A 140,015-nucleotide genomic window follows, 5' to 3' on the forward strand; every position below is an offset into this window, starting at 1 on the left:
AGAACCACCAGGGCGATCAGGATGGGCCCTATGAAAGGCACGAACCAGATCAGAGGCATGAACATCAGATGCATTCACCCAAGAATTATCCTCCTGGCCGTATCCCTTCCACTTGACCAGATACTGGAGTCTCCGTCTGGAAACACGAGAGTCTAAGATTTTCTCCACAACGTACTCCAACTCACCCTCAACCAACACCGGAGCAGGAGGCTCAACGGAAGGCACAACCGGTACCTCATACCTGCGCAATAATGACCGATGAAAAACGTTATGAATAGAAAAGGATGCAGGGAGGTCCAAACGGAAGGAAACAGGGTTAAGAATCTCCAATATCTTATACGGGCCAATGAACCGAGGCTTAAACTTAGGAGAAGAGACCCTCATGGGGACAAAACGAGAAGACAACCACACCAAATCCCCAACACAAAGCCGAGGACCAACACGACGGTGGCGGTTGGCAAAAAGCTGAGTCTTCTCCTGGGACAACCTCAAATTGTCCACCACCTGCCCCCAGATCTGATGCAATCTCTCCACCACAGCATCCACTCCAGGACAATCCGAAGATTCCACCTGACCAGAGGAAAATCGAGGATGAAACCCCGAATTACAGAAAAACGGGGACACCAAAGTGGCAGAGCTGGCCCGATTATTGAGAGCGAACTCCGCCAATGGCAAAAAAGCAACCCAATCATCCTGGTCAGCAGACACAAAACACCTCAGATATGTCTCCAGGGTCTGATTAATCCGCTCGGTCTGGCCATTCGTCTGAGGATGGAAAGCGGACGAAAAAGATAAATCTATGCCCATCCTAGCACAGAATGCCCGCCAAAATCTAGACACGAATTGGGTCCCTCTGTCAGAAACGATATTCTCAGGAATACCATGCAAACGAACAACATTTTGAAAAAACAGAGGAACCAACTCGGAAGAAGAAGGCAACTTGGGCAGAGGAACCAAATGGACCATCTTAGAGAAACGGTCACACACCACCCAGATGACAGACATCTTCTGAGAAACAGGCAGATCTGAAATAAAATCCATCGAGATGTGCGTCCAAGGCCTCTTAGGAATAGGCAAGGGCAACAACAATCCACTAGCCCGAGAACAACAAGGCTTGGCCCGAGCACAAACGTCACAAGACTGCACAAAGCCTCGCACATCTCGTGACAGGGAAGGCCACCAGAAGGACCTTGCCACCAAATCCCTGGTACCAAAAATGCCAGGATGACCTGCCAACGCAGAAGAATGAACCTCAGAGATGACTCTACTGGTCCAATCATCAGGAACAAACAGTTTATCAGGTGGGCAACGATCAGGTCTATCCGCCTGAAACTCCTGCAAGGCCCGCCGCAGGTCTGGAGAAACGGCTGACAATACCACTCCATCCTTAAGGATACCTGTGGGCTCAGAGTTACCAGGTGAGTCAGGCTCAAAACTCCTAGAAAGGGCATCCGCCTTAACATTCTTAGAACCCGGTAGGTATGACACCACAAAATTAAACCGAGAGAAAAATAATGACCAGCGCGCCTGTCTAGGATTCAGGCGCCTGGCGGTCTCAAGATAAATCAAATTTTTGTGGTCAGTCAATACCACCACCTGATGTCTGGCCCCCTCAAGCCAATGGCGCCACTCCTCAAAAGCCCACTTCATGGCCAAAAGCTCCCGATTCCCAACATCATAATTCCGCTCAGCGGGCGAAAATTTACGGGAAAAGAAGGCACAAGGCCTCATCACGGAGCAGTCAGAACTTTTCTGCGACAACACTGCCCCAGCTCCGATCTCAGAAGCGTCGACCTCAACCTGAAAAGGTAGAGCAACATCAGGCTGACGCAACACAGGGGCAGAGGAAAAACGGCGCTTAAGCTCCCGAAAGGCCTCCACAGCATCAGGGGACCAATCAGCAACATCAGCACCCTTCTTAGTCAAATCGGTCAATGGCTTAGCAATATCCGAAAAACCAGCAATAAATCGACGATAAAAGTTAGCAAAGCCCAAAAATTTCTGAAGACTCTTAAGAGAAGAGGGCTGCGTCCAATCACAAATAGCTTGAACCTTGACAGGATCCATTTTAATGGAAGAGGGGGAAAAAATATATCCCAAAAAGGAAATCCTCTGTACCCCAAAAACACACTTAGAACCCTTCACACACAAAGAATTAGACCGCAAAACCTGAAAAACCCTCCTGACTTGCTGGACATGAGAGTCCCAGTCATCCGAAAAAATCAGAATATCATCCAGATACACAATCATAAATTTATCCAAATAATCGCGAAAAATATCATGCATAAAGGACTGGAAAACTGACGGAGCATTAGAAAGACCAAAAGGCATCACTAAATACTCAAAGTGGCCCTCGGGCGTATTAAATGCGGTTTTCCACTCATCCCCCTGCCTGATTCGCACCAAATTATACGCCCCACGAAGGTCAATCTTAGAGAACCACTTGGCCCCCTTTATGCGAGCAAACAAATCAGTCAGCAACGGCAATGGGTATTGATATTTAACAGTGATTTTATTCAAAAGCCGATAATCAATACATGGTCTCAAAGAGCCGTCTTTTTTTGACACAAAGAAAAAACCGGCTCCTAAGGGAGATGACGATGGACGAATATGTCCCTTTTCCAAGGACTCCTTTATATATTCTCGCATAGCAGCATGTTCAGGCACAGACAGATTAAATAAACGACCCTTTGGGTATTTACTACCCGGGATTAAATCTATGGCACAATCGCACTCTCGGTGCGGAGGTAACGAACCAAGCTTGGATTCTTCAAAGACGTCACGATAGTCAGACAGGAACTCAGGAATTTCAGAGGGAATAGATGATGAAATGGAAACCACAGGTACATCCCCATGAGCCCCCTTACATCCCCAGCTCAACACAGACATAGCTCTCCAGTCGAGGACTGGGTTGTGAGATTGCAGCCAAGGCAATCCTAGCACCAAATCATCATGTAGATTATACAGCACCAGAAAGCGAATAATCTCCTGGTGACCCGGATTAATACGCATAGTTACTTGTGTCCAGTATTGTGGTTTATTATTAGCCAATGGGGTGGAGTCAATCCCCTTCAGAGGAATAGGAGTCTCCAAAGGCTCTAAATCATACCCACAGCGTTTGGCAAAGGACCAATCCATAAGACTCAAAGCGGCGCCAGAGTCGACATAGGCGTCCGTGGTAATAGATGACAAAGAGCAAATCAGGGTCACAGATAGAATAAACTTAGACGGTAAGGTGCAAATGGAAACAGATTTACCAAGTTTTTTAGTGCGCTTAGAGCATGCTGATATAACATGAGTAGAATCACCACAATAGAAACACAACCCATTTTTCCGTCTAAAATTCTGCCGCTCGCTTCGGGACAGAATTCTATCACACTGCATACTCTCTGGTGATTTCTCAGTGGACACCGCCAGATGGTGCACTGGTTTGCGCTCCCGCAAACGCCTATCGATCTGAATAGCCATTGTCATGGACTCATTCAGACCCGCAGGCACAGGGAACCCCACCATAACATCCTTAATGGCATCAGAGAGACCCTCTCTGAAAGTCGCCGCCAGGGCGCACTCATTCCACTGAGTAAGCACAGACCATTTACGGAATCTTTGGCAGTAAATTTCCGCTTCATCTTGCCCCTGAGATAGGGACATCAAAGTTTTTTCTGCCTGAAGCTCCAAATGAGGTTCGTCATAAAGCAACCCCAAGGCCAGAAAAAACGCATCCACATTGAGCAACGCAGGATCCCCTGGTGTCAATGAAAAAGCCCAGTCTTGAGGGTCGCCCCGGAGCAAGGAAATCACAATCCTGACCTGCTGTGCAGGGTCTCCGGCAGAGCGAGATTTCAGGGACAAAAATAATTTGCAATTATTTCGAAAATTCTGAAACCCAGATCTATTCCCCGAGAAAAATTCCGGCAAAGGAATTCTCGGCTCAGATACAGGTGCATGACAAACAAAATCTTGCAAATTTTGTACCTTCGTGGCGAGATTATTCAAACCTGCAGTTACACTCTGAAGATCCATTACAAACAGGTGGACACAGAGCCATTCAAAGGAGAGAAAAAAAAAAAAAAAAAAAAAATTTCAGCAGACTACTTATTTCTCTCCTTTCTCAGCCAAGGATTTTAACCCTTTAGTGGGCCGGTCAAACTGTCATGATCTCAATGGCAAGAGATCATAGCATAAGCATATATAGGAACTAGCTCTTGGAAGATGGGAACTGAGCTGACCATGAACTAAACCTAACACACAACTAGCAGTGGCCGGGTAGCATGCCTACGTTGATTCTAGATGCCCAGCACCAGCCGGAGGACTAAATAATGCTAGCAGAGGAAAATATTAGTCCTAGCTCACCTCTAGAGAAATACCCCAAAAGGAGACAGAGGCCCCCCACATGTATTGGCGGTGAATTAAGATGAAATAACAAACGTAGTATGAAAATAGGTTTAGCAAATTTGAGGTCCACTTACTACATAGCAGAAGACAGAAAGGACACTTTCATGGTCAGCTGAAAACCCTAATCAAAAACACCATCCAGAAATTACTTTAAAACTCTGGCATTAACTCATAACACCAGAGTGGCAATTCCTGTTCACAAGAGCTTTCCAGACACAGTAACGAAACTACAGCTGTGAACTGGAACCAAAATGCAAAAACAAAACATGGACAAGAGTCCAACTTATCTAGTAGTTGTCTAGGAGCAGGAACAAGCACAGAGAGGCTTCTGATAACATTGTTGACCGGCAAGCAACTAACAGAGCAGCAAGGTTATATAGCGACTCCCACATCTTGATGGGAACAGGTGAACAGAGAAGATGAAGACACCAGTTCAATTCCACCAGTAGCCACCGGGGGAGCCCAGAATCCAAATTCACAACAGGTGTCTGCCCCTCCCTGGTGTTGTCCTCAACTGAATAAAGCTGAGCTTCTACCTTCTGGCTCTGATTAACTGCTGTTTTTTTAAAAATTGGTGGTTACGGCCTACTAACAGTGTCTGCCCCTCCCTGGTGTTGTCCTCGAATAAATAAAGCTGAGCTTCTACCTTCTGGCTCTGATTAACTGCTGTTTTTTAAAAAATTGGTGGTTTCGGCCTACTAACGGTGTCTGCCCCTCCCTGGTGTTGTCCTCAACTGAATAAAGCTGAGCTTCTACCTTCTGGCTCTGATTAACTGCAGTTTTTTAAAAAATTGGTGGTTCCGGCCTACTAACGGTGTCTGCCCCTGCCTGGTGTTGTCCTCAACTGAATAAAGCTGAGCTTCTACCTTCTGGCTCTGATTAACTGCTGTTTTTTAAAAAATTGGTGGTTCCGGCCTACTAACGGTGTCTGCCCCTGCCTGGTGTTGTCCTCAACTGAATAAAGCTGAGCTTCTACCTTCTGGCTCTGATTAACTGCTGTTTTTTAAAAAATTGGTGGTTCCGGCCTACTAACGGTGTGTGCCCCTCCCTGGTGTTGTCCTCAACTGAATAAAGCTGAGCTTCTACCTTCTGGCTCTGATTAACTGCTGTTTTTTAAAAAATTGGTGGTTCCGGCCTACTAACGGTGTCTGCCCCTCCCTGGTGTTGTCCTCAACTGAATAAAGCTGAGCTTCTACCTTCTGGCTTTGATTAACTGCTGTTTTTTAAAAAATTGGTGGTTCCGGCCTACTAACGGTGTCTGCCCTTCCTGGTGTTGTCCTCAACTGAATAAAGCTGAGCTTCTACCTTCTGGCTCTGATTAACTGCTGTTTTTTAAAAAATTGGTGGTTCCGGCCTACTAACGGTGTCTGCCCCTCCCTGGTGTTGTCCTCAACTGAATAAAGCTGAGCTTCTACCTTCTGGCTTTGATTAACTGCTGTTTTTTAAAAAATTGGTGGTTCCGGCCTACTAACGGTGTCTGCCCCTGCCTGGTGTTGTCCTCAACTGAATAAAGCTGAGCTTCTACCTTCTGGCTCTGATTAACTGCAGTTTTTTTAAAAATTGGTGGTTCCGGCCTACTAACGGTGTCTGCCCCTGCCTGGTGTTGTCCTCAACTGAATAAAGCTGAGCTTCTACCTTCTGGCTCTGATTAACTGCTGTTTTTTTAAAAATTGATGGTTCCGGCCTACGAACGGTGTGTGCCCCTGCCTGGTGTTGTCCTCAACTGAATAAAGCTGAGCTTCTACCTTCTGGCTCTGATTAACTGCAGTTTTTTTAAAAATTGGTGGTTCCGGCCTACTAACGGTGTCTGCCCCTGCCTGGTGTTGTCCTCAACTGAATAAAGCTGAGCTTCTACCTTCTGGCTCTGATTAACTGCTGTTTTTTTAAAAATTGGTGGTTCCGGCCTACTAACGGTGTCTGCCCCTGCCTGGTGTTGTCCTCAACTGAATAAAGCTGAGCTTCTACCTTCTGGCTCTGATTAACTGCAGTTTTTTTAAAAATTGGTGGTTCCGGCCTACTAACGGTGTCTGCCCCTGCCTGGTGTTGTCCTCAACTGAATAAAGCTGAGCTTCTACCTTCTGGCTCTGATTAACTGCTGTTTTTTAAAAAATTGGTGGTTCCGGCCTACTAACGGTGTCTGCCCCTCCCTGGTGTTGTCCTCAACTGAATAAAGCTGAGCTTCTACCTTCTGGCTTTGATTAACTGCTGTTTTTTAAAAAATTGGTGGTTCCGGCCTACTAACGGTGTCTGCCCTTCCTGGTGTTGTCCTCAACTGAATAAAGCTGAGCTTCTACCTTCTGGCTCTGATTAACTGCTGTTTTTTAAAAAATTGGTGGTTCCGGCCTACTAACGGTGTGTGCCCCTCCCTGGTGTTCTCCTCAACTGAATAAAGCTGAGCTTCTACCTTCTGGCTCTGATTAACTGCAGTTTTTTAAAAAATTGGTGGTTCCGGCCTACTAACGGTGTCTGCCCCTCCCTGGTGTTGTCCTCAACTGAATAAAGCTGAGCTTCTACCTTCTGGCTTTGATTAACTGCTGTTTTTTTTCTGTTTTTTTAAAAATTGGTGGTTCCGGCCTACTAACGGTGTCTGCCCCTGCCTGGTGTTGTCCTCAACTGAATAAAGCTGAGCTTCTACCTTCTGGCTCTGATTAACTGCAGTTTTTTTAAAAATTGGTGGTTCCGGCCTACTAACGGTGTCTGCCCCTGCCTGGTGTTGTCCTCAACTGAATAAAGCTGAGCTTCTACCTTCTGGCTTTGATTAACTGCTGTTTTTTAAAAAATTGGTGGTTCCGGCCTACTAACGGTGTCTGCCCCTCCCTGGTGTTGTCCTCAACTGAATAAAGCTGAGCTTCTACCTTCTGGCTTTGATTAACTGCTGTTTTTTAAAAAATTGGTGGTTCCGGCCTACTAACGGTGTCTGCCCCTGCCTGGTGTTGTCCTCAACTGAATAAAGCTGAGCTTCTACCTTCTGGCTCTGATTAACTGCAGTTTTTTTAAAAATTGGTGGTTCCGGCCTACTAACGGTGTCTGCCCCTGCCTGGTGTTGTCCTCAACTGAATAAAGCTGAGCTTCTACCTTCTGGCTCTGATTAACTGCTGTTTTTTAAAAAATTGGTGGTTCCGGCCTACTAACGGTGTCTGCCCCTCCCTGGTGTTGTCCTCAACTGAATAAAGCTGAGCTTCTACCTTCTGGCTTTGATTAACTGCTGTTTTTTAAAAAATTGGTGGTTCTGGCCTACTAACGGTGTCTGCCCCTCCCTGGTGTTGTCCTCAACTGAATAAAGCTGAGCTTCTACCTTCTGGCTTTGATTAACTGCTGTTTTTTAAAAAATTGGTGGTTCTGGCCTACTAACGGTGTCTGCCCCTCCCTGGTGTTGTCCTCAACTGAATAAAGCTGAGCTTCTACCTTCTGGCTCTGATTAACTGCTGTTTTTTTAAAAATTGGTGGTTACGGCCTACTAACAGTGTCTGCCCCTCCCTGGTGTTGTCCTCGAATAAATAAAGCTGAGCTTCTACCTTCTGGCTCTGATTAACTGCTGTTTTTTAAAAAATTGGTGGTTTCGGCCTACTAACGGTGTCTGCCCCTCCCTGGTGTTGTCCTCAACTGAATAAAGCTGAGCTTCTACCTTCTGGCTCTGATTAACTGCAGTTTTTAAAAAAATTGGTGGTTCCGGCCTACTAACGGTGTCTGCCCCTGCCTGGTGTTGTCCTCAACTGAATAAAGCTGAGCTTCTACCTTCTGGCTCTGATTAACTGCAGTTTTTTAAAAAATTGGTGGTTCCGGCCTACTAACGGTGTCTGCCCCTGCCTGGTGTTGTCCTCAACTGAATAAAGCTGAGCTTCTACCTTCTGGCTCTGATTAACTGCTGTTTTTTAAAAAATTGGTGGTTCCGGCCTAGTAACGGTGTGTGCCCCTCCCTGGTGTTGTCCTCAACTGAATAAAGCTGAGCTTCTACCTTCTGGCTCTGATTAACTGCTGTTTTTTAAAAAATTGGTGGTTCCGGCCTACTAACGGAGTCTGCCCCTCCCTGGTGTTGTCCTCAACTGAATAAAGCTGAGCTTCTACCTTCTGGCTTTGATTAACTGCTGTTTTTTAAAAAATTGGTGGTTCCGGCCTACTAACGGTGTCTGCCCTTCCTGGTGTTGTCCTCAACTGAATAAAGCTGAGCTTCTACCTTCTGGCTCTGATTAACTGCTGTTTTTTAAAAAATTGGTGGTTCCGGCCTACTAACGGTGTGTGCCCCTCCCTGGTGTTCTCCTCAACTGAATAAAGCTGAGCTTCTACCTTCTGGCTCTGATTAACTGCAGTTTTTTAAAAAATTGGTGGTTCCGGCCTACTAACGGTGTCTGCCCCTCCCTGGTGTTGTCCTCAACTGAATAAAGCTGAGCTTCTACCTTCTGGCTTTGATTAACTGCTGTTTTTTTAAAAATTGGTGGTTCCGGCCTACTAACGGTGTCTGCCCCTGCCTGGTGTTGTCCTCAACTGAATAAAGCTGAGCTTCTACCTTCTGGCTCTGATTAACTGCAGTTTTTTTAAAAATTGGTGGTTCCGGCCTACTAACGGTGTCTGCCCCTGCCTGGTGTTGTCCTCAACTGAATAAAGCTGAGCTTCTACCTTCTGGCTCTGATTAACTGCTGTTTTTTTAAAAATTGATGGTTCCGGCCTACGAACGGTGTGTGCCCCTGCCTGGTGTTGTCCTCAACTGAATAAAGCTGAGCTTCTACCTTCTGGCTCTGATTAACTGCAGTTTTTTTAAAAATTGGTGGTTCCGGCCTACTAACGGTGTCTGCCCCTGCCTGGTGTTGTCCTCAACTGAATAAAGCTGAGCTTCTACCTTCTGGCTCTGATTAACTGCAGTTTTTTAAAAAATTGGTGGTTCCGGCCTACTAACGGTGTCTGCCCCTGCCTGGTGTTGTCCTCAACTGAATAAAGCTGAGCTTCTACCTTCTGGCTCTGATTAACTGCTGTTTTTTAAAAAATTGGTGGTTCCGGCCTACTAACGGTGTGTGTTGTGAATTTGGATTCTGGGCTCCCCCGGTGGCTACTGGTGGAATTGAACTGGTGTCTTCATCTTCTCTGTTCACCTGTTCCCATCAAGATGTGGGAGTCGCTATATAACCTTGCTGCTTTGTTAGTTGCTTGCCGGTCAACAATGTTATCAGAAGCCTCTCTGTGCTTGTTCCTGCTCCTAGACAACTACTAGATAAGTTGGACTCTTGTCCATGTTTGTTTTTGCATTTTTGTTCCAGTTCACAGCTGTAGTTTCGTTACTGTGTCTGGAAAGCTCTTGTGAACAGGAATTGCCACTCTGGTGTTATGAGTTAATGCCAGAGTTTTAAAGTAATTTCTGGATGGTGTTTTGATAGGGTTTTTAGCTGACCATGAAAGTGTTCTTTCTGTCTTCTGCTATGTAGTAAGTGGACCTCAAATTTGCTAAACCTATTTTCATACTACGTTTTGTTATTTCATCTTAATTCACCGCCAATACATGTGGGGGGCCTCTGTCTCCTTTCGGGGTATTTCTCTAGAGGTGAGCTAGGACTTATTTTCCTCTGCTAGCATTATTTAGTCCTCCGGCTGGTGCTGGGCATCTAGAATCAACGTAGGCATGCTACCCGGCCACTGCTAGTTGTGTGTTAGGTTTAGTTCATGGTCAGCTCAGTTCCCATCTTCCAAGAGCTAGTTCCTATATATGCTGATGCTATGTTCTCTTGCCATTGAGATCATGACAGTTTGACCGGCCCGCAAAGTGTTAATTGTTTGGGCTGAAGCAGGAGATAGAGAAGTGTTTAAGGAAAAATTTTTTTTTTTTTTTTTTCCCTTCAGAGTTTTGCTGTCTAGCCCTTAATTGCTGTCTAGCTGCTTCTTACCTCCTCTTAACCCTTGAATGGCTCTGTGTCCACCTGTTTGTAATGGATCTTCAGAGTGTAACTGCAGGTTTGAATAATCTCGCCACGAAGGTACAAAATTTGCAAGATTTTGTTTGTCATGCACCTGTATCTGAGCCGAGAATTCCTTTGCCGGAATTTTTCTCGGGGAATAGATCTGGGTTTCAGAATTTTCGAAATAATTGCAAATTATTTTTGTCCCTGAAATCTCGCTCTGCCGGAGACCCTGCACAGCAGGTCAGGATTGTGATTTCCTTGCTCCGGGGCGACCCTCAAGACTGGGCTTTTTCATTGACACCAGGGGATCCTGCGTTGCTCAATGTGGATGCGTTTTTTCTGGCCTTGGGGTTGCTTTATGACGAACCTCATTTGGAGCTTCAGGCAGAAAAAACTTTGATGTCCCTATCTCAGGGGCAAGATGAAGCGGAAATTTACTGCCAAAGATTCCGTAAATGGTCTGTGCTTACTCAGTGGAATGAGTGCGCCCTGGCGGCGACTTTCAGAGAGGGTCTCTCTGATGCCATTAAGGATGTTATGGTGGGGTTCCCTGTGCCTGCGGGTCTGAATGAGTCCATGACAATGGCTATTCAGATCGATAGGCGTTTGCGGGAGCGCAAACCAGTGCACCATCTGGCGGTGTCCACTGAGAAGTCGCCAGAGAGTATGCAGTGTGATAGAATTCTGTCCCGAAGCGAGCGGCAGAATTTTAGACGGAAAAATGGGTTGTGTTTCTATTGTGGTGATTCTACTCATGTTATATCAGCATGCTCTAAACGCACTAAAAAGCTTGGTAAATCTGTTTCCATTTGCACCTCACCGTCTAAGTTTATTCTATCTGTGACCCTGATTTGCTCTTTGTCATCTATTACCACGGACGCCTATGTCGACTCTGGCGCCGCTTTGAGTCTTATGGATTGGTCCTTTGCCAAACGCTGTGGGTATGATTTAGAGCCTTTGGAGACTCCTATTCCTCTGAAGGGGATTGACTCCACCCCATTGGCTAATAATAAACCACAATACTGGACACAAGTAACTATGCGTATTAATCCGGATCACCAGGAGATTATTCGCTTTCTGGTGCTGTATAATCTACATGATGATTTGGTGCTAGGATTGCCTTGGCTGCAATCTCACAACCCAGTCCTCGACTGGAGAGCTATGTCTGTGTTGAGCTGGGGATGTAAGGGGGCTCATGGGGATGTACCTGTGGTTTCCATTTCATCATCTATTCCCTCTGAAATTCCTGAGTTCCTGTCTGACTATCGTGACGTCTTTGAAGAATCCAAGCTTGGTTCGTTACCTCCGCACCGAGAGTGCGATTGTGCCATAGATTTAATCCCGGGTAGTAAATACCCAAAGGGTCGTTTATTTAATCTGTCTGTGCCTGAACATGCTGCTATGCGAGAATATATAAAGGAGTCCTTGGAAAAGGGACATATTCGTCCATCGTCATCTCCCTTAGGAGCCGGTTTTTTCTTTGTGTCAAAAAAAGACGGCTCTTTGAGACCATGTATTGATTATCGGCTTTTGAATAAAATCACTGTTAAATATCAATACCCATTGCCGTTGCTGACTGATTTGTTTGCTCGCATAAAGGGGGCCAAGTGGTTCTCTAAGATTGACCTTCGTGGGGCGTATAATTTGGTGCGAATCAGGCAGGGGGATGAGTGGAAAACCGCATTTAATACGCCCGAGGGCCACTTTGAGTATTTAGTGATGCCTTTTGGTCTTTCAAATGCTCCGTCAGTTTTCCAGTCCTTTATGCATGATATTTTTCGCGATTATTTGGATAAATTTATGATTGTGTATCTGGATGATATTCTGATTTTTTCGGATGACTGGGACTCTCATGTCCAGCAAGTCAGGAGGGTTTTTCAGGTTTTGCGGTCTAATTCTTTGTGTGTGAAGGGTTCTAAGTGTGTTTTTGGGGTACAGAGGATTTCCTTTTTGGGATATATTTTTTCCCCCTCTTCCATTGAAATGGATCCTGTCAAGGTTCAAGCTATTTGTGATTGGACGCAGCCCTCTTCTCTTAAGAGTCTTCAGAAATTTTTGGGCTTTGCTAACTTTTATCGTCGATTTATTGCTGGTTTTTCGGATATTGCTAAGCCATTGACCGATTTGACTAAGAAGGGTGCTGATGTTGCTGATTGGTCCCCTGATGCTGTGGAGGCCTTTCGGGAGCTTAAGCGCCGTTTTTCCTCTGCCCCTGTGTTGCGTCAGCCTGATGTTGCTCTACCTTTTCAGGTTGAGGTCGACGCTTCTGAGATCGGAGCTGGGGCAGTGTTGTCGCAGAAAAGTTCTGACTGCTCCGTGATGAGGCCTTGTGCCTTCTTTTCCCGTAAATTTTCGCCCGCTGAGCGGAATTATGATGTTGGGAATCGGGAGCTTTTGGCCATGAAGTGGGCTTTTGAGGAGTGGCGCCATTGGCTTGAGGGGGCCAGACATCAGGTGGTGGTATTGACGGACCACAAAAATTTGATTTATCTTGAGACCGCCAGGCGCCTGAATCCTAGACAGGCGCGCTGGTCATTATTTTTCTCTCGGTTTAATTTTGTGGTGTCATACCTACCGGGTTCTAAGAATGTTAAGGCGGATGCCCTTTCTAGGAGTTTTGAGCCTGACTCGCCTGGTAACTCTGAGCCCACAGGTATCCTTAAGGATGGAGTGGTATTGTCAGCCGTTTCTCCAGACCTGCGGCGGGCCTTGCAGGAGTTTCAGGCGGATAGACCTGATCGTTGCCCACCTGATAAACTGTTTGTTCCTGATGATTGGACCAGTAGAGTAATCTCTGAGGTTCATTCTTCTGCGTTGGCAGGTCATCCTGGCATTTTTGGTACCAGGGATTTGGTGGCAAGGTCCTTCTGGTGGCCTTCCCTGTCACGAGATGTGCGAGGCTTTGTGCAGTCTTGTGACGTTTGTGCTCGGGCCAAGCCTTGTTGTTCTCGGGCTAGTGGATTATTGTTGCCCTTGCCTATTCCTAAGAGGCCTTGGACGCACATCTCGATGGATTTTATTTCAGATCTGCCTGTTTCTCAGAAGATGTCTGTCATCTGGGTGGTGTGTGACCGTTTCTCTAAGATGGTCCATTTGGTTCCTCTGCCCAAGTTGCCTTCTTCTTCCGAGTTGGTTCCTCTGTTTTTTCAAAATGTTGTTCGTTTGCATGGTATTCCTGAGAATATCGTTTCTGACAGAGGGACTCAATTCGTGTCTAGATTTTGGCGGGCATTCTGTGCTAGGATGGGCATAGATTTATCTTTTTCGTCCGCTTTCCATCCTCAGACGAATGGCCAGACCGAGCGGATTAATCAGACCCTGGAGACATATCTGAGGTGTTTTGTGTCTGCTGACCAGGATGATTGGGTTGCTTTTTTGCCATTGGCGGAGTTCGCTCTCAATAATCGGGCCAGCTCTGCCACTTTGGTGTCCCCGTTTTTCTGTAATTCGGGGTTTCATCCTCGATTTTCCTCTGGTCAGGTGGAATCTTCGGATTGTCCTGGAGTGGATGCTGTGGTGGAGAGATTGCATCAGATCTGGGGGCAGGTGGTGGACAATTTGAGGTTGTCCCAGGAGAAGACTCAGCTTTTTGCCAACCGCCAACGTCGTGTTGGTCCTCGGCTTTGTGTTGGGGATTTGGTGTGGTTGTCTTCTCGTTTTGTCCCTATGAGGGTCTCTTCTCCTAAGTTTAAGCCTCGGTTCATCGGCCCGTATAAGATATTGGAGATTCTTAACCCTGTTTCCTTCCGTTTGGACCTCCCTGCATCCTTTTCTATTCATAACGTTTTTCATCGGTCATTGTTGCGCAGGTATGAGGTACCGGTTGTGCCTTCCGTTGAGCCTACTGCTCCGGTGTTGGTTGAGGGTGAGTTGGAGTACGTTGTGGAGAAAATCTTAGACTCTCGTGTTTCCAGACGGAGACTCCAGTATCTGGTCAAGTGGAAGGGATACGGCCAGGAGGATAATTCTTGGGTGAATGCATCTGATGTTCATGCCTCTGATCTGGTTCGTGCCTTTCATAGGGCCCATCCTGATCGCCCTGGTGGTTCTGGTGAGGGTTCGGTGCCCCCTCCTTGAGGGGGGGGTACTGTTGTGAATTTGGATTCTGGGCTCCCCCGGTGGCTACTGGTGGAATTGAACTGGTGTCTTCATCTTCTCTGTTCACCTGTTCCCATCAAGATGTGGGAGTCGCTATATAACCTTGCTGCTTTGTTAGTTGCTTGCCGGTCAACAATGTTATCAGAAGCCTCTCTGTGCTTGTTCCTGCTCCTAGACAACTACTAGATAAGTTGGACTCTTGTCCATGTTTGTTTTTGCATTTTTGTTCCAGTTCACAGCTGTAGTTTCGTTACTGTGTCTGGAAAGCTCTTGTGAACAGGAATTGCCACTCTGGTGTTATGAGTTAATGCCAGAGTTTTAAAGTAATTTCTGGATGGTGTTTTGATAGGGTTTTTAGCTGACCATGAAAGTGTTCTTTCTGTCTTCTGCTATGTAGTAAGTGGACCTCAAATTTGCTAAACCTATTTTCATACTACGTTTTGTTATTTCATCTTAATTCACCGCCAATACATGTGGGGGGCCTCTGTCTCCTTTCGGGGTATTTCTCTAGAGGTGAGCTAGGACTTATTTTCCTCTGCTAGCATTATTTAGTCCTCCGGCTGGTGCTGGGCATCTAGAATCAACGTAGGCATGCTACCCGGCCACTGCTAGTTGTGTGTTAGGTTTAGTTCATGGTCAGCTCAGTTCCCATCTTCCAAGAGCTAGTTCCTATATATGCTGATGCTATGTTCTCTTGCCATTGAGATCATGACAGGTGTGTGCCCCTCCTTGGTGTTGTCCTCAACTGAATAAAGCTGAGCTTCTACCTTCTGGCTCTGATTAACTGCTGTTTTTTAAAAAATTGGTGGTTCCGGCCTACTAACGGTGTCTGCCCCTGCCTGGTGTTGTCCTCAACTGAATAAAGCTGAGCTTCTACCTTCTGGCTCTGATTAACTGCAGTTTTTTTAAAAATTGGTGGTTCCGGCCTACTAACGGTGTCTGCCCCTGCCTGGTGTTGTCCTCAACTGAATAAAGCTGAGCTTCTACCTTCTGGCTCTGATTAACTGCTGTTTTTTAAAAAATTGGTGGTTCCGGCCTACTAACGGTGTGTGCCCCTCCCTGGTGTTCTCCTCAACTGAATAAAGCTGAGCTTCTACCTTCTGGCTCTGATTAACTGCAGTTTTTTAAAAAATTGGTGGTTCCGGCCTACTAACGGTGTCTGCCCCTCCCTGGTGTTGTCCTCAACTGAATAAAGCTGAGCTTCTACCTTCTGGCTTTGATTAACTGCTGTTTTTTTAAAAATTGGTGGTTCCGGCCTACTAACGGTGTCTGCCCCTGCCTGGTGTTGTCCTCAACTGAATAAAGCTGAGCTTCTACCTTCTGGCTCTGATTAACTGCAGTTTTTTTAAAAATTGGTGGTTCCGGCCTACTAACGGTGTCTGCCCCTGCCTGGTGTTGTCCTCAACTGAATAAAGCTGAGCTTCTACCTTCTGGCTCTGATTAACTGCTGTTTTTTTAAAAATTGATGGTTCCGGCCTACGAACGGTGTGTGCCCCTGCCTGGTGTTGTCCTCAACTGAATAAAGCTGAGCTTCTACCTTCTGGCTCTGATTAACTGCAGTTTTTTTAAAAATTGGTGGTTCCGGCCTACTAACGGTGTCTGCCCCTGCCTGGTGTTGTCCTCAACTGAATAAAGCTGAGCTTCTACCTTCTGGCTCTGATTAACTGCTGTTTTTTTAAAAATTGGTGGTTCCGGCCTACTAACGGTGTCTGCCCCTGCCTGGTGTTGTCCTCAACTGAATAAAGCTGAGCTTCTACCTTCTGGCTTTGATTAACTGCTGTTTTTTAAAAAATTGGTGGTTCCGGCCTACTAACGGTGTCTGCCCCTGCCTGGTGTTGTCCTCAACTGAATAAAGCTGAGCTTCTACCTTCTGGCTCTGATTAACTGCAGTTTTTTTAAAAATTGGTGGTTCCGGCCTACTAACGGTGTCTGCCCCTGCCTGGTGTTATCCTCAACTGAATAAAGCTGAGCATCTACCTTCTGGCTCTGATTAACTGCTGTTTTTTAAAAAATTGGTGTTTCCGGCCTACTAACGGTGTCTGCCCCTCCCTGGTGTTGTCCTCAACTGAATAAAGCTGAGCTTCTACCTTCTGGCTTTGATTAACTGCTGTTTTTTAAAAAATTGGTGGTTCCGGCCTACTAACGGTGTCTGCCCTTCCTGGTGTTGTCCTCAACTGAATAAAGCTGAGCTTCTACCTTCTGGCTCTGATTAACTGCTGTTTTTTAAAAAATTGGTGGTTCCGGCCTACTAACGGTGTGTGCCCCTCCCTGGTGTTCTCCTCAACTGAATAAAGCTGAGCTTCTACCTTCTGGCTCTGATTAACTGCAGTTTTTTAAAAAATTGGTGGTTCCGGCCTACTAACGGTGTCTGCCCCTCCCTGGTGTTGTCCTCAACTGAATAAAGCTGAGCTTCTACCTTCTGGCTTTGATTAACTGCTGTTTTTTTTCTGTTTTTTTAAAAATTGGTGGTTCCGGCCTACTAACGGTGTCTGCCCCTGCCTGGTGTTGTCCTCAACTGAATGAAGCTGAGCTTCTACCTTCTGGCTCTGATTAACTGCAGTTTTTTTAAAAATTGGTGGTTCCGGCCTACTAACGGTGTCTGCCCCTGCCTGGTGTTGTCCTCAACTGAATAAAGCTGAGCTTCTACCTTCTGGCTCTGATTAACTGCAGTTTTTTTAAAAATTGGTGGTTCCGGCCTACTAACGGTGTCTGCCCCTGCCTGGTGTTGTCCTCAACTGAATAAAGCTGAGCTTCTACCTTCTGGCTTTGATTAACTGCTGTTTTTTAAAAAATTGGTGGTTCCGGCCTACTAACGGTGTCTGCCCCTCCCTGGTGTTGTCCTCAACTGAATAAAGCTGAGCTTCTACCTTCTGGCTTTGATTAACTGCTGTTTTTTAAAAAATTGGTGGTTCCGGCCTACTAACGGTGTCTGCCCCTGCCTGGTGTTGTCCTCAACTGAATAAAGCTGAGCTTCTACCTTCTGGCTCTGATTAACTGCAGTTTTTTTAAAAATTGGTGGTTCCGGCCTACTAACGGTGTCTGCCCCTGCCTGGTGTTGTCCTCAACTGAATAAAGCTGAGCTTCTACCTTCTGGCTCTGATTAACTGCTGTTTTTTAAAAAATTGGTGGTTCCGGCCTACTAACGGTGTCTGCCCCTCCCTGGTGATGTCCTCAACTGAATAAAGCTGAGCTTCTACCTTCTGGCTTTGATTAACTGCTGTTTTTTAAAAAATTGGTGGTTCTGGCCTACTAACGGTGTCTGCCCCTCCCTGGTGTTGTCCTCAACTGAATAAAGCTGAGCTTCTACCTTCTGGCTCTGATTAACTGCAGTTTTTTAAAAAATTGGTGGTTCCGGCCTACTAACGGTGTCTGCCCCTCCCTGGTGTTGTCCTCAACTGAATAAAGCTGAGCTTCTACCTTCTGGCTTTGATTAACTGCTGTTTTTTTAAAAATTGGTGGTTCCGGCCTACTAACGGTGTCTGCCCCTGCCTGGTGTTGTTCTCAACTGAATAAAGCTGAGCTTCTACCTTCTGGCTCTGATTAACTGCAGTTTTTTTAAAAATTGGTGGTTCCGGCCTACTAACGGTGTCTGCCCCTGCCTGGTGTTGTCCTCAACTGAATAAAGCTGAGCTTCTACCTTCTGGCTCTGATTAACTGCTGTTTTTTTAAAAATTGATGGTTCCGGCCTACGAACGGTGTGTGCCCCTGCCTGGTGTTGTCCTCAACTGAATAAAGCTGAGCTTCTACCTTCTGGCTCTGATTAACTGCAGTTTTTTTAAAAATTGGTGGTTCCGGCCTACTAACGGTGTCTGCCCCTGCCTGGTGTTGTCCTCAACTGAATAAAGCTGAGCTTCTACCTTCTGGCTCTGATTAACTGCTGTTTTTTTAAAAATTGGTGGTTCCGGCCTACTAACGGTGTCTGCCCCTGCCTGGTGTTGTCCTCAACTGAATAAAGCTGAGCTTCTACCTTCTGGCTTTGATTAACTGCTGTTTTTTAAAAAATTGGTGGTTCCGGCCTACTAACGGTGTCTGCCCCTCCCTGGTGTTGTCCTCAACTGAATAAAGCTGAGCTTCTACCTTCTGGCTTTGATTAACTGCTGTTTTTTAAAAAATTGGTGGTTCCGGCCTACTAACGGTGTCTGCCCCTCCCTGGTGTTGTCCTCAACTGAATAAAGCTGAGCTTCTACCTTCTGGCTCTGATTAACTGCTGTTTTTTAAAAAATTGGTGGTTACGGCCTACTAACAGTGTCTGCCCCTCCCTGGTGTTGTCCTCGAATGAATAAAGCTGAGCTTCTACCTTCTGGCTCTGATTAACTGCAGTTTTTTAAAAAATTGGTGGTTCCGGCCTACTAACGGTGTCTGCCCCTCCCTGGTGTTGCCCTCAACTGAATAAAGCTGAGCTTCTACCTTCTGGCTTTGATTAACTGCAGTTTTTTAAAAAATTGGTGGTTCCGGCCTACTAACGGTGTCTGCCCCTGCCTGGTGTTGTCCTCAACTGAATAAAGCTGAGCTTTTACCTTCTGGCTCTGATTAACTGCTGTTTTTTAAAAAATTGGTGGTTCCGGCCTACTAACGGTGTCTGCCCCTGCCTGGTGTTGTCCTCAACTGAATAAAGCTGAGCTTCTACCTTCTGGCTCTGATTAACTGCAGTTTTTTTAAAAATTGGTGGTTCCGGCCTACTAACGGTGTCTGCCCCTCCCTGGTGTTGCCCTCAACTGAATAAAGCTGAGCTTCTACCTTCTGGCTTTGATTAACTGCAGTTTTTTAAAAAATTGGTGGTTCCGGCCTACTAACGGTGTCTGCCCCTGCCTGGTGTTGTCCTCAACTGAATAAAGCTGAGCTTTTACCTTCTGGCTCTGATTAACTGCTGTTTTTTAAAAAATTGGTGGTTCCGGCCTACTAACGGTGTCTGCCCCTGCCTGGTGTTGTCCTCAACTGAATAAAGCTGAGCTTCTACCTTCTGGCTCTGATTAACTGCTGTTTTTTAAAAAATTGATGGTTCCGTCCTACTAACGGTGTCTGCCCCTCCCTGGTGTTGTCCTCAACTGAATAAAGCTGAGCTTCTACCTTCTGGCTTTGATTAACTGCTGTTTTTTAAAAAATTGGTGGTTCCGGCCTACTAACGGTGTCTGCCCCTCCCTGGTGTTGTCCTCAACTGAATAAAGCTGAGCTTCTACCTTCTGGCTCTGATAACTGCTGTTTTTTAAAAAATTGGTGGTTACGGCATACTAACAGTGTCTGCCCCTCCCTGGTGTTGTCCTCGAAAGAATAAAGCTGAGCTTCTACCTTCTGGCTCTGATTAACTGCTGTTTTTTAAAAAATTGGTGGTTCCGGCCTACTAACGGTGTCTGCCCCTCCCTGGTGTTGTCCTCAACTGAATAAAGCTGAGCTTCTACCTTCTGGCTTTGATTAACTGCTGTTTTTTAAAAAATTGGTGGTTCCGGCCTACTAACGGTGTCTGCCCCTCCCTGGTGTTGTCCTCAACTGAATAAAGCTGAGCTTCTACCTTCTGGCTTTGATTAACTGCTGTTTTTTTAAAAATTGGTGGTTCCGGCCTACTAACGGTGTCTGCCCCTGCCTGGTGTTGTCCTCAACTGAATTAAGCTGAGCTTCTACCTTCTGGCTCTGATTAACTGCAGTTTTTTTAAAAATTGGTGGTTCCGGCCTAATAACGGTGTCTGCCCCTCCCTGGTGTTGTCCTCAACTGAATAAAGCTGAGCTTCTACCTTCTGGCTTTGATTAACTGCTGTTTTTTAAAAAATTGGTGGTTCCGGCCTACTAACGGTGTCTGCCCCTCCCTGGTGTTGTCCTCAACTGAATAAAGCTGAGCTTCTACCTTCTGGCTCTGATTTACTGCTGTTTTTTAAAAAATTGGTGGTTACGGCCTACTAACAGTGTCTGCCCCTCCCTGGTGTTGTCCTCGAATAAATAAAGCTGAGCTTCTACCTTCTGGCTCTGATTAACTGCTGTTTTTTAAAAAATTGGTGGTTCCGGCCTACTAACGGTGTCTGCCCCTCCCTGGTGTTGTCCTCAACTGAATAAAGCTGAGCTTCTACCTTCTGGCTTTGATTAACTGCTGTTTTTTTAAAAATTGGTGGTTCCGGCCTACTAACGGTGTCTGCCCCTGCCTGGTGTTGTCCTCAACTGAATTAAGCTGAGCTTCTACCTTCTGGCTCTGATTAACTGCAGTTTTTTTAAAAATTGGTGGTTCCGGCCTACTAACGGTGTCTGCCCCTGCCTGGTGTTGTCCTCAACTGAATAAAGCTGAGCTTCTACCTTCTGGCTCTGATTAACTGCTGTTTTTTAAAAAATTGGTGGTTCCGGCCTACTAACGGTGTGTGCCCCTCCCTGGTGTTGTCCTCAACTGAATAAAGCTGAGCTTCTACCTTCTGGCTCTGATTAACTGCTGTTTTTTAAAAAATTGGTGGTTCCGGCCTACTAACGGTGTCTGCCCCACCCTGGTGTTGTCCTCAACTGAATAAAGCTGAGCTTCTACCTTCTGGCTCTGATTAACTGCAGTTTTTTAAAAAATTGGTGGTTCCGGCCTACTAACGGTGTCTGCCCCTCCCTGGTGTTGTCCTCAACTGAATAAAGCTGAGCTTCTACCTTCTGGCTCTGATTAACTGCTGTTTTTTAAAAAATTGGTGGTTCCGGCCTACTAACGGTGTGTGCCCCTCCCTGGTGTTCTCCTCAACTGAATAAAGCTGAGCTTCTACCTTCTGGCTCTGATTAACTGCAGTTTTTTAAAAAATTGGTGGTTCCGGCCTACTAACGGTGTCTGCCCCTCCCTGGTGTTGTCCTCAACTGAATAAAGCTGAGCTTCTACCTTCTGGCTTTGTTTAACTGCTGTTTTTTTAAAAATTGGTGGTTCCGGCCTACTAACGGTGTCTGCCCCTGCCTGGTGTTGTCCTCAACTGAATAAAGCTGAGCTTCTACCTTCTGGCTTTGATTAACTGCTGTTTTTTAAAAAATTGGTGGTTCCGGCCTACTAACGGTGTCTGCCCCTGCCTGGTGTTGTCCTCAACTGAATAAAGCTGAGCTTCTACCTTCTGGCTCTGATTAACTGCTGTTTTTTTAAAAATTGGTGGTTCCGGCCTACTAACGGTGTCTGCCCCTCACTAGTGTTGTCCTCAACTGAATAAAGCTGAGCTTCTACCTTCTGGCTTTGATTAACTGCTGTTTTTTAAAAAATTGGTGGTTCCAGCCTACTAATGGTGTCTGCCCCTCCCTGGTGTTGTCCTCAACTGAATAAAGCTGAGCTTCTACCTTCTGGCTTTGATTAACTGCTGTTTTTTAAAAAATTGGTGGTTCCGGCCTACTAACGGTGTCTGCCCCTGCCTGGTGTTGTCCTCAACTGAATAAAGCTGAGCTTCTACCTTCTGGCTCTGATTAACTGCTGTTTTTTTGAAAAAATTGGTGGTTACGGCCTACTAACAGTGTCTGCCCCTCCCTGGTGTTGTCCTCGAAAGAATAAAGCTGAGCTTCTACCTTCTGGCTCTGATTAACTGCTGTTTTTTAAAAAATTGGTGGTTCCGGCCTACTAACGGTGTCTGCCCCTCCCTGGTGTTGTCCTCAACTGAATAAAGCTGAGCTTCTACCTTCTGGCTTTGATTAACTGCTGTTTTTTAAAAAATTGGTGGTTCCGGCCTACTAACGGTGTCTGCCCCTCCCTGGTGTTGTCCTCAACTGAATAAAGCTGAGCTTCTACCTTCTGGCTTTGATTAACTGCTGTTTTTTAAAAAATTGGTGGTTCCGGCCTACTAACGGTGTCTGCCCCTGCCTGGTGTTGTCCTCAACTGAATTAAGCTGAGCTTCTACCTTCTGGCTCTGATTAACTGCAGTATTTTTTAAAAATTGGTGGTTCCGGCCTACTAACGGTGTCTGCCCCTCCCTGGTGTTGTCCTCAACTGAATAAAGCTGAGCTTCTACCTTCTGGCTTTGATTAACTGCTGTTTTTTAAAAAATTGGTGGTTCCGGCCTACTAACGGTGTCTGCCCCTCCCTGGTGTTGTCCTCAACTGAATAAAGCTGAGCTTCTACCTTCTGGCTCTGATTTACTGCTGTTTTTTAAAAAATTGGTGGTTACGGCCTACTAACAGTGTCTGCCCCTCCCTGGTGTTGTCCTCGAATAAATAAAGCTGAGCTTCTACCTTCTGGCTCTGATTAACTGCTGTTTTTTAAAAAATTGATGGTTCCGGCCTACTAACGGTGTCTGCCCCTCCCTGGTGTTGTCCTCAACTGAATAAAGCTGAGCTTCTACCTTCTGGCTCTGATTAACTGCAGTTTTTTAAAAAATTGGTGGTTCCGGCCTACTAACGGTGTCTGCCCCTGCCTGGTGTTGTCCTCAACTGAATAAAGCTGAGCTTCTACCTTCTGGCTCTGATTAACTGCAGTTTTTTAAAAAACTGGTGGTTCCGGCTTACTAACGGTGTCTGCCCCTGCCTGGTGTTGTCCTCAACTGAATAAAGCTGAGCTTCAACCTTCTGGCTCTGATTAACTGCTGTTTTTTAAAAAATTGGTGGTTCCGGCCTACTAACGGTGTCTGCCCCACCCTGGTGTTGTCCTCAACTGAATAAAGCTGAGCTTCTACCTTCTGGCTTTGATTAACTGCTGTTTTTTAAAAAATTGGTGGTTCCGGCCTACTAACGGTGTCTGCCCCTCCCTGGTGTTGTCCTCAACTGAATAAAGCTGAGCTTCTACCTTCTGGCTCTGATTAACTGCTGTTTTTTAAAAAATTGGTGGTTCCGGCCTACTAACGGTGTGTGCCCCTCCCTGGTGTTCTCCTCAACTGAATAAAGCTGAGCTTCTACCTTCTGGCTCTGATTAACTGCAGTTTTTTAAAAAATTGGTGGTTCCGGCCTACTAACGGTGTCTGCCCCTCCCTGGTGTTGTCCTCAACTGAATAAAGCTGAGCTTCTACCTTCTGGCTCTGATTAACTGCTGTTTTTTAAAAAATTGGTGGTTCCGGCCTACTAACGGTGTGTGCCCCTCCCTGGTGTTCTCCTCAACTGAATAAAGCTGAGCTTCTACCTTCTGGCTCTGATTAACTGCAGTTTTTTAAAAAATTGGTGGTTCCGGCCTACTAACGGTGTCTGCCCCTCCCTGGTGTTGTCCTCAACTGAATAAAGCTGAGCTTCTACCTTCTGGCTTTGATTAACTGCTGTTTTTTTAAAAATTGGTGGTTCCGGCCTACTAACGGTGTCTGCCCCTGCCTGGTGTTGTCCTCAACTGAATAAAGCTGAGCTTCTACCTTCTGGCTTTGATTAACTGCTGTTTTTTAAAAAATTGGTGGTTCCGGCCTACTAACGGTGTCTGCCCCTGCCTGGTGTTGTCCTCAACTGAATAAAGCTGAGCTTCTACCTTCTGGCTCTGATTAACTGCAGTTTTTTTAAAAATTGGTGGTTCCGGCCTACTAACGGTGTCTGCCCCTGCCTGGTGTTGTCCTCAACTGAATAAAGCTGAGCTTCTACCTTCTGGCTCTGATTAACTGCTGTTTTTTTAAAAATTGATGGTTCCGGCCTACGAACGGTGTGTGCCCCTGCCTGGTGTTGTCCTCAACTGAATAAAGCTGAGCTTCTACCTTCTGGCTCTGATTAACTGCTGTTTTTTAAAAAATTGGTGGTTCCGGCCTACTAATGGTGTCTGCCCCTCACTAGTGTTGTCCTCAACTGAATAAAGCTGAGCTTCTACCTTCTGGCTTTGATTAACTGCTGTTTTTTAAAAAATTGGTGGTTCCAGCCTACTAATGGTGTCTGCCCCTCCCTGGTGTTGTCCTCAACTGAATAAAGCTGAGCTTCTACCTTCTGGCTTTGATTAACTGCTGTTTTTTAAAAAATTGGTGGTTCCGGCCTACTAACGGTGTCTGCCCCTGCCTGGTGTTGTCCTCAACTGAATAAAGCTGAGCTTCTACCTTCTGGCTCTGATTAACTGCTGTTTTTTAAAAAATTGGTGGTTCCGGCCTACTAACGGTGTCTGCCCCTCCCTGGTGTTGTCCTCAACTGAATAAAGCTGAGCTTCTACCTTCTGGCTTTGATTAACTGCTGTTTTTTAAAAAATTGGTGGTTCCGGCCTACTAACGGTGTCTGCCCCTCCCTGGTGTTGTCCTCAACTGAATAAAGCTGAGCTTCTACCTTCTGGCTCTGATTAACTGCTGTTTTTTAAAAAATTGGTGGTTACGGCCTACTAACAGTGTCTGCCCCTCCCTGGTGTTGTCCTCGAATGAATAAAGCTGAGCTTCTACCTTCTGGCTCTGATTAACTGCAGTTTTTTAAAAAATTGGTGGTTCCGGCCTACTAACGGTGTCTGCCCCTCCCTGGTGTTGCCCTCAACTGAATAAAGCTGAGCTTCTACCTTCTGGCTTTGATTAACTGCAGTTTTTTTAAAAATTGGTGGTTCCGGCCTACTAACGGTGTCTGCCCCTGCCTGGTGTTGTCCTCAACTGAATAAAGCTGAGCTTTTACCTTCTGGCTCTGATTAACTGCTGTTTTTTAAAAAATTGGTGGTTCCAGCCTACTAACGGTGTCTGCCCCTCCCTGGTGTTGTCCTCAACTGAATAAAGCTGAGCTTCTACCTTCTGGCTTTGATTAACTGCTGTTTTTTAAAAAATTGGTGGTTCCGGCCTACTAACGGTGTCTGCCCCTCCTTGGTGTTGTCCTCAACTGAATAAAGCTGAGCTTCTACCTTCTGGCTTTGATTAACTGCTGTTTTTTAAAAAATTGGTGGTTCCGGCCTACTAACGGTGTCTGCCCCTCCTTGGTGTTGTCCTCAACTGAATAAAGCTGAGCTTCTACCTTCTGGCTTTGATTAACTGCTGTTTTTTAAAAAATTGGTGGTTCCGGCCTACTAACGGTGTCTGCCCCTGCCTGGTGTTGTCCTCAACTGAATAAAGCTGAGCTTCTACCTTCTGGCTCTGATTAACTGCAGTTTTTTTAAAAATTGGTGGTTCCGGCCTACTAACGGTGTCTGCCCCTGCCTGGTGTTGTCCTCAACTGAATAAAGCTGAGCTTCTACCTTCTGGCTCTGATTAACTGCTGTTTTTTAAAAAATTGGTGGTTCCGGCCTACTAACGGTGTCTGCCCCTCCCTGGTGTTGTCCTCAACTGAATAAAGCTGAGCTTCTATCTTCTGGCTTTGATTAACTGCTGTTTTTTAAAAAATTGGTGGTTCCGGCCTACTAACGGTGTCTGCCCCTGCCTGGTGTTGTCCTCAACTGAATAAAGCTGAGCTTCTACCTTCTGGCTCTGATTAACTGCAGTTTTTTTAAAAATTGGTGGTTCCGGCCTACTAACGGTGTCTGCCCCTGCCTGGTGTTGTCCTCAACTGAATAAAGCTGAGCTTCTACCTTCTGGCTCTGATTAACTGCTGTTTTTTAAAAAATTGGTGGTTCCGGCCTACTAACGGTGTCTGCCCCTCCCTGGTGTTTTCCTCAACTGAATAAAGCTGAGCTTCTACCTTCTGGCTTTGATTAACTGCTGTTTTTTAAAAAATTGGTGGTTCCGGCCTACTAATGGTGTCTGCCCCTCCCTGGTGTTGTCCTCAACTGAATAAAGCTGAGCTTCTACCTTCTGGCTTTGATTAACTGCTGTTTTTTAAAAAATTGGTGGTTCCGGCCTACTAACTGTGTCTGCCCCTGCCTGGTGTTGTCCTCAACTGAATAAAGCTGAGCTTCTACCTTCTGGCTCTGATTAACTGCTGTTTTTTAAAAAATTGGTGGTTCCGGCCTACTAACGGTGTCTGCCCCTCCCTGGTGTTGTCCTCAACTGAATAAAGCTGAGCTTCTACCTTCTGGCTTTGATTACCAGCTGTTTTTTAAAAAATTGGTGGTTCCGGCCTACTAACGGTGTCTGCCCCTCCCTGGTGTTGTCCTCAACTGAATAAAGCTGAGCTTCTACCTTCTGGCTCTGATTAACTGCTGTTTTTTAAAAAAATTGGTGGTTACGGCCTACTAACAGTGTCTGCCCCTCCCTGGTGTTGTCCTCGAATGAATAAAGCTGAGCTTCTACCTTCTGGCTCTGATTAACTGCTGTTTTTTAAAAAATTGGTGGTTCCGGCCTACTAACGGTGTCTGCCCCTCCCTGGTGTTGTCCTCAACTGAATAAAGCTGAGCTTCTACCTTCTGGCTTTGATTAACTGCTGTTTTTTAAAAAATTGGTGGTTCCGGCCTACTAACGGTGTCTGCCCCTGCCTGGTGTTGTCCTCAACTGAATAAAGCTGAGCTTCTACCTTCTGGCTCTGATTAACTTCAGTTTTTTAAAAAATTGGTGGTTCCGGCCTACTAACGGTGTCTGCCCCTGCCTGGTGTTGTCCTCAACTGAATAAAGCTGAGCTTCTACCTTCTGGCTTTGATTAACTGCTGTTTTTTAAAAAATTGGTGGTTCCGGCCTACTAGTGGTGTCTGCCCCTCCCTGGTGTTGTCCTCAACTGAATAAAGCTGAGCTTCTACCTTCTGGCTTTGATTAACTGCTGTTTTTTAAAAAAGTGGTGGTTCCAGCCTACTAACGGTGTCTGCCCCTCCCTGGTGTTGTCCTCAACTGAATAAAGCTGAGCTTCTACCTTCTGGCTCTGATTAACTGCTGTTTTTTAAAAAATTGGTGATTCCGGCCTCCTAACGGTGTCTGCCCCTCCCTGGTGTTGTCCTCAACTGAATAAAGCTGAGCTTCTACCTTCTGGCTCTGATTAACTGCTGTTTTTTAAAAAATTGGTGGTTCCGGCCTACTAACGGTGTCTGCCCCTCCCTGGTGTTGTCCTCAACTGAATAAAGCTGAGCTTCTACCTTTTGGCTTTGATTACCTGCTGTTTTTTTAAAAATTGGTGGTTCCGGCCTACTAACGGTGTTTGCCCCTGCCTGGTGTTGTCCTCAACTGAATAAAGCTGAGCTTCTACCTTCTGGCTCTGATTAACTGTAGTTTTTTTAAAAATTGGTGGTTCCGGCTTACTAAAGGTGTCTGCCCCTGCCTGGTGTTGTCCTCAACTGAATAAAGCTGAGCTTCTACCTTCTGGCTCTGATTAACTGCTGTTTTTTAAAAAATTGGTGGTTCCGGCCTACTAACGGTGTCTGCCCCTCCCTGGTGTTGTCCTCAACTGAATAAAGCTGAGCTTCTATCTTCTGGCTTTGATTAACTGCTGTTTTTTAAAAAATTGGTGGTTCCGGCCTACTAACGGTGTCTGCCCCTGCCTGGTGTTGTCCTCAACTGAATAAAGCTGAGCTTCTACCTTCTGGCTCTGATTAACTGCTGTTTTTTAAAAAATTGGTGGTTCCGGCCTACTAACGGTGTCTGCCCCTCCCTGGTGTTGTCCTCAACTGAATAAAGCTGAGCTTCTACCTTCTGGCTCTGATTAACTGCAGTTTTTTAAAAAATTGGTGGTTCCGGCCTACTAACGGTGTCTGCCCCTGCCTGGTTTTGTCCTCAACTGAATAAAGCTGAGCTTCTACCTTCTGGCTCTGATTAACTGCTGTTTTTTAAAAAATTGGTGGTTCCGGCCTACTAACGGTGTCTGCCCCTCCCTGGTGTTGTCCTCAACTGAATAAAGCTGAGCTTCTACCTTCTGGCTTTGATTAACTGCTGTTTTTTAAAAAATTGGTGGTTCCGGCCTACTAACGGTGTCTGCCCCTGCCTGGTGTTGTCCTCAACTGAATAAAGCTGAGCTTCTACCTTCTGGCTTTGATTAACTGCTGTTTTTTAAAAAATTGGTGGTTCCGGCCTACTAGCGGTGTCTGCCCCTCCCTGGTGTTGTCCTCAACTGAATAAAGCTGAGCTTCTACCTTCTGGCTCTGATTAACTGCTGTTTTTTAAAAAATTGGTGGTTCCGGCCTACTAACGGTGTCTGCCCCTCCCTGGTGTTGTCCTCAACTGAATAAAGCTGAGCTTCTACCTTCTGGCTTTGATTAACTGCTGTTTTTTAAAAAATTGGTGGTTCCGGCCTACTAACGGTGTCTGCCCCTGCCTGGTGTTGTCCTCAACTGAATAAAGCTGAGCTTCTACCTTCTGGCTCTGATTAACTGCTGTTTTTTAAAAAATTGGTGGTTCTGGCCTACTAACGGTGTCTGCCCCTCCCTGGTGTTGTCCTCAACTGAATAAAGCTGAGCTTCTACCTTCTGGCTTTGATTAACTGCTGTTTTTTAAAAAATTGGTGGTTCCGGCCTACTAACGGTGTCTGCCCCTCCCTGGTGTTGTCCTCAACTGAATAAAGCTGAGCTTCTACCTTCTGGCTCTGATTAACTGCTGTTTTTTAAAAAATTGGTGGTTACGGCCTACTAACAGTGTCTGCCCCTCCATGGTGTTGTCCTCGAATGAATAAAGCTGAGCTTTTACCTTCTGGCTTTGATTAACTGCTGTTTTTTAAAAAATTGGTTATTCCGGCCTACTAACGGTGTCTGCCCCTCCCTGGTGTTGTCCTCAACTGAATAAAGCTGAGCTTCTACCTTCTGGCTTTGATTAACTGCTGTTTTTTAAAAAATTGGTGGTTCCAGCCTACTAACGGTGTCTGCCCCTCCCTGGTGTTGTCCTCAACTGAATAAAGCTGAGCTTCTACCTTCTGGCTTTGATTAACTGCTGTTTTTTAAAAAATTGGTGGTTCCGGCCTACTAACGGTGTCTGCCCCTGCCTGGTGTTGTCCTCAACTGAATAAAGCTGAGCTTCTACCTTCTGGCTCTGATTAACTGCAGTTTTTTTAAAAATTGGTGGTTCCGGCCTACTAACGGTGTCTGCACCTGCCTGGTGTTGTCCTCAACTGAATAAAGCTGAGCTTCTACCTTCTGGCTCTGATTAACTGCAGTTTTTTAAAAAATTGGTGGTTCCGGCCTACTAACGGTGTCTGCCCCTGCCTGGTGTTGTCCTCAACTGAATAAAGCTGAGCTTCTACCTTCTGGCTTTGATTAACTGCTGTTTTTTAAAAAATTGGTGGTTCCGGCCTACTAGCGGTGTCTGCCCCTCCCTGGTGTTGTCCTCAACTGAATAAAGCTGAGCTTCTACCTTCTGGCTCTGATTAACTGCTGTTTTTTAAAAAATTGGTGGTTCCGGCCTACTAACGGTGTCTGCCCCTCCCTGGTGTTGTCCTCAACTGAATAAAGCTGAGCTTCTACCTTCTGGCTTTGATTAACTGCTGTTTTTTAAAAAATTGGTGGTTCCGGCCTACTAACGGTGTCTGCCCCTCCTTGGTGTTGTCCTCAACTGAATAAAGCTGAGCTTCTACCTTCTGGCTCTGATTAACTGCAGTTTTTTAAAAAATTGATGGTTCCGGCCTACGAACGGTGTGTGCCCCTGCCTGGTGTTGTCCTCAACTGAATAAAGCTGAGCTTTTACCTTCTGGCTCTGATTAACTGCTGTTTTTTAAAAAATTGGTGGTTCCAGCCTACTAACGGTGTCTGCCCCTCCCTGGTGTTGTCCTCAACTGAATAAAGCTGAGCTTCTACCTTCTGGCTTTGATTAACTGCTGTTTTTTAAAAAATTGGTGGTTCCGGCCTACTAACGGTGTCTGCCCCTGCCTGGTGTTGTCCTCAACTGAATAAAGCTGAGCTTCTACCTTCTGGCTCTGATTAACTGCAGTTTTTTTAAAAATTGGTGGTTCCGGCCTACTAACGGTGTCTGCCCCTGCCTGGTGTTGTCCTCAACTGAATAAAGCTGAGCTTCTACCTTCTGGCTCTGATTAACTGCAGTTTTTTAAAAAATTGGTGGTTCCGGCCTACTAACGGTGTCTGCCCCTGCCTGGTGTTGTCCTCAACTGAATAAAGCTGAGCTTCTACCTTCTGGCTTTGATTAACTGCTGTTTTTTAAAAAATTGGTGGTTCCGGCCTACTAGCGGTGTCTGCCCCTCCCTGGTGTTGTCCTCAACTGAATAAAGCTGAGCTTCTACCTTCTGGCTCTGATTAACTGCTGTTTTTTAAAAAATTGGTGGTTCCGGCCTACTAACGGTGTCTGCCCCTCCCTGGTGTTGTCCTCAACTGAATAAAGCTGAGCTTCTACCTTCTGGCTTTGATTAACTGCTGTTTTTTAAAAAATTGGTGGTTCCGGCCTACTAACGGTGTCTGCCCCTGCCTGGTGTTGTCCTCAACTGAATAAAGCTGAGCTTCTACCTTCTGGCTCTGATTAACTGCAGTTTTTTTAAAAATTGGTGGTTCCGGCCTACTAACGGTGTCTGCCCCTGCCTGGTGTTGTCCTCAACTGAATAAAGCTGAGCTTCTACCTTCTGGCTTTGATTAACTGCTGTTTTTTAAAAAATTGGTGGTTCCGGCCTACTAACGGTGTCTGCCCCTGCCTGGTGTTGTCCTCAACTGAATAAAGCTGAGCTTCTACCTTCTGGCTCTGATTAACTGCAGTTTTTTTAAAAATTGGTGGTTCCGGCCTACTAACGGTGTCTGCCCCTGCCTGGTGTTGTCCTCAACTGAATAAAGCTGAGCTTCTACCTTCTGGCTCTGATTAACTGCTGTTTTTTTAAAAATTGATGGTTCCGGCCTACGAACGGTGTGTGCCCCTGCCTGGTGTTGTCCTCAACTGAATAAAGCTGAGCTTCTACCTTCTGGCTCTGATTAACTGCTGTTTTTTAAAAAATTGGTGGTTCCGGCCTACTAATGGTGTCTGCCCCTCACTAGTGTTGTCCTCAACTGAATAAAGCTGAGCTTCTACCTTCTGGCTTTGATTAACTGCTGTTTTTTAAAAAATTGGTGGTTCCAGCCTACTAATGGTGTCTGCCCCTCCCTGGTGTTGTCCTCAACTGAATAAAGCTGAGCTTCTACCTTCTGGCTTTGATTAACTGCTGTTTTTTAAAAAATTGGTGGTTCCGGCCTACTAACGGTGTCTGCCCCTGCCTGGTGTTGTCCTCAACTGAATAAAGCTGAGCTTCTACCTTCTGGCTCTGATTAACTGCTGTTTTTTAAAAAATTGGTGGTTCCGGCCTACTAACGGTGTCTGCCCCTCCCTGGTGTTGTCCTCAACTGAATAAAGCTGAGCTTCTACCTTCTGGCTTTGATTAACTGCTGTTTTTTAAAAAATTGGTGGTTCCGGCCTACTAACGGTGTCTGCCCCTCCCTGGTGTTGTCCTCAACTGAATAAAGCTGAGCTTCTACCTTCTGGCTCTGATTAACTGCTGTTTTTTAAAAAATTGGTGGTTACGGCCTACTAACAGTGTCTGCCCCTCCCTGGTGTTGTCCTCGAATGAATAAAGCTGAGCTTCTACCTTCTGGCTCTGATTAACTGCAGTTTTTTAAAAAATTGGTGGTTCCGGCCTACTAACGGTGTCTGCCCCTCCCTGGTGTTGCCCTCAACTGAATAAAGCTGAGCTTCTACCTTCTGGCTTTGATTAACTGCAGTTTTTTTAAAAATTGGTGGTTCCGGCCTACTAACGGTGTCTGCCCCTGCCTGGTGTTGTCCTCAACTGAATAAAGCTGAGCTTTTACCTTCTGGCTCTGATTAACTGCTGTTTTTTAAAAAATTGGTGGTTCCGGCCTACTAACGGTGTCTGCCCCTCCCTGGTGTTGTCCTCAACTGAATAAAGCTGAGCTTCTACCTTCTGGCTTTGATTAACTGCTGTTTTTTAAAAAATTGGTGGTTCCGGCCTACTAACGGTGTCTGCCCCTCCTTGGTGTTGTCCTCAACTGAATAAAGCTGAGCTTCTACCTTCTGGCTTTGATTAACTGCTGTTTTTTAAAAAATTGGTGGTTCCGGCCTACTAACGGTGTCTGCCCCTCCTTGGTGTTGTCCTCAACTGAATAAAGCTGAGCTTCTACCTTCTGGCTTTGATTAACTGCTGTTTTTTAAAAAATTGGTGGTTCCGGCCTACTAACGGTGTCTGCCCCTGCCTGGTGTTGTCCTCAACTGAATAAAGCTGAGCTTCTACCTTCTGGCTCTGATTAACTGCAGTTTTTTTAAAAATTGGTGGTTCCGGCCTACTAACGGTGTCTGCCCCTGCCTGGTGTTGTCCTCAACTGAATAAAGCTGAGCTTCTACCTTCTGGCTCTGATTAACTGCTGTTTTTTAAAAAATTGGTGGTTCCGGCCTACTAACGGTGTCTGCCCCTCCCTGGTGTTGTCCTCAACTGAATAAAGCTGAGCTTCTATCTTCTGGCTTTGATTAACTGCTGTTTTTTAAAAAATTGGTGGTTCCCGCCTACTAACGGTGTCTGCCCCTGCCTGGTGTTGTCCTCAACTGAATAAAGCTGAGCTTCTACCTTCTGGCTCTGATTAACTGCAGTTTTTTTAAAAATTGGTGGTTCCGGCCTACTAACGGTGTCTGCCCCTGCCTGGTGTTGTCCTCAACTGAATAAAGCTGAGCTTCTACCTTCTGGCTCTGATTAACTGCTGTTTTTTAAAAAATTGGTGGTTCCGGCCTACTAACGGTGTCTGCCCCTCCCTGGTGTTTTCCTCAACTGAATAAAGCTGAGCTTCTACCTTCTGGCTTTGATTAACTGCTGTTTTTTAAAAAATTGGTGGTTCCGGCCTACTAATGGTGTCTGCCCCTCCCTGGTGTTGTCCTCAACTGAATAAAGCTGAGCTTCTACCTTCTGGCTTTGATTAACTGCTGTTTTTTAAAAAATTGGTGGTTCCGGCCTACTAACTGTGTCTGCCCCTGCCTGGTGTTGTCCTCAACTGAATAAAGCTGAGCTTCTACCTTCTGGCTCTGATTAACTGCTGTTTTTTAAAAAATTGGTGGTTCCGGCCTACTAACGGTGTCTGCCCCTCCCTGGTGTTGTCCTCAACTGAATAAAGCTGAGCTTCTACCTTCTGGCTTTGATTAACAGCTGTTTTTTAAAAAATTGGTGGTTTCGGCCTACTAACGGTGTCTGCCCCTCCCTGGTGTTGTCCTCAACTGAATAAAGCTGAGCTTCTACCTTCTGGCTCTGATTAACTGCTGTTTTTTAAAAAAATTGGTGGTTACGGCCTACTAACAGTGTCTGCCCCTCCCTGGTGTTGTCCTCGAATGAATAAAGCTGAGCTTCTACCTTCTGGCTCTGATTAACTGCTGTTTTTTAAAAAATTGGTGGTTCCGGCCTACTAACGGTGTCTGCCCCTCCCTGGTGTTGTCCTCAACTGAATAAAGCTGAGCTTCTACCTTCTGGCTTTGATTAACTGCTGTTTTTTAAAAAATTGGTGGTTCCGGCCTACTAACGGTGTCTGCCCCTGCCTGGTGTTGTCCTCAACTGAATAAAGCTGAGCTTCTACCTTCTGGCTTTGATTAACTGCTGTTTTTTAAAAAATTGGTGGTTCCGGCCTACTAGCGGTGTCTGCCCCTCCCTGGTGTTGTCCTCAACTGAATAAAGCTGAGCTTCTACCTTCTGGCTCTGATTAACTGCTGTTTTTTAAAAAATTGGTGGTTCCGGCCTACTAACGGTGTCTGCCCCTCCCTGGTGTTGTCCTCAACTGAATAAAGCTGAGCTTCTACCTTCTGGCTTTGATTAACTGCTGTTTTTTAAAAAATTGGTGGTTCCGGCCTACTAACGGTGTCTGCCCCTCCTTGGTGTTGTCCTCAACTGAATAAAGCTGAGCTTCTACCTTCTGGCTCTGATTAACTGCAGTTTTTTAAAAAATTGATGGTTCCGGCCTACGAACGGTGTGTGCCCCTGCCTGGTGTTGTCCTCAACTGAATAAAGCTGAGCTTTTACCTTCTGGCTCTGATTAACTGCTGTTTTTTAAAAAATTGGTGGTTCCAGCCTACTAACGGTGTCTGCCCCTCCCTGGTGTTGTCCTCAACTGAATAAAGCTGAGCTTCTACCTTCTGGCTTTGATTAACTGCTGTTTTTTAAAAAATTGGTGGTTCCGGCCTACTAACGGTGTCTGCCCCTGCCTGGTGTTGTCCTCAACTGAATAAAGCTGAGCTTCTACCTTCTGGCTCTGATTAACTGCAGTTTTTTTAAAAATTGGTGGTTCCGGCCTACTAACGGTGTCTGCCCCTGCCTGGTGTTGTCCTCAACTGAATAAAGCTGAGCTTCTACCTTCTGGCTCTGATTAACTGCAGTTTTTTAAAAAATTGGTGGTTCCGGCCTACTAACGGTGTCTGCCCCTGCCTGGTGTTGTCCTCAACTGAATAAAGCTGAGCTTCTACCTTCTGGCTTTGATTAACTGCTGTTTTTTAAAAAATTGGTGGTTCCGGCCTACTAGCGGTGTCTGCCCCTCCCTGGTGTTGTCCTCAACTGAATAAAGCTGAGCTTCTACCTTCTGGCTCTGATTAACTGCTGTTTTTTAAAAAATTGGTGGTTCCGGCCTACTAACGGTGTCTGCCCCTCCCTGGTGTTGTCCTCAACTGAATAAAGCTGAGCTTCTACCTTCTGGCTTTGATTAACTGCTGTTTTTTAAAAAATTGGTGGTTCCGGCCTACTAACGGTGTCTGCCCCTGCCTGGTGTTGTCCTCAACTGAATAAAGCTGAGCTTCTACCTTCTGGCTCTGATTAACTGCAGTTTTTTTAAAAATTGGTGGTTCCGGCCTACTAACGGTGTCTGCCCCTGCCTGGTGTTGTCCTCAACTGAATAAAGCTGAGCTTCTACCTTCTGGCTTTGATTAACTGCTGTTTTTTAAAAAATTGGTGGTTCCGGCCTACTAACGGTGTCTGCCCCTGCCTGGTGTTGTCCTCAACTGAATAAAGCTGAGCTTCTACCTTCTGGCTCTGATTAACTGCAGTTTTTTTAAAAATTGGTGGTTCCGGCCTACTAACGGTGTCTGCCCCTGCCTGGTGTTGTCCTCAACTGAATAAAGCTGAGCTTCTACCTTCTGGCTCTGATTAACTGCTGTTTTTTTAAAAATTGATGGTTCCGGCCTACGAACGGTGTGTGCCCCTGCCTGGTGTTGTCCTCAACTGAATAAAGCTGAGCTTCTACCTTCTGGCTCTGATTAACTGCTGTTTTTTAAAAAATTGGTGGTTCCGGCCTACTAATGGTGTCTGCCCCTCACTAGTGTTGTCCTCAACTGAATAAAGCTGAGCTTCTACCTTCTGGCTTTGATTAACTGCTGTTTTTTAAAAAATTGGTGGTTCCAGCCTACTAATGGTGTCTGCCCCTCCCTGGTGTTGTCCTCAACTGAATAAAGCTGAGCTTCTACCTTCTGGCTTTGATTAACTGCTGTTTTTTAAAAAATTGGTGGTTCCGGCCTACTAACGGTGTCTGCCCCTGCCTGGTGTTGTCCTCAACTGAATAAAGCTGAGCTTCTACCTTCTGGCTCTGATTAACTGCTGTTTTTTAAAAAATTGGTGGTTCCGGCCTACTAACGGTGTCTGCCCCTCCCTGGTGTTGTCCTCAACTGAATAAAGCTGAGCTTCTACCTTCTGGCTTTGATTAACTGCTGTTTTTTAAAAAATTGGTGGTTCCGGCCTACTAACGGTGTCTGCCCCTCCCTGGTGTTGTCCTCAACTGAATAAAGCTGAGCTTCTACCTTCTGGCTCTGATTAACTGCTGTTTTTTAAAAAATTGGTGGTTACGGCCTACTAACAGTGTCTGCCCCTCCCTGGTGTTGTCCTCGAATGAATAAAGCTGAGCTTCTACCTTCTGGCTCTGATTAACTGCAGTTTTTTAAAAAATTGGTGGTTCCGGCCTACTAACGGTGTCTGCCCCTCCCTGGTGTTGCCCTCAACTGAATAAAGCTGAGCTTCTACCTTCTGGCTTTGATTAACTGCAGTTTTTTTAAAAATTGGTGGTTCCGGCCTACTAACGGTGTCTGCCCCTGCCTGGTGTTGTCCTCAACTGAATAAAGCTGAGCTTTTACCTTCTGGCTCTGATTAACTGCTGTTTTTTAAAAAATTGGTGGTTCCGGCCTACTAACGGTGTCTGCCCCTCCCTGGTGTTGTCCTCAACTGAATAAAGCTGAGCTTCTACCTTCTGGCTTTGATTAACTGCTGTTTTTTAAAAAATTGGTGGTTCCGGCCTACTAACGGTGTCTGCCCCTCCTTGGTATTGTCCTCAACTGAATAAAGCTGAGCTTCTACCTTCTGGCTCTGATTAACTGCAGTTTTTTAAAAAATTGATGGTTCCGGCCTACGAACGGTGTGTGCCCCTGCCTGGTGTTGTCCTCAACTGAATAAAGCTGAGCTTTTACCTTCTGGCTCTGATTAACTGCTGTTTTTTAAAAAATTGGTGGTTCCAGCCTACTAACGGTGTCTGCCCCTCCCTGGTGTTGTCCTCAACTGAATAAAGCTGAGCTTCTACCTTCTGGCTTTGATTAACTGCTGTTTTTTAAAAAATTGGTGGTTCCGGCCTACTAACGGTGTCTGCCCCTGCCTGGTGTTGTCCTCAACTGAATAAAGCTGAGCTTCTACCTTCTGGCTCTGATTAACTGCAGTTTTTTTAAAAATTGGTGGTTCCGGCCTACTAACGGTGTCTGCCCCTGCCTGGTGTTGTCCTCAACTGAATAAAGCTGAGCTTCTACCTTCTGGCTCTGATTAACTGCAGTTTTTTAAAAAATTGGTGGTTCCGGCCTACTAACGGTGTCTGCCCCTGCCTGGTGTTGTCCTCAACTGAATAAAGCTGAGCTTCTACCTTCTGGCTTTGATTAACTGCTGTTTTTTAAAAAATTGGTGGTTCCGGCCTACTAGCGGTGTCTGCCCCTCCCTGGTGTTGTCCTCAACTGAATAAAGCTGAGCTTCTACCTTCTGGCTCTGATTAACTGCTGTTTTTTAAAAAATTGGTGGTTCCGGCCTACTAACGGTGTCTGCCCCTCCCTGGTGTTGTCCTCAACTGAATAAAGCTGAGCTTCTACCTTCTGGCTTTGATTAACTGCTGTTTTTTAAAAAATTGGTGGTTCCGGCCTACTAACGGTGTCTGCCCCTGCCTGGTGTTGTCCTCAACTGAATAAAGCTGAGCTTCTACCTTCTGGCTCTGATTAACTGCAGTTTTTTTAAAAATTGGTGGTTCCGGCCTACTAACGGTGTCTGCCCCTGCCTGGTGTTGTCCTCAACTGAATAAAGCTGAGCTTCTACCTTCTGGCTTTGATTAACTGCTGTTTTTTAAAAAATTGGTGGTTCCGGCCTACTAACGGTGTCTGCCCCTGCCTGGTGTTGTCCTCAACTGAATAAAGCTGAGCTTCTACCTTCTGGCTCTGATTAACTGCAGTTTTTTTAAAAATTGGTGGTTCCGGCCTACTAACGGTGTCTGCCCCTGCCTGGTGTTGTCCTCAACTGAATAAAGCTGAGCTTCTACCTTCTGGCTCTGATTAACTGCTGTTTTTTTAAAAATTGATGGTTCCGGCCTACGAACGGTGTGTGCCCCTGCCTGGTGTTGTCCTCAACTGAATAAAGCTGAGCTTCTACCTTCTGGCTCTGATTAACTGCTGTTTTTTAAAAAATTGGTGGTTCCGGCCTACTAATGGTGTCTGCCCCTCACTAGTGTTGTCCTCAACTGAATAAAGCTGAGCTTCTACCTTCTGGCTTTGATTAACTGCTGTTTTTTAAAAAATTGGTGGTTCCAGCCTACTAATGGTGTCTGCCCCTCCCTGGTGTTGTCCTCAACTGAATAAAGCTGAGCTTCTACCTTCTGGCTTTGATTAACTGCTGTTTTTTAAAAAATTGGTGGTTCCGGCCTACTAACGGTGTCTGCCCCTGCCTGGTGTTGTCCTCAACTGAATAAAGCTGAGCTTCTACCTTCTGGCTCTGATTAACTGCTGTTTTTTAAAAAATTGGTGGTTCCGGCCTACTAACGGTGTCTGCCCCTCCCTGGTGTTGTCCTCAACTGAATAAAGCTGAGCTTCTACCTTCTGGCTTTGATTAACTGCTGTTTTTTAAAAAATTGGTGGTTCCGGCCTACTAACGGTGTCTGCCCCTCCCTGGTGTTGTCCTCAACTGAATAAAGCTGAGCTTCTACCTTCTGGCTCTGATTAACTGCTGTTTTTTAAAAAATTGGTGGTTACGGCCTACTAACAGTGTCTGCCCCTCCCTGGTGTTGTCCTCGAATGAATAAAGCTGAGCTTCTACCTTCTGGCTCTGATTAACTGCAGTTTTTTAAAAAATTGGTGGTTCCGGCCTACTAACGGTGTCTGCCCCTCCCTGGTGTTGCCCTCAACTGAATAAAGCTGAGCTTCTACCTTCTGGCTTTGATTAACTGCAGTTTTTTTAAAAATTGGTGGTTCCGGCCTACTAACGGTGTCTGCCCCTGCCTGGTGTTGTCCTCAACTGAATAAAGCTGAGCTTTTACCTTCTGGCTCTGATTAACTGCTGTTTTTTAAAAAATTGGTGGTTCCGGCCTACTAACGGTGTCTGCCCCTCCCTGGTGTTGTCCTCAACTGAATAAAGCTGAGCTTCTACCTTCTGGCTTTGATTAACTGCTGTTTTTTAAAAAATTGGTGGTTCCGGCCTACTAACGGTGTCTGCCCCTCCTTGGTGTTGTCCTCAACTGAATAAAGCTGAGCTTCTACCTTCTGGCTTTGATTAACTGCTGTTTTTTAAAAAATTGGTGGTTCCGGCCTACTAACGGTGTCTGCCCCTCCTTGGTGTTGTCCTCAACTGAATAAAGCTGAGCTTCTACCTTCTGGCTTTGATTAACTGCTGTTTTTTAAAAAATTGGTGGTTCCGGCCTACTAACGGTGTCTGCCCCTGCCTGGTGTTGTCCTCAACTGAATAAAGCTGAGCTTCTACCTTCTGGCTCTGATTAACTGCAGTTTTTTTAAAAATTGGTGGTTCCGGCCTACTAACGGTGTCTGCCCCTGCCTGGTGTTGTCCTCAACTGAATAAAGCTGAGCTTCTACCTTCTGGCTCTGATTAACTGCTGTTTTTTAAAAAATTGGTGGTTCCGGCCTACTAACGGTGTCTGCCCCTCCCTGGTGTTGTCCTCAACTGAATAAAGCTGAGCTTCTATCTTCTGGCTTTGATTAACTGCTGTTTTTTAAAAAATTGGTGGTTCCCGCCTACTAACGGTGTCTGCCCCTGCCTGGTGTTGTCCTCAACTGAATAAAGCTGAGCTTCTACCTTCTGGCTCTGATTAACTGCAGTTTTTTTAAAAATTGGTGGTTCCGGCCTACTAACGGTGTCTGCCCCTGCCTGGTGTTGTCCTCAACTGAATAAAGCTGAGCTTCTACCTTCTGGCTCTGATTAACTGCTGTTTTTTAAAAAATTGGTGGTTCCGGCCTACTAACGGTGTCTGCCCCTCCCTGGTGTTTTCCTCAACTGAATAAAGCTGAGCTTCTACCTTCTGGCTTTGATTAACTGCTGTTTTTTAAAAAATTGGTGGTTCCGGCCTACTAATGGTGTCTGCCCCTCCCTGGTGTTGTCCTCAACTGAATAAAGCTGAGCTTCTACCTTCTGGCTTTGATTAACTGCTGTTTTTTAAAAAATTGGTGGTTCCGGCCTACTAACTGTGTCTGCCCCTGCCTGGTGTTGTCCTCAACTGAATAAAGCTGAGCTTCTACCTTCTGGCTCTGATTAACTGCTGTTTTTTAAAAAATTGGTGGTTCCGGCCTACTAACGGTGTCTGCCCCTCCCTGGTGTTGTCCTCAACTGAATAAAGCTGAGCTTCTACCTTCTGGCTTTGATTAACAGCTGTTTTTTAAAAAATTGGTGGTTCCGGCCTACTAACGGTGTCTGCCCCTCCCTGGTGTTGTCCTCAACTGAATAAAGCTGAGCTTCTACCTTCTGGCTCTGATTAACTGCTGTTTTTTAAAAAAATTGGTGGTTACGGCCTACTAACAGTGTCTGCCCCTCCCTGGTGTTGTCCTCGAATGAATAAAGCTGAGCTTCTACCTTCTGGCTCTGATTAACTGCTGTTTTTTAAAAAATTGGTGGTTCCGGCCTACTAACGGTGTCTGCCCCTCCCTGGTGTTGTCCTCAACTGAATAAAGCTGAGCTTCTACCTTCTGGCTTTGATTAACTGCTGTTTTTTAAAAAATTGGTGGTTCCGGCCTACTAACGGTGTCTGCCCCTGCCTGGTGTTGTCCTCAACTGAATAAAGCTGAGCTTCTACCTTCTGGCTCTGATTAACTTCAGTTTTTTAAAAAATTGGTGGTTCCGGCCTACTAACGGTGTCTGCCCCTGCCTGGTGTTGTCCTCAACTGAATAAAGCTGAGCTTCTACCTTCTGGCTTTGATTAACTGCTGTTTTTTAAAAAATTGGTGGTTCCGGCCTACTAGTGGTGTCTGCCCCTCCCTGGTGTTGTCCTCAACTGAATAAAGCTGAGCTTCTACCTTCTGGCTTTGATTAACTGCTGTTTTTTAAAAAAGTGGTGGTTCCAGCCTACTAACGGTGTCTGCCCCTCCCTGGTGTTGTCCTCAACTGAATAAAGCTGAGCTTCTACCTTCTGGCTCTGATTAACTGCTGTTTTTTAAAAAATTGGTGATTCCGGCCTCCTAACGGTGTCTGCCCCTCCCTGGTGTTGTCCTCAACTGAATAAAGCTGAGCTTCTACCTTCTGGCTCTGATTAACTGCTGTTTTTTAAAAAATTGGTGGTTCCGGCCTACTAACGGTGTCTGCCCCTCCCTGGTGTTGTCCTCAACTGAATAAAGCTGAGCTTCTACCTTTTGGCTTTGATTACCTGCTGTTTTTTTAAAAATTGGTGGTTCCGGCCTACTAACGGTGTTTGCCCCTGCCTGGTGTTGTCCTCAACTGAATAAAGCTGAGCTTCTACCTTCTGGCTCTGATTAACTGTAGTTTTTTTAAAAATTGGTGGTTCCGGCTTACTAAAGGTGTCTGCCCCTGCCTGGTGTTGTCCTCAACTGAATAAAGCTGAGCTTCTACCTTCTGGCTCTGATTAACTGCTGTTTTTTAAAAAATTGGTGGTTCCGGCCTACTAACGGTGTCTGCCCCTCCCTGGTGTTGTCCTCAACTGAATAAAGCTGAGCTTCTATCTTCTGGCTTTGATTAACTGCTGTTTTTTAAAAAATTGGTGGTTCCGGCCTACTGACGGTGTCTGCCCCTGCCTGGTGTTGTCCTCAACTGAATAAAGCTGAGCTTCTACCTTCTGGCTCTGATTAACTGCTGTTTTTTAAAAAATTGGTGGTTCCGGCCTACTAACGGTGTCTGCCCCTCCCTGGTGTTGTCCTCAACTGAATAAAGCTGAGCTTCTACCTTCTGGCTCTGATTAACTGCAGTTTTTTAAAAAATTGGTGGTTCCGGCCTACTAACGGTGTCTGCCCCTGCCTGGTGTTGTCCTCAACTGAATAAAGCTGAGCTTCTACCTTCTGGCTCTGATTAACTGCTGTTTTTTAAAAAATTGGTGGTTCCGGCCTACTAACGGTGTCTGCCCCTCCCTGGTGTTGTCCTCAACTGAATAAAGCTGAGCTTCTACCTTCTGGCTTTGATTAACTGCTGTTTTTTAAAAAATTGGTGGTTCCGGCCTACTAACGGTGTCTGCCCCTGCCTGGTGTTGTCCTCAACTGAATAAAGCTGAGCTTCTACCTTCTGGCTTTGATTAACTGCTGTTTTTTAAAAAATTGGTGGTTCCGGCCTACTAGCGGTGTCTGCCCCTCCCTGGTGTTGTCCTCAACTGAATAAAGCTGAGCTTCTACCTTCTGGCTCTGATTAACTGCTGTTTTTTAAAAAATTGGTGGTTCCGGCCTACTAACGGTGTCTGCCCCTCCCTGGTGTTGTCCTCAACTGAATAAAGCTGAGCTTCTACCTTCTGGCTTTGATTAACTGCTGTTTTTTAAAAAATTGGTGGTTCCGGCCTACTAACGGTGTCTGCCCCTGCCTGGTGTTGTCCTCAACTGAATAAAGCTGAGCTTCTACCTTCTGGCTCTGATTAACTGCTGTTTTTTAAAAAATTGGTGGTTCCGGCCTACTAACGGTGTCTGCCCCTCCCTGGTGTTGTCCTCAACTGAATAAAGCTGAGCTTCTACCTTCTGGCTTTGATTAACTGCTGTTTTTTAAAAAATTGGTGGTTCCGGCCTACTAACGGTGTCTGCCCCTCCCTGGTGTTGTCCTCAACTGAATAAAGCTGAGCTTCTACCTTCTGGCTCTGATTAACTGCTGTTTTTTAAAAAATTGGTGGTTACGGCCTACTAACAGTGTCTGCCCCTCCATGGTGTTGTCCTCGAATGAATAAAGCTGAGCTTTTACCTTCTGGCTCTGATTAACTGCTGTTTTTTAAAAAATTGGTGGTTCCGGCCTACTAACGGTGTCTGCCCCTCCCTGGTGTTGTCCTCAACTGAATAAAGCTGAGCTTCTACCTTCTGGCTTTGATTAACTGCTGTTTTTTAAAAAATTGGTGGTTCCAGCCTACTAACGGTGTCTGCCCCTCCCTGGTGTTGTCCTCAACTGAATAAAGCTGAGCTTCTACCTTCTGGCTTTGATTAACTGCTGTTTTTTAAAAAATTGGTGGTTCCGGCCTACTAACGGTGTCTGCCCCTGCCTGGTGTTGTCCTCAACTGAATAAAGCTGAGCTTCTACCTTCTGGCTCTGATTAACTGCAGTTTTTTTAAAAATTGGTGGTTCCGGCCTACTAACGGTGTCTGCCCCTGCCTGGTGTTGTCCTCAACTGAATAAAGCTGAGCTTCTACCTTCTGGCTCTGATTAACTGCAGTTTTTTAAAAAATTGGTGGTTCCGGCCTACTAACGGTGTCTGCCCCTGCCTGGTGTTGTCCTCAACTGAATAAAGCTGAGCTTCTACCTTCTGGCTTTGATTAACTGCTGTTTTTTAAAAAATTGGTGGTTCCGGCCTACTAGCGGTGTCTGCCCCTCCCTGGTGTTGTCCTCAACTGAATAAAGCTGAGCTTCTACCTTCTGGCTCTGATTAACTGCTGTTTTTTAAAAAATTGGTGGTTCCGGCCTACTAACGGTGTCTGCCCCTCCCTGGTGTTGTCCTCAACTGAATAAAGCTGAGCTTCTACCTTCTGGCTTTGATTAACTGTTGTTTTTTAAAAAATTGGTGGTTCCGGCCTACTAACGGTGTCTGCCCCTCCTTGGTGTTGTCCTCAACTGAATAAAGCTGAGCTTCTACCTTCTGGCTCTGATTAACTGCAGTTTTTTAAAAAATTGATGGTTCCGGCCTACGAACGGTGTGTGCCCCTGCCTGGTGTTGTCCTCAACTGAATAAAGCTGAGCTTTTACCTTCTGGCTCTGATTAACTGCTGTTTTTTAAAAAATTGGTGGTTCCAGCCTACTAACGGTGTCTGCCCCTCCCTGGTGTTGTCCTCAACTGAATAAAGCTGAGCTTCTACCTTCTGGCTTTGATTAACTGCTGTTTTTTAAAAAATTGGTGGTTCCGGCCTACTAACGGTGTCTGCCCCTGCCTGGTGTTGTCCTCAACTGAATAAAGATGAGCTTCTACCTTCTGGCTCTGATTAACTGCAGTTTTTTAAAAAATTGGTGGTTCCGGCCTACTAACGGTGTCTGCCCCTGCCTGGTGTTGTCCTCAACTGAATAAAGCTGAGCTTCTACCTTCTGGCTTTGATTAACTGCTGTTTTTTAAAAAATTGGTGGTTCCGGCCTACTAGCGGTGTCTGCCCCTCCCTGGTGTTGTCCTCAACTGAATAAAGCTGAGCTTCTACCTTCTGGCTCTGATTAACTGCTGTTTTTTAAAAAATTGGTGGTTCCGGCCTACTAACGGTGTCTGCCCCTCCCTGGTGTTGTCCTCAACTGAATAAAGCTGAGCTTCTACCTTCTGGCTTTGATTAACTGCTGTTTTTTAAAAAATTGGTGGTTCCGGCCTACTAACGGTGTCTGCCCCTCCTTGGTGTTGTCCTTCACTGAATAAAGCTGAGCTTCTACCTTCTGGCTTTGATTAACTGCTGTTTTTTAAAAAATTGGTGGTTCCGGCCTACTAACGGTGTCTGCCCCCGCCTGGTGTTGTCCTCAACTGAATAAAGCTGAGCTTCTACCTTCTGGCTCTGATTAACTGCAGTTTTTTAAAAAATTGATGGTTCCGGCCTACGAACGGTGTGTGCCCCTGCCTGGTGTTGTCCTCAACTGAATAAAGCTGAGCTTTTACCTTCTGGCTCTGATTAACTGCTGTTTTTTAAAAAATTGGTGGTTCCGGCCTACTAACGTTGTGTGCCCCTTCCTAGTGTTGTCCTCAACTGAATAAAGCTGAGCTTCTACCTTCTGGCTCTGATTAACTGCTGTTTTTTAAAAAATTGGTGGTTCCGGCCTACTAACGGTGTCTGCCCCTCCCTGGTGTTGTCCTCAACTGAATAAAGCTGAGCTTCTACCTTCTGGCTTTGATTAACTGCTGTTTTTTAAAAAATTGGTGGTTCCGGCCTACTAGCGGTGTCTGCCCCTCCCTGGTGTTGTCCTCAACTGAATAAAGCTGAGCTTCTACCTTCTGGCTTTGATTAACTGCTGTTTTTTAAAAAATTGGTGGTTCCGGCCTACTAACGGTGTCTGCCCCTCCCTGGTGTTGTCCTCAACTGAATAAAGCTGAGCTTCTACCTTCTGGCTCTGATTAACTGCTGTTTTTTAAAAAATTGGTGGTTACGGCCTACTAACAGTGTCTGCCCCTCCCTGGTGTTGTCCTCGAATGAATAAAGCTGAGCTTCTACCTTCTGGCTCTAATTAACTGCAGTTTTTTAAAAAATTGGTGGTTCCGGCCTACTAACGGTGTCTGCCCCTGCCTGGTGTTGTCCTCAACTGAATAAAGCTGAGCTTCTACCTTCTGGCTTTGATTAACTGCAGTTTTTTAAAAAATTGGTGGTTCCGGCCTACTAACGGTGTCTGCCCCTGCCTGGTGTTGTCCTCAACTGAATAAAGCTGAGCTTTTACCTTCTGGCTCTGATTAACTGCTGTTTTTTAAAAAATTGGTGGTTCCGGCCTACTAACGGTGTCTGCCCCTCCCTGGTGTTGTCCTCAACTGAATAAAGCTGAGCTTCTACCTTCTGGCTTTGATTAACTGCTGTTTTTTAAAAAATTGGTGGTTCCGGCCTACTAACGGTGTCTGCCCCTGCCTGGTGTTGTCCTCAACTGAATAAAGCTGAGCTTCTACCTTCTGGCTCTGATTAACTGCAGTTTTTTTAAAAATTGGTGGTTCCGGCCTACTAACGGTGTCTGCCCCTGCCTGGTGTTGTCCTCAACTGAATAAAGCTGAGCTTCTACCTTCTGGCTCTGATTAACTGCTGTTTTTTAAAAAATTGGTGGTTCCGGCCTACTAACGGTGTCTGCCCCTCCCTGGTGTTTTCCTCAACTGAATAAAGCTGAGCTTCTACCTTCTGGCTTTGATTAACTGCTGTTTTTTAAAAAATTGGTGGTTCCGGCCTACTAATGGTGTCTGCCCCTCCCTGGTGTTGTCCTCAACTGAATAAAGCTGAGCTTCTACCTTCTGGCTTTGATTAACTGCTGTTTTTTAAAAAATTGGTGGTTCCGGCCTACTAACTGTGTCTGCCCCTGCCTGGTGTTGTCCTCAACTGAATAAAGCTGAGCTTCTACCTTCTGGCTCTGATTAACTGCTGTTTTTTAAAAAATTGGTGGTTCCGGCCTACTAACGGTGTCTGCCCCTCCCTGGTGTTGTCCTCAACTGAATAAAGCTGAGCTTCTACCTTCTGGCTTTGATTAACTGCTGTTTTTTAAAAAATTGGTGGTTCCGGCCTACTAACGGTGTCTGCCCCTCCCTGGTGTTGTCCTCAACTGAATAAAGCTGAGCTTCTACCTTCTGGCTCTGATTAACTGCTGTTTTTTAAAAAAATTGGTGGTTACGGCCTACTCTCAGTGTCTGCCCCTCCCTGGTGTTGTCCTCGAATGAATAAAGCTGAGCTTCTACCTTCTGGCTCTGATTAACTGCTGTTTTTTAAAAAATTGGTGGTTCCGGCCTACTAACGGTGTCTGCCCCTCCCTGGTGTTGTCCTCAACTGAATAAAGCTGAGCTTCTACCTTCTGGCTTTGATTAACTGCTGTTTTTTAAAAAATTGGTGGTTCCGGCCTACTAACGGTGTCTGCCCCTGCCTGGTGTTGTCCTCAACTGAATAAAGCTGAGCTTCTACCTTCTGGCTCTGATTAACTTCAGTTTTTTAAAAAATTGGTGGTTCCGGCCTACTAACGGTGTCTGCCCCTGCCTGGTGTTGTCCTCAACTGAATAAAGCTGAGCTTCTACCTTCTGGCTTTGATTAACTGCTGTTTTTTAAAAAATTGGTGGTTCCGGCCTACTAGTGGTGTCTGCCCCTCCCTGGTGTTGTCCTCAACTGAATAAAGCTGAGCTTCTACCTTCTGGCTTTGATTAACTGCTGTTTTTTAAAAAAGTGGTGGTTCCAGCCTACTAACGGTGTCTGCCCCTCCCTGGTGTTGTCCTCAACTGAATAAAGCTGAGCGTCTACCTTCTGGCTCTGATTAACTGCTGTTTTTTAAAAAATTGGTGATTCCGGCCTCCTAACGGTGTCTGCCCCTCCCTGGTGTTGTCCTCAACTGAATAAAGCTGAGCTTCTACCTTCTGGCTCTGATTAACTGCTGTTTTTTAAAAAATTGGTGGTTCCGGCCTACTAACGGTGTCTGCCCCTCCCTGGTGTTGTCCTCAACTGAATAAAGCTGAGCTTCTACCTTTTGGCTTTGATTACCTGCTGTTTTTTAAAAAATTGGTGGTTCCGGCCTACTAACGGTGTTTGCCCCTGCCTGGTGTTGTCCTCAACTGAATAAAGCTGAGCTTCTACCTTCTGGCTCTGATTAACTGCAGTTTTTTTAAAAATTGGTGGTTCCGGCCTACTAAAGGTGTCTGCCCCTGCCTGGTGGTGTCCTCAACTGAATAAAGCTGAGCTTCTACCTTCTGGCTCTGATTAACTGCTGTTTTTTAAAAAATTGGTGGTTCCGGCCTACTAACGGTGTCTGCCCCTCCCTGGTGTTGTCCTCAACTGAATAAAGCTGAGCTTCTATCTTCTGGCTTTGATTAACTGCTGTTTTTTAAAAAATTGGTGGTTCCGGCCTACTAACGGTGTCTGCCCCTGCCTGGTGTTGTCCTCAACTGAATAAAGCTGAGCTTCTACCTTCTGGCTCTGATTAACTGCTGTTTTTTAAAAAATTGGTGGTTCCGGCCTACTAACGGTGTCTGCCCCTCCCTGGTGTTGTCCTCAACTGAATAAAGCTGAGCTTCTACCTTCTGGCTCTGATTAACTGCAGTTTTTTAAAAAATTGGTGGTTCCGGCCTACTAACGGTGTCTGCCCCTGCCTGGTGTTGTCCTCAACTGAATAAAGCTGAGCTTCTACCTTCTGGCTCTGATTAACTGCAGTTTTTTAAAAAATTGGTGGTTCCGGCCTACTAACGGTGTCTGCCCCTGCCTGGTGTTGTCCTCAACTGAATAAAGCTGAGCTTCTACCTTCTGGCTTTGATTAACTGCTGTTTTTTAAAAAATTGGTGGTTCCGGCCTACTAGCGGTGTCTGCCCCTCCCTGGTGTTGTCCTCAACTGAATAAAGCTGAGCTTCTACCTTCTGGCTCTGATTAACTGCTGTTTTTTAAAAAATTGGTGGTTCCGGCCTACTAATGGTGTCTGCCCCTCACTAGTGTTGTCCTCAACTGAATAAAGCTGAGCTTCTACCTTCTGGCTTTGATTAACTGCTGTTTTTTAAAAAATTGGTGGTTCCAGCCTACTAATGGTGTCTGCCCCTCCCTGGTGTTGTCCTCAACTGAATAAAGCTGAGCTTCTACCTTCTGGCTTTGATTAACTGCTGTTTTTTAAAAAATTGGTGGTTCCGGCCTACTAACGGTGTCTGCCCCTGCCTGGTGTTGTCCTCAACTGAATAAAGCTGAGCTTCTACCTTCTGGCTCTGATTAACTGCTGTTTTTTAAAAAATTGGTGGTTCCGGCCTACTAACGGTGTCTGCCCCTCCCTGGTGTTGTCCTCAACTGAATAAAGCTGAGCTTCTACCTTCTGGCTTTGATTAACTGCTGTTTTTTAAAAAATTGGTGGTTCCGGCCTACTAACGGTGTCTGCCCCTCCCTGGTGTTGTCCTCAACTGAATAAAGCTGAGCTTCTACCTTCTGGCTCTGATTAACTGCTGTTTTTTAAAAAATTGGTGGTTACGGCCTACTAACAGTGTCTGCCCCTCCCTGGTGTTGTCCTCGAATGAATAAAGCTGAGCTTCTACCTTCTGGCTCTGATTAACTGCAGTTTTTTAAAAAATTGGTGGTTCCGGCCTACTAACGGTGTCTGCCCCTCCCTGGTGTTGCCCTCAACTGAATAAAGCTGAGCTTCTACCTTCTGGCTTTGATTAACTGCAGTTTTTTTAAAAATTGGTGGTTCCGGCCTACTAACGGTGTCTGCCCCTGCCTGGTGTTGTCCTCAACTGAATAAAGCTGAGCTTTTACCTTCTGGCTCTGATTAACTGCTGTTTTTTAAAAAATTGGTGGTTCCGGCCTACTAACGGTGTCTGCCCCTCCCTGGTGTTGTCCTCAACTGAATAAAGCTGAGCTTCTACCTTCTGGCTTTGATTAACTGCTGTTTTTTAAAAAATTGGTGGTTCCGGCCTACTAACGGTGTCTGCCCCTCCTTGGTGTTGTCCTCAACTGAATAAAGCTGAGCTTCTACCTTCTGGCTTTGATTAACTGCTGTTTTTTAAAAAATTGGTGGTTCCGGCCTACTAACGGTGTCTGCCCCTCCTTGGTGTTGTCCTCAACTGAATAAAGCTGAGCTTCTACCTTCTGGCTTTGATTAACTGCTGTTTTTTAAAAAATTGGTGGTTCCAGCCTACTAACGGTGTCTGCCCCTGCCTGGTGTTGTCCTCAACTGAATAAAGCTGAGCTTCTACCTTCTGGCTCTGATTAACTGCAGTTTTTTTAAAAATTGGTGGTTCCGGCCTACTAACGGTGTCTGCCCCTGCCTGGTGTTGTCCTCAACTGAATAAAGCTGAGCTTCTACCTTCTGGCTCTGATTAACTGCTGTTTTTTAAAAAATTGGTGGTTCCGGCCTACTAACGGTGTCTGCCCCTCCCTGGTGTTGTCCTCAACTGAATAAAGCTGAGCTTCTATCTTCTGGCTTTGATTAACTGCTGTTTTTTAAAAAATTGGTGGTTCCCGCCTACTAACGGTGTCTGCCCCTGCCTGGTGTTGTCCTCAACTGAATAAAGCTGAGCTTCTACCTTCTGGCTCTGATTAACTGCAGTTTTTTTAAAAATTGGTGGTTCCGGCCTACTAACGGTGTCTGCCCCTGCCTGGTGTTGTCCTCAACTGAATAAAGCTGAGCTTCTACCTTCTGGCTCTGATTAACTGCTGTTTTTTAAAAAATTGGTGGTTCCGGCCTACTAACGGTGTCTGCCCCTCCCTGGTGTTTTCCTCAACTGAATAAAGCTGAGCTTCTACCTTCTGGCTTTGATTAACTGCTGTTTTTTAAAAAATTGGTGGTTCCGGCCTACTAATGGTGTCTGCCCCTCCCTGGTGTTGTCCTCAACTGAATAAAGCTGAGCTTCTACCTTCTGGCTTTGATTAACTGCTGTTTTTTAAAAAATTGGTGGTTCCGGCCTACTAACTGTGTCTGCCCCTGCCTGGTGTTGTCCTCAACTGAATAAAGCTGAGCTTCTACCTTCTGGCTCTGATTAACTGCTGTTTTTTAAAAAATTGGTGGTTCCGGCCTACTAACGGTGTCTGCCCCTCCCTGGTGTTGTCCTCAACTGAATAAAGCTGAGCTTCTACCTTCTGGCTTTGATTAACAGCTGTTTTTTAAAAAATTGGTGGTTCCGGCCTACTAACGGTGTCTGCCCCTCCCTGGTGTTGTCCTCAACTGAATAAAGCTGAGCTTCTACCTTCTGGCTCTGATTAACTGCTGTTTTTTAAAAAAATTGGTGGTTACGGCCTACTAACAGTGTCTGCCCCTCCCTGGTGTTGTCCTCGAATGAATAAAGCTGAGCTTCTACCTTCTGGCTCTGATTAACTGCTGTTTTTTAAAAAATTGGTGGTTCCGGCCTACTAACGGTGTCTGCCCCTCCCTGGTGTTGTCCTCAACTGAATAAAGCTGAGCTTCTACCTTCTGGCTTTGATTAACTGCTGTTTTTTAAAAAATTGGTGGTTCCGGCCTACTAACGGTGTCTGCCCCTGCCTGGTGTTGTCCTCAACTGAATAAAGCTGAGCTTCTACCTTCTGGCTCTGATTAACTTCAGTTTTTTAAAAAATTGGTGGTTCCGGCCTACTAACGGTGTCTGCCCCTGCCTGGTGTTGTCCTCAACTGAATAAAGCTGAGCTTCTACCTTCTGGCTTTGATTAACTGCTGTTTTTTAAAAAATTGGTGGTTCCGGCCTACTAGTGGTGTCTGCCCCTCCCTGGTGTTGTCCTCAACTGAATAAAGCTGAGCTTCTACCTTCTGGCTTTGATTAACTGCTGTTTTTTAAAAAAGTGGTGGTTCCAGCCTACTAACGGTGTCTGCCCCTCCCTGGTGTTGTCCTCAACTGAATAAAGCTGAGCTTCTACCTTCTGGCTCTGATTAACTGCTGTTTTTTAAAAAATTGGTGATTCCGGCCTCCTAACGGTGTCTGCCCCTCCCTGGTGTTGTCCTCAACTGAATAAAGCTGAGCTTCTACCTTCTGGCTCTGATTAACTGCTGTTTTTTAAAAAATTGGTGGTTCCGGCCTACTAACGGTGTCTGCCCCTCCCTGGTGTTGTCCTCAACTGAATAAAGCTGAGCTTCTACCTTTTGGCTTTGATTACCTGCTGTTTTTTTAAAAATTGGTGGTTCCGGCCTACTAACGGTGTTTGCCCCTGCCTGGTGTTGTCCTCAACTGAATAAAGCTGAGCTTCTACCTTCTGGCTCTGATTAACTGTAGTTTTTTTAAAAATTGGTGGTTCCGGCTTACTAAAGGTGTCTGCCCCTGCCTGGTGTTGTCCTCAACTGAATAAAGCTGAGCTTCTACCTTCTGGCTCTGATTAACTGCTGTTTTTTAAAAAATTGGTGGTTCCGGCCTACTAACGGTGTCTGCCCCTCCCTGGTGTTGTCCTCAACTGAATAAAGCTGAGCTTCTATCTTCTGGCTTTGATTAACTGCTGTTTTTTAAAAAATTGGTGGTTCCGGCCTACTAACGGTGTCTGCCCCTGCCTGGTGTTGTCCTCAACTGAATAAAGCTGAGCTTCTACCTTCTGGCTCTGATTAACTGCTGTTTTTTAAAAAATTGGTGGTTCCGGCCTACTAACGGTGTCTGCCCCTCCCTGGTGTTGTCCTCAACTGAATAAAGCTGAGCTTCTACCTTCTGGCTCTGATTAACTGCAGTTTTTTAAAAAATTGGTGGTTCCGGCCTACTAACGGTGTCTGCCCCTGCCTGGTGTTGTCCTCAACTGAATAAAGCTGAGCTTCTACCTTCTGGCTCTGATTAACTGCTGTTTTTTAAAAAATTGGTGGTTCCGGCCTACTAACGGTGTCTGCCCCTCCCTGGTGTTGTCCTCAACTGAATAAAGCTGAGCTTCTACCTTCTGGCTTTGATTAACTGCTGTTTTTTAAAAAATTGGTGGTTCCGGCCTACTAACGGTGTCTGCCCCTGCCTGGTGTTGTCCTCAACTGAATAAAGCTGAGCTTCTACCTTCTGGCTTTGATTAACTGCTGTTTTTTAAAAAATTGGTGGTTCCGGCCTACTAGCGGTGTCTGCCCCTCCCTGGTGTTGTCCTCAACTGAATAAAGCTGAGCTTCTACCTTCTGGCTTTGATTAACTGCTGTTTTTTAAAAAATTGGTGGTTCCGGCCTACTAACGGTGTCTGCCCCTCCCTGGTGTTGTCCTCAACTGAATAAAGCTGAGCTTCTACCTTCTGGCTCTGATTAACTGCTGTTTTTTAAAAAATTGGTGGTTCCGGCCTACTAGTGGTGTCTGCCCCTCCCTGGTGTTGTCCTCAACTGAATAAAGCTGAGCTTCTACCTTCTGGCTTTGATTAACTGCTGTTTTTTAAAAAAGTGGTGGTTCCAGCCTACTAACGGTGTCTGCCCCTCCCTGGTGTTGTCCTCAACTGAATAAAGCTGAGCGTCTACCTTCTGGCTCTGATTAACTGCTGTTTTTTAAAAAATTGGTGATTCCGGCCTCCTAACGGTGTCTGCCCCTCCCTGGTGTTGTCCTCAACTGAATAAAGCTGAGCTTCTACCTTCTGGCTCTGATTAACTGCTGTTTTTTAAAAAATTGGTGGTTCCGGCCTACTAACGGTGTCTGCCCCTCCCTGGTGTTGTCCTCAACTGAATAAAGCTGAGCTTCTACCTTTTGGCTTTGATTACCTGCTGTTTTTTAAAAAATTGGTGGTTCCGGCCTACTAACGGTGTTTGCCCCTGCCTGGTGTTGTCCTCAACTGAATAAAGCTGAGCTTCTACCTTCTGGCTCTGATTAACTGCAGTTTTTTAAAAAATTGGTGGTTCCGGCCTACTAACGGTGTCTGCCCCTGCCTGGTGTTGTCCTCAACTGAATAAAGCTGAGCTTCTACCTTCTGGCTCTGATTAACTGCTGTTTTTTAAAAAATTGGTGGTTCCGGCCTACTAACGGTGTCTGCCCCTCCCTGGTGTTGTCCTCAACTGAATAAAGCTGAGCTTCTACCTTCTGGCTCTGATTAACTGCAGTTTTTTAAAAAATTGGTGGTTCCGGCCTACTAACGGTGTCTGCCCCTGCCTGGTGTTGTCCTCAACTGAATAAAGCTGAGCTTCTACCTTCTGGCTCTGATTAACTGCAGTTTTTTAAAAAATTGGTGGTTCCGGCCTACTAACGGTGTCTGCCCCTGCCTGGTGTTGTCCTCAACTGAATAAAGCTGAGCTTCTACCTTCTGGCTTTGATTAACTGCTGTTTTTTAAAAAATTGGTGGTTCCGGCCTACTAGCGGTGTCTGCCCCTCCCTGGTGTTGTCCTCAACTGAATAAAGCTGAGCTTCTACCTTCTGGCTCTGATTAACTGCTGTTTTTTAAAAAATTGGTGGTTCCGGCCTACTAACAGTGTCTGCCCCTCCCTGGTGTTGTCCTCAACTGAATAAAGCTGAGCTTCTACCTTCTGGCTTTGATTAACTGCTGTTTTTTAAAAAATTGGTGGTTCCGGCCTACTAACGGTGTCTGCCCCTCCCTGGTGTTGTCCTCAACTGAATAAAGCTGAGCTTCTACCTTCTGGCTTTGATTAACTGCTGTTTTTTAAAAAATTGGTGGTTCCGGCCTACTAATGGTGTCTGCCCCTCCCTGGTGTTGTCCTCAACTGAATAAAGCTGAGCTTCTACCTTCTGGCTTTGATTAACTGCTGTTTTTTAAAAAATTGGTGGTTCCGGCCTACTAACGGTGTCTGCCCCTGCCTGGTGTTGTCCTCAACTGAATAAAGCTGAGCTTCTACCTTCTGGCTCTGATTAACTGCTGTTTTTTAAAAAATTGGTGGTTCCGGCCTACTAACGGTGTCTGCCCCTCCCTGGTGTTGTCCTCAACTGAATAAAGCTGAGCTTCTACCTTCTGGCTTTGATTAACTGCTGTTTTTTAAAAAATTGGTGGTTCCGGCCTACTAACGGTGTCTGCCCCTCCCTGGTGTTGTCCTCAACTGAATAAAGCTGAGCTTCTACCTTCTGGCTCTGATTAACTGCTGTTTTTTAAAAAAATTGGTGGTTACGGCCTACTAACAGTGTCTGCCCCTCCATGGTGTTGTCCTCGAATGAATAAAGCTGAGCTTCTACCTTCTGGCTCTGATTAACTGCTGTTTTTTAAAAAATTGGTGGTTCCGGCCTACTAACGGTGTCTGCCCCTCCCTGGTGTTGTCCTCAACTGAATAAAGCTGAGCTTCTACCTTCTGGCTTTGATTAACTGCTGTTTTTTAAAAAATTGGTGGTTCCAGCCTACTAACGGTGTCTGCCCCTCCCTGGTGTTGTCCTCAACTGAATAAAGCTGAGCTTCTACCTTCTGGCTTTGATTAACTGCTGTTTTTTAAAAAATTGGTGGTTCCGGCCTACTAACGGTGTCTGCCCCTGCCTGGTGTTGTCCTCAACTGAATAAAGCTGAGCTTCTACCTTCTGGCTCTGATTAACTGCAGTTTTTTTAAAAATTGGTGGTTCCGGCCTACTAACGGTGTCTGCCCCTGCCTGGTGTTGTCCTCAACTGAATAAAGCTGAGCTTCTACCTTCTGGCTCTGATTAACTGCAGTTTTTTAAAAAATTGGTGGTTCCGGCCTACTAACGGTGTCTGCCCCTCCCTGGTGTTGTCCTCAACTGAATAAAGCTGAGCTTCTACCTTCTGGCTTTGATTAACTGCTGTTTTTTAAAAAATTGGTGGTTCCGGCCTACTAGCGGTGTCTGCCCCTCCCTGGTGTTGTCCTCAACTGAATAAAGCTGAGCTTCTACCTTCTGGCTTTGATTAACTGCTGTTTTTTAAAAAATTGGTGGTTCCGGCCTACTAACGGTGTCTGCCCCTCCCTGGTGTTGTCCTCAACTGAATAAAGCTGAGCTTCTACCTTCTGGCTCTGATTAACTGCTGTTTTTTAAAAAATTGGTGGTTACGGCCTACTAACAGTGTCTGCCCCTCCCTGGTGTTGTCCTCGAATGAATAAAGCTGAGCTTCTACCTTCTGGCTCTAATTAACTGCAGTTTTTTAAAAAATTGGTGGTTCCGGCCTACTAACGGTGTCTGCCCCTGCCTGGTGTTGTCCTCAACTGAATAAAGCTGAGCTTCTACCTTCTGGCTTTGATTAACTGCAGTTTTTTAAAAAATTGGTGGTTCCGGCCTACTAACGGTGTCTGCCCCTCCCTGGTGTTGTCCTCAACTGAATAAAGCTGAGCTTCTATCTTCTGGCTTTGATTAACTGCTGTTTTTTAAAAAATTGGTGGTTCCGGCCTACTAACGGTGTCTGCCCCTCCCTGGTGTTGTCCTCAACTGAATAAAGCTGAGCTTCTACCTTCTGGCTTTGATTAACTGCTGTTTTTTAAAAAATTGGTGGTTCCGGCCTACTAATGGTGTCTGCCCCTCCCTGGTGTTGTCCTCAACTGAATAAAGCTGAGCTTCTACCTTCTGGCTTTGATTAACTGCTGTTTTTTAAAAAATTGGTGGTTCCGGCCTACTAGCGGTGTCTGCCCCTCCCTGGTGTTGTCCTCAACTGAATAAAGCTGAGCTTCTACCTTCTGGCTTTGATTAACTGCTGTTTTTTAAAAAATTGGTGGTTCCGGCCTACTAACGGTGTCTGCCCCTCCCTGGTGTTGTCCTCAACTGAATAAAGCTGAGCTTCTACCTTCTGGCTCTGATTAACTGCTGTTTTTTAAAAAATTGGTGGTTACGGCCTACTAACAGTGTCTGCCCCTCCCTGGTGTTGTCCTCGAATGAATAAAGCTGAGCTTCTACCTTCTGGCTCTAATTAACTGCAGTTTTTTAAAAAATTGGTGGTTCCGGCCTACTAACGGTGTCTGCCCCTGCCTGGTGTTGTCCTCAACTGAATAAAGCTGAGCTTCTACCTTCTGGCTTTGATTAACTGCAGTTTTTTAAAAAATTGGTGGTTCCGGCCTACTAACGGTGTCTGCCCCTCCCTGGTGTTGTCCTCAACTGAATAAAGCTGAGCTTCTATCTTCTGGCTTTGATTAACTGCTGTTTTTTAAAAAATTGGTGGTTCCGGCCTACTAACGGTGTCTGCCCCTCCCTGGTGTTGTCCTCAACTGAATAAAGCTGAGCTTCTACCTTCTGGCTTTGATTAACTGCTGTTTTTTAAAAAATTGGTGGTTCCGGCCTACTAATGGTGTCTGCCCCTCCCTGGTGTTGTCCTCAACTGAATAAAGCTGAGCTTCTACCTTCTGGCTTTGATTAACTGCTGTTTTTTAAAAAATTGGTGGTTCCGGCCTACTAACGGTGTCTGCCCCTGCCTGGTGTTGTCCTCAACTGAATAAAGCTGAGCTTCTACCTTCTGGCTCTGATTAACTGCTGTTTTTTAAAAAATTGGTGGTTCCGGCCTACTAACGGTGTCTGCCCCTCCCTGGTGTTGTCCTCAACTGAATAAAGCTGAGCTTCTACCTTCTGGCTTTGATTAACTGCTGTTTTTTAAAAAATTGGTGGTTCCGGCCTACTAACGGTGTCTGCCCCTCCCTGGTGTTGTCCTCAACTGAATAAAGCTGAGCTTCTACCTTCTGGCTCTGATTAACTGCTGTTTTTTAAAAAAATTGGTGGTTACGGCCTACTAACAGTGTCTGCCCCTCCATGGTGTTGTCCTCGAATGAATAAAGCTGAGCTTCTACCTTCTGGCTCTGATTAACTGCTGTTTTTTAAAAAATTGGTGGTTCCGGCCTACTAACGGTGTCTGCCCCTCCCTGGTGTTGTCCTCAACTGAATAAAGCTGAGCTTCTACCTTCTGGCTTTGATTAACTGCTGTTTTTTAAAAAATTGGTGGTTCCAGCCTACTAACGGTGTCTGCCCCTCCCTGGTGTTGTCCTCAACTGAATAAAGCTGAGCTTCTACCTTCTGGCTTTGATTAACTGCTGTTTTTTAAAAAATTGGTGGTTCCGGCCTACTAACGGTGTCTGCCCCTGCCTGGTGTTGTCCTCAACTGAATAAAGCTGAGCTTCTACCTTCTGGCTCTGATTAACTGCAGTTTTTTTAAAAATTGGTGGTTCCGGCCTACTAACGGTGTCTGCCCCTGCCTGGTGTTGTCCTCAACTGAATAAAGCTGAGCTTCTACCTTCTGGCTCTGATTAACTGCAGTTTTTTAAAAAATTGGTGGTTCCGGCCTACTAACGGTGTCTGCCCCTCCCTGGTGTTGTCCTCAACTGAATAAAGCTGAGCTTCTACCTTCTGGCTTTGATTAACTGCTGTTTTTTAAAAAATTGGTGGTTCCGGCCTACTAGCGGTGTCTGCCCCTCCCTGGTGTTGTCCTCAACTGAATAAAGCTGAGCTTCTACCTTCTGGCTTTGATTAACTGCTGTTTTTTAAAAAATTGGTGGTTCCGGCCTACTAACGGTGTCTGCCCCTCCCTGGTGTTGTCCTCAACTGAATAAAGCTGAGCTTCTACCTTCTGGCTCTGATTAACTGCTGTTTTTTAAAAAATTGGTGGTTACGGCCTACTAACAGTGTCTGCCCCTCCCTGGTGTTGTCCTCGAATGAATAAAGCTGAGCTTCTACCTTCTGGCTCTAATTAACTGCAGTTTTTTAAAAAATTGGTGGTTCCGGCCTATTAACGGTGTCTGCCCCTGCCTGGTGTTGTCCTCAACTGAATAAAGCTGAGCTTCTACCTTCTGGCTTTGATTAACTGCAGTTTTTTAAAAAATTGGTGGTTCCGGCCTACTAACGGTGTCTGCCCCTGCCTGGTGTTGTCCTCAACTGAATAAAGCTGAGCTTTTACCTTCTGGCTCTGATTAACTGCTGTTTTTTAAAAAATTGGTGGTTCCGGCCTACTAACGGTGTCTGCCCCTCCCTGGTGTTGTCCTCAACTGAATAAAGCTGAGCTTCTACCTTCTGGCTTTGATTAACTGCTGTTTTTTAAAAAATTGGTGGTTCCGGCCTACTAACGGTGTCTGCCCCTGCCTGGTGTTGTCCTCAACTGAATAAAGCTGAGCTTCTACCTTCTGGCTCTGATTAACTGCAGTTTTTTTAAAAATTGGTGGTTCCGGCCTACTAACGGTGTCTGCCCCTGCCTGGTGTTGTCCTCAACTGAATAAAGCTGAGCTTCTACCTTCTGGCTCTGATTAACTGCTGTTTTTTAAAAAATTGGTGGTTCCGGCCTACTAACGGTGTCTGCCCCTCCCTGGTGTTTTCCTCAACTGAATAAAGCTGAGCTTCTACCTTCTGGCTTTGATTAACTGCTGTTTTTTAAAAAATTGGTGGTTCCGGCCTACTAATGGTGTCTGCCCCTCCCTGGTGTTGTCCTCAACTGAATAAAGCTGAGCTTCTACCTTCTGGCTTTGATTAACTGCTGTTTTTTAAAAAATTGGTGGTTCCGGCCTACTAACTGTGTCTGCCCCTGCCTGGTGTTGTCCTCAACTGAATAAAGCTGAGCTTCTACCTTCTGGCTCTGATTAACTGCTGTTTTTTAAAAAATTGGTGGTTCCGGCCTACTAACGGTGTCTGCCCCTCCCTGGTGTTGTCCTCAACTGAATAAAGCTGAGCTTCTACCTTCTGGCTTTGATTAACTGCTGTTTTTTAAAAAATTGGTGGTTCCGGCCTACTAACGGTGTCTGCCCCTCCCTGGTGTTGTCCTCAACTGAATAAAGCTGAGCTTCTACCTTCTGGCTCTGATTAACTGCTGTTTTTTAAAAAAATTGGTGGTTACGGCCTACTCTCAGTGTCTGCCCCTCCCTGGTGTTGTCCTCGAATGAATAAAGCTGAGCTTCTACCTTCTGGCTCTGATTAACTGCTGTTTTTTAAAAAATTGGTGGTTCCGGCCTACTAACGGTGTCTGCCCCTCCCTGGTGTTGTCCTCAACTGAATAAAGCTGAGCTTCTACCTTCTGGCTTTGATTAACTGCTGTTTTTTAAAAAATTGGTGGTTCCGGCCTACTAACGGTGTCTGCCCCTGCCTGGTGTTGTCCTCAACTGAATAAAGCTGAGCTTCTACCTTCTGGCTCTGATTAACTTCAGTTTTTTAAAAAATTGGTGGTTCCGGCCTACTAACGGTGTCTGCCCCTGCCTGGTGTTGTCCTCAACTGAATAAAGCTGAGCTTCTACCTTCTGGCTTTGATTAACTGCTGTTTTTTAAAAAATTGGTGGTTCCGGCCTACTAGTGGTGTCTGCCCCTCCCTGGTGTTGTCCTCAACTGAATAAAGCTGAGCTTCTACCTTCTGGCTTTGATTAACTGCTGTTTTTTAAAAAAGTGGTGGTTCCAGCCTACTAACGGTGTCTGCCCCTCCCTGGTGTTGTCCTCAACTGAATAAAGCTGAGCGTCTACCTTCTGGCTCTGATTAACTGCTGTTTTTTAAAAAATTGGTGATTCCGGCCTCCTAACGGTGTCTGCCCCTCCCTGGTGTTGTCCTCAACTGAATAAAGCTGAGCTTCTACCTTCTGGCTCTGATTAACTGCTGTTTTTTAAAAAATTGGTGGTTCCGGCCTACTAACGGTGTCTGCCCCTCCCTGGTGTTGTCCTCAACTGAATAAAGCTGAGCTTCTACCTTTTGGCTTTGATTACCTGCTGTTTTTTAAAAAATTGGTGGTTCCGGCCTACTAACGGTGTTTGCCCCTGCCTGGTGTTGTCCTCAACTGAATAAAGCTGAGCTTCTACCTTCTGGCTCTGATTAACTGCAGTTTTTTAAAAAATTGGTGGTTCCGGCCTACTAACGGTGTCTGCCCCTGCCTGGTGTTGTCCTCAACTGAATAAAGCTGAGCTTCTACCTTCTGGCTCTGATTAACTGCTGTTTTTTAAAAAATTGGTGGTTCCGGCCTACTAACGGTGTCTGCCCCTCCCTGGTGTTGTCCTCAACTGAATAAAGCTGAGCTTCTACCTTCTGGCTCTGATTAACTGCAGTTTTTTAAAAAATTGGTGGTTCCGGCCTACTAACGGTGTCTGCCCCTGCCTGGTGTTGTCCTCAACTGAATAAAGCTGAGCTTCTACCTTCTGGCTCTGATTAACTGCAGTTTTTTAAAAAATTGGTGGTTCCGGCCTACTAACGGTGTCTGCCCCTGCCTGGTGTTGTCCTCAACTGAATAAAGCTGAGCTTCTACCTTCTGGCTTTGATTAACTGCTGTTTTTTAAAAAATTGGTGGTTCCGGCCTACTAGCGGTGTCTGCCCCTCCCTGGTGTTGTCCTCAACTGAATAAAGCTGAGCTTCTACCTTCTGGCTCTGATTAACTGCTGTTTTTTAAAAAATTGGTGGTTCCGGCCTACTAACAGTGTCTGCCCCTCCCTGGTGTTGTCCTCAACTGAATAAAGCTGAGCTTCTACCTTCTGGCTTTGATTAACTGCTGTTTTTTAAAAAATTGGTGGTTCCGGCCTACTAACGGTGTCTGCCCCTCCCTGGTGTTGTCCTCAACTGAATAAAGCTGAGCTTCTACCTTCTGGCTTTGATTAACTGCTGTTTTTTAAAAAATTGGTGGTTCCAGCCTACTAATGGTGTCTGCCCCTCCCTGGTGTTGTCCTCAACTGAATAAAGCTGAGCTTCTACCTTCTGGCTTTGATTAACTGCTGTTTTTTAAAAAATTGGTGGTTCCGGCCTACTAACGGTGTCTGCCCCTGCCTGGTGTTGTCCTCAACTGAATAAAGCTGAGCTTCTACCTTCTGGCTCTGATTAACTGCTGTTTTTTAAAAAATTGGTGGTTCCGGCCTACTAACGGTGTCTGCCCCTCCCTGGTGTTGTCCTCAACTGAATAAAGCTGAGCTTCTACCTTCTGGCTTTGATTAACTGCTGTTTTTTAAAAAATTGGTGGTTCCGGCCTACTAACGGTGTCTGCCCCTCCCTGGTGTTGTCCTCAACTGAATAAAGCTGAGCTTCTACCTTCTGGCTCTGATTAACTGCTGTTTTTTAAAAAAATTGGTGGTTACGGCCTACTAACAGTGTCTGCCCCTCCATGGTGTTGTCCTCGAATGAATAAAGCTGAGCTTCTACCTTCTGGCTCTGATTAACTGCTGTTTTTTAAAAAATTGGTGGTTCCGGCCTACTAACGGTGTCTGCCCCTCCCTGGTGTTGTCCTCAACTGAATAAAGCTGAGCTTCTACCTTCTGGCTTTGATTAACTGCTGTTTTTTAAAAAATTGGTGGTTCCGGCCTACTAACGGTGTCTGCCCCCGCCTGGTGTTGTCCTCAACTGAATAAAGCTGAGCTTCTACCTTCTGGCTCTGATTAACTGCAGTTTTTTAAAAAATTGATGGTTCCGGCCTACGAACGGTGTGTGCCCCTGCCTGGTGTTGTCCTCAACTGAATAAAGCTGAGCTTTTACCTTCTGGCTCTGATTAACTGCTTTTTTTTAAAAAATTGGTGGTTCCAGCCTACTAACGGTGTCTGCCCCTCCCTGGTGTTGTCCTCAACTGAATATAGCTGAGCTTCTACCTTCTGGCTTTGATTAACTGCTGTTTTTTAAAAAATTGGTGGTTCCGGCCTACTAACGGTGTCTGCCCCTGCCTGGTGTTGTCCTCAACTGAATAAAGCTGAGCTTCTACCTTCTGGCTCTGATTAACTGCAGTTTTTTTAAAAATTGGTGGTTCCGGCCTACTAACGGTGTCTGCCCCTGCCTGGTGTTGTCCTCAACTGAATAAAGCTGAGCTTCTACCTTCTGGCTCTGATTAACTGCAGTTTTTTAAAAAATTGGTGGTTCCGGCCTACTAACGGTGTCTGCCCCTGCCTGGTGTTGTCCTCAACTGAATAAAGCTGAGCTTCTACCTTCTGGCTTTGATTAACTGCTGTTTTTTAAAAAATTGGTGGTTCCGGCCTACTAGCGGTGTCTGCCCCTCCCTGGTGTTGTCCTCAACTGAATAAAGCTGAGCTTCTACCTTCTGGCTCTGATTAACTGCTGTTTTTTAAAAAATTGGTGGTTACGGCCTACTAACAGTGTCTGCCCCTCCCTGGTGTTGTCCTCAACTGAATAAAGCTGAGCTTCCACCTTCTGGCTCTGATTAACTGCAGTTTTTTTAAAAATTGGTGGTTCCGGCCTACTAACGGTGACTGCCCCTGCCTGGTGTTGTCCTCAACTGAATAAAGCTGAGCTTCTACCTTCTGGCTTTGATTAACTGCTGTTTTTTAAAAAATTGGTGGTTCCGGCCTACTAGCGGTGTCTGCCCCTCCCTGGTGTTGTCCTCAACTGAATAAAGCTGAGCTTCTACCTTCTGGCTCTGATTAACTGCTGTTTTTTAAAAAATTGGTGGTTCCGGCCTACTAACGGTGTCTGCCCCTGCCTGGTGTTGTCCTCAACTGAATAAAGCTGAGCTTCTACCTTCTGGCTTTGATTAACGGCTGTTTTTTAAAAAATTGGTGGTTCCGGCCTACTAACGGTGTCTGCCCCTCCCTGGTGTTGTCCTCAACTGAATAAAGCTGAGCTTCTACCTTCTGGCTTTGATTAACTGCTGTTTTTTAAAAAATTGGTGGTTCCGGCCTACTAACGGTGTCTGCCCCTCCCTGGTGTTGTCCTCAACTGAATAAAGCTGAGCTTCCACCTTCTGGCTTTGATTAACTGCTGTTTTTTAAAAAATTGGTGGTTCCGGCCTACTAACGGTGTCTGCCCCTGCCTGGTGTTGTCCTCAACTGAATAAAGCTGAGCTTCTACCTTCTGGCTCTGATTAACTGCAGTTTTTTTAAAAATTGGTGGTTCCGGCCTACTAACGGTGTCTGCCCCTGCCTGGTGTTGTCCTCAACTGAATAAAGCTGAGCTTCTACGTTCTGGCTCTGATTAACTGCAGTTTTTTAAAAAATTGGTGGTTCCGGCCTACTAACGGTGTCTGCCCCTGCCTGGTGTTGTCCTCAACTGAATAAAGCTGAGCTTCTACCTTCTGGCTTTGATTAACTGCTGTTTTTTAAAAAATTGGTGGTTCCGGCCTACTAGCGGTGTCTGCCCCTCCCTGGTGTTGTCCTCAACTGAATAAAGCTGAGCTTCTACCTTCTGGCTCTGATTAACTGCTGTTTTTTTAAAAAATTGGTGGTTCCGGCCTACTAACGGTGTCTGCCCCTGCCTGGTGTTGTCCTCAACTGAATAAAGCTGAGCTTCTACCTTCTGGCTCTGATTAACTGCTGTTTTTTAAAAAATTGGTGGTTACGGCCTACTAACAGTGTCTGCCCCTCCCTGGTGTTGTCCTCGAATGAATAAAGCTGAGCTTCTACCTTCTGGCTCTGATTAACTGCTGTTTTTTAAAAAATTGGTGGTTCCGGCCTACTAACGGTGTCTGCCCCTCCCTGGTGTTGTCCTCAACTGAATAAAGCTGAGCTTCTACCTTCTGGCTTTGATTAACTGCTGTTTTTTAAAAAATTGGTGGTTCCGGCCTACTAACGGTGTCTGCCCCTCCCTGGTGTTGTCCTCAACTGAATAAAGCTGAGCTTCCACCTTCTGGCTTTGATTAACTGCTGTTTTTTAAAAAATTGGTGGTTCTGGCCTACTAACGGTGTCTGCCCCTGCCTGGTGTTGTCCTCAACTGAATAAAGCTGAGCTTCTACCTTCTGGCTCTGATTAACTGCAGTTTTTTTAAAAATTGGTGGTTCCGGCCTACTAACGGTGTCTGCCCCTGCCTGGTGTTGTCCTCAACTGAATAAAGCTGAGCTTCTACCTTCTGGCTTTGATTAACTGCTGTTTTTTAAAAAATTGGTGGTTCCGGCCTACTAACGGTGTCTGCCCCTGCCTGGTGTTGTCCTCAACTGAATAAAGCTGAGCTTCTACCTTCTGGCTCTGATTAACTGCTGTTTTTTAAAAAATTGGTGGTTCCGGCCTACTAACGGTGTCTGCCCCTGCCTGGTGTTGTCCTCAACTGAATAAAGCTGAGCTTCTACCTTCTGGCTCTGATTAACTGCTGTTTTTAAAAAAATTGGTGGTTCCGGCCTACTAACGGTGTCTGCCCCTCCCTGGTGTTGTCCTCAACTGAATAAAGCTGAGCTTCTACCTTCTGGCTTTGATTAACTGCTGTTTTTTAAAAAATTGGTGGTTCCGGCCTACTAGCGGTGTCTGCCCCTCCCTGGTGTTGTCCTCAACTGAATAAAGCTGAGCTTCTACCTTCTGGCTCTGATTAACTGCTGTTTTTTAAAAAATTGGTGGTTCCGGCCTACTAACGGTGTCTGCCCCTCCCTGGTGTTGTCCTCAACTGAATAAAGCTGAGCTTCTACCTTCTGGCTTTGATTAACTGCTGTTTTTTAAAAAATTGGTGGTTCCGGCCTACTAACGGTGTCTGCCCCTCCTTGGTGTTGTCCTCAACTGAATAAAGCTGAGCTTCTACCTTCTGGCTCTGATTAACTGCAGTTTTTTAAAAAATTGATGGTTCCGGCCTACGAACGGTGTGTGCCCCTGCCTGGTGTTGTCCTCAACTGAATAAAGCTGAGCTTTTACCTTCTGGCTCTGATTAACTGCTGTTTTTTAAAAAATTGGTGGTTCCAGCCTACTAACGGTGTCTGCCCCTCCCTGGTGTTGTCCTCAACTGAATAAAGCTGAGCTTCTACCTTCTGGCTTTGATTAACTGCTGTTTTTTAAAAAATTGGTGGTTCCGGCCTACTAACGGTGTCTGCCCCTGCCTGGTGTTGTCCTCAACTGAATAAAGCTGAGCTTCTACCTTCTGGCTTTGATTAACTGCTGTTTTTTAAAAAATTGGTGGTTCCGGCCTACTAGCGGTGTCTGCCCCTCCCTGGTGTTGTCCTCAACTGAATAAAGCTGAGCTTCTACCTTCTGGCTCTGATTAACTGCTGTTTTTTAAAAAATTGGTGGTTACGGCCTACTAACAGTGTCTGCCCCTCCCTGGTGTTGTCCTCAACTGAATAAAGCTGAGCATCCACCTTCTGGCTTTGATTAACTGCTGTTTTTTAAAAAATTGGTGGTTCCGGCCTACTAACGGTGTCTGCCCCTGCCTGGTGTTGTCCTCAACTGAATAAAGCTGAGCTTCTACCTTCTGGCTCTGATTAACTGCAGTTTTTTTAAAAATTGGTGGTTCCGGCCTACTAACGGTGTCTGCCCCTGCCTGGTGTTGTCCTCAACTGAATAAAGCTGAGCTTCTACCTTCTGGCTCTGATTAACTGCAGTTTTTTTAAAAATTGGTGGTTCCGGCCTACTAACGGTGACTGCCCCTGCCTGGTGTTGTCCTCAACTGAATAAAGCTGAGCTTCTACCTTCTGGCTTTGATTAACTGCTGTTTTTTAAAAAATTGGTGGTTCCGGCCTACTAGCGGTGTCTGCCCCTCCCTGGTGTTGTCCTCAACTGAATAAAGCTGAGCTTCTACCTTCTGGCTCTGATTAACTGCAGTTTTTTTAAAAATTGGTGGTTCCGGCCTACTAACGGTGTCTGCCCCTGCCTGGTGTTGTCCTCAACTGAATAAAGCTGAGCTTCTACCTTCTGGCTCTGATTAACTGCTGTTTTTTAAAAAATTGGTGGTTCCGGCCTACTAACGGTGTCTGCCCCTCCCTGGTGTTTTCCTCAACTGAATAAAGCTGAGCTTCTACCTTCTGGCTTTGATTAACTGCTGTTTTTTAAAAAATTGGTGGTTCCGGCCTACTAATGGTGTCTGCCCCTCCCTGGTGTTGTCCTCAACTGAATAAAGCTGAGCTTCTACCTTCTGGCTTTGATTAACTGCTGTTTTTTAAAAAATTGGTGGTTCCGGCCTACTAACTGTGTCTGCCCCTGCCTGGTGTTGTCCTCAACTGAATAAAGTTGAGCTTCTACCTTCTGGCTCTGATTAACTGCTGTTTTTTAAAAAATTGGTGGTTCCGGCCTACTAACGGTGTCTGCCCCTCCCTGGTGTTGTCCTCAACTGAATAAAGCTGAGCTTCTACCTTCTGGCTTTGATTAACTGCTGTTTTTTAAAAAATTGGTGGTTCCGGCCTACTAACGGTGTCTGCCCCTCCCTGGTGTTGTCCTCAACTGAATAAAGCTGAGCTTCTACCTTCTGGCTCTGATTAACTGCTGTTTTTTAAAAAAATTGGTGGTTACGGCCTACTCTCAGTGTCTGCCCCTCCCTGGTGTTGTCCTCGAATGAATAAAGCTGAGCTTCTACCTTCTGGCTCTGATTAACTGCTGTTTTTTAAAAAATTGGTGGTTCCGGCCTACTAACGGTGTCTGCCCCTCCCTGGTGTTGTCCTCAACTGAATAAAGCTGAGCTTCTACCTTCTGGCTTTGATTAACTGCTGTTTTTTAAAAAATTGGTGGTTCCGGCCTACTAACGGTGTCTGCCCCTGCCTGGTGTTGTCCTCAACTGAATAAAGCTGAGCTTCTACCTTCTGGCTCTGATTAACTTCAGTTTTTTAAAAAATTGGTGGTTCCGGCCTACTAACGGTGTCTGCCCCTGCCTGGTGTTGTCCTCAACTGAATAAAGCTGAGCTTCTACCTTCTGGCTTTGATTAACTGCTGTTTTTTAAAAAATTGGTGGTTCCGGCCTACTAGTGGTGTCTGCCCCTCCCTGGTGTTGTCCTCAACTGAATAAAGCTGAGCTTCTACCTTCTGGCTTTGATTAACTGCTGTTTTTTAAAAAAGTGGTGGTTCCAGCCTACTAACGGTGTCTGCCCCTCCCTGGTGTTGTCCTCAACTGAATAAAGCTGAGCGTCTACCTTCTGGCTCTGATTAACTGCTGTTTTTTAAAAAATTGGTGATTCCGGCCTCCTAACGGTGTCTGCCCCTCCCTGGTGTTGTCCTCAACTGAATAAAGCTGAGCTTCTACCTTCTGGCTCTGATTAACTGCTGTTTTTTAAAAAATTGGTGGTTCCGGCCTACTAACGGTGTCTGCCCCTCCCTGGTGTTGTCCTCAACTGAATAAAGCTGAGCTTCTACCTTTTGGCTTTGATTAACTGCTGTTTTTTAAAAAATTGGTGGTTACGGCCTACTAACAGTGTCTGCCCCTCCCTGGTGTTGTCCTCAACTGAATAAAGCTGAGCTTCCACCTTCTGGCTTTGATTAACTGCTGTTTTTTAAAAAATTGGTGGTTCCGGCCTACTAACGGTGTCTGCCCCTGCCTGGTGTTGTCCTCAACTGAATAAAGCTGAGCTTCTACCTTCTGGCTTTGATTAACTGCAGTTTTTTAAAAAATTGGTGGTTCCGGCCTACTAACGGTGTCTGCCCCTGCCTGGTGTTGTCCTCAACTGAATAAAGCTGAGCTTTTACCTTCTGGCTCTGATTAACTGCAGTTTTTTTAAAAATTGGTGGTTCCGGCCTACTAACGGTGACTGCCCCTGCCTGGTGTTGTCCTCAACTGAATAAAGCTGAGCTTCTACCTTCTGGCTTTGATTAACTGCTGTTTTTTAAAAAATTGGTGGTTCCGGCCTACTAGCGGTGTCTGCCCCTGCCTGGTGTTGTCCTCAACTGAATAAAGCTGAGCTTCTACCTTCTGGCTCTGATTAACTGCAGTTTTTTTAAAAATTGGTGGTTCCGGCCTACTAACGGTGTCTGCCCCTGCCTGGTGTTGTCCTCAACTGAATAAAGCTGAGCTTCTACCTTCTGGCTCTGATTAACTGCTGTTTTTTAAAAAATTGGTGGTTCCGGCCTACTAACGGTGTCTGCCCCTCCCTGGTGTTTTCCTCAACTGAATAAAGCTGAGCTTCTACCTTCTGGCTTTGATTAACTGCTGTTTTTTAAAAAATTGGTGGTTCCGGCCTACTAATGGTGTCTGCCCCTCCCTGGTGTTGTCCTCAACTGAATAAAGCTGAGCTTCTACCTTCTGGCTTTGATTAACTGCTGTTTTTTAAAAAATTGGTGGTTCCGGCCTACTAACTGTGTCTGCCCCTGCCTGGTGTTGTCCTCAACTGAATAAAGCTGAGCTTCTACCTTCTGGCTCTGATTAACTGCTGTTTTTTAAAAAATTGGTGGTTCCGGCCTACTAACGGTGTCTGCCCCTCCCTGGTGTTGTCCTCAACTGAATAAAGCTGAGCTTCTACCTTCTGGCTTTGATTAACTGCTGTTTTTTAAAAAATTGGTGGTTCCGGCCTACTAACGGTGTCTGCCCCTCCCTGGTGTTGTCCTCAACTGAATAAAGCTGAGCTTCTACCTTCTGGCTCTGATTAACTGCTGTTTTTTAAAAAAATTGGTGGTTACGGCCTACTCTCAGTGTCTGCCCCTCCCTGGTGTTGTCCTCGAATGAATAAAGCTGAGCTTCTACCTTCTGGCTCTGATTAACTGCTGTTTTTTAAATAAATTGGTGGTTCCGGCCTACTAACGGTGTCTGCCCCTCCCTGGTGTTGTCCTCAACTGAATAAAGCTGAGCTTCTACCTTCTGGCTTTGATTAACTGCTGTTTTTTAAAAAATTGGTGGTTCCGGCCTACTAACGGTGTCTGCCCCTGCCTGGTGTTGTCCTCAACTGAATAAAGCTGAGCTTCTACCTTCTGGCTCTGATTAACTTCAGTTTTTTAAAAAATTGGTGGTTCCGGCCTACTAACGGTGTCTGCCCCTGCCTGGTGTTGTCCTCAACTGAATAAAGCTGAGCTTCTACCTTCTGGCTTTGATTAACTGCTGTTTTTTAAAAAATTGGTGGTTCCGGCCTACTAGTGGTGTCTGCCCCTCCCTGGTGTTGTCCTCAACTGAATAAAGCTGAGCTTCTACCTTCTGGCTTTGATTAACTGCTGTTTTTTAAAAAAGTGGTGGTTCCAGCCTACTAACGGTGTCTGCCCCTCCCTGGTGTTGTCCTCAACTGAATAAAGCTGAGCGTCTACCTTCTGGCTCTGATTAACTGCTGTTTTTTAAAAAATTGGTGATTCCGGCCTCCTAACGGTGTCTGCCCCTCCCTGGTGTTGTCCTCAACTGAATAAAGCTGAGCTTCTACCTTCTGGCTCTGATTAACTGCTGTTTTTTAAAAAATTGGTGGTTCCGGCCTACTAACGGTGTCTGCCCCTCCCTGGTGTTGTCCTCAACTGAATAAAGCTGAGCTTCTACCTTTTGGCTTTGATTACCTGCTGTTTTTTAAAAAATTGGTGGTTCCGGCCTACTAACGGTGTTTGCCCCTGCCTGGTGTTGTCCTCAACTGAATAAAGCTGAGCTTCTACCTTCTGGCTCTGATTAACTGCAGTTTTTTTAAAAATTGGTGGTTCCGGCCTACTAAAGGTGTCTGCCCCTGCCTGGTGTTGTCCTCAACTGAATAAAGCTGAGCTTCTACCTTCTGGCTCTGATTAACTGCTGTTTTTTAAAAAATTGGTGGTTCCGGCCTACTAACGGTGTCTGCCCCTCCCTGGTGTTGTCCTCAACTGAATAAAGCTGAGCTTCTATCTTCTGGCTTTGATTAACTGCTGTTTTTTAAAAAATTGGTGGTTCCGGCCTACTAACGGTGTCTGCCCCTGCCTGGTGTTGTCCTCAACTGAATAAAGCTGAGCTTCTACCTTCTGGCTCTGATTAACTGCTGTTTTTTAAAAAATTGGTGGTTCCGGCCTACTAACGGTGTCTGCCCCTCCCTGGTGTTGTCCTCAACTGAATAAAGCTGAGCTTCTACCTTCTGGCTCTGATTAACTGCAGTTTTTTAAAAAATTGGTGGTTCCGGCCTACTAACGGTGTCTGCCCCTGCCTGGTGTTGTCCTCAACTGAATAAAGCTGAGCTTCTACCTTCTGGCTCTGATTAACTGCAGTTTTTTAAAAAATTGGTGGTTCCGGCCTACTAACGGTGTCTGCCCCTGCCTGGTGTTGTCCTCAACTGAATAAAGCTGAGCTTCTACCTTCTGGCTTTGATTAACTGCTGTTTTTTAAAAAATTGGTGGTTCCGGCCTACTAGCGGTGTCTGCCCCTCCCTGGTGTTGTCCTCAACTGAATAAAGCTGAGCTTCTACCTTCTGGCTCTGATTAACTGCTGTTTTTTAAAAAATTGGTGGTTCCGGCCTACTAACGGTGTCTGCCCCTCCCTGGTGTTGTCCTCAACTGAATAAAGCTGAGCTTCTACCTTCTGGCTTTGATTAACTGCTGTTTTTTAAAAAATTGGTGGTTCCGGCCTACTAACGGTGTCTGCCCCTCCCTGGTGTTGTCCTCAACTGAATAAAGCTGAGCTTCTACCTTCTGGCTTTGATTAACTGCTGTTTTTTAAAAAATTGGTGGTTCCGGCCTACTAATGGTGTCTGCCCCTCCCTGGTGTTGTCCTCAACTGAATAAAGCTGAGCTTCTACCTTCTGGCTTTGATTAACTGCTGTTTTTTAAAAAATTGGTGGTTCCGGCCTACTAACGGTGTCTGCCCCTGCCTGGTGTTGTCCTCAACTGAATAAAGCTGAGCTTCTACCTTCTGGCTCTGATTAACTGCTGTTTTTTAAAAAATTGGTGGTTCCGGCCTACTAACGGTGTCTGCCCCTCCCTGGTGTTGTCCTCAACTGAATAAAGCTGAGCTTCTACCTTCTGGCTTTGATTAACTGCTGTTTTTTAAAAAATTGGTGGTTCCGGCCTACTAACGGTGTCTGCCCCTCCCTGGTGTTGTCCTCAACTGAATAAAGCTGAGCTTCTACCTTCTGGCTCTGATTAACTGCTGTTTTTTAAAAAAATTGGTGGTTACGGCCTACTAACAGTGTCTGCCCCTCCATGGTGTTGTCCTCGAATGAATAAAGCTGAGCTTCTACCTTCTGGCTCTGATTAACTGCTGTTTTTTAAAAAATTGGTGGTTCCGGCCTACTAACGGTGTCTGCCCCTCCCTGGTGTTGTCCTCAACTGAATAAAGCTGAGCTTCTACCTTCTGGCTTTGATTAACTGCTGTTTTTTAAAAAATTGGTGGTTCCAGCCTACTAACGGTGTCTGCCCCTCCCTGGTGTTGTCCTCAACTGAATAAAGCTGAGCTTCTACCTTCTGGCTTTGATTAACTGCTGTTTTTTAAAAAATTGGTGGTTCCGGCCTACTAACGGTGTCTGCCCCTGCCTGGTGTTGTCCTCAACTGAATAAAGCTGAGCTTCTACCTTCTGGCTCTGATTAACTGCAGTTTTTTTAAAAATTGGTGGTTCCGGCCTACTAACGGTGTCTGCCCCTGCCTGGTGTTGTCCTCAACTGAATAAAGCTGAGCTTCTACCTTCTGGCTCTGATTAACTGCAGTTTTTTAAAAAATTGGTGGTTCCGGCCTACTAACGGTGTCTGCCCCTGCCTGGTGTTGTCCTCAACTGAATAAAGCTGAGCTTCTACCTTCTGGCTTTGATTAACTGCTGTTTTTTAAAAAATTGGTGGTTCCGGCCTACTAGCGGTGTCTGCCCCTCCCTGGTGTTGTCCTCAACTGAATAAAGCTGAGCTTCTACCTTCTGGCTCTGATTAACTGCTGTTTTTTAAAAAATTGGTGGTTCCGGCCTACTAACGGTGTCTGCCCCTCCCTGGTGTTGTCCTCAACTGAATAAAGCTGAGCTTCTACCTTCTGGCTTTGATTAACTGCTGTTTTTTAAAAAATTGGTGGTTCCGGCCTACTAACGGTGTCTGCCCCTCCTTGGTGTTGTCCTCAACTGAATAAAGCTGAGCTTCTACCTTCTGGCTTTGATTAACTGCTGTTTTTTAAAAAATTGGTGGTTCCGGCCTACTAACGGTGTCTGCCCCCGCCTGGTGTTGTCCTCAACTGAATAAAGCTGAGCTTCTACCTTCTGGCTCTGATTAACTGCAGTTTTTTAAAAAATTGATGGTTCCGGCCTACGAACGGTGTGTGCCCCTGCCTGGTGTTGTCCTCAACTGAATAAAGCTGAGCTTTTACCTTCTGGCTCTGATTAACTGCTGTTTTTTAAAAAATTGGTGGTTCCAGCCTACTAACGGTGTCTGCCCCTCCCTGGTGTTGTCCTCAACTGAATAAAGCTGAGCTTCTACCTTCTGGCTTTGATTAACTGCTGTTTTTTAAAAAATTGGTGGTTCCGGCCTACTAACGGTGTCTGCCCCTGCCTGGTGTTGTCCTCAACTGAATAAAGCTGAGCTTCTACCTTCTGGCTCTGATTAACTGCAGTTTTTTTAAAAATTGGTGGTTCCGGCCTACTAACGGTGTCTGCCCCTGCCTGGTGTTGTCCTCAACTGAATAAAGCTGAGCTTCTACCTTCTGGCTCTGATTAACTGCAGTTTTTTAAAAAATTGGTGGTTCCGGCCTACTAACGGTGTCTGCCCCTGCCTGGTGTTGTCCTCAACTGAATAAAGCTGAGCTTCTACCTTCTGGCTTTGATTAACTGCTGTTTTTTAAAAAATTGGTGGTTCCGGCCTACTAGCGGTGTCTGCCCCTCCCTGGTGTTGTCCTCAACTGAATAAAGCTGAGCTTCTACCTTCTGGCTCTGATTAACTGCTGTTTTTTAAAAAATTGGTGGTTACGGCCTACTAACAGTGTCTGCCCCTCCCTGGTGTTGTCCTCAACTGAATAAAGCTGAGCTTCCACCTTCTGGCTTTGATTAACTGCTGTTTTTTAAAAAATTGGTGGTTCCGGCCTACTAACGGTGTCTGCCCCTGCCTGGTGTTGTCCTCAACTGAATAAAGCTGAGCTTCTACCTTCTGGCTCTGATTAACTGCAGTTTTTTTAAAAATTGGTGGTTCCGGCCTACTAACGGTGTCTGCCCCTGCCTGGTGTTGTCCTCAACTGAATAAAGCTGAGCTTCTACCTTCTGGCTCTGATTAACTGCAGTTTTTTTAAAAATTGGTGGTTCCGGCCTACTAACGGTGACTGCCCCTGCCTGGTGTTGTCCTCAACTGAATAAAGCTGAGCTTCTACCTTCTGGCTTTGATTAACTGCTGTTTTTTAAAAAATTGGTGGTTCCGGCCTACTAGCGGTGTCTGCCCCTCCCTGGTGTTGTCCTCAACTGAATAAAGCTGAGCTTCTACCTTCTGGCTCTGATTAACTGCTGTTTTTTAAAAAATTGGTGGTTCCGGCCTACTAACGGTGTCTGCCCCTGCCTGGTGTTGTCCTCAACTGAATAAAGCTGAGCTTCTACCTTCTGGCTTTGATTAACGGCTGTTTTTTAAAAAATTGGTGGTTCCGGCCTACTAACGGTGTCTGCCCCTCCCTGGTGTTGTCCTCAACTGAATAAAGCTGAGCTTCTACCTTCTGGCTTTGATTAACTGCTGTTTTTTAAAAAATTGGTGGTTCCGGCCTACTAACGGTGTCTGCCCCTCCCTGGTGTTGTCCTCAACTGAATAAAGCTGAGCTTCCACCTTCTGGCTTTGATTAACTGCTGTTTTTTAAAAAATTGGTGGTTCCGGCCTACTAACGGTGTCTGCCCCTGCCTGGTGTTGTCCTCAACTGAATAAAGCTGAGCTTCTACCTTCTGGCTCTGATTAACTGCAGTTTTTTTAAAAATTGGTGGTTCCGGCCTACTAACGGTGTCTGCCCCTGCCTGGTGTTGTCCTCAACTGAATAAAGCTGAGCTTCTACGTTCTGGCTCTGATTAACTGCAGTTTTTTAAAAAATTGGTGGTTCCGGCCTACTAACGGTGTCTGCCCCTGCCTGGTGTTGTCCTCAACTGAATAAAGCTGAGCTTCTACCTTCTGGCTTTGATTAACTGCTGTTTTTTAAAAAATTGGTGGTTCCGGCCTACTAGCGGTGTCTGCCCCTCCCTGGTGTTGTCCTCAACTGAATAAAGCTGAGCTTCTACCTTCTGGCTCTGATTAACTGCTGTTTTTTTTAAAAATTGGTGGTTCCGGCCTACTAACGGTGTCTGCCCCTGCCTGGTGTTGTCCTCAACTGAATAAAGCTGAGCTTCTACCTTCTGGCTTTGATTAACTGCTGTTTTTTAAAAAATTGGTGGTTCCGGCCTACTAACGGTGTCTGCCCCTCCCTGGTGTTGTCCTCAACTGAATAAAGCTGAGCTTCTACCTTCTGGCTCTGATTAACTGCTGTTTTTTAAAAAATTGGCGGTTCCGGCCTACTAACGGTGTCTGCCCCTGCCTGGTGTTGTCCTCAACTGAATAAAGCTGAGCTTCTACCTTCTGGCTCTGATTAACTGCAGTTTTTTTAAAAATTGGTGGTTCCGGCCTACTAACGGTGTCTGCCCCTGCCTGGTGTTGTCCTCAACTGAATAAAGCTGAGCTTCTACCTTCTGGCTTTGATTAACTGCTGTTTTTTAAAAAATTGGTGGTTCCGGCCTACTAGCGGTGTCTGCCCCTCCCTGGTGTTGTCCTCAACTGAATAAAGCTGAGCTTCTACCTTCTGGCTCTGATTAACTGCTGTTTTTTTTAAAAATTGGTGGTTCCGGCCTACTAACGGTGTCTGCCCCTGCCTGGTGTTGTCCTCAACTGAATAAAGCTGAGCTTCTACCTTCTGGCTTTGATTAACTGCTGTTTTTTAAAAAATTGGTGGTTCCGGCCTACTAACGGTGTCTGCCCCTCCCTGGTGTTGTCCTCAACTGAATAAAGCTGAGCTTCTACCTTCTGGCTCTGATTAACTGCTGTTTTTTAAAAAATTGGCGGTTCCGGCCTACTAACGGTGTCTGCCCCTGCCTGGTGTTGTCCTCAACTGAATAAAGCTGAGCTTCTACCTTCTGGCTTTGATTAACTGCTGTTTTTTAAAAAATTGGTGGTTCCGGCCTACTAACGGTGTCTGCCCCTCCCTGGTGTTGTCCTCAACTGAATAAAGCTGAGCTTCTACCTTCTGGCTCTGATTAACTGCTGTTTTTTAAAAAAATTGGTGGTTACGGCCTACTAACAGTGTCTGCCCCTCCCTGGTGTTGTCCTCGAATGAATAAAGCTGAGCTTCTACCTTCTGGCTCTGATTAACTGCTGTTTTTTAAAAAATTGGTGGTTCCGGCCTACTAACGGTGTCTGCCCCTCCCTGGTGTTGTCCTCAACTGAATAAAGCTGAGCTTCTACCTTCTGGCTTTGATTAACTGCTGTTTTTTAAAAAATTGGTGGTTCCGGCCTACTAACGGTGTCTGCCCCTCCCTGGTGTTGTCCTCAACTGAATAAAGCTGAGCTTCCACCTTCTGGCTTTGATTAACTGCTGTTTTTTAAAAAATTGGTGGTTCTGGCCTACTAACGGTGTCTGCCCCTGCCTGGTGTTGTCCTCAACTGAATAAAGCTGAGCTTCTACCTTCTGGCTCTGATTAACTGCAGTTTTTTTAAAAATTGGTGGTTCCGGCCTACTAACGGTGTCTGCCCCTGCCTGGTGTTGTCCTCAACTGAATAAAGCTGAGCTTCTACCTTCTGGCTTTGATTAACTGCTGTTTTTTAAAAAAATTGGTGGTTCCGGCCTACTAACGGTGTCTGCCCCTGCCTGGTGTTGTCCTCAACTGAATAAAGCTGAGCTTCTACCTTCTGGCTCTGATTAACTGCTGTTTTTTAAAAAATTGGTGGTTCCGGCCTACTAACGGTGTCTGCCCCTGCCTGGTGTTGTCCTCAACTGAATAAAGCTGAGCTTCTACCTTCTGGCTCTGATTAACTGCTGTTTTTAAAAAATTGGTGGTTCCGGCCTACTAACGGTGTCTGCCCCTCCCTGGTGTTGTCCTCAACTGAATAAAGCTGAGCTTCTACCTTCTGGCATTGATTAACTGCTGTTTTTAAAAAAATTGGTGGTTCCGGCCTACTAACAGTGTCTGCCCCTGCCTGGTGTTGTCCTCAACTGAATAAAGCTGAGCTTCTACCTTCTGGCTCTGATTAACTTCAGTTTTTTTAAAAATTGGTGGTTCCGGCCTACTAACGGTGTCTGCCCCTGCCTGGTGTTGTCCTCAACTGAATAAAGCTGAGCTTCTACGTTCTGGCTCTGATTAACTGCAGTTTTTTAAAAAATTGGTGGTTCCGGCCTACTAACGGTGTCTGCCCCTGCCTGGTGTTGTCCTCAACTGAATAAAGCTGAGCTTCTACCTTCTGGCTTTGATTAACTGCTGTTTTTTAAAAAATTGGTGGTTCCGGCCTACTAGCGGTGTCTGCCCCTCCCTGGTGTTGTCCTCAACTGAATAAAGCTGAGCTTCTACCTTCTGGCTCTGATTAACTGCTGTTTTTTTAAAAAATTGGTGGTTCCGGCCTACTAACGGTGTCTGCCCCTGCCTGGTGTTGTCCTCAACTGAATAAAGCTGAGCTTCTACCTTCTGGCTTTGATTAACTGCTGTTTTTTAAAAAATTGGTGGTTCCGGCCTACTAACGGTGTCTGCCCCTCCCTGGTGTTGTCCTCAACTGAATAAAGCTGAGCTTCTACCTTCTGGCTCTGATTAACTGCTGTTTTTTAAAAAATTGGTGGTTCCGGCCTACTAACGGTGTCTGCCCCTGCCTGGTGTTGTCCTCAACTGAATAAAGCTGAGCTTCTACCTTCTGGCTTTGATTAACTGCTGTTTTTTAAAAAATTGGTGGTTCCGGCCTACTAACGGTGTCTGCCCCTCCCTGGTGTTGTCCTCAACTGAATAAAGCTGAGCTTCTACCTTCTGGCTCTGATTAACTGCTGTTTTTTAAAAAATTGGTGGTTACGGCCTACTAACAGTGTCTGCCCCTCCCTGGTGTTGTCCTCGAATGAATAAAGCTGAGCTTCTACCTTCTGGCTCTGATTAACTGCTGTTTTTTAAAAAATTGGTGGTTCCGGCCTACTAACAGTATCTGCCCCTCCCTGGTGTTGTCCTCAACTGAATAAAGCTGAGCTTCTACCTTCTGGCTTTGATTAACTGCTGTTTTTTAAAAAATTGGTGGTTCCGGCCTACTAACGGTGTCTGCCCCTCCCTGGTGTTGTCCTCAACTGAATAAAGCTGAGCTTCCACCTTCTGGCTTTGATTAACTGCTGTTTTTTAAAAAATTGGTGGTTCCGGCCTACTAGCGGTGTCTGCCCCTCCCTGGTGTTGTCCTCAACTGAATAAAGCTGAGCTTCTACCTTCTGGCTCTGATTAACTGCTGTTTTTTAAAAAATTGGTGGTTCCGGCCTACTAACGGTGTCTACCCCTCCCTGGTGTTGTCCTCAACTGAATAAAGCTGAGCTTCTACCTTCTGGCTTTGATTAACTGCTGTTTTTTAAAAAATTGGTGGTTCCGGCCTACTAACGGTGTCTGCCCCTCCCTGGTGTTGTCCTCAACTGAATAAAGCTGAGCTTCTACCTTCTGGCTCTGATTAACTGCTGTTTTTTAAAAAATTGGTGGTTCCGGCCTACTAACGGTGTCTGCCCCTCCCTGGTGTTGTCCTCAACTGAATAAAGCTGAGCTTCTACCTTCTGGCTTTGATTAACTGCTGTTTTTTAAAAAATTGGTGGTTCCGGCCTACTAATGGTGTCTGCCCCTCCCTGGTGTTGTCCTCAACTGAATAAAGCTGAGCTTCTACCTTCTGGCTTTGATTAACTGCTGTTTTTTAAAAAATTGGTGGTTCCGGCCTACTAACGGTGTCTGCCCCTGCCTGGTGTTGTCCTCAACTGAATAAAGCTGAGCTTCTACCTTCTGGCTCTGATTAACTGCTGTTTTTTAAAAAATTGGTGGTTCCGGCCTACTAACGGTGTCTGCCCCTCCCTGGTGTTGTCCTCAACTGAATAAAGCTGAGCTTCTACCTTCTGGCTTTGATTAACTGCTGTTTTTTAAAAAATTGGTGGTTCCGGCCTACTAACGGTGTCTGCCCCTCCCTGGTGTTGTCCTCAACTGAATAAAGCTGAGCTTCTACCTTCTGGCTCTGATTAACTGCTGTTTTTTAAAAAAATTGGTGGTTACGGCCTACTAACAGTGTCTGCCCCTCCATGGTGTTGTCCTCGAATGAATAAAGCTGAGCTTCTACCTTCTGGCTCTGATTAACTGCTGTTTTTTAAAAAATTGGTGGTTCCGGCCTACTAACGGTGTCTGCCCCTCCCTGGTGTTGTCCTCAACTGAATAAAGCTGAGCTTCTACCTTCTGGCTTTGATTAACTGCTGTTTTTTAAAAAATTGGTGTTTCCAGCCTACTAACGGTGTCTGCCCCTCCCTGGTGTTGTCCTCAACTGAATAAAGCTGAGCTTCTACCTTCTGGCTTTGATTAACTGCTGTTTTTTAAAAAATTGGTGGTTCCGGCCTACTAACGGTGTCTGCCCCTGCCTGGTGTTGTCCTCAACTGAATAAAGCTGAGCTTCTACCTTCTGGCTCTGATTAACTGCAGTTTTTTTAAAAATTGGTGGTTCCGGCCTACTAACGGTGTCTGCCCCTGCCTGGTGTTGTCCTCAACTGAATAAAGCTGAGCTTCTACCTTCTGGCTTTGATTAACTGCTGTTTTTTAAAAAATTGGTGGTTCCGGCCTACTAGCGGTGTCTGCCCCTCCCTGGTGTTGTCCTCAACTGAATAAAGCTGAGCTTCTACCTTCTGGCTCTGATTAACTGCTGTTTTTTAAAAAATTGGTGGTTCCGGCCTACTAACGGTGTCTGCCCCTCCCTGGTGTTGTCCTCAACTGAATAAAGCTGAGCTTCTACCTTCTGGCTTTGATTAACTGCTGTTTTTTAAAAAATTGGTGGTTCCGGCCTACTAACGGTGTCTGCCCCTCCTTGGTGTTGTCCTCAACTGAATAAAGCTGAGCTTCTACCTTCTGGCTTTGATTAACTGCTGTTTTTTAAAAAATTGGTGGTTCCGGCCTACTAACGGTGTCTGCCCCCGCCTGGTGTTGTCCTCAACTGAATAAAGCTGAGCTTCTACCTTCTGGCTCTGATTAACTGCAGTTTTTTAAAAAATTGATGGTTCCGGCCTACGAACGGTGTGTGCCCCTGCCTGGTGTTGTCCTCAACTGAATAAAGCTGAGCTTTTACCTTCTGGCTCTGATTAACTGCTGTTTTTTAAAAAATTGGTGGTTCCAGCCTACTAACGGTGTCTGCCCCTCCCTGGTGTTGTCCTCAACTGAATAAAGCTGAGCTTCTACCTTCTGGCTTTGATTAACTGCTGTTTTTTAAAAAATTGGTGGTTCCGGCCTACTAACGGTGTCTGCCCCTGCCTGGTGTTGTCCTCAACTGAATAAAGCTGAGCTTCTACCTTCTGGCTCTGATTAACTGCAGTTTTTTTAAAAATTGGTGGTTCCGGCCTACTAACGGTGTCTGCCCCTGCCTGGTGTTGTCCTCAACTGAATAAAGCTGAGCTTCTACCTTCTGGCTCTGATTAACTGCAGTTTTTTAAAAAATTGGTGGTTCCGGCCTACTAACGGTGTCTGCCCCTGCCTGGTGTTGTCCTCAACTGAATAAAGCTGAGCTTCTACCTTCTGGCTTTGATTAACTGCTGTTTTTTAAAAAATTGGTGGTTCCGGCCTACTAGCGGTGTCTGCCCCTCCCTGGTGTTGTCCTCAACTGAATAAAGCTGAGCTTCTACCTTCTGGCTCTGATTAACTGCTGTTTTTTAAAAAATTGGTGGTTACGGCCTACTAACAGTGTCTGCCCCTCCCTGGTGTTGTCCTCAACTGAATAAAGCTGAGCTTCCACCTTCTGGCTTTGATTAACTGCTGTTTTTTAAAAAATTGGTGGTTCCGGCCTACTAACGGTGTCTGCCCCTGCCTGGTGTTGTCCTCAACTGAATAAAGCTGAGCTTCTACCTTCTGGCTCTGATTAACTGCAGTTTTTTTAAAAATTGGTGGTTCCGGCCTACTAACGGTGTCTGCCCCTGCCTGGTGTTGTCCTCAACTGAATAAAGCTGAGCTTCTACCTTCTGGCTCTGATTAACTGCAGTTTTTTTAAAAATTGGTGGTTCCGGCCTACTAACGGTGACTGCCCCTGCCTGGTGTTGTCCTCAACTGAATAAAGCTGAGCTTCTACCTTCTGGCTTTGATTAACTGCTGTTTTTTAAAAAATTGGTGGTTCCGGCCTACTAGCGGTGTCTGCCCCTCCCTGGTGTTGTCCTCAACTGAATAAAGCTGAGCTTCTACCTTCTGGCTCTGATTAACTGCTGTTTTTTAAAAAATTGGTGGTTCCGGCCTACTAACGGTGTCTGCCCCTGCCTGGTGTTGTCCTCAACTGAATAAAGCTGAGCTTCTACCTTCTGGCTTTGATTAACGGCTGTTTTTTAAAAAATTGGTGGTTCCGGCCTACTAACGGTGTCTGCCCCTCCCTGGTGTTGTCCTCAACTGAATAAAGCTGAGCTTCTACCTTCTGGCTTTGATTAACTGCTGTTTTTTAAAAAATTGGTGGTTCCGGCCTACTAACGGTGTCTGCCCCTCCCTGGTGTTGTCCTCAACTGAATAAAGCTGAGCTTCCACCTTCTGGCTTTGATTAACTGCTGTTTTTTAAAAAATTGGTGGTTCCGGCCTACTAACGGTGTCTGCCCCTGCCTGGTGTTGTCCTCAACTGAATAAAGCTGAGCTTCTACCTTCTGGCTCTGATTAACTGCAGTTTTTTTAAAAATTGGTGGTTCCGGCCTACTAACGGTGTCTGCCCCTGCCTGGTGTTGTCCTCAACTGAATAAAGCTGAGCTTCTACGTTCTGGCTCTGATTAACTGCAGTTTTTTAAAAAATTGGTGGTTCCGGCCTACTAACGGTGTCTGCCCCTGCCTGGTGTTGTCCTCAACTGAATAAAGCTGAGCTTCTACCTTCTGGCTTTGATTAACTGCTGTTTTTTAAAAAATTGGTGGTTCCGGCCTACTAGCGGTGTCTGCCCCTCCCTGGTGTTGTCCTCAACTGAATAAAGCTGAGCTTCTACCTTCTGGCTCTGATTAACTGCTGTTTTTTTAAAAAATTGGTGGTTCCGGCCTACTAACGGTGTCTGCCCCTGCCTGGTGTTGTCCTCAACTGAATAAAGCTGAGCTTCTACCTTCTGGCTTTGATTAACTGCTGTTTTTTAAAAAATTGGTGGTTCCGGCCTACTAACGGTGTCTGCCCCTCCCTGGTGTTGTCCTCAACTGAATAAAGCTGAGCTTCTACCTTCTGGCTCTGATTAACTGCTGTTTTTTAAAAAATTGGCGGTTCCGGCCTACTAACGGTGTCTGCCCCTGCCTGGTGTTGTCCTCAACTGAATAAAGCTGAGCTTCTACCTTCTGGCTTTGATTAACTGCTGTTTTTTAAAAAATTGGTGGTTCCGGCCTACTAACGGTGTCTGCCCCTCCCTGGTGTTGTCCTCAACTGAATAAAGCTGAGCTTCTACCTTCTGGCTCTGATTAACTGCTGTTTTTTAAAAAATTGGTGGTTACGGCCTACTAACAGTGTCTGCCCCTCCCTGGTGTTGTCCTCGAATGAATAAAGCTGAGCTTCTACCTTCTGGCTCTGATTAACTGCTGTTTTTTAAAAAATTGGTGGTTCCGGCCTACTAACGGTGTCTGCCCCTCCCTGGTGTTGTCCTCAACTGAATAAAGCTGAGCTTCTACCTTCTGGCTTTGATTAACTGCTGTTTTTTAAAAAATTGGTGGTTCCGGCCTACTAACGGTGTCTGCCCCTCCCTGGTGTTGTCCTCAACTGAATAAAGCTGAGCTTCCACCTTCTGGCTTTGATTAACTGCTGTTTTTTAAAAAATTGGTGGTTCTGGCCTACTAACGGTGTCTGCCCCTGCCTGGTGTTGTCCTCAACTGAATAAAGCTGAGCTTCTACCTTCTGGCTCTGATTAACTGCAGTTTTTTTAAAAATTGGTGGTTCCGGCCTACTAACGGTGTCTGCCCCTGCCTGGTGTTGTCCTCAACTGAATAAAGCTGAGCTTCTACCTTCTGGCATTGATTAACTGCTGTTTTTAAAAAAATTGGTGGTTCCGGCCTACTAACAGTGTCTGCCCCTGCCTGGTGTTGTCCTCAACTGAATAAAGCTGAGCTTCTACCTTCTGGCTCTGATTAACTTCAGTTTTTTTAAAAATTGGTGGTTCCGGCCTACTAACGGTGTCTGCCCCTGCCTGGTGTTGTCCTCAACTGAATAAAGCTGAGCTTCTACGTTCTGGCTCTGATTAACTGCAGTTTTTTAAAAAATTGGTGGTTCCGGCCTACTAACGGTGTCTGCCCCTGCCTGGTGTTGTCCTCAACTGAATAAAGCTGAGCTTCTACCTTCTGGCTTTGATTAACTGCTGTTTTTTAAAAAATTGGTGGTTCCGGCCTACTAGCGTTGTCTGCCCCTCCCTGGTGTTGTCCTCAACTGAATAAAGCTGAGCTTCTACCTTCTGGCTCTGATTAACTGCTGTTTTTTTAAAAAATTGGTGGTTCCGGCCTACTAACGGTGTCTGCCCCTGCCTGGTGTTGTCCTCAACTGAATAAAGCTGAGCTTCTACCTTCTGGCTTTGATTAACTGCTGTTTTTTAAAAAATTGGTGGTTCCGGCCTACTAACGGTGTCTGCCCCTCCCTGGTGTTGTCCTCAACTGAATAAAGCTGAGCTTCTACCTTCTGGCTCTGATTAACTGCTGTTTTTTAAAAAATTGGTGGTTCCGGCCTACTAACGGTGTCTGCCCCTGCCTGGTGTTGTCCTCAACTGAATAAAGCTGAGCTTCTACCTTCTGGCTTTGATTAACTGCTGTTTTTTAAAAAATTGGTGGTTCCGGCCTACTAACGGTGTCTGCCCCTCCCTGGTGTTGTCCTCAACTGAATAAAGCTGAGCTTCTACCTTCTGGCTCTGATTAACTGCTGTTTTTTAAAAAATTGGTGGTTACGGCCTACTAACAGTGTCTGCCCCTCCCTGGTGTTGTCCTCGAATGAATAAAGCTGAGCTTCTACCTTCTGGCTCTGATTAACTGCTGTTTTTTAAAAAATTGGTGGTTCCGGCCTACTAACAGTATCTGCCCCTCCCTGGTGTTGTCCTCAACTGAATAAAGCTGAGCTTCTACCTTCTGGCTTTGATTAACTGCTGTTTTTTAAAAAATTGGTGGTTCCGGCCTACTAACGGTGTCTGCCCCTCCCTGGTGTTGTCCTCAACTGAATAAAGCTGAGCTTCCACCTTCTGGCTTTGATTAACTGCTGTTTTTTAAAAAATTGGTGGTTCCGGCCTACTAGCGGTGTCTGCCCCTCCCTGGTGTTGTCCTCAACTGAATAAAGCTGAGCTTCTACCTTCTGGCTCTGATTAACTGCTGTTTTTTAAAAAATTGGTGGTTCCGGCCTACTAACGGTGTCTGCCCCTCCCTGGTGTTGTCCTCAACTGAATAAAGCTGAGCTTCTACCTTCTGGCTTTGATTAACTGCTGTTTTTTAAAAAATTGGTGGTTCCGGCCTACTAACGGTGTCTGCCCCTCCCTGGTGTTGTCCTCAACTGAATAAAGCTGAGCTTCTACCTTCTGGCTCTGATTAACTGCTGTTTTTTAAAAAATTGGTGGTTCCGGCCTACTAACGGTGTCTGCCCCTCCCTGGTGTTGTCCTCAACTGAATAAAGCTGAGCTTCTACCTTCTGGCTTTGATTAACTGCTGTTTTTTAAAAAATTGGTGGTTCCGGCCTACTAATGGTGTCTGCCCCTCCCTGGTGTTGTCCTCAACTGAATAAAGCTGAGCTTCTACCTTCTGGCTTTGATTAACTGCTGTTTTTTAAAAAATTGGTGGTTCCGGCCTACTAACGGTGTCTGCCCCTGCCTGGTGTTGTCCTCAACTGAATAAAGCTGAGCTTCTACCTTCTGGCTCTGATTAACTGCTGTTTTTTAAAAAATTGGTGGTTCCGGCCTACTAACGGTGTCTGCCCCTCCCTGGTGTTGTCCTCAACTGAATAAAGCTGAGCTTCTACCTTCTGGCTTTGATTAACTGCTGTTTTTTAAAAAATTGGTGGTTCCGGCCTACTAACGGTGTCTGCCCCTCCCTGGTGTTGTCCTCAACTGAATAAAGCTGAGCTTCTACCTTCTGGCTCTGATTAACTGCTGTTTTTTAAAAAAATTGGTGGTTACGGCCTACTAACAGTGTCTGCCCCTCCATGGTGTTGTCCTCGAATGAATAAAGCTGAGCTTCTACCTTCTGGCTCTGATTAACTGCTGTTTTTTAAAAAATTGGTGGTTCCGGCCTACTAACGGTGTCTGCCCCTCCCTGGTGTTGTCCTCAACTGAATAAAGCTGAGCTTCTACCTTCTGGCTTTGATTAACTGCTGTTTTTTAAAAAATTGGTGGTTCCAGCCTACTAACGGTGTCTGCCCCTCCCTGGTGTTGTCCTCAACTGAATAAAGCTGAGCTTCTACCTTCTGGCTTTGATTAACTGCTGTTTTTTAAAAAATTGGTGGTTCCGGCCTACTAACGGTGTCTGCCCCTGCCTGGTGTTGTCCTCAACTGAATAAAGCTGAGCTTCTACCTTCTGGCTCTGATTAACTGCAGTTTTTTTAAAAATTGGTGGTTCCGGCCTACTAACGGTGTCTGCCCCTGCCTGGTGTTGTCCTCAACTGAATAAAGCTGAGCTTCCACCTTCTGGCTTTGATTAACTGCTGTTTTTTAAAAAATTGGTGGTTCCGGCCTACTAACGGTGTCTGCCCCTGCCTGGTGTTGTCCTCAACTGAATAAAGCTGAGCTTCTACCTTCTGGCTTTGATTAACTGCTGTTTTTTAAAAAATTGGTGGTTCCGGCCTACTAACGGTGTCTGCCCCTCCCTGGTGTTGTCCTCAACTGAATAAAGCTGAGCTTCTACCTTCTGGCTCTGATTAACTGCTGTTTTTTAAAAAATTGGTGGTTACGGCCTACTAACAGTGTCTGCCCCTCCCTGGTGTTGTCCTCGAATGAATAAAGCTGAGCTTCTACCTTCTGGCTCTGATTAACTGCTGTTTTTTAAAAAATTGGTGGTTCCGGCCTACTAACAGTATCTGCCCCTCCCTGGTGTTGTCCTCAACTGAATAAAGCTGAGCTTCTACCTTCTGGCTTTGATTAACTGCTGTTTTTTAAAAAATTGGTGGTTCCGGCCTACTAACGGTGTCTGCCCCTCCCTGGTGTTGTCCTCAACTGAATAAAGCTGAGCTTCCACCTTCTGGCTTTGATTAACTGCTGTTTTTTAAAAAATTGGTGGTTCCGGCCTACTAGCGGTGTCTGCCCCTCCCTGGTGTTGTCCTCAACTGAATAAAGCTGAGCTTCTACCTTCTGGCTCTGATTAACTGCTGTTTTTTAAAAAATTGGTGGTTCCGGCCTACTAACGGTGTCTGCCCCTCCCTGGTGTTGTCCTCAACTGAATAAAGCTGAGCTTCTACCTTCTGGCTTTGATTAACTGCTGTTTTTTAAAAAATTGGTGGTTCCGGCCTACTAACGGTGTCTGCCCCTCCCTGGTGTTGTCCTCAACTGAATAAAGCTGAGCTTCTACCTTCTGGCTCTGATTAACTGCTGTTTTTTAAAAAATTGGTGGTTCCGGCCTACTAACGGTGTCTGCCCCTCCCTGGTGTTGTCCTCAACTGAATAAAGCTGAGCTTCTACCTTCTGGCTTTGATTAACTGCTGTTTTTTAAAAAATTGGTGGTTCCGGCCTACTAATGGTGTCTGCCCCTCCCTGGTGTTGTCCTCAACTGAATAAAGCTGAGCTTCTACCTTCTGGCTTTGATTAACTGCTGTTTTTTAAAAAATTGGTGGTTCCGGCCTACTAACGGTGTCTGCCCCTGCCTGGTGTTGTCCTCAACTGAATAAAGCTGAGCTTCTACCTTCTGGCTCTGATTAACTGCTGTTTTTTAAAAAATTGGTGGTTCCGGCCTACTAACGGTGTCTGCCCCTCCCTGGTGTTGTCCTCAACTGAATAAAGCTGAGCTTCTACCTTCTGGCTTTGATTAACTGCTGTTTTTTAAAAAATTGGTGGTTCCGGCCTACTAACGGTGTCTGCCCCTCCCTGGTGTTGTCCTCAACTGAATAAAGCTGAGCTTCTACCTTCTGGCTCTGATTAACTGCTGTTTTTTAAAAAAATTGGTGGTTACGGCCTACTAACAGTGTCTGCCCCTCCATGGTGTTGTCCTCGAATGAATAAAGCTGAGCTTCTACCTTCTGGCTCTGATTAACTGCTGTTTTTTAAAAAATTGGTGGTTCCGGCCTACTAACGGTGTCTGCCCCTCCCTGGTGTTGTCCTCAACTGAATAAAGCTGAGCTTCTACCTTCTGGCTTTGATTAACTGCTGTTTTTTAAAAAATTGGTGGTTCCAGCCTACTAACGGTGTCTGCCCCTCCCTGGTGTTGTCCTCAACTGAATAAAGCTGAGCTTCTACCTTCTGGCTTTGATTAACTGCTGTTTTTTAAAAAATTGGTGGTTCCGGCCTACTAACGGTGTCTGCCCCTGCCTGGTGTTGTCCTCAACTGAATAAAGCTGAGCTTCTACCTTCTGGCTCTGATTAACTGCAGTTTTTTTAAAAATTGGTGGTTCCGGCCTACTAACGGTGTCTGCCCCTGCCTGGTGTTGTCCTCAACTGAATAAAGCTGAGCTTCTACCTTCTGGCTTTGATTAACTGCTGTTTTTTAAAAAATTGGTGGTTCCGGCCTACTAGCGGTGTCTGCCCCTCCCTGGTGTTGTCCTCAACTGAATAAAGCTGAGCTTCTACCTTCTGGCTCTGATTAACTGCTGTTTTTTAAAAAATTGGTGGTTCCGGCCTACTAACGGTGTCTGCCCCTCCCTGGTGTTGTCCTCAACTGAATAAAGCTGAGCTTCTACCTTCTGGCTTTGATTAACTGCTGTTTTTTAAAAAATTGGTGGTTCCGGCCTACTAACGGTGTCTGCCCCTCCTTGGTGTTGTCCTCAACTGAATAAAGCTGAGCTTCTACCTTCTGGCTTTGATTAACTGCTGTTTTTTAAAAAATTGGTGGTTCCGGCCTACTAACGGTGTCTGCCCCCGCCTGGTGTTGTCCTCAACTGAATAAAGCTGAGCTTCTACCTTCTGGCTCTGATTAACTGCAGTTTTTTAAAAAATTGATGGTTCCGGCCTACGAACGGTGTGTGCCCCTGCCTGGTGTTGTCCTCAACTGAATAAAGCTGAGCTTTTACCTTCTGGCTCTGATTAACTGCTGTTTTTTAAAAAATTGGTGGTTCCAGCCTACTAACGGTGTCTGCCCCTCCCTGGTGTTGTCCTCAACTGAATAAAGCTGAGCTTCTACCTTCTGGCTTTGATTAACTGCTGTTTTTTAAAAAATTGGTGGTTCCGGCCTACTAACGGTGTCTGCCCCTGCCTGGTGTTGTCCTCAACTGAATAAAGCTGAGCTTCTACCTTCTGGCTCTGATTAACTGCAGTTTTTTTAAAAATTGGTGGTTCCGGCCTACTAACGGTGTCTGCCCCTGCCTGGTGTTGTCCTCAACTGAATAAAGCTGAGCTTCTACCTTCTGGCTCTGATTAACTGCAGTTTTTTAAAAAATTGGTGGTTCCGGCCTACTAACGGTGTCTGCCCCTGCCTGGTGTTGTCCTCAACTGAATAAAGCTGAGCTTCTACCTTCTGGCTTTGATTAACTGCTGTTTTTTAAAAAATTGGTGGTTCCGGCCTACTAGCGGTGTCTGCCCCTCCCTGGTGTTGTCCTCAACTGAATAAAGCTGAGCTTCTACCTTCTGGCTCTGATTAACTGCTGTTTTTTAAAAAATTGGTGGTTACGGCCTACTAACAGTGTCTGCCCCTCCCTGGTGTTGTCCTCAACTGAATAAAGCTGAGCTTCCACCTTCTGGCTTTGATTAACTGCTGTTTTTTAAAAAATTGGTGGTTCCGGCCTACTAACGGTGTCTGCCCCTGCCTGGTGTTGTCCTCAACTGAATAAAGCTGAGCTTCTACCTTCTGGCTCTGATTAACTGCAGTTTTTTTAAAAATTGGTGGTTCCGGCCTACTAACGGTGTCTGCCCCTGCCTGGTGTTGTCCTCAACTGAATAAAGCTGAGCTTCTACCTTCTGGCTCTGATTAACTGCAGTTTTTTTAAAAATTGGTGGTTCCGGCCTACTAACGGTGACTGCCCCTGCCTGGTGTTGTCCTCAACTGAATAAAGCTGAGCTTCTACCTTCTGGCTTTGATTAACTGCTGTTTTTTAAAAAATTGGTGGTTCCGGCCTACTAGCGGTGTCTGCCCCTCCCTGGTGTTGTCCTCAACTGAATAAAGCTGAGCTTCTACCTTCTGGCTCTGATTAACTGCTGTTTTTTAAAAAATTGGTGGTTCCGGCCTACTAACGGTGTCTGCCCCTGCCTGGTGTTGTCCTCAACTGAATAAAGCTGAGCTTCTACCTTCTGGCTTTGATTAACGGCTGTTTTTTAAAAAATTGGTGGTTCCGGCCTACTAACGGTGTCTGCCCCTCCCTGGTGTTGTCCTCAACTGAATAAAGCTGAGCTTCTACCTTCTGGCTTTGATTAACTGCTGTTTTTTAAAAAATTGGTGGTTCCGGCCTACTAACGGTGTCTGCCCCTCCCTGGTGTTGTCCTCAACTGAATAAAGCTGAGCTTCCACCTTCTGGCTTTGATTAACTGCTGTTTTTTAAAAAATTGGTGGTTCCGGCCTACTAACGGTGTCTGCCCCTGCCTGGTGTTTTCCTCAACTGAATAAAGCTGAGCTTCTACCTTCTGGCTCTGATTAACTGCAGTTTTTTTAAAAATTGGTGGTTCCGGCCTACTAACGGTGTCTGCCCCTGCCTGGTGTTGTCCTCAACTGAATAAAGCTGAGCTTCTACGTTCTGGCTCTGATTAACTGCAGTTTTTTTAAAAATTGGTGGTTCCGGCCTACTAACGGTGTCTGCCCCTGCCTGGTGTTGTCCTCAACTGAATAAAGCTGAGCTTCTACCTTCTGGCTTTGATTAACTGCTGTTTTTTAAAAAATTGGTGGTTCCGGCCTACTAGCGGTGTCTGCCCCTCCCTGGTGTTGTCCTCAACTGAATAAAGCTGAGCTTCTACCTTCTGGCTCTGATTAACTGCTGTTTTTTTAAAAAATTGGTGGTTCCGGCCTACTAACGGTGTCTGCCCCTGCCTGGTGTTGTCCTCAACTGAATAAAGCTGAGCTTCTACCTTCTGGCTTTGATTAACTGCTGTTTTTTAAAAAATTGGTGGTTCCGGCCTACTAACGGTGTCTGCCCCTCCCTGGTGTTGTCCTCAACTGAATAAAGCTGAGCTTCTACCTTCTGGCTCTGATTAACTGCTGTTTTTTAAAAAATTGGCGGTTCCGGCCTACTAACGGTGTCTGCCCCTGCCTGGTGTTGTCCTCAACTGAATAAAGCTGAGCTTCTACCTTCTGGCTTTGATTAACTGCTGTTTTTTAAAAAATTGGTGGTTCCGGCCTACTAACGGTGTCTGCCCCTCCCTGGTGTTGTCCTCAACTGAATAAAGCTGAGCTTCTACCTTCTGGCTCTGATTAACTGCTGTTTTTTAAAAAATTGGTGGTTACGGCCTACTAACAGTGTCTGCCCCTCCCTGGTGTTGTCCTCGAATGAATAAAGCTGAGCTTCTACCTTCTGGCTCTGATTAACTGCTGTTTTTTAAAAAATTGGTGGTTCCGGCCTACTAACGGTGTCTGCCCCTCCCTGGTGTTGTCCTCAACTGAATAAAGCTGAGCTTCTACCTTCTGGCTTTGATTAACTGCTGTTTTTTAAAAAATTGGTGGTTCCGGCCTACTAACGGTGTCTGCCCCTCCCTGGTGTTGTCCTCAACTGAATAAAGCTGAGCTTCCACCTTCTGGCTTTGATTAACTGCTGTTTTTTAAAAAATTGGTGGTTCTGGCCTACTAACGGTGTCTGCCCCTGCCTGGTGTTGTCCTCAACTGAATAAAGCTGAGCTTCTACCTTCTGGCTCTGATTAACTGCAGTTTTTTTAAAAATTGGTGGTTCCGGCCTACTAACGGTGTCTGCCCCTGCCTGGTGTTGTCCTCAACTGAATAAAGCTGAGCTTCTACCTTCTGGCTTTGATTAACTGCTGTTTTTTAAAAAATTGGTGGTTCCGGCCTACTAACGGTGTCTGCCCCTGCCTGGTGTTGTCCTCAACTGAATAAAGCTGAGCTTCTACCTTCTGGCTCTGATTAACTGCTGTTTTTTAAAAAATTGGTGGTTCCGGCCTACTAACGGTGTCTGCCCCTGCCTGGTGTTGTCCTCAACTGAATAAAGCTGAGCTTCTACCTTCTGGCTCTGATTAACTGCTGTTTTTAAAAAAATTGGTGGTTCCGGCCTACTAACGGTGTCTGCCCCTCCCTGGTGTTGTCCTCAACTGAATAAAGCTGAGCTTCTACCTTCTGGCATTGATTAACTGCTGTTTTTAAAAAAATTGGTGGTTCCGGCCTACTAACAGTGTCTGCCCCTGCCTGGTGTTGTCCTCAACTGAATAAAGCTGAGCTTCTACCTTCTGGCTCTGATTAACTTCAGTTTTTTTAAAAATTGGTGGTTCCGGCCTACTAACGGTGTCTGCCCCTGCCTGGTGTTGTCCTCAACTGAATAAAGCTGAGCTTCTACGTTCTGGCTCTGATTAACTGCAGTTTTTTAAAAAATTGGTGGTTCCGGCCTACTAACGGTGTCTGCCCCTGCCTGGTGTTGTCCTCAACTGAATAAAGCTGAGCTTCTACCTTCTGGCTTTGATTAACTGCTGTTTTTTAAAAAATTGGTGGTTCCGGCCTACTAGCGGTGTCTGCCCCTCCCTGGTGTTGTCCTCAACTGAATAAAGCTGAGCTTCTACCTTCTGGCTCTGATTAACTGCTGTTTTTTTAAAAAATTGGTGGTTCCGGCCTACTAACGGTGTCTGCCCCTGCCTGGTGTTGTCCTCAACTGAATAAAGCTGAGCTTCTACCTTCTGGCTTTGATTAACTGCTGTTTTTTAAAAAATTGGTGGTTCCGGCCTACTAACGGTGTCTGCCCCTCCCTGGTGTTGTCCTCAACTGAATAAAGCTGAGCTTCTACCTTCTGGCTCTGATTAACTGCTGTTTTTTAAAAAATTGGTGGTTCCGGCCTACTAACGGTGTCTGCCCCTGCCTGGTGTTGTCCTCAACTGAATAAAGCTGAGCTTCTACCTTCTGGCTTTGATTAACTGCTGTTTTTTAAAAAATTGGTGGTTCCGGCCTACTAACGGTGTCTGCCCCTCCCTGGTGTTGTCCTCAACTGAATAAAGCTGAGCTTCTACCTTCTGGCTCTGATTAACTGCTGTTTTTTAAAAAATTGGTGGTTACGGCCTACTAACAGTGTCTGCCCCTCCCTGGTGTTGTCCTCGAATGAATAAAGCTGAGCTTCTACCTTCTGGCTCTGATTAACTGCTGTTTTTTAAAAAATTGGTGGTTCCGGCCTACTAACAGTATCTGCCCCTCCCTGGTGTTGTCCTCAACTGAATAAAGCTGAGCTTCTACCTTCTGGCTTTGATTAACTGCTGTTTTTTAAAAAATTAGTGGTTCCGGCCTACTAACGGTGTCTGCCCCTCCCTGGTGTTGTCCTCAACTGAATAAAGCTGAGCTTCCACCTTCTGGCTTTGATTAACTGCTGTTTTTTAAAAAATTGGTGGTTCTGGCCTACTAACGGTGTCTGCCCCTGCCTGGTGTTGTCCTCAACTGAATAAAGCTGAGCTTCTACCTTCTGGCTCTGATTAACTGCTGTTTTTTAAAAAATTGGTGGTTCCGGCCTACTAACAGTATCTGCCCCTCCCTGGTGTTGTCCTCAACTGAATAAAGCTGAGCTTCTACCTTCTGGCTTTGATTAACTGCTGTTTTTTAAAAAATTGGTGGTTCCGGCCTACTAACGGTGTCTGCCCCTCCCTGGTGTTGTCCTCAACTGAATAAAGCTGAGCTTCCACCTTCTGGCTTTGATTAACTGCTGTTTTTTAAAAAATTGGTGGTTCTGGCCTACTAACGGTGTCTGCCCCTGCCTGGTGTTGTCCTCAACTGAATAAAGCTGAGCTTCTACCTTCTGGCTCTGATTAACTGCAGTTTTTTTAAAAATTGGTGGTTCCGGCCTACTAACGGTGTCTGCCCCTGCCTGGTGTTGTCCTCAACTGAATAAAGCTGAGCTTCTACCTTCTGGCTTTGATTAACTGCTGTTTTTTAAAAAATTGGTGGTTCCGGCCTACTAACGGTGTCTGCCCCTGCCTGGTGTTGTCCTCAACTGAATAAAGCTGAGCTTCTACCTTCTGGCTCTGATTAACTGCTGTTTTTTTAAAAATTGGTGGTTCCGGCCTACTAACGGTGTCTGCCCCTGCCTGGTGTTGTCCTCAACTGAATAAAGCTGAGCTTCTACTGTTGTGAATTTGGATTCTGGGCTCCCCCGGTGGCCGCTTGTGGAATTGGACTTGTCATCCTCTTTCCTGTTTCACCTGTTTCCATCAGTAGTGGGTGTCGCTATTTAAGCTCATTTCTCTGGTGGTTTCTTGCCGGTCAACAATGTTATCTGATGCCTCTCAGTGTTTGTTCCTGCTTCTAGACAACTACTAGATAAGTTGGACTTTTGTCCATGTTTTGTTTTGCCTATTTGTTCCAGTTCACAGCTGAAGTTTTGCTACTGTGTCTGGAAAGCTCTCGTTGATCAGGGATTGCTACTCTGGCGTTATGAGTTAATGCCAGAGTTTAAGGTAATCTCTGGATGGTGTTTTGTTAGTGTTTTTCTGCTGACCATGAAAGTATACTATCTGTCTTCTGCTATCTAGTAAGCGGACCTCAAATTTGCTAAGACTATTTTCCTGCTGCGTTTGTAGTTTCATCTGAACTCACCGTCATTATATGTGGGGGGCTACTGTCTTCTTTGGAATATTTCTCTAGAGGTGAGCCAGGTCTTATATTTCCCTCTGCTAGCTATTTAGGTCTTAGGCCAGAGCTGGGCATCTAGCGATAAATAGGAAATGCTACCTGGCTATTTCTAGTTGCGCGGCAGGCTTAGTTCATGGTCAGTATAGTTCCATCTTCCGAGAGCTTGTCCCTCTATAGGCTTGCTATGATCTCTGCCTGCAGAGATCATGACAGTTTGACCGGCCAATAAAGTGTTAAAGACCCAGGTTGAGAAAGGAGAGTTATAAGAAGTCTGCTGGAATTTTTTTTTTTTTTTTTTTTTTTCCTCCAGTCTGCCTTGCTGCAGTCTTTTTTCTCTCTCTCCTCCTAATCTCTGTATGCTCTGTGTGCACCTGACAATAATGGATCTCCAGAGTGTAACTGCGGGTTTGAATAATCTCATCACGAAAGTACAAAATTTACAAGATTTTGTGGTACATGCTCCGGTATCTGAGCCGAGAATTCCTTTGCCGGAGTTCTTCACAGGGAATAGAGCTAGCTTCCAGAATTTCCGAAATAATTGTAAGCTTTATTTGTCCCTGAAGTCTCGTTCAGCTGGAGACCCTGCTCAGCAGGTTAGGATTGTGATTTCCTTGCTCAGGGGTGACCCTCAAGATTGGGCCTTCTCATTGCCAGCAGGGGATCCTGCGTTACGCGATGTGGATGCGTTTTTTCTGGCCTTGGGCTTGCTTTATGAGGAACCTCATTTGGAACTTCAGGCAGAAAAAACTTTGATGGCACTATCTCAGGGGCAAGACGAAGCTGAAGTTTTCTGCCAAAAATTCCGTAAATGGTCTGTGCTTACTCAGTGGAATGAGTGCGCTTTGGCGGCAACTTTCAGAGAAGGTCTCTCTGATGCCGTTAAGGATGTTATGGTGGGGTTCCCTTTGCCTGCAGGTCTGAATGAGTCCATGACAATGGCTATTCAGATTGATAGGCGTCTGCGGGAGCGCAAACCGGTGCACCATCTGGCGGTGTCTATGGAAAAGACGCCAGAAAGTATGCAGTGTGATAGAATTCTGTCCAGGAGCGAGCGACAGAATTTTAGACGGAAGAATGGATTGTGTTTCTATTGTGGGGATTCTACTCATGTTATATCAGCATGCTCTAGGCGTACAAAGAAGCTTGATAAGTCTGTTTCCATTGGCACCATTCAGTCTAAGTTTATTTTGTCTGTAACCCTGATTTGCTCTTTGTCATCCATTGCCACGGACGCCTATGTTGACTCTGGCGCCGCTCTGAGTCTTATGGATTGGTCCTTTGCCAATCGTTGTGGTTTTAATTTAGAGCCTTTGGAGACTCTTATTCCTCTGAAGGGGATTGACTCCACCCCATTGGCTAATAATAAACCACAATACTGGACACAAGTAACCATGCGTATCAATCCGGATCACCAGGAGATTATTCGTTTCCTGGTGCTGTATAATTTACATGACGATTTGGTACTGGGATTGCCATGGTTGCAGTCTCACAACCCAGTCTTGGACTGGAGAGCAATGTCTGTGTTGAGCTGGGGATGTAAGGGTATTCATGGGGACGTACCTTTGGTTTCTATTTCGTCGTCCATTCCCTCTGAAGTCCCTGAGTTCCTCTCTGATTATCAAGACGTCTTTGACGAACCCAAGCTTGGGTCGTTACCTCCGCACCGTGAGTGCGATTGTGCCATAGATTTGATACCGGGTTGTAAATATCCAAAGGGTCGTTTGTTTAATTTGTCTGTGCCGGAACATGCTGCTATGCGGGAATATATAAAGGAGTCTTTGGAAAAGGGACATATTCGTCCATCTTCTTCTCCCTTGGGAGCTGGGTTTTTCTTTGTCTCAAAAAAAGACGGCTCTTTGAGACCATGTATTGATTATCGGCTTCTGAATAAGATCACTGTTAAGTATCAATACCCATTGCCATTGCTTACGGATTTGTTTGCTCGTATAGAGGGTGCTAAGTGGTTCTCTAAAATTGATCTTCGTGGGGCGTATAATTTGGTGCGGATCAGGCAGGGGGATGAGTGGAAGACCGCATTTAATACGCCCGAGGGCCACTTTGAGTATTTGGTCATGCCTTTTGGTCTTTCTAATGCCCCTTCAGTTTTCCAGTCTTTTATGCATGATATTTTCCGCGATTTTCTGGATAAATTTATGATAATATATCTGGATGATATTCTGATTTTTTCTGATGACTGGGACTCTCATGTCCAGCAGGTCAGGAGAGTTTTTCAGGTTCTGCGGTCTAATTCTTTATGTGTGAAGGGGTCTAAGTGCGTTTTTGGGGTCCAGAAAATTTCCTTTTTGGGGTATATTTTTTCTCCCTCTTCCATTGAGATGGATCCCGTCAAGGTGCAAGCTATTTGTGACTGGACTCAGCCCTCCTCTCTTAAGGGTCTTCAGAGATTTTTGGGCTTTGCCAACTTTTACCGCCGATTTATTGCTGGTTTTTCGGATGTCGTTAAACCACTGACTGATTTGACCAGACAAGGCGCTGATGTTGCTAATTGGTCCCCTCATGCTGTAGGGGCCTTTCAGGAGCTTAAGCGCCGTTTTGCCTCTGCCCCTGTGTTGCGTCAGCCTGATGTGAATCTGCCTTTTCAGGTTGAGGTTGACGCTTCGGAGATCGGAGCTGGGGCAGTGTTGTCGCAGAAAGGTTCCGACTGCTCCGTCATTAGGCCTTGTGCCTTCTTTTCTCGCAAATTTTCGCCCGCAGAGCGGAATTATGATGTTGGGAATCGGGAGCTTTTGGCCATGAAGTGGGCGTTTGAGGAGTGGCGCCATTGGCTCGAGGGGGCTAGGCATCAGGTGGTGGTATTGACTGACCACAAAAATTTGATTTATCTTGAGACTGCCAGACGCCTGAATCCTAGACAGGCGCGCTGGTCTTTATTTTTTTCTCGCTTTAATTTTGTGGTGTCATACCTACCGGGTTCTAAGAATGTTAAGGCAGATGCCCTTTCTAGGAGTTTTGACCCGGACTCTCCTGGTAATTCTGAACCCACAGGTATCCTTAGGGAGGGAGTAATTTTGTCGGCCGTTTCTCCTGATCTGCGGCGGTCCTTGCAAGAGTTTCAGGCGGATAGACCGGATCGTTGTCCGCCTGATAGACTGTTTGTTCCGGATGATTGGACCAGCAGAGTCATCTCTGAGGTACATTCTTCTGCATTGGCAGGTCATCCCGGAATTTTTGGTACCAGGGATTTGGTGGCAAGATCCTTCTGGTGGCCTTCCCTGTCACGAGATGTGCGAGTCTTTGTGCAGTCATGTGACGTTTGTGCTCGGGCCAAGTCTTGTAGTTCTCGGGCTAGCGGACTGCTGTTGCCCTTGCCTATTCCTAAGAGGCCTTGGACACACATCTCGATGGATTTTATTTCAGATCTGCCTGTTTCCCAGAAGATGTCTGTCATCTGGGTGGTCTGTGACCGTTTCTCTAAAATGGTCCATTTGGTTCCTCTGCCCAAGTTGCCTTCTTCTTCTGAGTTGGTTCCTCTGTTTTTTCAGAATGTTGTCCGATTGCACGGTATTCCTGAGAATATTGTTTCTGACAGAGGTACCCAATTTGTGTCTAGATTTTGGCGGGCATTCTGTGCTAGGATGGGCATAGATTTGTCTTTTTCATCTGCTTTTCACCCTCAGACTAATGGCCAGACCGAGCGGACTAATCAGACCCTTGAGACATATCTGAGGTGTTTTGTCTCTGCTGACCAGGATGATTGGGTTGCTTTTTTGCCATTGGCAGAGTTCGCCCTCAATAATCGGGCCAGTTCTTCCACCTTGGTGTCCCCGTTTTTCTGTAATTCGGGGTTTCACCCTCGATTTTCCTCCGGTCAGGTGGAATCCTCGGATTGTCCTGGAGTGGATGCGGTGGTGGAGAGATTGCATCACATCTGGGGGCAGGTTATGGACAATTTGAAGTTGTCCCAGGAGAAGACTCAGCGTTTTGCCAACCGTCATCGTCGTGTTGGTTCTCGGCTTTGTGTTGGAGATTTGGTGTGGTTGTCTTCTCGTTTTGTCCCTATGAGGGTCTCTTCTCCTAAGTTTAAACCTCGGTTCATCGGCCCTTATAGAATATTGGAGATTCTTAATCCTGTTTCTTTCCGTTTGGACCTCCCTGCGTCCTTTTCCATTCATAACGTTTTTCATCGGTCGTTATTGCGCAGGTATGAGGTACCTGTTGTACCTTCAGTTGAGCCTCCTGCTCCGGTGTTGGTTGAGGGTGAGTTGGAGTACGTTGTGGAGAAAATTTTGGACTCTCGTGTTTCCAGACGGAAACTCCAGTATCTGGTCAACTGGAAGGGTTACGGCCAGGAGGATAATTCTTGGGTCAATGCATCTGATGTTCATGCTTCTGATCTTGTTCGTGCCTTCCATAGGGCTCATCCTGGTCGCCCTGGTGGATCTGGTGAGGGTTCGGTGCCCCCTCCTTGAGGGGGGGGTACTGTTGTGAATTTGGATTCTGGGCTCCCCCGGTGGCCGCTTGTGGAATTGGACTTGTCATCCTCTTTCCTGTTTCACCTGTTTCCATCAGTAGTGGGTGTCGCTATTTAAGCTCATTTCTCTGGTGGTTTCTTGCCGGTCAACAATGTTATCTGATGCCTCTCAGTGTTTGTTCCTGCTTCTAGACAACTACTAGATAAGTTGGACTTTTGTCCATGTTTTGTTTTGCCTATTTGTTCCAGTTCACAGCTGAAGTTTTGCTACTGTGTCTGGAAAGCTCTCGTTGATCAGGGATTGCTACTCTGGCGTTATGAGTTAATGCCAGAGTTTAAGGTAATCTCTGGATGGTGTTTTGTTAGTGTTTTTCTGCTGACCATGAAAGTATACTATCTGTCTTCTGCTATCTAGTAAGCGGACCTCAAATTTGCTAAGACTATTTTCCTGCTGCGTTTGTAGTTTCATCTGAACTCACCGTCATTATATGTGGGGGGCTACTGTCTTCTTTGGAATATTTCTCTAGAGGTGAGCCAGGTCTTATATTTCCCTCTGCTAGCTATTTAGGTCTTAGGCCAGAGCTGGGCATCTAGCGATAAATAGGAAATGCTACCTGGCTATTTCTAGTTGCGCGGCAGGCTTAGTTCATGGTCAGTATAGTTCCATCTTCCGAGAGCTTGTCCCTCTATAGGCTTGCTATGATCTCTGCCTGCAGAGATCATGACATTCTACGTTCTGGCTCTGATTAACTGCAGTTTTTTAAAAAATTGGTGGTTCCGGCCTACTAACGGTGTCTGCCCCTGCCTGGTGTTGTCCTCAACTGAATAAAGCTGAGCTTCTACCTTCTGGCTTTGATTAACTGCTGTTTTTTAAAAAATTGGTGGTTCCGGCCTACTAGCGGTGTCTGCCCCTCCCTGGTGTTGTCCTCAACTGAATAAAGCTGAGCTTCTACCTTCTGGCTCTGATTAACTGCTGTTTTTTTAAAAAATTGGTGGTTCCGGCCTACTAACGGTGTCTGCCCCTGCCTGGTGTTGTCCTCAACTGAATAAAGCTGAGCTTCTACCTTCTGGCTTTGATTAACTGCTGTTTTTTAAAAAATTGGTGGTTCCGGCCTACTAACGGTGTCTGCCCCTCCCTGGTGTTGTCCTCAACTGAATAAAGCTGAGCTTCTACCTTCTGGCTCTGATTAACTGCTGTTTTTTAAAAAATTGGTGGTTCCGGCCTACTAACGGTGTCTGCCCCTGCCTGGTGTTGTCCTCAACTGAATAAAGCTGAGCTTCTACCTTCTGGCTTTGATTAACTGCTGTTTTTTAAAAAATTGGTGGTTCCGGCCTACTAACGGTGTCTGCCCCTCCCTGGTGTTGTCCTCAACTGAATAAAGCTGAGCTTCTACCTTCTGGCTCTGATTAACTGCTGTTTTTTAAAAAATTGGTGGTTACGGCCTACTAACAGTGTCTGCCCCTCCCTGGTGTTGTCCTCGAATGAATAAAGCTGAGCTTCTACCTTCTGGCTCTGATTAACTGCTGTTTTTTAAAAAATTGGTGGTTCCGGCCTACTAACAGTATCTGCCCCTCCCTGGTGTTGTCCTCAACTGAATAAAGCTGAGCTTCTACCTTCTGGCTTTGATTAACTGCTGTTTTTTAAAAAATTGGTGGTTCCGGCCTACTAACGGTGTCTGCCCCTCCCTGGTGTTGTCCTCAACTGAATAAAGCTGAGCTTCCACCTTCTGGCTTTGATTAACTGCTGTTTTTTAAAAAATTGGTGGTTCCGGCCTACTAGCGGTGTCTGCCCCTCCCTGGTGTTGTCCTCAACTGAATAAAGCTGAGCTTCTACCTTCTGGCTCTGATTAACTGCTGTTTTTTAAAAAATTGGTGGTTCCGGGCTACTAACGGTGTCTGCCCCTCCCTGGTGTTGTCCTCAACTGAATAAAGCTGAGCTTCTACCTTCTGGCTTTGATTAACTGCTGTTTTTTAAAAAATTGGTGGTTCCGGCCTACTAACGGTGTCTGCCCCTCCCTGGTGTTGTCCTCAACTGAATAAAGCTGAGCTTCTACCTTCTGGCTCTGATTAACTGCTGTTTTTTAAAAAATTGGTGGTTCCGGCCTACTAACGGTGTCTGCCCCTCCCTGGTGTTGTCCTCAACTGAATAAAGCTGAGCTTCTACCTTCTGGCTTTGATTAACTGCTGTTTTTTAAAAAATTGGTGGTTCCGGCCTACTAATGGTGTCTGCCCCTCCCTGGTGTTGTCCTCAACTGAATAAAGCTGAGCTTCTACCTTCTGGCTTTGATTAACTGCTGTTTTTTAAAAAATTGGTGGTTCCGGCCTACTAACGGTGTCTGCCCCTGCCTGGTGTTGTCCTCAACTGAATAAAGCTGAGCTTCTACCTTCTGGCTCTGATTAACTGCTGTTTTTTAAAAAATTGGTGGTTCCGGCCTACTAACGGTGTCTGCCCCTCCCTGGTGTTGTCCTCAACTGAATAAAGCTGAGCTTCTACCTTCTGGCTTTGATTAACTGCTGTTTTTTAAAAAATTGGTGGTTCCGGCCTACTAACGGTGTCTGCCCCTCCCTGGTGTTGTCCTCAACTGAATAAAGCTGAGCTTCTACCTTCTGGCTCTGATTAACTGCTGTTTTTTAAAAAAATTGGTGGTTACGGCCTACTAACAGTGTCTGCCCCTCCATGGTGTTGTCCTCGAATGAATAAAGCTGAGCTTCTACCTTCTGGCTCTGATTAACTGCTGTTTTTTAAAAAATTGGTGGTTCCGGCCTACTAACGGTGTCTGCCCCTCCCTGGTGTTGTCCTCAACTGAATAAAGCTGAGCTTCTACCTTCTGGCTTTGATTAACTGCTGTTTTTTAAAAAATTGGTGGTTCCAGCCTACTAACGGTGTCTGCCCCTCCCTGGTGTTGTCCTCAACTGAATAAAGCTGAGCTTCTACCTTCTGGCTTTGATTAACTGCTGTTTTTTAAAAAATTGGTGGTTCCGGCCTACTAACGGTGTCTGCCCCTGCCTGGTGTTGTCCTCAACTGAATAAAGCTGAGCTTCTACCTTCTGGCTCTGATTAACTGCAGTTTTTTTAAAAATTGGTGGTTCCGGCCTACTAACGGTGTCTGCCCCTGCCTGGTGTTGTCCTCAACTGAATAAAGCTGAGCTTCTACCTTCTGGCTCTGATTAACTGCAGTTTTTTAAAAAATTGGTGGTTCCGGCCTACTAACGGTGTCTGCCCCTGCCTGGTGTTGTCCTCAACTGAATAAAGCTGAGCTTCTACCTTCTGGCTTTGATTAACTGCTGTTTTTTAAAAAATTGGTGGTTCCGGCCTACTAGCGGTGTCTGCCCCTCCCTGGTGTTGTCCTCAACTGAATAAAGCTGAGCTTCTACCTTCTGGCTCTGATTAACTGCTGTTTTTTAAAAAATTGGTGGTTCCGGCCTACTAACGGTGTCTGCCCCTCCCTGGTGTTGTCCTCAACTGAATAAAGCTGAGCTTCTACCTTCTGGCTTTGATTAACTGCTGTTTTTTAAAAAATTGGTGGTTCCGGCCTACTAACGGTGTCTGCCCCTCCTTGGTGTTGTCCTCAACTGAATAAAGCTGAGCTTCTACCTTCTGGCTTTGATTAACTGCTGTTTTTTAAAAAATTGGTGGTTCCGGCCTACTAACGGTGTCTGCCCCCGCCTGGTGTTGTCCTCAACTGAATAAAGCTGAGCTTCTACCTTCTGGCTCTGATTAACTGCAGTTTTTTAAAAAATTGATGGTTCCGGCCTACGAACGGTGTGTGCCCCTGCCTGGTGTTGTCCTCAACTGAATAAAGCTGAGCTTTTACCTTCTGGCTCTGATTAACTGCTGTTTTTTAAAAAATTGGTGGTTCCAGCCTACTAACGGTGTCTGCCCCTCCCTGGTGTTGTCCTCAACTGAATAAAGCTGAGCTTCTACCTTCTGGCTTTGATTAACTGCTGTTTTTTAAAAAATTGGTGGTTCCGGCCTACTAACGGTGTCTGCCCCTGCCTGGTGTTGTCCTCAACTGAATAAAGCTGAGCTTCTACCTTCTGGCTCTGATTAACTGCAGTTTTTTTAAAAATTGGTGGTTCCGGCCTACTAACGGTGTCTGCCCCTGCCTGGTGTTGTCCTCAACTGAATAAAGCTGAGCTTCTACCTTCTGGCTCTGATTAACTGCAGTTTTTTTAAAAATTGGTGGTTCCGGCCTACTAACGGTGTCTGCCCCTGCCTGGTGTTGTCCTCAACTGAATAAAGCTGAGCTTCTACCTTCTGGCTTTGATTAACTGCTGTTTTTTAAAAAATTGGTGGTTCCGGCCTACTAGCGGTGTCTGCCCCTCCCTGGTGTTGTCCTCAACTGAATAAAGCTGAGCTTCTACCTTCTGGCTCTGATTAACTGCTGTTTTTTAAAAAATTGGTGGTTACGGCCTACTAACAGTGTCTGCCCCTCCCTGGTGTTGTCCTCAACTGAATAAAGCTGAGCTTCCACCTTCTGGCTTTGATTAACTGCTGTTTTTTAAAAAATTGGTGGTTCCGGCCTACTAACGGTGTCTGCCCCTGCCTGGTGTTGTCCTCAACTGAATAAAGCTGAGCTTCTACCTTCTGGCTCTGATTAACTGCAGTTTTTTTAAAAATTGGTGGTTCCGGCCTACTAACGGTGTCTGCCCCTGCCTGGTGTTGTCCTCAACTGAATAAAGCTGAGCTTCTACCTTCTGGCTCTGATTAACTGCAGTTTTTTTAAAAATTGGTGGTTCCGGCCTACTAACGGTGACTGCCCCTGCCTGGTGTTGTCCTCAACTGAATAAAGCTGAGCTTCTACCTTCTGGCTTTGATTAACTGCTGTTTTTTAAAAAATTGGTGGTTCCGGCCTACTAGCGGTGTCTGCCCCTCCCTGGTGTTGTCCTCAACTGAATAAAGCTGAGCTTCTACCTTCTGGCTCTGATTAACTGCTGTTTTTTAAAAAATTGGTGGTTCCGGCCTACTAACGGTGTCTGCCCCTGCCTGGTGTTGTCCTCAACTGAATAAAGCTGAGCTTCTACCTTCTGGCTTTGATTAACGGCTGTTTTTTAAAAAATTGGTGGTTCCGGCCTACTAACGGTGTCTGCCCCTCCCTGGTGTTGTCCTCAACTGAATAAAGCTGAGCTTCTACCTTCTGGCTTTGATTAACTGCTGTTTTTTAAAAAATTGGTGGTTCCGGCCTACTAACGGTGTCTGCCCCTCCCTGGTGTTGTCCTCAACTGAATAAAGCTGAGCTTCCACCTTCTGGCTTTGATTAACTGCTGTTTTTTAAAAAATTGGTGGTTCCGGCCTACTAACGGTGTCTGCCCCTGCCTGGTGTTGTCCTCAACTGAATAAAGCTGAGCTTCTACCTTCTGGCTCTGATTAACTGCAGTTTTTTTAAAAATTGGTGGTTCCGGCCTACTAACGGTGTCTGCCCCTGCCTGGTGTTGTCCTCAACTGAATAAAGCTGAGCTTCTACGTTCTGGCTCTGATTAACTGCAGTTTTTTAAAAAATTGGTGGTTCCGGCCTACTAACGGTGTCTGCCCCTGCCTGGTGTTGTCCTCAACTGAATAAAGCTGAGCTTCTACCTTCTGGCTTTGATTAACTGCTGTTTTTTAAAAAATTGGTGGTTCCGGCCTACTAGCGGTGTCTGCCCCTCCCTGGTGTTGTCCTCAACTGAATAAAGCTGAGCTTCTACCTTCTGGCTCTGATTAACTGCTGTTTTTTTAAAAAATTGGTGGTTCCGGCCTACTAACGGTGTCTGCCCCTGCCTGGTGTTGTCCTCAACTGAATAAAGCTGAGCTTCTACCTTCTGGCTTTGATTAACTGCTGTTTTTTAAAAAATTGGTGGTTCCGGCCTACTAACGGTGTCTGCCCCTCCCTGGTGTTGTCCTCAACTGAATAAAGCTGAGCTTCTACCTTCTGGCTCTGATTAACTGCTGTTTTTTAAAAAATTGGCGGTTCCGGCCTACTAACGGTGTCTGCCCCTGCCTGGTGTTGTCCTCAACTGAATAAAGCTGAGCTTCTACCTTCTGGCTTTGATTAACTGCTGTTTTTTAAAAAATTGGTGGTTCCGGCCTACTAACGGTGTCTGCCCCTCCCTGGTGTTGTCCTCAACTGAATAAAGCTGAGCTTCTACCTTCTGGCTCTGATTAACTGCTGTTTTTTAAAAAATTGGTGGTTCCGGCCTACTAACGGTGTCTGCCCCTCCCTGGTGTTGTCCTCAACTGAATAAAGCTGAGCTTCTACCTTCTGGCTTTGATTAACTGCTGTTTTTTAAAAAATTGGTGGTTCCGGCCTACTAACGGTGTCTGCCCCTCCCTGGTGTTGTCCTCAACTGAATAAAGCTGAGCTTCCACCTTCTGGCTTTGATTAACTGCTGTTTTTTAAAAAATTGGTGGTTCTGGCCTACTAACGGTGTCTGCCCCTGCCTGGTGTTGTCCTCAACTGAATAAAGCTGAGCTTCTACCTTCTGGCTCTGATTAACTGCTGTTTTTAAAAAAATTGGTGGTTCCGGCCTACTAACGGTGTCTGCCCCTCCCTGGTGTTGTCCTCAACTGAATAAAGCTGAGCTTCTACCTTCTGGCATTGATTAACTGCTGTTTTTAAAAAAATTGGTGGTTCCGGCCTACTAACAGTGTCTGCCCCTGCCTGGTGTTGTCCTCAACTGAATAAAGCTGAGCTTCTACCTTCTGGCTCTGATTAACTTCAGTTTTTTTAAAAATTGGTGGTTCCGGCCTACTAACGGTGTCTGCCCCTGCCTGGTGTTGTCCTCAACTGAATAAAGCTGAGCTTCTACGTTCTGGCTCTGATTAACTGCAGTTTTTTAAAAAATTGGTGGTTCCGGCCTACTAACGGTGTCTGCCCCTGCCTGGTGTTGTCCTCAACTGAATAAAGCTGAGCTTCTACCTTCTGGCTTTGATTAACTGCTGTTTTTTAAAAAATTGGTGGTTCCGGCCTACTAGCGGTGTCTGCCCCTCCCTGGTGTTGTCCTCAACTGAATAAAGCTGAGCTTCTACCTTCTGGCTCTGATTAACTGCTGTTTTTTTAAAAAATTGGTGGTTCCGGCCTACTAACGGTGTCTGCCCCTGCCTGGTGTTGTCCTCAACTGAATAAAGCTGAGCTTCTACCTTCTGGCTTTGATTAACTGCTGTTTTTTAAAAAATTGGTGGTTCCGGCCTACTAACGGTGTCTGCCCCTCCCTGGTGTTGTCCTCAACTGAATAAAGCTGAGCTTCTACCTTCTGGCTCTGATTAACTGCTGTTTTTTAAAAAATTGGTGGTTCCGGCCTACTAACGGTGTCTGCCCCTCCCTGGTGTTGTCCTCAACTGAATAAAGCTGAGCTTCTACCTTCTGGCTCTGATTAACTGCTGTTTTTTAAAAAATTGGTGGTTACGGCCTACTAACAGTGTCTGCCCCTCCCTGGTGTTGTCCTCGAATGAATAAAGCTGAGCTTCTACCTTCTGGCTCTGATTAACTGCTGTTTTTTAAAAAATTGGTGGTTCCGGCCTACTAACAGTATCTGCCCCTCCCTGGTGTTGTCCTCAACTGAATAAAGCTGAGCTTCTACCTTCTGGCTTTGATTAACTGCTGTTTTTTAAAAAATTGGTGGTTCCGGCCTACTAACGGTGTCTGCCCCTCCCTGGTGTTGTCCTCAACTGAATAAAGCTGAGCTTCCACCTTCTGGCTTTGATTAACTGCTGTTTTTTAAAAAATTGGTGGTTCTGGCCTACTAACGGTGTCTGCCCCTGCCTGGTGTTGTCCTCAACTGAATAAAGCTGAGCTTCTACCTTCTGGCTCTGATTAACTGCAGTTTTTTTAAAAATTGGTGGTTCCGGCCTACTAACGGTGTCTGCCCCTGCCTGGTGTTGTCCTCAACTGAATAAAGCTGAGCTTCTACCTTCTGGCTTTGATTAACTGCTGTTTTTTAAAAAATTGGTGGTTCCGGCCTACTAACGGTGTCTGCCCCTGCCTGGTGTTGTCCTCAACTGAATAAAGCTGAGCTTCTACCTTCTGGCTCTGATTAACTGCTGTTTTTTAAAAAATTGGTGGTTCCGGCCTACTAACGGTGTCTGCCCCTGCCTGGTGTTGTCCTCAACTGAATAAAGCTGAGCTTCTACCTTCTGGCTCTGATTAACTGCTGTTTTTAAAAAAATTGGTGGTTCCGGCCTACTAACGGTGTCTGCCCCTCCCTGGTGTTGTCCTCAACTGAATAAAGCTGAGCTTCTACCTTCTGGCATTGATTAACTGCTGTTTTTAAAAAAATTGGTGGTTCCGGCCTACTAACGGTGTCTGCCCCTCCCTGGTGTTGTCCTCAACTGAATAAAGCTGAGCTTCTACCTTCTGGCTCTGATTAACTGCTGTTTTTTAAAAAATTGGTGGTTACGGCCTACTAACAGTGTCTGCCCCTCCCTGGTGTTGTCCTCGAATGAATAAAGCTGAGCTTCTACCTTCTGGCTCTGATTAACTGCTGTTTTTTAAAAAATTGGTGGTTCCGGCCTACTAACGGTGTCTGCCCCTCCCTGGTGTTGTCCTCAACTGAATAAAGCTGAGCTTCTACCTTCTGGCTTTGATTAACTGCTGTTTTTTAAAAAATTGGTGGTTCCGGCCTACTAACGGTGTCTGCCCCTCCCTGGTGTTGTCCTCAACTGAATAAAGCTGAGCTTCTACCTTCTGGCTCTGATTAACTGCTGTTTTTTAAAAAATTGGTGGTTACGGCCTACTAACAGTGTCTGCCCCTCCCTGGTGTTGTCCTCGAATGAATAAAGCTGAGCTTCTACCTTCTGGCTCTGATTAACTGCTGTTTTTTTAAAAAATTGGTGGTTCCGGCCTACTAACGGTGTCTGCCCCTCCCTGGTGTTGTCCTCAACTGAATAAAGCTGAGCTTCTACCTTCTGGCTTTGATTAACTGCTGTTTTTTAAAAAATTGGTGGTTCCGGCCTACTAACGGTGTCTGCCCCTCCCTGGTGTTGTCCTCAACTGAATAAAGCTGAGCTTCTACCTTCTGGCTTTGATTAACTGCTGTTTTTTAAAAAATTGGTGGTTCCGGCCTACTAACGGTGTCTGCCCCTGCCTGGTGTTGTCCTCAACTGAATAAAGCTGAGCTTCTACCTTCTGGCTCTGATTAACTGCAGTTTTTTAAAAAATTGGTGGTTCCGGCCTACTAACGGTGTCTGCCCCTGCCTGGTGTTGTCCTCAACTGAATAAAGCTGAGCTTCTACCTTCTGGCTTTGATTAACTGCTGTTTTTTAAAAAATTGGTGGTTCCGGCCTACTAGCGGTGTCTGCCCCTCCCTGGTGTTGTCCTCAACTGAATAAAGCTGAGCTTCTACCTTCTGGCTCTGATTAACTGCTGTTTTTTAAAAAATTGGTGGTTCCGGCCTACTAACGGTGTCTGCCCCTGCCTGGTGTTGTCCTCAACTGAATAAAGCTGAGCTTCTACCTTCTGGCTTTGATTAACTGCTGTTTTTTAAAAAATTGGTGGTTCCGGCCTACTAACGGTGTCTGCCCCTCCTTGGTGTTGTCCTCAACTGAATAAAGCTGAGCTTCTACCTTCTGGCTTTGATTAACTGCTGTTTTTTAAAAAATTGGTGGTTCCGGCCTACTAAGGGTGTCTGCCCCTGCCTGGTGTTGTCCTCAACTGAATAAAGCTGAGCTTCTACCTTCTGGCTTTGATTAACTGCTGTTTTTTAAAAAATTGGTGGTTCCGGCCTACTAACGGTGTCTGCCCCTCCCTGGTGTTGTCCTCAACTGAATAAAGCTGAGCTTCTACCTTCTGGCTTTGATTAACTGCTGTTTTTTAAAAAATTGGTGGTTCCGGCCTACTAACGGTGTCTGCCCCTCCCTGGTGTTGTCCTCAACTGAATAAAGCTGAGCTTCCACCTACTGGCTTTGATTAACTGCTGTTTTTTAAAAAATTGGTGGTTCCGGCCTACTAACGGTGTCTGCCCCTGCCTGGTGTTGTCCTCAACTGAATAAAGCTGAGCTTCTACCTTCTGGCTCTGATTAACTGCAGTTTTTTTAAAAATTGGTGGTTCCGGCCTACTAACGGTGTCTGCCCCTGCCTGGTGTTGTCCTCAACTGAATAAAGCTGAGCTTCTACGTTCTGGCTCTGATTAACTGCAGTTTTTTAAAAAATTGGTGGTTCCGGCCTACTAACGGTGTCTGCCCCTGCCTGGTGTTGTCCTCAACTGAATAAAGCTGAGCTTCTACCTTCTGGCTTTGATTAACTGCTGTTTTTTAAAAAATTGGTGGTTCCGGCCTACTAGCGGTGTCTGCCCCTCCCTGGTGTTGTCCTCAACTGAATAAAGCTGAGCTTCTACCTTCTGGCTCTGATTAACTGCTGTTTTTTTAAAAAATTGGTGGTTCCGGCCTAGTAACGGTGTCTGCCCCTGCCTGGTGTTGTCCTCAACTGAATAAAGCTGAGCTTCTACCTTCTGGCTTTGATTAACTGCTGTTTTTTAAAAAATTGGTGGTTCCGGCCTACTAACGGTGTCTGCCCCTCCCTGGTGTTGTCCTCAACTGAATAAAGCTGAGCTTCTACCTTCTGGCTCTGATTAACTGCTGTTTTTTAAAAAATTGGCGGTTCCGGCCTACTAACGGTGTCTGCCCCTGCCTGGTGTTGTCCTCAACTGAATAAAGCTGAGCTTCTACCTTCTGGCTTTGATTAACTGCTGTTTTTAAAAAATTGGTGGTTCCGGCCTACTAACGGTGTCTGCCCCTCCCTGGTGTTGTCCTCAACTGAATAAAGCTGAGCTTCTACCTTCTGGCTCTGATTAACTGCTGTTTTTTAAAAAATTGGTGGTTACGGCCTACTAACAGTGTCTGCCCCTCCCTGGTGTTGTCCTCAAATGAATAAAGCTGAGCTTCTACCTTCTGGCTCTGATTAACTGCTGTTTTTTAAAAAATTGGTGGTTCCGGCCTACTAACGGTGTCTGCCCCTGCCTGGTGTTGTCCTCAACTGAATAAAGCTGAGCTTCTACCTTCTGGCTTTGATTAACTGCTGTTTTTTAAAAAATTGGTGGTTCCGGCCTACTAACGGTGTCTGCCCCTCCCTGGTGTTGTCCTCAACTGAATAAAGCTGAGCTTCCACCTTCTGGCTTTGATTAACTGCTGTTTTTTAAAAAATTGGTGGTTCTGGCCTACTAACGGTGTCTGCCCCTGCCTGGTGTTGTCCTCAACTGAATAAAGCTGAGCTTCTACCTTCTGGCTCTGATTAACTGCAGTTTTTTTAAAAATTGGTGGTTCCGGCCTACTAACGGTGTCTGCCCCTGCCTGGTGTTGTCCTCAACTGAATAAAGCTGAGCTTCTACCTTCTGGCTTTGATTAACTGCTGTTTTTTAAAAAATTGGTGGTTCCGGCCTACTAACGGTGTCTGCCCCTGCCTGGTGTTGTCCTCAACTGAATAAAGCTGAGCTTCTACCTTCTGGCTCTGATTAACTGCTGTTTTTTAAAAAATTGGTGGTTCCGGCCTACTAACGGTGTCTGCCCCTGCCTGGTGTTGTCCTCAACTGAATAAAGCTGAGCTTCTACCTTCTGGCTCTGATTAACTGCTGTTTTTAAAAAAATTGGTGGTTCCGGCCTACTAACGGTGTCTGCCCCTCCCTGGTGTTGTCCTCAACTGAATAAAGCTGAGCTTCTACCTTCTGGCATTGATTAACTGCTGTTTTTAAAAAAATTGGTGGTTCCGGCCTACTAACGGTGTCTGCCCCTGCCTGGTGTTGTCCTCAACTGAATAAAGCTGAGCTTCTACCTTCTGGCTCTGATTAACTGCAGTTTTTTTAAAAATTGGTGGTTCCGGCCTACTAACGGTGTCTGCCCCTGCCTGGTGTTGTCCTCAACTGAATAAAGCTGAGCTTCTACGTTCTGGCTCTGATTAACTGCAGTTTTTTAAAAAATTGGTGGTTCCGGCCTACTAACGGTGTCTGCCCCTGCCTGGTGTTGTCCTCAACTGAATAAAGCTGAGCTTCTACCTTCTGGCTTTGATTAACTGCTGTTTTTTAAAAAATTGGTGGTTCCGGCCTACTAGCGGTGTCTGCCCCTCCCTGGTGTTGTCCTCAACTGAATAAAGCTGAGCTTCTACCTTCTGGCTCTGATTAACTGCTGTTTTTTTAAAAAATTGGTGGTTCCGGCCTACTAACGGTGTCTGCCCCTGCCTGGTGTTGTCCTCAACTGAATAAAGCTGAGCTTCTACCTTCTGGCTTTGATTAACTGCTGTTTTTTAAAAAATTGGTGGTTCCGGCCTCCTAACGGTGTCTGCCCCTCCCTGGTGTTGTCCTCAACTGAATAAAGCTGAGCTTCTACCTTCTGGCTTTGATTAACTGCTGTTTTTTAAAAAATTGGTGGTTCCGGCCTACTAACGGTGTCTGCCCCTCCCTGGTGTTGTCCTCAACTGAATAAAGCTGAGCTTCCACCTTCTGGCTTTGATTAACTGCTGTTTTTTAAAAAATTGGTGGTTCTGGCCTACTAACGGTGTCTGCCCCTGCCTGGTGTTGTCCTCAACTGAATAAAGCTGAGCTTCTACCTTCTGGCTCTGATTAACTGCAGTTTTTTTTAAAAATTGGTGGTTCCGGCCTACTAACGGTGTCTGCCCCTGCCTGGTGTTGTCCTCAACTGAATAAAGCTGAGCTTCTACCTTCTGGCTTTGATTAACTGCTGTTTTTTAAAAAATTGGTGGTTCCGGCCTACTAACGGTGTCTGCCCCTGCCTGGTGTTGTCCTCAACTGAATAAAGCTGAGCTTCTACCTTCTGGCTCTGATTAACTGCTGTTTTTTAAAAAATTGGTGGTTCCGGCCTACTAACGGTGTCTGCCCCTGCCTGGTGTTGTCCTCAACTGAATAAAGCTGAGCTTCTACCTTCTGGCTCTGATTAACTGCTGTTTTTAAAAAAATTGGTGGTTCCGGCCTACTAACGGTGTCTGCCCCTCCCTGGTGTTGTCCTCAACTGAATAAAGCTGAGCTTCTACCTTCTGGCATTGATTAACTGCTGTTTTTAAAAAAATTGGTGGTTCCGGCCTACTAACGGTGTCTGCCCCTCCCTGGTGTTGTCCTCAACTGAATAAAGCTGAGCTTCTACCTTCTGGCTCTGATTAACTGCTGTTTTTTAAAAAATTGGTGGTTACGGCCTACTAACAGTGTCTGCCCCTCCCTGGTGTTGTCCTCGAATGAATAAAGCTGAGCTTCTACCTTCTGGCTCTGATTAACTGCTGTTTTTTAAAAAATTGGTGGTTCCGGCCTACTAACGGTGTCTGCCCCTCCCTGGTGTTGTCCTCAACTGAATAAAGCTGAGCTTCTACCTTCTGGCTTTGATTAACTGCTGTTTTTTAAAAAATTGGTGGTTCCGGCCTACTAACGGTGTCTGCCCCTCCCTGGTGTTGTCCTCAACTGAATAAAGCTGAGCTTCTACCTTCTGGCTCTGATTAACTGCTGTTTTTTAAAAAATTGGTGGTTACGGCCTACTAACAGTGTCTGCCCCTCCCTGGTGTTGTCCTCGAATGAATAAAGCTGAGCTTCTACCTTCTGGCTCTGATTAACTGCTGTTTTTTAAAAAATTGGTGGTTCCGGCCTACTAACGGTGTCTGCCCCTCCCTGGTGTTGTCCTCAACTGAATAAAGCTGAGCTTCTACCTTCTGGCTTTGATTAACTGCTGTTTTTAAAAAAATTGGTGGTTCCGGCCTACTAACGGTGTCTGCCCCTCCCTGGTGTTGTCCTCAACTGAATAAAGCTGAGCTTCTACCTTCTGGCTTTGATTAACTGCTGTTTTTTAAAAAATTGGTGGTTCCGGCCTACTAACGGTGTCTGCCCCTGCCTGGTGTTGTCCTCAACTGAATAAAGCTGAGCTTCTACCTTCTGGCTTTGATTAACTGCTGTTTTTTAAAAAAATTGGTGGTTCCGGCCTACTAGCGGTGTCTGCCCCTCCCTGGTGTTGTCCTCAACTGAATAAAGCTGAGCTTCTACCTTCTGGCTCTGATTAACTGCTGTTTTTTAAAAAATTGGTGGTTCCGGCCTACTAACGGTGTCTGCCCCTGCCTGGTGTTGTCCTCAACTGAATAAAGCTGAGCTTCTACCTTCTGGCTTTGATTAACTGCTGTTTTTTAAAAAATTGGTGGTTCCGGCCTACTAACGGTGTCTGCCCCTCCTTGGTGTTGTCCTCAACTGAATAAAGCTGAGCTTCTACCTTCTGGCTTTGATTAACTGCTGTTTTTTAAAAAATTGGTGGTTCCGGCCTACTAAGGGTGTCTGCCCCTGCCTGGTGTTGTCCTCAACTGAATAAAGCTGAGCTTCTACCTTCTGGCTTTGATTAACTGCTGTTTTTTAAAAAATTGGTGGTTCCGGCCTACTAACGGTGTCTGCCCCTCCCTGGTGTTGTCCTCAACTGAATAAAGCTGAGCTTCTACCTTCTGGCTTTGATTAACTGCTGTTTTTTAAAAAATTGGTGGTTCCGGCCTACTAACGGTGTCTGCCCCTCCCTGGTGTTGTCCTCAACTGAATAAAGCTGAGCTTCCACCTTCTGGCTTTGATTAACTGCTGTTTTTTAAAAAATTGGTGGTTCCGGCCTACTAACGGTGTCTGCCCCTGCCTGGTGTTGTCCTCAACTGAATAAAGCTGAGCTTCTACCTTCTGGCTCTGATTAACTGCAGTTTTTTTAAAAATTGGTGGTTCCGGCCTACTAACGGTGTCTGCCCCTGCCTGGTGTTGTCCTCAACTGAATAAAGCTGAGCTTCTACGTTCTGGCTCTGATTAACTGCAGTTTTTTAAAAAATTGGTGGTTCCGGCCTACTAACGGTGTCTGCCCCTGCCTGGTGTTGTCCTCAACTGAATAAAGCTGAGCTTCTACCTTCTGGCTTTGATTAACTGCTGTTTTTTAAAAAATTGGTGGTTCCGGCCTACTAGCGGTGTCTGCCCCTCCCTGGTGTTGTCCTCAACTGAATAAAGCTGAGCTTCTACCTTCTGGCTCTGATTAACTGCTGTTTTTTTAAAAAATTGGTGGTTCCGGCCTACTAACGGTGTCTGCCCCTGCCTGGTGTTGTCCTCAACTGAATAAAGCTGAGCTTCTACCTTCTGGCTCTGATTAACTGCTGTTTTTTAACAAATTGGTGGTTCCGGCCTACTAACGGTGTCTGCCCCTGCCTGGTGTTGTCCTCAACTGAATAAAGCTGAGCTTCTACCTTCTGGCTTTGATTAACTGCTGTTTTTTAAAAAATTGGTGGTTCCGGCCTACTAACGGTGTCTGCCCCTCCCTGGTGTTGTCCTCAACTGAATAAAGCTGAGCTTCTACCTTCTGGCTCTGATTAACTGCTGTTTTTTAAAAAATTGGTGGTTACGGCCTACTAACAGTGTCTGCCCCTCCCTGGTGTTGTCCTCGAATGAATAAAGCTGAGCTTCTAACTTCTGGCTCTGATTAACTGCTGTTTTTTAAAAAATTGGTGGTTCCGGCCTACTAACAGTATCTGCCCCTCCCTGGTGTTGTCCTCAACTGAATAAAGCTGAGCTTCTACCTTCTGGCTTTGATTAACTGCTGTTTTTTAAAAAATTGGTGGTTCCGGCCTACTAACGGTGTCTGCCCCTCCCTGGTGTTGTCCTCAACTGAATAAAGCTGAGCTTCCACCTTCTGGCTTTGATTAACTGCTGTTTTTTAAAAAATTGGTGGTTCTGGCCTACTAACGGTGTCTGCCCCTGCCTGGTGTTGTCCTCAACTGAATAAAGCTGAGCTTCTACCTTCTGGCTCTGATTAACTGCAGTTTTTTTAAAATTGGTGGTTCCGGCCTACTAACGGTGTCTGCCCCTGCCTGGTGTTGTCCTCAACTGAATAAAGCTGAGCTTCTACCTTCTGGCTTTGATTAACTGCTGTTTTTTAAAAAAGTGGTGGTTCCGGCCTACTAACGGTGTCTGCCCCTGCCTGGTGTTGTCCTCAACTGAATAAAGCTGAGCTTCTACCTTCTGGATCTGATTAACTGCTGTTTTTTAAAAAATTGGTGGTTCCGGCCTACTAACGGTGTCTGCCCCTGCCTGGTGTTGTCCTCAACTGAATAAAGCTGAGCTTCTACCTTCTGGCTCTGATTAACTGCTGTTTTTAAAAAAATTGGTGGTTCCGGCCTACTAACGGTGTCTGCCCCTCCCTGGTGTTGTCCTCAACTGAATAAAGCTGAGCTTCTACCTTCTGGCATTGATTAACTGCTGTTTTTAAAAAAATTGGTGGTTCCGGCCTACTAACGGTGTCTGCCCCTCCCTGGTGTTGTCCTCAACTGAATAAAGCTGAGCTTCTACCTTCTGGCTCTGATTAACTGCTGTTTTTTAAAAAATTGGTGGTTACGGCCTACTAACAGTGTCTGCCCCTCCCTGGTGTTGTCCTCGAATGAATAAAGCTGAGCTTCTACCTTCTGGCTCTGATTAACTGCTGTTTTTTAAAAAATTGGTGGTTCCGGCCTACTAACGGTGTCTGCCCCTCCCTGGTGTTGTCCTCAACTGAATAAAGCTGAGCTTCTACCTTCTGGCTTTGATTAACTGCAGTTTTTTAAAAAATTGGTGGTTCCGGCCTACTAACGGTGTCTGCCCCTGCCTGGTGTTGTCCTCAACTGAATAAAGCTGAGCTTCTACCTTCTGGCTCTGACTAACTGCTGTTTTTTAAAAAATTGGTGGTTACGGCCTACTAACAGTGTCTGCCCCTCCCTGGTGTTGTCCTCGAATGAATAAAGCTGAGCTTCTACCTTCTGGCTCTGATTAACTGCTGTTTTTTAAAAAATTGGTGGTTCCGGCCTACTAACGGTGTCTGCCCCTCCCTGGTGTTGTCCTCAACTGAATAAAGCTGAGCTTCTACCTTCTGGCTTTGATTAACTGCTGTTTTTTAAAAAATTGGTGGTTCCGGCCTACTAACGGTGTCTGCCCCTCCCTGGTGTTGTCCTCAACTGAATAAAGCTGAGCTTCTACCTTCTGGCTTTGATTAACTGCTGTTTTTTAAAAAATTGGTGGTTCCGGCCTACTAACGGTGTCTGCCCCTGCCTGGTGTTGTCCTCAACTGAATAAAGCTGAGCTTCTACCTTCTGGCTCTGATTAACTGCAGTTTTTTAAAAAATTGGTGGTTCCGGCCTACTAACGGTGTCTGCCCCTGCCTGGTGTTGTCCTCAACTGAATAAAGCTGAGCTTCTACCTTCTGGCTTTGATTAACTGCTGTTTTTTAAAAAATTGGTGGTTCCGGCCTACTAGCGGTGTCTGCCCCTCCCTGGTGTTGTCCTCAACTGAATAAAGCTGAGCTTCTACCTTCTGGCTCTGATTAACTGCTGTTTTTTAAAAAATTGGTGGTTCCGGCCTACTAACGGTGTCTGCCCCTGCCTGGTGTTGTCTTCAACTGAATAAAGCTGAGCTTCTACCTTCTGGCTTTGATTAACTGCTGTTTTTTAAAAAATTGGTGGTTCCGGCCTACTAACGGTGTCTGCCCCTCCTTGGTGTTGTCCTCAACTGAATAAAGCTGAGCTTCTACCTTCTGGCTTTGATTAACTGCTGTTTTTTAAAAAATTGGTGGTTCCGGCCTACTAAGGGTGTCTGCCCCCGCCTGGTGTTGTCCTCAACTGAATAAAGCTGAGCTTCTACCTTCTGGCTTTGATTAACTGCTGTTTTTTAAAAAATTGGTGGTTCCGGCCTACTAACGGTGTCTGCCCCTCCTTGGTGTTGTCCTCAACTGAATAAAGCTGAGCTTCTACCTTCTGGCTTTGATTAACTGCTGTTTTTTAAATAATTGGTGGTTCCGGCCTACTAATGGTGTCTGCCCCTCCCTGGTGTTGTCCTCAACTGAATAAAGCTGAGCTTCTACCTTCTGGCTTTGATTAACTGCTGTTTTTTAAAAAATTGGTGGTTCCGGCCTACTAACGGTGTCTGCCCCTGCCTGGTGTTGTCCTCAACTGAATAAAGCTGAGCTTCTACCTTCTGGCTCTGATTAACTGCTGTTTTTTAAAAAATTGGTGGTTCCGGCCTACTAACGGTGTCTGCCCCTCCCTGGTGTTGTCCTCAACTGAATAAAGCTGAGCTTCTACCTTCTGGCTTTGATTAACTGCTGTTTTTTAAAAAATTGGTGGTTCCGGCCTACTAACGGTGTCTGCCCCTCCCTGGTGTTGTCCTCAACTGAATAAAGCTGAGCTTCTACCTTCTGGCTCTGATTAACTGCTGTTTTTTAAAAAATTGGTGGTTACGGCCTACTAACAGTGTCTGCCCCTCCCTGGTGTTGTCCTCGAATGAATAAAGCTGAGCTTCTACCTTCTGGCTCTGATTAACTGCTGTTTTTTAAAAAATTGGTGGTTCCGGCCTACTAACGGTGTCTGCCCCTCCCTGGTGTTGTCCTCAACTGAATAAAGCTGAGCTTCTACCTTCTGGCTTTGATTAACTGCTGTTTTTTAAAAAATTGGTGGTTCCGGCCTACTAACGGTGTCTGCCCCTGCCTGGTGTTGTCCTCAACTGAATAAAGCTGAGCTTCTACCTTCTGGCTCTGATTAACTGCAGTTTTTTAAAAAATTGGTGGTTCCGGCCTACTAAAGGTGTCTGCCCCTGCCTGGTGTTGTCCTCAACTGAATAAAGCTGAGCTTCTACCTTCTGGCTTTGATTAACTGCTGTTTTTTAAAAAATTGGTGGTTCCGGCCTACTAGCGGTGTCTGCCCCTCCCTGGTGTTGTCCTCAACTGAATAAAGCTGAGCTTCTACCTTCTGGCTTTGATTAACTGCAGTTTTTTTAAAAATTGGTGGTTCCGGCCTACTAACGGTGTCTGCCCCTGCCTGGTGTTGTCCTCAACTGAATAAAGCTGAGCTTCTACCTTCTGGCTTTGATTAACTGCTGTTTTTTAAAAAAGTGGTGGTTCCGGCCTACTAACGGTGTCTGCCCCTGCCTGGTGTTGTCCTCAACTGAATAAAGCTGAGCTTCTACCTTCTGGATCTGATTAACTGCTGTTTTTTAAAAAATTGGTGGTTCCGGCCTACTAACGGTGTCTGCCCCTGCCTGGTGTTGTCCTCAACTGAATAAAGCTGAGCTTCTACCTTCTGGCTCTGATTAACTGCTGTTTTTAAAAAAATTGGTGGTTCCGGCCTACTAACGGTGTCTGCCCCTCCCTGGTGTTGTCCTCAACTGAATAAAGCTGAGCTTCTACCTTCTGGCATTGATTAACTGCTGTTTTTAAAAAAATTGGTGGTTCCGGCCTACTAACGGTGTCTGCCCCTCCCTGGTGTTGTCCTCAACTGAATAAAGCTGAGCTTCTACCTTCTGGCTCTGATTAACTGCTGTTTTTTAAAAAATTGGTGGTTACGGCCTACTAACAGTGTCTGCCCCTCCCTGGTGTTGTCCTCGAATGAATAAAGCTGAGGTTCTACCTTCTGGCTCTGATTAACTGCTGTTTTTTAAAAAATTGGTGGTTCCGGCCTACTAACGGTGTCTGCCCCTCCCTGGTGTTGTCCTCAACTGAATAAAGCTGAGCTTCTACCTTCTGGCTTTGATTAACTGCAGTTTTTTAAAAAATTGGTGGTTCCGGCCTACTAACGGTGTCTGCCCCTGCCTGGTGTTGTCCTCAACTGAATAAAGCTGAGCTTCTACCTTCTGGCTCTGACTAACTGCTGTTTTTTAAAAAATTGGTGGTTCCGGCCTACTAACGGTGTCTGCCCCTCCCTGGTGTTGTCCTCAACTGAATAAAGCTGAGCTTCTACCTTCTGGCTCTGATTAACTGCTGTTTTTTAAAAAATTGGTGGTTACGGCCTACTAACAGTGTCTGCCCCTCCCTGGTGTTGTCCTCGAATGAATAAAGCTGAGCTTCTACCTTCTGGCTCTGATTAACTGCTGTTTTTTAAAAAATTGGTGGTTCCGGCCTACTAACGGTGTCTGCCCCTCCCTGGTGTTGTCCTCAACTGAATAAAGCTGAGCTTCTACCTTCTGGCTTTGATTAACTGCTGTTTTTTAAAAAAATTGGTGGTTCCGGCCTACTAACGGTGTCTGCCCCTCCCTGGTGTTGTCCTCAACTGAATAAAGCTGAGCTTCTACCTTCTGGCTTTGATTAACTGCTGTTTTTTAAAAAATTGGTGGTTCCGGCCTACTAACGTTGTCTGCCCCTGCCTGGTGTTGTCCTCAACTGAATAAAGCTGAGCTTCTACCTTCTGGCTCTGATTAACTGCAGTTTTTTAAAAAATTGGTGGTTCCGGCCTACTAACGGTGTCTGCCCCTGCCTGGTGTTGTCCTCAACTGAATAAAGCTGAGCTTCTACCTTCTGGCTTTGATTAACTGCTGTTTTTTAAAAAATTGGTGGTTCCGGCCTACTAGCGGTGTCTGCCCCTCCCTGGTGTTGTCCTCAACTGAATAAAGCTGAGCTTCTACCTTCTGGCTCTGATTAACTGCTGTTTTTTAAAAAATTGGTGGTTCCGGCCTACTAACGGTGTCTGCCCCTGCCTGGTGTTGTCTTCAACTGAATAAAGCTGAGCTTCTACCTTCTGGCTTTGATTAACTGCTGTTTTTTAAAAAATTGGTGGTTCCGGCCTACTAACGGTGTCTGCCCCTCCTTGGTGTTGTCCTCAACTGAATAAAGCTGAGCTTCTACCTTCTGGCTTTGATTAACTGCTGTTTTTTAAAAAATTGGTGGTTCCGGCCTACTAAGGGTGTCTGCCCCCGCCTGGTGTTGTCCTCAACTGAATAAAGCTGAGCTTCTACCTTCTGGCTTTGATTAACTGCTGTTTTTTAAAAAATTGGTGGTTCCGGCCTACTAACGGTGTCTGCCCTCCTTGGTGTTGTCCTCAACTGAATAAAGCTGAGCTTCTACCTTCTGGCTTTGATTAACTGCTGTTTTTTAAATAATTGGTGGTTCCGGCCTACTAATGGTGTCTGCCCCTCCCTGGTGTTGTCCTCAACTGAATAAAGCTGAGCTTCTACCTTCTGGCTTTGATTAACTGCTGTTTTTTAAAAAATTGGTGGTTCCGGCCTACTAACGGTGTCTGCCCCTGCCTGGTGTTGTCCTCAACTGAATAAAGCTGAGCTTCTACCTTCTGGCTCTGATTAACTGCTGTTTTTAAAAAATTGGTGGTTCCGGCCTACTAACGGTGTCTGCCCCTCCCTGGTGTTGTCCTCAACTGAATAAAGCTGAGCTTCTACCTTCTGGCTTTGATTAACTGCTGTTTTTTAAAAAATTGGTGGTTCCGGCCTACTAACGGTGTCTGCCCCTCCCTGGTGTTGTCCTCAACTGAATAAAGCTGAGCTTCTACCTTCTGGCTCTGATTAACTGCTGTTTTTTAAAAAATTGGTGGTTACGGCCTACTAACAGTGTCTGCCCCTCCCTGGTGTTGTCCTCGGATGAATAAAGCTGAGCTTCTACCTTCTGGCTCTGATTAACTGCTGTTTTTTAAAAAATTGGTGGTTCCGGCCTACTAACGGTGTCTGCCCCTCCCTGGTGTTGTCCTCAACTGAATAAAGCTGAGCTTCTACCTTCTGGCTTTGATTAACTGCTGTTTTTTAAAAAATTGGTGGTTCCGGCCTACTAACGGTGTCTGCCCCTGCCTGGTGTTGTCCTCAACTGAATAAAGCTGAGCTTCTACCTTCTGGCTCTGATTAACTGCAGTTTTTTAAAAATTGGTGGTTCCGGCCTACTAAAGGTGTCTGCCCCTGCCTGGTGTTGTCCTCAACTGAATAAAGCTGAGCTTCTACCTTCTGGCTTTGATTAACTGCTGTTTTTTAAAAAATTGGTGGTTCCGGCCTACTAGCGGTGTCTGCCCCTCCCTGGTGTTGTCCTCAACTGAATAAAGCTGAGCTTCTACCTTCTGGCTTTGATTAACTGCAGTTTTTTAAAAAATTGGTGGTTCCGGCCTACTAACGGTGTCTGCCCCTGCCTGGTGTTGTCCTCAACTGAATAAAGCTGAGCTTCTACCTTCTGGCTCTGATTAACTGCTGTTTTTTAAAAAATTGGTGGTTCCGGCCTACTAACGGTGTCTGCCCCTCCCTGGTGTTGTCCTCAACTGAATAAAGCTGAGCTTCTACCTTCTGGCTCTGATTAACTGCTGTTTTTTAAAAAATTGGTGGTTCTGGCCTACTAACGGTGTCTGCCCCTCCCTGGTGTTGTCCTCAACTGAATAAAGCTGAGCTTCTACCTTCTGGCTTTGATTAACTGCTGTTTTTTTAAAAATTGGTGGTTCCGGTCTACTAACGGTGTTTGCCCCTGCCTGGTGTTGTCCTCAACTGAATAAAGCTGAGCTTCTACCTTCTGGCTCTGATTAACTGCAGTTTTTTTAAAAATTGGTGGTTCCGGCCTACTAACGGTGTCTGCCCCTCCCTGGTGTTGTCCTCAACTGAATAAAGCTGAGCTTCTACCTTCTGGCTTTGATTAACTGCTGTTTTTTAAAAACTTGGTGGTTCCGGCCTACTAATGGTGTCTGCCCCTCCCTGGTGTTGTCCTCAACTGAATAAAGCTGAGCTTCTACCTTCTGGCTTTGATTAACTGCTGTTTTTTAAAAAATTGGTGGTTCCGGCCTACTATCGGTGTCTGCCCCTGCCTGGTGTTGTCCTCAACTGAATAAAGCTGATCTTCTACCTTCTGGCTCTGATTAACTGCTGTTTTTTAAAAAATTGGTGGTTCCGGCCTACTAACGGTGTCTGCCCCTCCCTGGTGTTGTCCTCAACTGAATAAAGCTGAGCTTCTACCTTCTGGCTTTGATTAACTGCTGTTTTTTAAAAAATTGGTGGTTCCGGCCTACTAACGGTGTCTGCCCCTCCCTGGTGTTGTCCTCAACTGAATAAAGCTGAGCTTCTACCTTCTGGCTCTGATTAACTGCTGTTTTTTAAAAAATTGGTGGTTACGGCCTACTAACAGTGTCTGCCCCTCCCTGGTGTTGTCCTCGAATGAATAAAGCTGAGCTTCTACCTTCTGGCTCTGATTAACTGCTGTTTTTTAAAAAATTGGTGGTTCCGGCCTACTAACGGTGTCTGCCCCTCCCTGGTGTTGTCCTCAACTGAATAAAGCTGAGCTTCTACCTTCTGGCTTTGATTAACTGCTGTTTTTTAAAAAATTGGTGGTTCCGGCCTACTAACGGTGTCTGCCCCTGCCTGGTGTTGTCCTCAACTGAATAAAGCTGAGCTTCTACCTTCTGGCTCTGATTAACTGCAGTTTTTTAAAAAATTGGTGGTTCCGGCCTACTAACGGTGTCTGCCCCTGCCTGGTGTTGTCCTCAACTGAATAAAGCTGAGCTTCTACCTTCTGGCTTTGATTAACTGCTGTTTTTTAAAAAATTGGTGGTTCCGGCCTACTAGCGGTGTCTGCCCCTCCCTGGTGTTGTCCTCAACTGAATAAAGCTGAGCTTCTACCTTCTGGCTTTGATTAACTGCAGTTTTTTAAAAAATTGGTGGTTCCGGCCTACTAACGGTGTCTGCCCCTGCCTGGTGTTGTCCTCAACTGAATAAAGCTGAGCTTCTACCTTCTGGCTCTGATTAACTGCTGTTTTTTAAAAAATTGGTGGTTCCGGCCTACTAACGGTGTCTGCCCCTCCCTGGTGTTGTCCTCAACTGAATAAAGCTGAGCTTCTACCTTCTGGCTCTGATTAACTGCTGTTTTTTAAAAAATTGGTGGTTCCGGCCTACTAACGGTGTCTGCCCCTCCCTGGTGTTGTCCTCAACTGAATAAAGCTGAGCTTCTACCTTCTGGCTTTGATTAACTGCTGTTTTTTAAAAAATTGGTGGTTCCGGCCTACTAACGGTGTCTGCCCCTCCCTGGTGTTGTCCTCAACTGAATAAAGCTGAGCTTCTACCTTCTGGCTTTGATTAACTGCTGTTTTTTAAAAAATTGGTGGTTCCGGCCTACTAACGGTGTCTGCCCCTCCCTGGTGTTGTCCTCAACTGAATAAAGCTGAGCTTCTACCTTCTGGCTCTGATTAACTGCTGTTTTTTAAAAAATTGGTGGTTACGGCCTACTAACAGTGTCTGCCCCTCCCTGGTGTTGTCCTCGAATGAATAAAGCTGAGCTTCTACCTTCTGGCTCTGATTAACTGCTGTTTTTTAAAAAATTGGTGGTTCCGGCCTACTAACGGTGTCTGCCCCTCCCTGGTGTTGTCCTCAACTGAATAAAGCTGAGCTTCTACCTTCTGGCTTTGATTAACTGCTGTTTTTTAAAAAATTGGTGGTTCCGGCCTACTAACGGTGTCTGCCCCTCCCTGGTGTTGTCCTCAACTGAATAAAGCTGAGCTTCCACCTTCTGGCTTTGATTAACTGCTGTTTTTTAAAAAATTGGTGGTTCCGGCCTACTAACGGTGTCTGCCCCTGCCTGGTGTTGTCCTCAACTGAATAAAGCTGAGCTTCTACCTACTGGCTCTGATTAACTGCAGTTTTTTTAAAAATTGGTGGTTCCGGCCTACTAACGGTGTCTGCCCCTGCCTGGTGTTGTCCTAAACTGAATAAAGCTGAGCTTCTACCTTCTGGCTTTGATTAACTGCTGTTTTTTAAAAAATTGGTGGTTCCGGCCTACTAGCGGTGTCTGCCCCTCCCTGGTGTTGTCCTCAACTGAATAAAGCTGAGCTTCTACCTTCTGGCTCTGATTAACTGCTGTTTTTTAAAAAATTGGTGGTTCCGGCCTACTAACGGTGTCTGCCCCTGCCTGGTGTTGTCCTCAACTGAATAAAGCTGAGCTTCTACCTTCTGGCTTTGATTAACTGCTGTTTTTTAAAAAATTGGTGGTTCCGGCCTACTAACGGTGTCTGCCCCTCCCTGGTGTTGTCCTCAACTGAATAAAGCTGAGCTTCTACCTTCTGGCTTTGATTAACTGCTGTTTTTTAAAAAATTGGTTGTTCCGGCCTACTAACGGTGTCTGCCCCTCCCTGGTGTTGTCCTCAACTGAATAAAGCTGAGCTTCCACCTTCTGGCTTTGATTAACTGCTGTTTTTTAAAAAATTGGTGGTTCCGGCCTACTAACGGTGTCTGCCCCTGCCTGGTGTTGTCCTCAACTGAATAAAGCTGAGCTTCTACCTTCTGGCTCTGATTAACTGCAGTTTTTTAAAAAATTGGTGGTTCCGGCCTACTAACGGTGTCTGCCCCTGCCTGGTGTTGTCCTCAACTGAATAAAGCTGAGCTTCTACCTTCTGGCTTTGATTAACTGCTGTTTTTTAAAAAATTGGTGGTTCCGGCCTACTAGCGGTGTCTGCCCCTCCCTGGTGTTGTCCTCAACTGAATAAAGCTGAGCTTCTACCTTCTGGCTCTGATTAACTGCTGTTTTTTAAAAAATTGGTGGTTCCGGCCTACTAACGGTGTCTGCCCCTGCCTGGTGTTGTCCTCAACTGAATAAAGCTGAGCTTCTACCTTCTGGCTTTGATTAACTGCTGTTTTTTAAAAAATTGGTGGTTCCGGCCTACTAACGGTGTCTGCCCCTCCCTGGTGTTGTCCTCAACTGAATAAAGCTGAGCTTCTACCTTCTAGCTCTGATTAACTGCTGTTTTTTAAAAAATTGGTGGTTACGGCCTACTAACAGTGTCTGCCCCTCCCTGGTGTTGTCCTTGAATGAATAAAGCTGAGCTTCTACCTTCTGGCTTTGATTAACTGCTGTTTTTTAAAAAATTGGTGGTTCCGGTCTACTAACGGTGTTTGCCCCTGCCTGGTGTTGTCCTCAACTGAATAAAGCTGAGCTTCTACCTTCTGGCTCTGATTAACTGCAGTTTTTTTAAAAATTGGTGGTTCCGGCCTACTAACGGTGTCTGCCCCTCCCTGGTGTTGTCCTCAACTGAATAAAGCTGAGCTTCTACCTTCTGGCTTTGATTAACTGCTGTTTTTTAAAAAATTGGTGGTTCCGGCCTACTATCGGTGTCTGCCCCTGCCTGGTGTTGTCCTCAACTGAATAAAGCTGAGCTTCTACCTTCTGGCTCTGATTAACTGCTGTTTTTTAAAAAATTGGTGGTTCCGGCCTACTAACGGTGTCTGCCCCTCCCTGGTGTTGTCCTCAACTGAATAAAGCTGAGCTTCTACCTTCTGGCTTTGATTAACTGCTGTTTTTTAAAAAATTGGTGGTTCCGGCCTACTAACGGTGTCTGCCCCTCCCTGGTGTTGTCCTCAACTGAATAAAGCTGAGCTTCTACCTTCTGGCTCTGATTAACTGCTGTTTTTTAAAAAATTGGTGGTTACGGCCTACTAACAGTGTCTGCCCCTCCCTGGTGTTGTCCTCGAATGAATAAAGCTGAGCTTCTACCTTCTGGCTCTGATTAACTGCTGTTTTTTAAAAAATTGGTGGTTCCGGCCTGCTAACGGTGTCTGCCCCTCCCTGGTGTTGTCCTCAACTGAATAAAGCTGAGCTTCTACCTTCTGGCTTTGATTAACTGCTGTTTTTTAAAAAATTGGTGGTTCCGGCCTACTAACGGTGTCTGCCCCTGCCTGGTGTTGTCCTCAACTGAATAAAGCTGAGCTTCTACCTTCTGGCTTTGATTAACTGCTGTTTTTTAAAAAATTGGTGGTTCCGGCCTACTAACGGTGTCTGCCCCTCCCTGGTGTTGTCCTCAACTGAATAAAGCTGAGCTTCTACCTTCTGGCTTTGATTAACTGCTGTTTTTTAAAAAATTGGTGGTTCCGGCCTACTAACGGTGTCTGCCCCTCCCTGGTGTTGTCCTCAACTGAATAAAGCTGAGCTTCCACCTTCTGGCTTTGATTAACTGCTGTTTTTTAAAAAATTGGTGGTTCCGGCCTACTAACGGTGTCTGCCCCTGCCTGGTGTTGTCCTCAACTGAATAAAGCTGAGCTTCTACCTTCTGGCTCTGATTAACTGCAGTTTTTTAAAAAATTGGTGGTTCCGGCCTACTAACGGTGTCTGCCCCTGCCTGGTGTTGTCCTCAACTGAATAAAGCTGAGCTTCTACCTTCTGGCTCTGATTAACTGCAGTTTTTTAAAAAATTGGTGGTTCCGGCCTACTAACGGTGTCTGCCCCTCCCTGGTGTTGTCCTCAACTGAATAAAGCTGAGCTTCTACCTTCTGGCTCTGATTAACTGCTGTTTTTTAAAAAATTGGTGGTTACGGCCTACTAACAGTGTCTGCCCCTCCCTGGTGTTGTCCTCGAATGAATAAAGCTGAGCTTCTACCTTCTGGCTCTGATTAACTGCTGTTTTTTAAAAAATTGGTGGTTCCGGCCTACTAACGGTGTCTGCCCCTCCCTGGTGTTGTCCTCAACTGAATAAAGCTGAGCTTCTACCTTCTGGCTTTGATTAACTGCTGTTTTTTAAAAAATTGGTGGTTCCGGCCTACTAACGGTGTCTGCCCCTGCCTGGTGTTGTCCTCAACTGAATAAAGCTGAGCTTCTACCTTCTGGCTCTGATTAACTGCAGTTTTTTAAAAAATTGGTGGTTCCGGCTTACTAACGGTGTCTGCCCCTGCCTGGTGTTGTCCTCAACTGAATAAAGCTGAGCTTCTACCTTCTGGCTTTGATTAACTGCTGTTTTTTAAAAAATTGGTGGTTCCGGCCTACTAGCGGTGTCTGCCCCTCCCTGGTGTTGTCCTCAACTGAATAAAGCTGAGCTTCTACCTTCTGGCTCTGATTAACTGCTGTTTTTTAAAAAATTGGTGGTTCCGGCCTACTAACGGTGTCTGCCCCTGCCTGGTGTTGTCCTCAACTGAATAAAGCTGAGCTTCTACCTTCTGGCTTTGATTAACTGCTGTTTTTTAAAAAATTGGTGGTTCCGGCCTACTAACGGTGTCTGCTCCTCCTTGGTGTTGTCCTCAACTGAATAAAGCTGAGCTTCTACCTTCTGGCTTTGATTAACTGCTGTTTTTTAAAAAATTGGTGGTTCCGGCCTACTAAGGGTGTCTGCCCCCGCCTGGTGTTGTCGTCAACTGAATAAAGCTGAGCTTCTACCTTCTGGCTCTGATTAACTGCAGTTTTTTAAAAAATTGATGGTTCCGGCCTACAAACGGTGTGTGCCCCTGCCTGGTGTTGTCCTCAACTGAATAAAGCTGAGCTTTTACCTTCTGTCTCTGATTAACTGCTGTTTTTTAAAAAATTGGTGGTTCCGGCCTACTAACGGTGTCTGCCCCTCCCTGGTGTTGTCCTCAACTGAATAAAGCTGAGCTTCTACCTTCTGGCTTTGATTAACTGCTGTTTTTTAAAAAATTGGTGGTTCCGGCCTACTAACGGTGTCTGCCCCTCCCTGGTGTTGTCCTCAACTGAATAAAGCTGAGCTTCTACCTTCTGGCTCTGATTAACTGCTGTTTTTTAAAAAATTGGTGGTTATGGCCTACTAACAGTGTCTGCCCCTCCCTGGTGTTGTCCTCGAATGAATAAAGCTGAGCTTCTACCTTCTGGCTCTGATTAACTGCTGTTTTTTAAAAAATTGGTGGTTCCGGCCTACTAACGGTGTCTGCCCCTCCCTGGTGTTGTCCTCAACTGAATAAAGCTGAGCTTCTACCTTCTGGCTTTGATTAACTGCTGTTTTTTAAAAAATTGGTGGTTCCGGCCTACTAACGGTGTCTGCCCCTCCCTGGTGTTGTCCTCAACTGAATAAAGCTGAGCTTCTACCTTCTGGCTTTGATTAACTGCTGTTTTTTAAAAAATTGGTGGTTCCGGCCTACTAACGGTGTCTGCCCCTGCCTGGTGTTGTCCTCAACTGAATAAAGCTGAGCTTCTACCTTCTGGCTCTGATTAACTGCAGTTTTTTAAAAAATTGGTGGTTCCGGCCTACTAACGGTGTCTGCCCCTGCCTGGTGTTGTCCTCAACTGAGTAAAGCTGAGCTTCTACCTTCTGGCTTTGATTAACTGCTGTTTTTTAAAAAATTGGTGGTTCCGGCCTACTAACGGTGTCTGCCCCTCCTTGGTGTTGTCCTCAACTGAATAAAGCTGAGTTTCTACCTTCTGGCTTTGATTAACTGCTGTTTTTTAAAAAATTGGTGGTTCCGGCCTACTAAGGGTGTCTGCCCCCGCCTGGTGTTGTCCTCAACTGAATAAAGCTGAGCTTCTACCTTCTGGCTCTGATTAACTTCTGTTTTTTAAAAAATTGGTGGTTACGGCCTACTAACAGTGTCTGCCCCTCCCTGGTGTTGTCCTCGAATGCATAAAGCTGAGCTTCTACCTTCTGGCTCTGATTAACTGCTGTTTTTTAAAAAATTGGTGGTTCCGGCCTACTAACGGTGTCTGCCCCTCCCTGGTGTTGTCCTCAACTGAATAAAGCTGAGCTTCTACCTTCTGGCTTTGATTAACTGCTGTTTTTTAAAAAATTGGTGGTTCCGGCCTACTAACGGTGTCTGCCCCTGCCTGGTGTTGTCCTCAACTGAATAAAGCTGAGCTTCTACCTTCTGGCTTTGATTAACTGCTGTTTTTTAAAAAATTGGTGGTTCCGGCCTACTAGCGGTGTCTGCCCCTCCCTGGTGTTGTCCTCAACTGAATAAAGCTGAGCTTCTACCTTCTGGCTCTGATTAACTGCTGTTTTTTAAAAAATTGGTGGTTCCGGCCTACTAACGGTGTCTGCCCCTGCCTGGTGTTGTCCTCAACTGAATAAAGCTGAGCTTCTACCTTCTGGCTTTGATTAACTGCTGTTTTTTAAAAAATTGGTGGTTCCGGCCTACTAACGGTGTCTGCCCCTCCTTGGTGTTGTCCTCAACTGAATAAAGCTGAGCTTCTACCTTCTGGCTTTGATTAACTGCTGTTTTTTAAAAAATTGGTGGTTCCGGCCTAATAAGGGTGTCTGCCCCCGCCTGGTGTTGTCCTCAACTGAATAAAGCTGAGCTTCTACCTTCTGGCTTTGATTAACTGCTGTTTTTTAAAAAATTGGTGGTTCCGGCCTACTAACGGTGTCTGCCCCTCCTTGGTGTTGTCCTCAACTGAATAAAGCTGAGCTTCTACCTTCTGGCTTTGATTAACTGCTGTTTTTTAAAAAATTGGTGGTTCCGGCCTACTAATGGTGTCTGCCCCTCCCTGGTGTTGTCCTCAACTGAATAAAGCTGAGCTTCTACCTTCTGGCTTTGATTAACTGCTGTTTTTTAAAAAATTGGTGGTTCCGGCCTACTAACGGTGTCTGCCCCTCCCTGGTGTTGTCCTCAACTGAATAAAGCTGAGCTTCTACCTTCTGGCTTTGATTAACTGCTGTTTTTTAAAAAATTGGTGGTTCCGGCCTACTAACGGTGTCTGCCCCTCCCTGGTGTTGTCCTCAACTGAATAAAGCTGAGCTTCTACCTTCTGGCTTTGATTAACTGCTGTTTTTTAAAAAATTGGTGGTTCCGGCCTACTAACGGTGTCTGCCCCTGCCTGGTGTTGTCCTCAACTGAATAAAGCTGAGCTTCTACCTTGTGGCTCTGATTAACTGCTGTTTTTTAAAAAATTGGTGGTTCCGGCCTACTAACGGTGTCTGCCACTCCCTGGTGTTGTCCTCAACTGAATAAAGCTGAGCTTCTACCTTCTGGCTTTGATTAACTGCTGTTTTTTAAAAAATTGGTGGTTCCGGCCTACTAACGGTGTCTGCCCCTGCCTGGTGTTGTCCTCAACTGAATAAAGCTGAGCTTCTACCTTCTGGCTCTGATTAACTGCAGTTTTTTAAAAAATTGGTGGTTCCGGCCTACTAACGGTGTCTGCCCCTGCCTGGTGTTGTCCTCAACTGAATAAAGCTGAGCTTCTACCTTCTGGCTTTGATTAACTGCTGTTTTTTAAAAAATTGGTGGTTCCGGCCTACTAGCGGTGTCTGCCCCTCCCTGGTGTTGTCCTCAACTGAATAAAGCTGAGCTTCTACCTTCTGGCTCTGATTAACTGCTGTTTTTAAAAAAATTGGTGGTTCCGGCCTACTAACGGTGTCTGCCCCTGCCTGGTGTTGTCCTCAACTGAGTAAAGCTGAGCTTCTACCTTCTGGCTTTGATTAACTGCTGTTTTTTAAAAAATTGGTGGTTCTGGCCTACTAACGGTGTCTGCCCCTCCTTGGTGTTGTCCTCAACTGAATAAAGCTGAGCTTCTACCTTCTGGCTTTGATTAACTGCTGTTTTTTAAAAAATTGGTGGTTCCGGCCTACTAAGGGTGTCTGCCCCCGCCTGGTGTTGTCCTCAACTGAATAAAGCTGAGCTTCTACCTTCTGGCTCTGATTAACTTCTGTTTTTTAAAAAATTGATGGTTACGGCCTACTAACAGTGTCTGCCCCTCCCTGGTGTTGTCCTCGAATGAATAAAGCTGAGCTTCTACCTTCTGGCTCTGATTAACTGCTGTTTTTTAAAAATTGGTGGTTCCGGCCTACTAACGGTGTCTGCCCCTCCCTGGTGTTGTCCTCAACTGAATAAAGCTGAGCTTCTACCTTCTGGCTTTGATTAACTGCTGTTTTTTAAAAAATTGGTGGTTCCGGCCTACTAACGGTGTCTGCCCCTCCCTGGTGTTGTCCTCAACTGAATAAAGCTGAGCTTCTACCTTCTGGCTTTGATTAACTGCTGTTTTTTAAAAAATTGGTGGTTCCGGCCTACTAACGGTGTCTGCCCCTGCCTGGTGTTGTCCTCAACTGAATAAAGCTGAGCTTCTACCTTCTGGCTCTGATTAACTGCAGTTTTTTAAAAAATTGGTGGTTCCGGCCTACTAACGGTGTCTGCCCCTGCCTGGTGTTGTCCTCAACTGAATAAAGCTGAGCTTCTACCTTCTGGCTTTGATTAACTGCTGTTTTTTAAAAAATTGGTGGTTCCGGCCTACTAGCGGTGTCTGCCCCTCCCTGGTGTTGTCCTCAACTGAATAAAGCTGAGCTTCTACCTTCTGGCTCTGATTAACTGCTGTTTTTTAAAAAATTGGTGGTTCCGGCCTACTAACGGTGTCTGCCCCTCCTTGGTGTTGTCCTCAACTGAATAAAGCTGAGCTTCTACCTTCTGGCTTTGATTAACTGCTGTTTTTTAAAAAATTGGTGGTTCCGGCCTACTAAGGGTGTCTGCCCCCGCCTGGTGTTGTCCTCAACTGAATAAAGCTGAGCTTCTACCTTCTGGCTTTGATTAACTGCTGTTTTTTAAAAAATTGGTGGTTCCGGCCTACTAACGGTGTCTGCCCCTCCTTGGTGTTGTCCTCAACTGAATAAAGCTGAGCTTCTACCTTCTGGCTTTGATTAACTGCTGTTTTTTAAAAAATTGGTGGTTCCGGCCTACTAATGGTGTCTGCCCCTCCCTGGTGTTGTCCTCAACTGAATAAAGCTGAGCTTCTACCTTCTGGCTTTGATTAACTGCTGTTTTTTAAAAAATTGGTGGTTCCGGCCTACTAACGGTGTCTGCCCCTGCCTGGTGTTGTCCTCAACTGAATAAAGCTGAGCTTCTACCTTCTGGCTCTGATTAACTGCTGTTTTTTAAAAAATTGGTGGTTCCGGCCTGCTAACGGTGTCTGCCCCTCCCTGGTGTTGTCCTCAACTGAATAAAGCTGAGCTTCTACCTTCTGGCTTTGATTAACTGCTGTTTTTTAAAAAATTGGTGGTTCCGGCCTACTAGCGGTGTCTGCCCCTCCCTGGTGTTGTCCTCAACTGAATAAAGCTGAGCTTCTACCTTCTGGCTCTGATTAACTGCTGTTTTTTAAAAAATTGGTGGTTCCGGCCTACTAACGGTGTCTGCCCCTGCCTGGTGTTGTCCTCAACTGAATAAAGCTGAGCTTCTACCTTCTGGCTTTGATTAACTGCTGTTTTTTAAAAAATTGGTGGTTCCGGCCTACTAACGGTGTCTGCCCCTCCTTGGTGTTGTCCTCAACTGAATAAAGCTGAGCTTCTACCTTCTGGCTTTGATTAACTGCTGTTTTTTAAAAAATTGGTGGTTCCGGCCTAATAAGGGTGTCTGCCCCCGCCTGGTGTTGTCCTCAACTGAATAAAGCTGAGCTTCTACCTTCTGGCTTTGATTAACTGCTGTTTTTTAAAAAATTGGTGGTTCCGGCCTACTAACGGTGTCTGCCCCTCCTTGGTGTTGTCCTCAACTGAATAAAGCTGAGCTTCTACCTTCTGGCTTTGATTAACTGCTGTTTTTTAAAAAATTGGTGGTTCCGGCCTACTAATGGTGTCTGCCCCTCCCTGGTGTTGTCCTCAACTGAATAAAGCTGAGCTTCTACCTTCTGGCTTTGATTAACTGCTGTTTTTTAAAAAATTGGTGGTTCCGGCCTACTAACGGTGTCTGCCCCTCCCTGGTGTTGTCCTCAACTGAATAAAGCTGAGCTTCTACCTTCTGGCTTTGATTAACTGCTGTTTTTTAAAAAATTGGTGGTTCCGGCCTACTAACGGTGTCTGCCCCTCCCTGGTGTTGTCCTCAACTGAATAAAGCTGAGCTTCTACCTTCTGGCTTTGATTAACTGCTGTTTTTTAAAAAATTGGTGGTTCCGGCCTACTAACGGTGTCTGCCCCTGCCTGGTGTTGTCCTCAACTGAATAAAGCTGAGCTTCTACCTTGTGGCTCTGATTAACTGCTGTTTTTTAAAAAATTGGTGGTTCCGGCCTACTAACGGTGTCTGCCACTCCCTGGTGTTGTCCTCAACTGAATAAAGCTGAGCTTCTACCTTCTGGCTTTGATTAACTGCTGTTTTTTAAAAAATTGGTGGTTCCGGCCTACTAACGGTGTCTGCCCCTGCCTGGTGTTGTCCTCAACTGAATAAAGCTGAGCTTCTACCTTCTGGCTCTGATTAACTGCAGTTTTTTAAAAAATTGGTGGTTCCGGCCTACTAACGGTGTCTGCCCCTGCCTGGTGTTGTCCTCAACTGAATAAAGCTGAGCTTCTACCTTCTGGCTTTGATTAACTGCTGTTTTTTAAAAAATTGGTGGTTCCGGCCTACTAGCGGTGTCTGCCCCTCCCTGGTGTTGTCCTCAACTGAATAAAGCTGAGCTTCTACCTTCTGGCTCTGATTAACTGCTGTTTTTAAAAAAATTGGTGGTTCCGGCCTACTAACGGTGTCTGCCCCTGCCTGGTGTTGTCCTCAACTGAGTAAAGCTGAGCTTCTACCTTCTGGCTTTGATTAACTGCTGTTTTTTAAAAAATTGGTGGTTCTGGCCTACTAACGGTGTCTGCCCCTCCTTGGTGTTGTCCTCAACTGAATAAAGCTGAGCTTCTACCTTCTGGCTTTGATTAACTGCTGTTTTTTAAAAAATTGGTGGTTCCGGCCTACTAAGGGTGTCTGCCCCCGCCTGGTGTTGTCCTCAACTGAATAAAGCTGAGCTTCTACCTTCTGGCTCTGATTAACTTCTGTTTTTTAAAAAATTGATGGTTACGGCCTACTAACAGTGTCTGCCCCTCCCTGGTGTTGTCCTCGAATGAATAAAGCTGAGCTTCTACCTTCTGGCTCTGATTAACTGCTGTTTTTTAAAAATTGGTGGTTCCGGCCTACTAACGGTGTCTGCCCCTCCCTGGTGTTGTCCTCAACTGAATAAAGCTGAGCTTCTACCTTCTGGCTTTGATTAACTGCTGTTTTTTAAAAAATTGGTGGTTCCGGCCTACTAACGGTGTCTGCCCCTCCCTGGTGTTGTCCTCAACTGAATAAAGCTGAGCTTCTACCTTCTGGCTTTGATTAACTGCTGTTTTTTAAAAAATTGGTGGTTCCGGCCTACTAACGGTGTCTGCCAATGCCTGGTGTTGTCCTCAACTGAATAAAGCTGAGCTTCTACCTTCTGGCTCTGATTAACTGCAGTTTTTTAAAAAATTGGTGGTTCCGGCCTACTAACGGTGTCTGCCCCTGCCTGGTGTTGTCCTCAACTGAATAAAGCTGAGCTTCTACCTTCTGGCTTTGATTAACTGCTGTTTTTTAAAAAATTGGTGGTTCCGGCCTACTAGCGGTGTCTGCCCCTCCCTGGTGTTGTCCTCAACTGAATAAAGCTGAGCTTCTACCTTCTAGCTCTGATTAACTGCTGTTTTTTAAAAAATTGGTGGTTCCGGCCTACTAACGGTGTCTGCCCCTCCTTGGTGTTGTCCTCAACTGAATAAAGCTGAGCTTCTACCTTCTGGCTTTGATTAACTGCTGTTTTTTAAAAAATTGGTGGTTCCGGCCTACTAAGGGTGTCTGCCCCCGCCTGGTGTTGTCCTCAACTGAATAAAGCTGAGCTTCTACCTTCTGGCTTTGATTAACTGCTGTTTTTTAAAAAATTGGTGGTTCCGGCCTACTAACGGTGTCTGCCCCTCCTTGGTGTTGTCCTCAACTGAATAAAGCTGAGCTTCTACCTTCTGGCTTTGATTAACTGCTGTTTTTTAAAAAATTGGTGGTTCCGGCCTACTAATGGTGTCTGCCCCTCCCTGGTGTTGTCCTCAACTGAATAAAGCTGAGCTTCTACCTTCTGGCTTTGATTAACTGCTGTTTTTTAAAAAATTGGTGGTTCCGGCCTACTAACGGTGTCTGCCCCTGCCTGGTGTTGTCCTCAACTGAATAAAGCTGAGCTTCTACCTTCTGGCTCTGATTAACTGCTGTTTTTTAAAAAATTGGTGGTTCCGGCCTGCTAACGGTGTCTGCCCCTCCCTGGTGTTGTCCTCAACTGAATAAAGCTGAGCTTCTACCTTCTGGCTTTGATTAACTGCTGTTTTTTTTAAAAATTGGTGGTTCCGGCCTACTAACGGTGTCTGCCCCTCCCTGGTGTTGTCCTCAACTGAATAAAGCTGAGCTTCTACCTTCTGGCTCTGATTAACTGCTGTTTTTTAAAAAATTGGTGGTTACGGCCTACTAACAGTGTCTGCCCCTCCCTGGTGTTGTCCTCGAATGAATAAAGCTGAGCTTCTACCTTCTGGCTCTGATTAACTGCTGTTTTTTAAAAAATTGGTGGTTCCGGCCTACTAACGGTGTCTGCCCCTCCCTGGTGTTGTCCTCAACTGAATAAAGCTGAGCTTCTACCTTCTGGCTTTGATTAACTGCTGTTTTTTAAAAAATTGGTGGTTCCGGCCTACTAACGGTGTCTGCCCCTGCCTGGTGTTGTCCTCAACTGAATAAAGCTGAGCTTCTACCTTCTGGCTCTGATTAACTGCAGTTTTTTAAAAAATTGGTGGTTCCGGCCTACTAACGGTGTCTGCCCCTGCCTGGTGTTGTCCTCAACTGAATAAAGCTGAGCTTCTACCTTCTGGCTTTGATTAACTGCTGTTTTTTAAAAAATTGGTGGTTCCGGCCTACTAGCGGTGTCTGCCCCTCCCTGGTGTTGTCCTCAACTGAATAAAGCTGAGCTTCTACCTTCTGGCTTTGATTAACTGCAGTTTTTTAAAAAATTGGTGGTTCCGGCCTACTAACGGTGTCTGCCCCTCCCTGGTGTTGTCCTCAACTGAATAAAGCTGAGCTTCTACCTTCTGGCTCTGATTAACTGCTGTTTTTTAAAAAATTGGTGGTTACGGCCTACTAACAGTGTCTGCCCCTCCCTGGTGTTGTCCTCGAATGAATAAAGCTGAGCTTCTACCTTCTGGCTCTGATTAACTGCTGTTTTTTAAAAAATTGGTGGTTCTGGCCTACTAACGGTGTCTGCCCCTCCCTGGTGTTGTCCTCAACTGAATAAAGCTGAGCTTCTACCTTCTGGCTTTGATTAACTGCTGTTTTTTAAAAAATTGGTGGTTCCGGCCTACTAACGGTGTCTGCCCCTCCCTGGTGTTGTCCTCAACTGAATAAAGCTGAGCTTCTACCTTCTGGCTTTGATTAACTGCTGTTTTTTAAAAAATTGGTGGTTCCGGCCTACTAACGGTGTCTGCCCCTGCCTGGTGTTGTCCTCAACTGAATAAAGCTGAGCTTCTACCTTCTGGCTCTGATTAACTGCAGTTTTTTAAAAAATTGGTGGTTCCGGCCTACTAACGGTGTCTGCCCCTGCCTGGTGTTGTCCTCAACTGAATAAAGCTGAGCTTCTACCTTCTGGCTTTGATTAACTGCTGTTTTTTAAAAAATTGGTGGTTCCGGCCTACTAACGGTGTCTGCCCCTCCCTGGTGTTGTCCTCAACTGAATAAAGCTGAGCTTCTACCTTCTGGCTCTGATTAACTGCTGTTTTTTAAAAAATTGGTGGTTCCGGCCTACTAACGGTGTCTGCCCCTGCCTGGTGTTGTCCTCAACTGAATAAAGCTGAGCTTCTACCTTCTGGCTTTGATTAACTGCTGTTTTTTAAAAAATTGGTGGTTCCGGCCTACTAACGGTGTCTGCCCCTCCCTGGTGTTGTCCTCAACTGAATAAAGCTGAGCTTCTACCTTCTGGCTTTGATTAACTGCTGTTTTTTAAAAAATTGGTGGTTCCGGCCTACTAACGGTGTCTGCCCCTGCCTGGTGTTGTCCTCAACTGAATAAAGCTGAGCTTCTACCTTCTGGCTCTGATTAACTGCAGTTTTTTAAAAAATTGGTGGTTCCGGCCTACTAACGGTGTCTGCCCCTGCCTGGTGTTGTCCTCAACTGAATAAAGCTGAGCTTCTACCTTCTGGCTTTGATTAACTGCTGTTTTTTAAAAAAATTGGTGGTTCCGGCCTACTAGCGGTGTCTGCCCCTCCCTGGTGTTGTCCTCAACTGAATAAAGCTGAGCTTCTACCTTCTGGCTCTGATTAACTGCTGTTTTTTAAAAAATTGGTGGTTCCGGCCTACTAACGGTGTCTGCCCCTGCCTGGTGTTGTCCTCAACTGAATAAAGCTGAGCTTCTACCTTCTGGCTTTGATTAACTGCTGTTTTTTAAAAAATTGGTGGTTCCGGCCTACTAACGGTGTCTGCCCCTCCTTGGTGTTGTCCTCAACTGAATAAAGCTGAGCTTCTACCTTCTGGCTTTGATTAACTGCTGTTTTTTAAAAAATTGGTGGTTCCGGCCTACTAAGGGTGTCTGCCCCCGCCTGGTGTTGTCCTCAACTGAATAAAGCTGAGCTTCTACCTTCTGGCTTTGATTAACTGCTGTTTTTTAAAAAATTGGTGGTTCCGGCCTACTAACGGTGTCTGCCCCTCCTTGGTGTTGTCCTCAACTGAATAAAGCTGAGCTTCTACCTTCTGGCTTTGATTAACTGCTGTTTTTTAAAAAATTGGTGGTTCCGGCCTACTAATGGTGTCTGCCCCTCCCTGGTGTTGTCCTCAACTGAATAAAGCTGAGCTTCTACCTTCTGGCTTTGATTAACTGCTGTTTTTTAAAAAATTGGTGGTTCCGGCCTACTAACGGTGTCTGCCCCTGCCTGGTGTTGTCCTCAACTGAATAAAGCTGAGCTTCTACCTTCTGGCTCTGATTAACTGCTGTTTTTTAAAAAATTGGTGGTTCCGGCCTGCTAACGGTGTCTGCCCCTCCCTGGTGTTGTCCTCAACTGAATAAAGCTGAGCTTCTACCTTCTGGCTTTGATTAACTGCTGTTTTTTTTTAAAATTGGTGGTTCCGGCCTACTAACGGTGTCTGCCCCTCCCTGGTGTTGTCCTCAACTGAATAAAGCTGAGCTTCTACCTTCTGGCTTTGATTAACTGCTGTTTTTTAAAAAATTGGTGGTTCCGGCCTACTAGCGGTGTCTGCCCCTCCCTGGTGTTGTCCTCAACTGAATAAAGCTGAGCTTCTACCTTCTGGCTTTGATTAACTGCAGTTTTTTAAAAAATTGGTGGTTCCGGCCTACTAACGGTGTCTGCCCCTCCCTGGTGTTGTCCTCAACTGAATAAAGCTGAGCTTCTACCTTCTGGCTCTGATTAACTGCTGTTTTTTAAAAAATTGGTGGTTACGGCCTACTAACAGTGTCTGCCCCTCCCTGGTGTTGTCCTCGAATGAATAAAGCTGAGCTTCTACCTTCTGGCTCTGATTAACTGCTGTTTTTTAAAAAATTGGTGGTTCCGGCCTACTAACGGTGTCTGCCCCTCCCTGGTGTTGTCCTCAACTGAATAAAGCTGAGCTTCTACCTTCTGGCTTTGATTAACTGCTGTTTTTTAAAAAATTGGTGGTTCCGGCCTACTAACGGTGTCTGCCCCTCCCTGGTGTTGTCCTCAACTGAATAAAGCTGAGCTTCTACCTTCTGGCTTTGATTAACTGCTGTTTTTTAAAAAATTGGTGGTTCCGGCCTACTAACGGTGTCTGCCCCTGCCTGGTGTTGTCCTCAACTGAATAAAGCTGAGCTTCTACCTTCTGGCTCTGATTAACTGCAGTTTTTTAAAAAATTGGTGGTTCCGGCCTACTAACGGTGTCTGCCCCTGCCTGGTGTTGTCATCAACTGAATAAAGCTGAGCTTCTACCTTCTGGCTTTGATTAACTGCTGTTTTTTAAAAAATTGGTGGTTCCGGCCTACTAGCGGTGTCTGCCCCTCCCTGGTGTTGTCCTCAACTGAATAAAGCTGAGCTTCTACCTTCTGGCTCTGATTAACTGCTGTTTTTTAAAAAATTGGTGGTTCCGGCCTACTAACGGTGTCTGCCCCTGCCTGGTGTTGTCCTCAACTGAATAAAGCTGAGCTTCTACCTTCTGGCTTTGATTAACTGCTGTTTTTTAAAAAATTGGTGGTTCCGGCCTACTAACGGTGTCTGCCCCTCCTTGGTGTTGTCCTCAACTGAATAAAGCTGAGCTTCTACCTTCTGGCTTTGATTAACTGCTGTTTTTTAAAAAATTGGTGGTTCCGGCCTACTAAGGGTGTCTGCCCCCGCCTGGTGTTGTCCTCAACTGAATAAAGCTGAGCTTCTACCTTCTGGCTTTGATTAACTGCTGTTTTTTAAAAAATTGGTGGTTCCGGCCTACTAACGGTGTCTGCCCCTCCTTGGTGTTGTCCTCAACTGAATAAAGCTGAGCTTCTACCTTCTGGCTTTGATTAACTGCTGTTTTTTAAAAAATTGGTGGTTCCGGCCTACTAATGGTGTCTGCCCCTCCCTGGTGTTGTCCTCAACTGAATAAAGCTGAGCTTCTACCTTCTGGCTTTGATTAACTGCTGTTTTTTAAAAAAATTGGTGGTTCCGGCCTACTAACGGTGTCTGCCCCTGCCTGGTGTTGTCCTCAACTGAATAAAGCTGAGCTTCTACCTTCTGGCTCTGATTAACTGCTGTTTTTAAAAAAATTGGTGGATCCGGCCTACTAACGGTGTCTGCCCCTCCCTGGTGTTGTCCTCAACTGAATAAAGCTGAGCTTCTACCTTCTGGCTTTGATTAACTGCTGTTTTTTAAAAAATTGGTGGTTCCGGCCTACTAACGGTGTCTGTCCCTCCCTGGTGTTGTCCTCAACTGAATAAAGCTGAGCTTCTACCTTCTGGCTCTGATTAACTGCTGTTTTTTAAAAAATTGGTGGTTACGGCCTACTAACAGTGTCTGCCCCTCCCTGGTGTTGTCCTCGAATGAATAAAGCTGAGCTTCTACCTTCTGGCTCTGATTAACTGCTGTTTTTTAAAAAATTGGTGGTTCCGGCCTACTAACAGAGTCTGCCCCTCCCTGGTGTTGTCCTCAACTGAATAAAGCTGAGCTTATACTTTCTGGCTTTGATTAACTGCTGTTTTTTAAAAAATTGGTGGTTCCGGCCTACTAACGGTGTCTGCCCCTGCCTGGTGTTGTCCTCAACTGAATAAAGCTGAGCTTCTACCTTCTGGCTCTGATTAACTGCAGTTTTTTAAAAAATTGGTGGTTCCGGCCTACTAACGGTGTCTGCCCCTGCCTGGTGTTGTCCTCAACTGAATAAAGCTGAGCTTCTACCTTCTGGCTTTGATTAACTGCTGTTTTTTAAAAAATTGGTGGTTCCGGCCTACTAGCGGTGTCTGCCCCTCCCTGGTGTTGTCCTCAACTGAATAAAGCTGAGCTTCTACCTTCTGGCTTTGATTAACTGCAGTTTTTTAAAAAATTGGTGGTTCCGGCCTACTAACGGTGTCTGCCCCTGCCTGGTGTTGTCCTCAACTGAATAAAGCTGAGCTTCTACCTTCTGGCTCTGATTAACTGCTGTTTTTTAAAAAATTGGTGGTTCCGGCCTACTAACGGTGTCTGCCCCTCCCTGGTGTTGTCCTCAACTGAATAAAGCTGAGCTTCTACCTTCTGGCTCTGATTAACTGCTGTTTTTTAAAAAATTGGTGGTTCCGGCCTACTAACGGTGTCTGCCCCTCCCTGGTGTTGTCCTCAACTGAATAAAGCTGAGCTTCTACCTTCTGGCTTTGATTAACTGCTGTTTTTTAAAAAATTGGTGGTTCCGGTCTACTAACGGTGTTTGCCCCTGCCTGGTGTTGTCCTCAACTGAATAAAGCTGAGCTTCTACCTTCTGGCTCTGATTAACTGCAGTTTTTTTAAAAATTGGTGGTTCCGGCCTACTAACGGTGTCTGCCCCTCCCTGGTGTTGTCCTCAACTGAATAAAGCTGAGCTTCTACCTTCTGGCTTTGATTAACTGCTGTTTTTTAAAAAATTGGTGGTTCCGGCCTACTAATGGTGTCTGCCCCTCCCTGGTGTTGTCCTCAACTGAATAAAGCTGAGCTTCTACCTTCTGGCTTTGATTAACTGCTGTTTTTTAAAAAATTGGTGGTTCCAGCCTACTATCGGTGTCTGCCCCTGCCTGGTGTTGTCCTCAACTGAATAAAGCTGAGCTTCTACCTTCTGGCTCTGATTAACTGCTGTTTTTTAAAAAATTGGTGGTTACGGCCTACTAACAGTGTCTGCCCCTCCCTGGTGTTGTCCTCGAATGAATAAAGCTGAGCTTCTACCTTCTGGCTCTGATTAACTGCTGTTTTTTAAAAAATTGGTGGTTCCGGCCTACTAACGGTGTCTGCCCCTCCCTGGTGTTGTCCTCAACTGAATAAAGCTGAGCTTCTACCTTCTGGCTTTGATTAACTGCTGTTTTTTAAAAAATTGGTGGTTACGGCCTACTAACGGTGTCTGCCCCTCCCTGGTGTTGTCCTCAACTGAATAAAGCTGAGCTTCCACCTTCTGGCTTTGATTAACTGCTGTTTTTTAAAAAATTGGTGGTTCCGGCCTACTAACGGTGTCTGCCCCTGCCTGGTGTTGTCCTCAACTGAATAAAGGTGAGCTTCTACCTTCTGGCTCTGATTAACTGCAGTTTTTTTAAAAATTGGTGGTTCCGGCCTACTAACGGTGTCTGCCCCTGCCTGGTGTTGTCCTCAACTGAATAAAGCTGAGCTTCTACCTTCTGGCTTTGATTAACTGCTGTTTTTTAAAAAATTGGTGGTTCCGGCCTACTAGCGGTGTCTGCCCCTCCCTGGTGTTGTCCTCAACTGAATAAAGCTGAGCTTCTACCTTCTGGCTCTGATTAACTGCTGTTTTTTAAAAAATTGGTGGTTCCGGCCTACTAACGGTGTCTGCCCCTACCTGGTGTTATCCTCAACTGAATAAAGCTGAGCTTCTACCTTCTGGCTTTGATTAACTGCTGTTTTTTAAAACATTGGTGGTTCCGGCCTACTAACGGTGTCTGCCCCTCCCTGGTGTTGTCCTCAACTGAATAAAGCTGAGCTTCTACCTTCTGGCTTTGATTAACTGCTGTTTTTTAAAAAATTGGTGGTTCCGGCCTACTAACGGTGTCTGCCCCTCCCTGGTGTTGTCCTCAACTGAATAAAGCTGAGCTTCCACCTTCTGGCTTTGATTAACTGCTGTTTTTTAAAAAATTGGTGGTTCCGGCCTACTAACGGTGTCTGCCCCTGCCTGGTGTTGTCCTCAACTGAATAAAGCTGAGCTTCTACCTTCTGGCTCTGATTAACTGCAGTTTTTTAAAAAATTGGTGGTTCCGGCCTACTAACGGTGTCTGCCCCTGCCTGGTGTTGTCCTCAACTGAATAAAGCTGAGCTTCTACCTTCTGGCTTTGATTAACTGCTGTTTTTTAAAAAATTGGTGGTTCCGGCCTACTAGCGGTGTCTGCCCCTCCCTGGTGTTGTCCTCAACTGAATAAAGCTGAGCTTCTACCTTCTGGCTCTGATTAACTGCTGTTTTTTAAAAAATTGGTGGTTCCGGCCTACTAACGGTGTCTGCCCCTGCCTGGTGTTGTCCTCAACTGAATAAAGCTGAGCTTCTACCTTCTGGCTTTGATTAACTGCTGTTTTTTAAAAAATTGGTGGTTCCGGCCTACTAACGGTGTCTGCCCCTCCCTGGTGTTGTCCTCAACTGAATAAAGCTGAGCTTCTACCTTCTGGCTCTGATTAACTGCTGTTTTTTAAAAAATTGGTGGTTACGGCCTACTAACAGTGTCTGCCCCTCCCTGGTGTTGTCCTCGAATGAATAAAGCTGAGCTTCTACCTTCTGGCTTTGATTAACTGCTGTTTTTTAAAAAATTGGTGGTTCCGGTCTACTAACGGTGTTTGCCCCTGCCTGGTGTTGTCCTCAACTGAATAAAGCTGAGCTTCTACCTTCTGGCTCTGATTAACTGCAGTTTTTTTAAAAATTGGTGGTTCCGGCCTAGTAACGGTGTCTGCCCCTCCCTGGTGTTGTCCTCAACTGAATAAAGCTGAGCTTCTACCTTCTGGCTTTGATTAACTGCTGTTTTTTAAAAAATTGGTGGTTCCGGCCTACTAATGGTGTCTGCCCCTCCCTGGTGTTGTCCTCAACTGAATAAAGCTGAGCTTCTACCTTCTGGCTTTGATTAACTGCTGTTTTTTAAAAAATTGGTGGTTCCGGCCTACTATCGGCGTCTGCCCCTGCCTGGTGTTGTCCTCAACTGAATAAAGCTGAGCTTCTACCTTCTGGCTCTGATTAACTGCTGTTTTTTAAAAAATTGGTGGTTCCGGCCTACTAACGGTGTCTGCCCCTCCCTGGTGTTGTCCTCAACTGAATAAAGCTGAGCTTCTACCTTCTGGCTTTGATTAACTGCTGTTTTTTAAAAAATTGGTGCTTCCGGCCTACTAACGGTGTCTGCCCTTCCCTGGTGTTGTCCTCAACTGAATAAAGCTGAGCTTCTACCTTCTGGCTCTGATTAACTGCTGT

Source organism: Ranitomeya variabilis, chromosome 3 (assembly GCF_051348905.1).
Source record: "Ranitomeya variabilis isolate aRanVar5 chromosome 3, aRanVar5.hap1, whole genome shotgun sequence".
NCBI classification, from domain to species: Eukaryota; Metazoa; Chordata; class Amphibia; order Anura; family Dendrobatidae; genus Ranitomeya; species Ranitomeya variabilis.